Raw genomic sequence first — 136,097 nt, 5'->3', positions numbered from 1 at the left:
TTTAAAAATTTAAATTGTATACTTGGCTATGTTCACCCCCCTTTGTGCTGCAAAAAGAAAAAATGTTTTGTGATGCACTTCTCAGACCTAATTTAGATTTTGAATTTGGATGAAATTAATTACTTCATAAAAATACTATCTTAGTAGATGCCCTAAAAGTAGCTGTCCATTTCCTGCTGGGTGAATCCTAGACAGGTCATTAAGGGCCTCACTGTTTAGGAGGGAAAAAAGGGCAGAAAATGGAAGGATGGAAAAATCATTATCTCATTCTCACAAATGGGAAACCAAGGTGTAGGGGGACTGAAAGTGGGATCCATCTGCCTGCAGATAGGCATTAGCATTACTAGCTGCAAATGTTCACTTTCGTATGTGGACTTCTCATAGACAATGGTGGGAAAACTCTCCTGGAGCACAGTTCATTCTTGACGTACCAGGCATCCAAAATAAGCACTTCTTTGTTAGTAGTTGTATGATGTCTTACCTCCCATTGACTCTCAAGGCATTCAGTCTCACAAGGCTCAGGTGCAGAAAATGTCACATGGCTGTTAAAAGTCAGGTGAGATGAATCCCTCCAGCTCCATGTCACATGGGAGGTTGTGTTGGTGTCTGAGAACAAGCCCAGTTTTCCTGAGAACTTAGCAGCAGTCCCCTTCCCTGAAGACCTCTGGCTTTAGTACCCATACTCATTCTGAGGGAGAGCCTGATGCTGGGACCCTGAAAGTTTCCATAAGCTACAAAGGACAATGTGTAACCACTGATGTGGGATTGTTCGTCTCTCCTCAGAATGGTCACATAAAATATTGCCTGGTTGTGGTGTTCAGCGGGAGCAGGGTAGAGCCCTAGGCTTTCATTAGTCCTCCAGCTGTCCAGAGAGGAGAATTCCAGAGGGAGGGAGGGTGAATTGCTTCTTTTCTGTATCTCAATTCCATACCTGTAACTTGATTGTTTTTCCCCATCAATCAGTCCCTCATGATGCCAGACATCCTACAGGACATTACAGGCAGAAACATACAAGGTGTGTCCAACTGAGGATATTCTTGATAGGTGACATGGTTCAAATCTCCACAGAGATTTGGGTCTTGCTTATCCACAGTCAAGACATTTCTAGGGCAATCAAGGGACCCTTGGGAGGATCATTAATGTATTTTGTGCCACTTGTTTGGACAGTAAAGAAGCATAGATATCAATGTACATGCCAATTATTCTACTATAAAACATATACATGATGCCACAATCAAACCATCAAAATAAGAAATTCAAGAACTCAGACTGTTGGTCCAGCATGTTGCATTTTGCATGGCTGCAGCTTTCACACCTGATCAGTTCAAGGCCTTTTGGGTTTTTTTTAATGTTGCTTCACTGTCATGTTACTTCTCAAAAGAGGGAGAAACTGCATCAAGGTCAAAGCTGACATATTCCACTGTGAACCAATGGCAGTGAAGGATAAGTCTGGAGAAAGCCTGATTGTCAGGCTGGTTTTAATTACTGTATCAGGTTTCTTCCTCAGTTAGTTCTCCAAACCATACTGGTTTTGATTTTTTTTCAATGTAAATATTAAGCTCAGTTTATTCTGTCCAAGAATATGGGTTGCATAGTCGGATATTTGTGTAGGGGTGTATATCTGTATGTTTACATTGAGGAACAGTTATTACTTTCTTCTACTCCTTTCTGTTGTCCTCTGCTGAGTAGAAAAAAAACCTAGGAACAATTAAATTCATGTCTGTTCTGTAAGCCAAAGAAGCACTCTAAATCTTTACTTTCAAGAAGCAATTAACTTCAGGTTTATTAGTCAAGTTATGCTATGAAGTTTCAATCTTTCATTGTGCACTGTGAATTTTAATTACAATTTATTAAAATAATTTAATTGACTTCAGTCAATGGGCGTGAATGAGGGCAGAATTTCCCTGAGAAAGCTGTAGACAGAAGAAAAGGCCACCCATCCTAAATGCCTTCTGCCTGCCCTTTTTTGGGTTGCATCAGACTGTTTGAAAGAGGGCTGCATTTATCATCTTTGATGCCTCTAGCTCAATGGTCAATTCATATTAGATTCCACAAAAGGCAGTGAACCAAATTCATCTCTGATACAATTCCATTGACTTCAATGGTTTTACCACAGGGATTAATCTGGCCTAATATTATAGTGTTAGAATGTGTGTGTGTGTGTGTGTGTGTGTGTGTGTGTGTGTGTGTGTGTGTGTGTACTATTAGTCCAGGCTCTTTGCTGGAGATCATGCGGTGTAAAAGCTGGTGGCTGCTGCAGTTGCAATTTGCTCAAGAAATCCAATTCCTTTTGTTGACCCGCCGAAGTTTTCATTCCAAAAAAAAAAAAAAAAAAAAAACCCAAAACCCCTTCCAGATCTCTAATCAGTTTAGAGCTGCAGCTGAATTTAGATGTATATTTCCTAATTTGGTGTATTATGCATGCAAATATTGGTATAAAAGGTGTTTCAATTATTTTCTAAGGCAGGGACCTATGCATTCTGCACAGCCACAAAGAGTTTAAATGGAGTTATTTTTCCCTGCCTATAATCGTTCTCCCTTTTAAGTACCCAAGCAGAAAAAGTAAGTTTACTGCTTCTAGCACAATGGCTCCCTTCACTTTTAGGTTTGGGAGACCTGGGTGACCTACGAAAGTTAATTAGAAGGTTAACAAAGACTAAGGCAGAGTAGAATACAGCGCCTCTCCTCCAGCCAAAGATGTCATCCATTAATTAGGGAAATCGTTAAGGTGGCCTTTATTGAATCCATAGAAAATTGTCAGTTTGCGGTCGACAGTTTTGATCAGATTTTCCTCTCCGCAGCAGCGCTACCCTTAATGGTAGGAGCGGCGCAGGGTTCGGGATGGGCCGGCAGGGGTGCGGGGGGAAAGCGTGCGGGCACAGGGGGAGTGTGTGTTTCAGCGACATTACAGTTAAACAGCCGCCAATTGTGACGGCTTTGATTCTCAGGCTTACATGGCATACTTATTCCATGATGTAATCTTTATTGAACCTGGAAGCTTGGGGGTGGGGGGCAGGGGGCAAGTGAAACTCGCTGCTGCCGCTGCCGCCGCTGCCTCTCAGCCCCAGGAAGCCCTGGGAGTTAATATCGCAGTCATCATGGGCACAGCCCGCTGCTTTTGCATGGTAATACGCTATCTGACTCCCCTTTCCTCCTCACTGGAGAGTGTCTGCTCCCAGCAATGAGAGCAAACAGCCATCTGCACAACAGACCCTTCACTCCTCCAAGAATACGCCCGCTTTAAAGTTGAAGGGGCTTTCTTGTAGGTCTTCCATTTTTTTTATACTCTCTTTTGCAGCTACAGTACCAAATGGGTGTTGCTATGGAGTATTTCAAGTGAAATGTTGGACAGTCCTGGCATTTTAACACGTATATTTTTTAACCTACTGGGAGAACTGGCTAGCTGGAGTGTTTTACTGGTTTAGTTTTGACAACTTGCCCTACATGTTGAAAGAAGCTGTGTCAAGGACAGTGGCTACAGCGAGTCCAGCTGGTTCAGTGTTGAGACAAGAAAGTGACCTAGCATTGAAGAAGTGTTTTGTTTGAACATGGGAAGCCATCACCTTCCAGGGGAGGAAGGCAAAGACAAGGGCTACTGAAATCTAGGATGTTTACATTTAAACAATGCTGTCCTAGCTCTAATGTGCTGGAAACTATTGCCTGGAGCCATTGGTTTGAGGGTTTTCAATATGAAGAATCAAGAACTGTTTGGATATCTAGAGGTCTATATCCTATGCAGCATGTGGCACAAAATGTCTTAGAAAGATTTAAAAAATAAAACAATTGGATGAATAATACTTTACCTGACTGGTGTTCAGGATAAATTATGTACAATTCCGGGCCATTAAAGACCAACACGCTATTAAAAATATCTTGCACTTACTCTAGCACCTCAAATTCTGGTAAAGGGCTTCTTCATGTTAGCATTACTTTCTCTACCAAAAAAAGAATTTGCATGTAAAATGCCAAGAAAAAGCAAGTTTTAATATTTACATAGCACACATCTGCCTCATTGCCTATATATTTCTGTACGATGTATTGTTTATTGTATATATAATATATGTTCTATGCATGTGTAATATATGAATATTATAATTCAAGCTCTCTTATAATTTACATTTACTTTGTATTTTTAGCATGCAGGTGTCACAAGTATCAGCACAGAAACAGTAGCAAAGAAATGCTGAACTGCTTCTGGTACTCTCAGTGCGACCCTCAGCTTTTCTGCACCCTTCCTGTGCCTGAAGGGAGTGTCCTGGTTTCAGCTAGGATAGTGTTAGTTTTCTTCCTAGTATCTTGTACAGTGCTGTGGTTTGGTTTCAGCAGGAGAGCAATGTTGGTACCACACTGATGTTTTAGTTGTTGCTAAGTAGTGCTTACCCAAAATCAAGGACTTTCCAGTTTCTCATGCTCTGCCAGCAAGGAGGCACAGAAGCAGCCAGGAGGGAGCGTAGCCAGGACAGCTGACCCAAACTAGCCAAAGGGATAGGATATTCCATGCCTTAGAACATCATGTTCAGTATATAAGGTGGGGGAGTTGTCTGGGAGGGGCTGATTGTGCTTGGGAGACGGGCTGGGAGTTGGTCAGTGTGTGGTGTGCAGTTGTGTTGAGTATAATGTGCTTTTCTTGGGCTTTATCTCTCTCTTTTTGTTGTCTTCCTTTTCATTGTTATTATTATTATTATTATTATTATTATTATTATTATTATTATTATTATTATTATTATTATTATTTTATTTTCAATAGTAAACTGTTCTTATCTCAGCTCATGGGTTTTATCTTTTTTCCTATTCTCCTCCCCATGCCACTGGAGTGAGTGTGTGTGAGCAAGTGGCTGCCTGGTACTGGTTGCCAGCTGGAGCTAAACCATGTCATGGCGATAGAAGAAAGTATAATCCATGAGCAAGGCTTTCTCCATGTGTTGAAGAGCTCCCAGAGACTTGTGATTTGAACTGGAGACACACTGTGTTCCCACAGCTCTGTTTTGGACATTTTTCTGGTTTAGGCTAAGAGACAAACTCACTCACCCATTGTGTAACCACTGAGATCCCCAGATAAAGTACCATAAGAGGACCACACACTATTATTCTTTTATTATGGAGCAGAAGAGGCTGTTCAAGGGTTACATTGGATTTTTATATGTTTTCGTACTTCCTTTTGTCTTCTAGTAGCAGTCCTGTGGCTTTGAGAGCTTTGGACTCTGACTAGAGGCGGGTTCCCAAATTTAAGGTGGCATCCCTGGGAGGCTTTGGAAATCATTCTGGGTAGGTCAACACAAGGTCTCTGTTACTTAGACAAATTTTCATACCACTACACCTTCCATACTGAGAGCTCATGTCAGTGTTAACTTCAGCACTCCTGCAATGAATTTTCTGACACTATCAAACAGCATTTTTACAAAACCCCTGGTAATCAGTGCATTACTAATGAAGGTGTATGGTCAGGATCAAATCTCAAGTGTGGAAGAAGCTTATTGTAGCTACAGCTATAGGAAACATAACAAACAAAAGAATATGATGACCTAGAGATTATTTTTTTCTCAGCTGAGAGTCATGGAATTGTAGACGAAATTTGTACCCCTGTAATGGAATTTTACTGCATTTTTAATGTGATTTTTTTCCCCCTTGGCAGCTGTGACTGGGAGCAAAGCAAACAAAAGTCACAGCAAACACAATTTTGCATTGATTTTGGTTAATACAGCTTTGAGAAGGCTAGTAAATGGTGCACACTAATACTGCTTTTTAACTATATTCTATACAGCAACATATAGAAGTGACTGAGAAGTCACTAGCTTTGAGTTTTTTACTCAAATTTCTTAAAATGGCACAGGAAGCAACCAGTTACAGGAGGCAAGTCAACAGAAGGCCAGTCAAAATTGATGGAAGTCCTCTGGAGCCTGGTTTTGACTGCTTGTGCAGTTTCTCCCCCTGCCATCTTTAAAAGCACCATGGAAGGTATTTCAGGGAACGTCTAAGTATCTACAAGGCAGATAATTCCACTTCACTTTAGTCATCAGCTCCTGTTTTCGTGTTCGAGTGTCTCCTTCTATTCACAGAGGGCAGTGGACCACTTGTAAATGTCACTATTTTGACCTGTTTCAGCTTCCCATGTCAAGATAAGACAAACTGTGCCCTGAACATGCCTACTGCCCTCCCTGGAGGATAGAAAGGATTTGGAGAAGAGCTTCATCTAAGTTAGGCTCATTCTTGAAACTGAATGCTTCATCTAAAGCAGAAGCATTTTTTTATGAAGGGACTCCAGCCTATAACATCTTGTGGGAGGAATACAGGACCACTGCAGAGCTAGGAGGTGGAAAAGGAGCTGGCTAGAGGAGAGAAGACAGGTGGCTATGCTGGGGCTATGCTGGAATTTCACTCCTGGAATATCTCAAGAAGATTTATGTTTTAAATAAATAGGTGGATGCAAAATAGAGCAGCATGAGCTATAAAGAGTAGGACAGGACTATGCAGGAAGTATAAATACAATGGAGATGGTTTGTAATTGTGCAAAATGTTTTTAAAGGTGAATTGGAAGCATCTCTGCTTGAAGCAGAAGTTCATTACATAAAAGTGCAAAAGGAAGGAAAAAAATACCTCCTTCTCTTACTCACCACACTCTGACCATGAGACTCCAAAGTTACAAGGTTGCCAAGTAGGCAAATGCAACTCCAGTTTATATCAAATGAGCTGTTTCCAGTAGAGAAAGGAAAACAGGAATGCTGTGCTCTGCCATGCACTGAGACTTCCTGTGGAATTCTATGAACAAAACCTGCAGAAATGGAGGCTATCACAAGTGACTAAAATAAGGTCTAAAGACCCAAGAAAAGAGCATGAGATCTTGCAGAAGGGATTAAAGCAACATCTGAAGGCTTTGCTGAAAGGCTTAGGAGATGGCCTGAGACTGGAGGTAAAATTTTTTAGGGGCAGCAGAAGCTGGAACAAGTTCAAAATAAATGAATAAGGAACCAGTAACCAGATGGCTGAGGACCAGCAGCTTTTCCGGGGACAGAGGAGGCCAAGGAATCTTTGGCAAGCTTGGAGGTTACTAACTGAGCAGGACAGCAGTGAGGATTAAAAAAGCTAAAAATACCAACAGCACAAGGAAATCAAAAAGTTGCAAAAGTCAGAAACCTGATGTGGAATTAAGGCTGTCTTAAGAGGACTTCTACTGCCTCATTTTATAACACTGTCACAACCACAGAAAGAGGAAAGAAAGAAGTCAAACTGTACCAATACATAAGAAACTGGCTAAAAAATGGCAGTGAATGATCTGAGAAGGCATGCCCAGAACCCTTCTGTCAGAGAAGATGGACAACAACAGTGTTTCCCAGGAACCAAATAGGTCTGAAATATCACCTGCAGGGAAGAAAAGAAAGAGAGAAAGAGAGAAAGAGAGCAAGAGAGAAAGAGAGAGAGAGAGAGAAAGAAAGAAAGAGAGAAAGAAAGAAAGAGAGAAAGAAAGAAAGAAAGAGAGAGAAAGAGAGAAAGAGAGAAAGAGAGAAAGAAAGAGAGAAAGAGAGAAAGAAAGAAAGAAAGAGAGAGAGAAAGAGAAAGAAAGAAAGAAAGAAAGAAAGAAAGAAAGAAAGAAAGAAAGAAAGAAAGAAAGAAAGAAAGAAAGAAAGAAAGAAAGAAAGAAAGAAAGAAAGAAAGAAAGAAAGAAAGAAAGAAAGAAAGAAAGAAAAAATCTTTCCAAACTGGGGCACATATTCCAAAGCCAGAAACCATCCCAGTAGATTTGGGCTCACTGGGGTCTCAGGGAAGAGAAGGGGAGAATCTACTCAAGCTAGGAAGAACCTGAGGAACTTTCCCTCCTGGCACACCTCCAGCAAAGACTGCCAATATGCTTTGGCAATGGACCAGTTTAGAAGGATTCAGCTGGACTTGGCCTGGTCTGCAAAGACCAGCAAAAGGAGGCCAGAGCCATTCTGAGAGGTGCTGGAATTTGTCACGGGGCTCAGCTGCAGCTGTGTGCTGAAAGGGGACATGGCTGAGGGGCAGAGAGAGAGGAGCTCGGTGCTGCAGACACCGTGAGTATGGGCAAGAGTCTGCACATGGGACAAGAGTCTTCCTTGTAACATTTCTGAGTGGTTAGAAGAAGAATAAAGTTGGATTTTGCAACGGGGAGAATGTTTGCTAGTTAACACCCCTGTTAACTGCTCGTTTAAGGGGAGCAGGCAGAGAAATACTGCAATAACTATAGCCTGGAGTGTGGCCAAAATGGAGTAACTGGTGGTATCCAGGGAAAACCCTTGCCTAGCTTTGAAGGGAGAAAGGTGCAGCTTATTGACCTGAAAGTACAAGGAAGTAGAAGGGTCAGAAATAGTAAAAGAAAGCTGAGGAGGATCCAAGAAGCACCTTGAGATCTGGGAAATCCTGGCTGTGAATGCTGCTGTCCATCAGCGGTGGTGCCTGCATAGGCAGGTTGCTTTGGAACAGAAGCACAGGTTTGAAGCTCATGCTGTGATGATCCTCACTTGCTGCAGGCTGGCTCTGTCGCAGAGCCCCTGAAGTGCTCACAAGTTCATTTCCTGTCAGAGAACACCACTTGGGCAGCACCACTTGTGTGGTGGGCTGTTTGGGCCAGAGAGAAGTTGGCTCAATGTTATATGAAGGAAACTCCCCCCGGCTGCAGGCAGTGCAGATTTGGAGGCCAATAATTGTTGCAGTCCTCTTTTGAGCCAAAATTCTTGCTAACACCAACAGAGCCAGAACATATGGTGACTGTGCAGTTGTGAGTTATGGGCAGCAAACAGAGAGAGTGTGAGTGCTGGGTCAGGCATCTTTTTAATGACTCTAGTTAATGAGAAAAAACTGTGAAACTCTGTGTCTGGTTAGGGATCAAGGATAGCTCCTCTGAGTCCTGAAGTCACTTGTTCTACTTCATAATGAAGACTCAAGGCTCATCTTTAGAGGCAGTGACCCATTAAACTGCCCCACACTGTCTGGGGAGAAGGCATTGTACAGACCACTGAAGACCTAAAGGTGCCTTCAGCAGTAACTTGGACATCATCCACAGGTCTGGTGAAGGGAGGTGCTACTGTGTGCCTTGGGACAAAGTAGAACACGCTGAAAGAAGTAACACTGTTGTAGGTGCAGCCACTGCCATGAGAGAATAACACCTTGGATATTGCAGTCTGCTTTCCATACTTAGTTTAAGGAGAGTTGGCAAGTGGCAGTGGAAGCAAAGAGCAGGGGTGAAGGGCAGGAGACAGCATTTCTACTGTGTCAGTAAGCAGCACTTGAAAGTGCCGGCTTCTGGCTGACACTGAGTGATCTTGGAAGCAGTCACTGCAAAATAGGTCCCTCTCAGCCTGTCTGCTCTGCCGAGATGGCTCAGGGCACACTCAGAGACTGCTGGTAAGAAAGGCTGCATTTACAACCAGCCTGGGATCAGATCAAGGCTACCACTGAACTTGAGCTTCCTGAAATGAGAGTTGCTCTGAAAAGGGGCTCCTTCTTATGGACGTACAACCTGGCAAGAGTGAGTTTTCTCTAGCAAAAAGAAAAATATGGCTGTGCACAGGACTGGGCAATTTCCCAGGCAGTCACAGATGTGCAGAGTTCTGTGGGGCTCTGAATTTGCTAGGAAGACCTTATTTGTGGGTTTGTCAATATTGCAGACTCACTGTATAAACTGGATAAGAAGGCACCAACTGCAGTGGCATGAGAGATTTAACCACTTCAGAATTAGGGTTTCCTTTTTCTCAGCAGATCCAATTTTCAAACCCAACAGGGGGTTTGTAGCCCCTCTGGACCCAGATGCAGATCCCTGCAGATGGAAAGCTGCTCTGAAATAAAAAAAAAAATATATATAGGTTGTGTCAATGGGAAGATTTAGCATTTAATTTATCAAGTTAAAGATCTAATATCAACAATGGTCTAAGTAATCCAGAGCCTTTATAAAGAGTTCAGATGGGCAGCTGGCCTAAAAGTGGGAGAAGTAGTGGAATATATCATCACACCCACTCTCTGGAATAAGAAACGTGCTACAGACAACTTATCCAAGGTGCTTGCTGGAAGTCAGTTTCAAATGTTTCCCTGAACCAGATTGCTCAAGAGGAGCACTCTAGAAGAGAGGACAGTCCCTTGACTTCCATAACAAGGTTCAAAGTTTTTCAGTGCGTGTCCTGAAAACTGCTCTAGGATCAGATATGCTGGAGAAATGTAGATACTTCCCAAAGACTCTGCTTTGGATGTAATGTGTTGAGGAACTAGCAAATCTATTGGCAAATGCTGCCATCCCTGAGTACTGGAGAACTGTCATTGTCAGAACTGTCATTGTCTAATTAAAGTATGTAAAAGGTGGGAAAACTTATCCAGAAATGGTTCTGGTACAAGCTGATGATCCTAAATACCTCACAGCTCATTCCTGAGTTACATGTGAATTTTGAAACTGCCAGATATTTGGAGAATGTAAAAAATCTTGAACAAACTATTAGAGGATTTGTGATCAGTAAAACACCAGTAAAAGGCATAAGAAATTGGGCAAGAAATTAACTCTTCCAGTAATTAGGCTGTTGGGATGGAATAGACACACAGCATAAAGAAGAAGCTGGCTAACAATTTAATAGAGAGGGGATACCGAAAGAGAGCCCAAGACTTTGTTTCAGTCTCCTGAACTCGTGCAAACAGGAACATCTCTAGTGAGGAAGACGGTCTGTTACATGTAGTACATGGCATGTATTATACAGGTGAGGACTGTAGGTCACATCATCAGCTGGAAGAGAGCAGCACAGCTTCATTTACTTTCATGGAACAGCAGCCGCTACCCTCAGCTGCAGATTCACCTCCTCTGTGCTCTTCTGCTCCATTAAGGCAGCAGTTTTTCCCAGCAACTTTGTTTTCTGGGTGTTACTTTTTGCTGTGGGCACTAGGAGAAGAGTAAGGGTGTCATCCAAGGGTGGACCTTGGAAATAGTTGAAAAGATAATTCTTCACACAGCCACCCTTTGCCAACTTTTCCTGCACCTGAGGTCACCCTGGCATGTTTGGTTGGGGTGATTCTCTTACTTTGTTGCAGAGACTTACTTCATGACTCCTGCCAGTTCTGCACTGTGTGTAAGACCTTCGTATCAGTACTGGGAAGGAAAAAAAATTGTTTGTTTTTAACAGCAAGTGAAAAAAAAAAAATAAGCTGAGCCGGATCCTCAATAGTTACCTTGTTCTTATCAATCTAAGTCCCTGTCTAAACTTCCAGACCACATAGACAAAATATACTTATGAATAGTGTGAATAAAATGTAACCCCACCTGCTGCAGTGGGAATGGATGAGAGGAAAGACTGGGAAGGGACAGGATAAACTGAGAACATGACGTAGGAGATGAAAAAAGGCTGAGACCAGTTTGTCCCCTGCATCCTGTACAGCACCTTGCCCAATAACTCTGACTGCTGAGAGGCTGTGGGGCTTTTTCATGGCATCTAAAAGTGTGGAGGGGGTTTTGATGGGCCATAGATATGGAACTGTGTCCCTTGAGCTGGGGTAATTTGTGAGGGGCAGAGGCACCCGCAGGGAAGGGAGCAGAAGTGTTGGTAGGTACAGATTGAGGTAGGGTGGGGGGTAGGAAGGCAATGAGGTAATGCCAGGTTTGCAGCAGTAAGAGACAATTCTGGGCATGTCAGGGGTCCAGCTGGTGTGGAAAGGAGAAATCTCTGCTTGGAAGGAACATCTGCACGAGCATCGAAGTCTCTCCACTCTGAGTCTGTTCAGCAATGTCTTCTGGTACATCAGGATAGGGATAGTGCCATTGGGAAAACTCCTTACCTAGTCCTGCAGGATTTACTGCCTCAGCTCTTAGCCCTTGATCTGGAGTTCCTGGAGGTCCTAGAGCAGCTGGGATCCCTTTGTACTTAGCACCCTCAAATGTACTGGGGAGAGAGGAGAGCGTCGCGTACCTGGGAGGGCTGTCCTGCCCCAGGGAGGCCCAAAAGAGATAGAGGCTCTCAATGAGAACATTCTGCTTCTTAATCAATAGACCTTGCTTTAACAGCCCGCGGAACAAATGCCACTCCCTGGCGTGCCATATTGCTTACAATGTTGCCACACAGCAGATAAACTGAAATTCTAAACTTCCCGGGTCATGAACTCTATGCTGTCTCAGGCTGTGCCAGGGCGCTCCAGAGCTCAGCAAACCTCCCAGAAGCAGCGATGACACCCACAGCCCGTGAAGGTGGCTCGCTGCTCCCTCCGCCGGGGCTGTTGTCCAGGGAAGCTGATGAGGATGTGTTCTCTTAACTCCGGTGGGCTTGGGATCAGGTTTATATTCCTTTTGAAATCCTTGCCACATGTGCGAACAAGTTGCACTGGGTGGTGTAATTTGAGAACGAAATTAAATGAAGAGGTGACGTGCCAACAGCGTACACAAAACACGGGGAGCATTTCCAAATCACAAGCTGCCACGGAGCAACGAGTTTTTACATAATAGCAAAATTAGGGTTTGGATGACTGGTATTCTTCAACAAACTTTTCAGCAATATTTCCTGGAGCAAACCCAAAGAGAGAATCCTCATTTACCCTATTCTTTTCATAAGTAATTGAATTCACTTGTTTAGAGATTCTGCCTCCTCCACCTTTCATTCAGCGGCAATGTGAGTTCCACTAATCTCTCTACAAAACAGTCAATCTCCTCTAGTCTCACTAACCATCATTCAGACACCCAGTAATGAAAAATTGCTTTGATCCTCTCTGTTTGCTTCATCTCCAAAAAATATCTCCATAAAAAAATTAAAAATCTTTAATAAATTATTCCACCAAAAGGAATGCATATTATTAGTTCAGTGGATTTCTTTTTCCCCTTGCAGTGAGTTGTTGGAGAAACCCTGAGAGCTAGGAAGATTGCAAAAGTGGCTCATAGCTTCAGGAATGTGTATACAGCATTAAGATGAGTGTCCAACGGTTATGCAAGCCACAGACAATTACACAGTGGAGAAGAGGGAAAATGCAGGGAGCGGATTAGTAGGCGCATTTTCTTTCTGGGTACCATATTTATGAGTAAATGTGGGTTTACAGATTTTTCAGATTGCAACCGTCCTACTGCATACAGCTACCCAGTGCTGTATTCACAACATATTAACTTGGATAAGCACGATGGTGTTTTCAACATCTATTCGGGGAGGAGATCTGAAAACCATCTCCCCAGGAGATTACATTAGCTGTCAATCATCTCTCTACAAGACAGAAAACTTTCCACACATTTTGGGATTGGGGACGGAGTTGGGGAAGGGGGAAGCTTACTGCAGCCTGTCCTCCTTCATTGAGTGTATCCTTTCCTGCTAGTTCATTTTCCAATATTAATTTTCACAGCGATCAGCAAAAACAAAACCTGTTCAGAAAAAAAACAAACAAACAAAAACAAAAACACCACAACCACAATCCTTCTTCTTTGTTCTTCTTGGGAAAAGTACAGAATTGCAAAAAGACTGAAAAATATTACACTTCTGTGTGAGAAGAGATAAATGAAAATTAATGCCACCTAGTCCTCATTTTCTCCAGTTCTGTGGAAGCCACAAACACAGTCAATTTTTCACTGGTGAAAGTAGGTGGTTTTTTCCTCATTCATCTTCATCCCTAGTAAGAGAGTATAGCCAGCCTCATATAGCATGAATCTCCATTAATTTCCGTGATGAATTTACAGGCTGATTCCTCCTACCTACTATTCTGAGCCATCAAGTAAAGAGATCGGCTGCTGTGAAGTGTACTCTGTAACACCTGGAAAAAAGTTACTGTGCTTTGAAGTCATGTAGCACTCTTCAGGAGAGAATCGCAAGCTCACTGCAAACACTTGGAGCCAGATCAAGGGAACACTGCTAGTGAGTCATTTTCCTTGAATGAAGCACACTTCCATTCCCCACACAAATATGTGTCTATATGTGTGCTTTTATTTTCCTAGACACATTAGTTTTAGTTATTTACCCATTTGTGCTCCAGATAATTACATGCTGTGGATTCAATTGGATGCAGATTTATTCTTCACTTCCTGTCCTAAATTCTCTGCAATTAAACAGCTGCTGTGTGCTTGGTGTAATAAATTTACACAAAATCTGGGATTGTTTGGCATAGCAGAAAGGTTGTTTGGCACGGGTTTAGGACAGCTACATTACGTACAACTGGCAACCCCTGTGCAGGTTATACTTTCTCTCCCAAATGGGAATTGCCCTACTGCAACCAGAACGGGCCATTTGCATGACAGAAATGTTTACAAATTTATAACTTGTTTTGCTTGGCTCCATTGAATATTATGTCCCAACCTGAAAAAGAAAATTTCCTTAGCTTTCCTGAGCTATGTCTTTTGAAAGACCTAGTCGAAAAGGAACAAGAAGAATAGATTGTCCAGGAGCCCTCAGTTAGCAGAAATAGCTCCACTTAGTTTTAGCAGGTGGAGCTTTCTTCTGCTACCGCTGAGAAGGGTGGGAAATAGAGGAGGGGCTTTACCTACTTCTCTGTATGCTACAGCATTTTGCAGCACTTTGCACTGTCATTAATCAAACACACAAATCAGATGATCTCATGCTTTGCCAGGGCACTCACAGACCTCCATTCTCTTCTGATCTGCCTCCCTCAGGAGCAGATCTCACACCTCCAGAACAGGCATCTCCCCTTTGATACATGCCCATCATCCACACAACATCCCCCTCTCCTGTGGCATTTGTGGGCTCAAATGACTGTGGTCTGTGTGCCAGCATGAGTGGCACACTGTTCTTTTGGGGGAGCAGATGTAAAGTCTGCTGCAGTGGGGCCTGCAGACTGGAATTAGAGATGTGCTTCTGTTTATGAGTTAGCACACGTGTCTTTTTGTTTCCTGATACCTTCTGCATAATGAAGTCAATGAGAGTTAAACTCCTCAGCTGTGATTCACATATTCATTAATCTCCTGCAGTAGCAAGTACAAATTTTGCAGCACATACAGTGAGCTTATTACCAGTGTAAACAACTTGCTGCATCCTAAAAAAGTGTTGCAGGAATTAGGTTCCATTGTACTGAACTGAAGGAAGGAAGGGTTAGGAAAAAAATGCTGTGCACTGCTACCTAGGCTCAGATGGCTCTGATCTGGTTATTGTATGGCAGTAATTCTGGATCTTGGAGTGAGGGCTGCCCACATAATTTCCACAAATGTCAGTGTGGTTTTCTGAGGCCCCACAGGAATTAACAGGGATTTAGCCAAGCACGGGAGTCACTAAAAAACTGCCTAGAAAAGTAACATATCTGAATGCAAGAATGATTATTTATTTAATTTATCAATTCGGGGGTGAATTGATACCCAGGCAAATGTGCAGAGCAGATCATGTTGTGTTTTTTCAGCAGGAATTCCCAAAGTAGACAACTTTTCAGGGATCGCCCCATAGGCTGACTTTTGGAGTCACATGCAGAGGCATATCTCTTCTCAAAGGGCTCTGAAGACATTTCTGTGCTGTATCTACTCCCAGCCCATCTCCAGAGCTGAACTACTGTGGATCCCTTCACAAACCCACACATGGTACCTGCGCAGCTGCAGGACTGCAGATGCCTCTGGGATTAAAGAGAATGTAACATGCCCAGGATAGTCTTCCACAAGAAAGTCTGAAGAAGTACTCTTCTTTTCAATAAGAAGTGCCCATCTCATTATTCCCACTCTTTCCACAGTCTGTGACTGTGTCGACCTCTTCCCTGATAATATCCAAGTTGCTTTGACTTAAATAAACAAGTCAACCACACCCTTGGCCCTTGACCATTTGAGAAAGAATCATTTTCCATTCTCCAAACCACTGTGACTCAGGTCCTGTACAGGTTATGGAAAATTTTCCCTTTTCTCCCACCCCTCCATCCACTGAGTTGAAGAAGAGCAGAATCAGGCCTGTGATATGATACAAATTTTCTTGTGTTTTATGCTTCTCTAAAGTTAACTTCTAATACTAATTTTCTTCCTCTCATGAAATGCTTCTGATTCAGTTTTGAGGGAGCTCTGAACAAGATAAAAATACTGAGTGGATAGCAGGTTATTAACTTGAGGCTGCCTACAAAGATGGATGGAAAGGAGCATCTCTGCAAAGGAAGCTGGCATGTTTAGTGACATAAAGTGGCTTGACTGTTAGCTTCTTTTTCTTTTCTTACTAAATGACAAGACAAAGCCACCTCTGCTCTCCTCCAACTCCCCTCACCCTCCCAAGCCATCCCCTTCCCCCTAGATGCTTGGTGTTTCTTCTTTTAGAGGGGAAAAGAAAAAAAAAAAAGAAAATAAAAGAAAGGGAGAGAGACATTTTCTTTCACACAAGCCCTCAGAATTACAGTTCATGAACTATTCAGTAAACTGACCGGCATGAACCTCCCTTCAACGGCCTAATCTAAGGGGTGGATCTATGTGTTTTGTTGCTTGTCAAAAACAATCACTGCTCGGCCCATTACATTTACAGCACGTCGTCCTTTAATTGGTGTAACACACTGAGGGCTGAAAGGAAGAAAGTCCTACAAAAGCCCCTGAGTGAATGAACCCTGACTCACACAAAAATACTCTTCAGAAGTTCAGAGCTGGGCACTAACAAGGGAGGTAGAGAGTTAGTTTGAAAAGGGGTTAAGTTCAGAAATGTGCCACCTTGAAGACCCTCCCATCAAAGCCATGATAGCATTGACAAGATGCAGGGGGAAAAAAGTTAATATTCCGGCCTTTCGGATTTGAAGGGAATGCGGGAAAGGACTGGAGATTCCTCCCAGCTCCCCTTCCCGGCCTTACCCTTTTCGCTTCAGGGCCCTTCTCATTGTGTCCTTCAACTGCTTAATAAAAATACGACAGGGAAAAAAAATAATAATAAAAAAAACCCAAAACACGAAAAGCGAAATGCAGCCCGAGAGCTGACCCGTCCCGGGACAAAGCCCGCGCCCCTCGCAGATGCCGCCTCCAGCCCAGTCCCCTCGCCAGGCTCTGTCCCCGGCCCCTAATGATTAGACTAATTAACAAATCGATGTTTAAACGCCAGAAGCCACACTTCGGGGGAGGGGCACCGAGGGTGCCGAGCCCCGGGGTTGTCCAAAGCCCCGCTGCGGGACCGGCCCCGCCCGCCCCGGGGACACCGGCGGGGCCGGGGCTGGGCTGGGCTGGGCTGGGCTGGGCTGCCGCGCCCTTACACCTTCTCGCCGGCTCTGTATCGCAGCTCACACCACCTCCTTCTCTTTTCTCCTTTCTCCTCTCCTCCACCTTTTACACGAACTGTTGCTGCCGAGGGATTTTTTTTTTTTATCTCTCTAAAGATACAATAACTATTTTGATGTAAATTACGAGGCTTGGGTGGGTCCCTGGGGTAGAGAGTTAATGATTCTTCTTACACCGGGCTGTTCTTCCACTTTTCCTGTACGCACCATGTTAATAAATTAATGCACCTTTCATTACTCCTACACGCATCAAACCTCAGCTTTGTATTTTGCGGCCTGACCCTCGTTCCTACACTTTTGTGAGCAAGTTGCCCTCATGCTAAGGCTAGGGCACTTTTAAATGCAGCCCCATAGTCCTACCCAGGTTTGTAATCCGTCAAAAAGCCGTTGATTGCTGCAAGCGTTACTTTTCATTAAGAAAACTTAGAAACAATTTGGAAGAACCCTTCTCAATGAATACATTTACCCCCAAATGCTTTTTATTCTTCGCCTATACTTGATGAGTTTCTCTGGCACAAATCAGTTCTTACAGGCACAGAATGGGCAATCCCCTGATCCCCATCAATTGTCATCCAGAGTTTGGGCCACTTTGACCGCCAATAGTGGGGAAGTCAGAGCTAATCCTCAGAAGGAATCACGGGAAAAGAAAAGCAACAATAACCAAGTCAAGCGTAAAAAATGAAAGAGAAATCTCTATTATCACTCACTACATTTCCCAGCGATGTACTGAAAAAATCAGCTCGTTTGTCATTCGAGTCAGACACCCAGAGAAGAATATGGGGTCGTGGTGGGTTGGTAGACTCACACGACGTAAGGAACAATATTTTAGAGCAAAAGGCCTCTTCATTTGCCAAATCCTCCTCACATCCGCCATAACCATTAAATACAGACTGACTTTATTCTCTATGGGAAGAACAAGGGGAAAGAAGCCTTCAGCCACATAGCCAGACAAAAGTCCAAAGAGCCGGGGACCGGGGAGGCGAGGCGGGAGGAGCGCGGCCACCCTCCTCCTCACCGGCCCCGGGCCCCGGCTCGGGGGGAGTGAGAGGGGACGGGGGAAGTCGGGGGCGGGGGGAGGTTTGTGATGCGGGGTCTGTCTGTCCGTCTGTCTGTCTGATTGAGGGCGTGTGAGCAGGTGAGCTTGCAGGGAAGGTGGGGAGCATGATCATATGGGTGTGCAGGTGCACGCGCGCGAGAAGGGATTTTGGGAATACGAGGAATCGGAGCACTCGAGGCGGTGACGTGAGGGTGCGAGCGCTGGCTCACGGGACGGAGGGGGAGAGGGGGATCCACCCGTGGATGCGAGGTCACGGATCGTGTGCGTGCGCCGCGGGGGCGGCTGAGGAGGGACACGTGTGGAGACAGAAAGGTGTGAACACGGGAGAGAGCAGGAGATGGCCGTGAGGGGTGTGTGTAGCCGGGACACCTGGTCCTGAGCTCAGGGCGGTGTGCGGTGGGGCCGACCGGGAGCTGCCGGGGGGCGAGAGACACAGAGAGACTTTTGAGAGGCGGCAAACATTGGCGCTTTCCACGCTGACACCTACAATTAGCCCAAAGAAGGCCGTGAATCCTTTACTCCCCGGCCAAGAGAGGGGCAAAGTTAGCGCTGACAGCCAGCTGCCAAGCCTCCCGCGGCTGATACCTTTCGGGCAAGTAAACAACTCGATAGCCACCAGCCTGCTGCTGGCCCCCCGGCTTCTGGGGGGAGCTTCCCCAAAGCCCCACGGGTGTGGTGTCCTTCCTCCCCGGAGGGCTGCCCGAAACTGAGGGGCTTTGCTCGGTATTGGGTCTGTCTGGGCTATCAGAGACGGGGGACAAGGACGAAAAGCGTAGCTCTGGTGAAAGGAGGGGGCGATGGCCCCACTCGTGCTCCGTGGGGAAGGAGGTGTCCTGGAGCCCGCGGGCAGCAGGAGGGAGTGGCTGATCCCAAACTCATCTCTCGGAAGGTGGGGGGCGGCGGACGCTCCCCGTTCCCCGCAGAGATGAGGGTTCTGCTCACAGCTTGCCGCGAAGCTCTCTCCCTAGTTTTTACCAACCCGCAGGCTCACGGGTATCTTAGTGCAGACTTTTTATTTTTCATTGCTGTGAGGCTTATTTTTTTTTCTCTCTCCTTTTCAACCAACGAATAAACCTTTCAGCAAAGGGTTTGGTTTTTGATTTATTTTTTCCCCCCTCTTTTTATTCTCCTTCTTGTCCTGTTCCCCCCACACCGCAGATTCCGGCGCAAACCCGCCAGTAGCTGCGGCCGTGTCTCCTCCGAGTTACCCGGGCTGCTCGGGGCTGCTGGCGTCCCGCAGGGTCGGTGCCGCTGTGGCCGCGCACGCCGGAGCCCGGAGCGGCCCCGGGGACCCGCTCGGCAATCCCTGCCGGGGAGCAGCACCCCGGTCGCGGTGTCCTAGCCCGAATTTACATAAAAGTGCGGTCGCTTTGCATCATCCCTCATCTCTAAAGGGTGCTTGAAGAACTCGAGACACTCTGCAGTCCTAATTAGTGATTTTTGTCCTCTTGTTACGGGGCTCAGCATCTCATGCAAATGAACTCTTCATCGCCGGCACCATTACCCCTGCGCCAGAATTAACTGACTCTTATCTTTAATGATATGCCGCTGAACTTCTCGGAGCCCGGCTAGCTTTTTATCTTGATTACTCTAATCAATAAGAAATGATAGAGTAAAATTATAAACTCTATTGGCTTTTGAATGTTGCCGACAAGCCCTCTAGATGCGCTCCTCTTTCATTGTTATTTATTAAAATGATCTTCAGCTAACTGCGGATGCAAATAGGGAAATGAACAGGCGAGGGGGCCCTGCACGGAGGGATTCCCCCCTGCTCCTTGATGGAGCCCCGCCGGGTGGGCTCAGATGGGGGCAGTGGGGCTTTGTAAACACATGTCTCTTCTTTTACCAGAAGCGCGAGTAAACACCCCCAGCAAAAAAAAAAAAAAACAACAAACAAACAAAAAAAAAACAACAACAAAACAAAAATACCCAACCCAAACAAAAACAACAACAAACCAAACGACAACCCCCCCCTCCAAGCGCTCCCCTTCACAACAAACTAGGACATAAACTTCCCCCTCCTCCCCGAGGCCCTCGGGAGCTGCCTCGGGGCGGGGAGAGGGCAGGCACGGGTGGGAAACGGGAAGGTGGCCCTGGCCCGCGGCTTCCCGTGGAGGGAGGACACGAGGGGTCCGATCCTGGCCGGCTTCCCCCCACCCCAAAGGAGCCAGAAGCAGTGTGCAGGACCCGGACCTAACCCTCTCCTCCCCGCAAGGTCAGCAAACACCCGCTCCTCGCTGGCGGTAATAGGGGATCAATATTAAACCAGCGGCAGCCCAAGTAGCCGTGGCGGAGACTTTTCCACAGCCTGATCTGTGCAGGGCTGGCCGGGAATGCGCCCCGCACTCCGTCGCTGCCCTCGCCATCCCGCTCGGTCCGCCCGAAAACGTCTTTTCTTATCTGTCAGCAATAATTAGATATCTTTGCAGTGACAGAGCACGGCACCAGCACTTTGTCTCTGGGGGAAGGAATACGTGGGTATGCGCGCACACACACAGGCACAGAGAGCGCCAATTTTGCTGCTGCCTTTTCCTCCCCCTCTTTCCCCTCCCCTTTTTGAATCTCAAGGAGTGGCTCTGATCGGGCCCAGCGGCTGCCCGTGGGTTCCCAGGGCTCCCAGAGCCCGTTCCTGCCCGCAGCGGGTGCAACCCCTGCGAAGGAATTCGGGCACATCCCGGGCTGGCAGCACAGATCGCTGCTCCGCAGCCGCTCCTCTGTTCCGCCCCGCTCCTTTCCTTCCTTCTTTCCTTCCAGCGAAGAGTCAGTTTTTGCTGTCAGTGCCCGAGATTTTAGCTAAATTGTTAGGTGGGTGAGAGGAGAGGATTTTAGGCGACAATTTTCAAGGCTGCCGAATAGAAAAGGATACATTTAGTTTCCTGCATGAAAATGAAACCTCTCTTAAATAAATTTTTAGGGTAGAAACACGTTGTTTCTAATGAGTGGTCTGGGGGCCGTCGTTTTGTCCCCCCCCGAGAGGCGAATTTCACGGCATTTCCGAACTCCGGGGCTGAAGTTAACAAATCCCCGGCTCTTTGCTATCACACATGGGAGAAATTCTCCATATTCATTTCGACCCGTAGTCTTTAAGCCTGTAGAATACCAACGCCTGCAGAAAATACTTTCCCCCCTGAAGAGTTAATTACTTGTAATATTTTCAATACAAACCTGTTCTTATCTCTCAGGGAGATAATTAATCAGAGCAAAAGAAGAGTTGCAATATTCGAGATGGGTTGGACGGATAAAATAAAATAGAAATCCACGAGGGACAAAATTGGGGTTTTTTTCTTATGTCGGACACATGGTGTTTTTTTTTCTGAATATTCAGACGACACACAGGCACATAAAATATGTAATTGGTGTATAATGGAGCAGTACACAGGGGAAGACTAACAAAGTAGTCGTAGGCATGAAAATTGAAGTTGTGTGCCACAAAGACAGACCCTTCTATGGGGGAAGGGCTGAATGTGGCAAAATCATGTAAAATCTCCGTTCTCAGTAACATCTCGTTATTAGGAATGATGACTAAACCTCCAGGATTATTCTGGACTGTAAGTTATCAAGAGCCCACTAATTTCACATTAAAACCCATTGACTGCAACAGCGTGATTGAAGGGTTTTTAACAATTAACATAATCAGAAAATGAGCGGAGATAATTTTTATTCAACTCATTACTTTTTAATCATGTATTTCTTTTAATTAATATCTTCTCCGTGAAAATAACAAAAAGCCGAGTCCCAAAGCGGCCCCGGGCAGGGGAGGCGACCCCGGCGGCTGCGGCGGGGCGGGCCGGGGGGCTGGGGGCGGCAGGGCCGGGGGGCCCGGGGAGCGGGGCGGGAGGGCGGCATCGCTCTCAAAGCCACCGCTGGGGCTGCAGCCACAGCCCTTCCCCAAAACAACCCCTTCCCCCTACCAAAAAAAACCGGATTGTATCGGACTCTCAGACCCCCTTCCCCCTTAAGCCCTCTACCCATGGGGCGCAGGACAGCACCCAGGGAGTTTTCCCCAGAAGCTGTCCGCAGCCCTACCCTGCCCAGGAGAAAAGGGTGGGAGGTTTTGGGGGGAGTGGGAGGCCGCCCCCGGCCCCGGGGAGGTTGCCTGTCCGGTCGCTGGTGTCAACAGGTTGCTGCTGTCGCTCAGCCCCACTCCCTCGGCGCCCACCTCACCTGTGACAGGGGTGGCGTGCCCGGCTCCCGTGTGCGTGAGGCTGTGGAGGGGTCCCGTGTAGCCCTGGGTGCGTGCTGGGTTTCTCTTGTCCTTTCCTCTGCTGAGTTGTGTAAGCCTCCCCTACGGCAAGTTCAGGAGTTGTGAGTAAGGGAACATCTGGCTTGGAAAAAACAAACCCGCCCCAGATCTGATCTCCGTGTTCCTGCGCTCCGAAGGAGGAAAAAAAAAAAAAAAAAAATCACAGCTGCTTTCCAGAGGTCTGCGTGGGAGTGAACTCCGGGGGTTGCCCCAGCACTGTCCTCGCCGACACAGAGCCGTGAGCAAGTGGAAGGGTGCACCTGAAGTCTGTCCATCCATCTGTCCACCCGTCTGGGCACTCATGTGTCCTCCCGATCCCCACGGTGCGCCCGAGTGCGCGGAAGGGCTGCGGGGGGAGAGCCCCCGACGCCGGGGCCCAGGACCTCGCCACAAGGAACGAGGAAGGGAGAGTTCCTGCCGCGGGTGGCTGGCTGCTGGACGGAGCTCTCACAGAGCGGGGACTGGCCCCAGTCGGTGCTGGGGACTCTCCGGTCTCTGTGTCTTGTGTGTGGGTGCGTGTCCCCGCTTTCACCGCGAGTGAGCATGTTGAAAATCCCGCGGGAAATTCCCGAGGTAACCCGTTCCTTATTTTTTAAAAAATCGTTTGTGGACAAAGGTATGCAGGCTCTGAATAGCTGGAAGACGGTGAGACATAATTCACGTTCACAAATCCGTGTTGCTCAGAAAGGCTTGGCCAAGCTGCAGAAGAATTCACAGGTTCGTGTTGAATAATTAACTCCTCTCTTTCAAACATTTCAATTAATAATACAGTGTAGAAAGGTAAGAAAGTAAAATTCTATTATTTTATAGATTCTCACAGCTTGACCTCTCCTCTGCCTCTGAAACTTCCCTTCTTGAAAATTTACTTGTGGTCTCTTGCCCCTGGAAAGAGCCAGTGTAAAGGTCCCCCTAAATATGGACTTGAGTTAAATTCTGTCAGCCAGAGATTTCAGGGTCATGGTGTGGCTAGGATGGCTGGGCTGCCTGCACTGTCCCTGAAGCAAGGCTTGTGTCCTCCTCACAGGGATAGATTGAGTACAAAGTATTTAATCGGTTTTAATACTGCAAATGGGTTGTGGGTTTTGTATCTGTTGTTATTGTTTGCTAGTTGTTTAGGGGTTTTTTTATTATTTTTAGCGTGGGGAAGGGGGCAGAACAACCATTTTTAAAAACGAAATCACTCAAAATGCACAAAATAATTTTGAAAAGAAGCTATTACAAATAAAAGAACCATAGATTTTCACCCAACACTTGAAGCGAACACTTTGCATTCACCACATGTGATATTTGCAACTGTGACAGTATTTGTTGTTGCTGTTGTTGTTGTTTTTTAATATAAATTCCATGTGAATCCTTGGAAGAGGGGAAGTGGCTTTCAGGTCACAGCAGCAATCTGGAAGTGAAAAATGATGATGAACACTGCAAAGTATGAAGGCAACCGTTTACAAAATTTCATCCAGTCTTCCACTGCCTGTAGCCTTTTTGAAGTGCCTGTTGGTGCCTGCTATCCATCTCTACTGAGGATTATGTTTACAGCCTCTTGACCAAAGCATGCTCCCTTTCTTGCAGGCACACAACCTCAGTGAACTTTGTTGAACAGGCTTGAAAATTCACAAATGAAAAAATTTGGCCCATTATGGAAACCACAGTGGACCAGTGCTGGTGACATACGCCAGGTTGGAACAGTGCTTGGTTCTTCCTAAGTTCCTCACCTTGTTGTTACAATAACCTAAAACTGCACTGAATACTCTTTTCCTCTCTTTATTTTTTTTCCCTCTTTCTCAGAATTAACATAGATGGGGAGCACTTCAGGTAAGATTGCAACTCTGTAGGATAATCAATGCTTACATCCAATACATTGCTGAAATAACCTGCCAAGTTTATGCTATCCTCTGTTAGTGCCCATCTTACTGTGATCCTTTACCCTGAGAAGAAAGGGAAAACCATTTCTAGAACATAATATTAGTAAACAGATAATTTTATACAACTATGTGTAAAAGGAAGTACCTAGGTACAAATCAAAGAAAAGATTCAAAGCAAAAACTCACCAGGACAAATGTATATGGAGACACTTGCGTGTCGTCTGCAGCACTGCTTCTACCCTGGTCACATAAGGATGGGAGGGAAGGACTCCTGCTTCTGGAGGATGTCCTCCACTCATCCCACTCATCCTGGGCTCATCCCAAAAGGGCTGCAACACACAGAGTGAAACTTGACAGGTGTACAAGCGGATCCAATGTCTGTCAAAGCCCAGCCACTTTGCCTTATGAGACATGTTTCAGTCTTGTGCTTTGGGAACTTGATGAAATTCAATGGAGATATACGAGTAGCAGGAAACAATATGTGCAAAAGGGAAGAACAGTTTTGGTTTGCTTTCCACTGGAGAAGAGAGTGGGATGATACCACACTGACCCCAGGGTAACTAAGAGCAAAACTTGGTTCACTGGGTATCTCTGAGCATGGACAGTCATCCACACTACAGTGAGCTATAAAAAGAATATAGCTTTCATATTATTTGTGTTATCAAGTTATTTGTGGTAATTTTGCTATTATGTTGCTTCTAATCTTTCTGCTGAGTTTTAAACATTATCTTCAAATGTATTTTTTCATACTTTATTTTTCTATGCATTAGGTTATTTCATTGGTATCATCCTGTTTTACTGACATGAAAAATATTCAGTCTAACAGCTCTTCTTTCATTTCATAACTAACAGCACAATTAAGACTTAATTAGATGCATATGAGTAAGGAAATGGCAATGCCACACAGGACCTTAAATATGGTATCATTCAGTTGCTCAAGTGCAGAATCCTGGAAAAAAAATCCAAACAAAAAAATCTCATCAACTTAGTTCTAGCTGTATCTTTACAGACTGGCATGATTGCCACTGACAATTATTGTTTTTCCAGTCATTATTCTAAAAATACAATGTACCTATTTTTTTTCCCTTTCTACAGTAAAAACTCTGACAGGTGTATGGAAATGACATTTCTCTGTGCATTGGATTCATAGAGAGGATTGTATGCATTCATTTAAGGTCTAAGCAACGATCATACAGCACTACATATAATTTCTGAAGCTATTATGCTGTTATATGCCTACAGAAAAAAAAAAAGCCTTCATACAAAGAGGTGGTGTAGTTTTCTCTCTTCAGAAGTGAGCTGGTGTTAATAGGGAAGAGGAGTAGCTGATGGATGGCTTGTCTCAGTATTTTCTCTATATATGTTTGGTAATGGGAAAACTACTGCTGGCTTTCTGGCTTACCACCACAGATCATTTCAGTGCCTTCCAATACTCCAGTCCCAGGGACAGGATGGCACCCAGGCCTCCTCCACCCAGCTTCTTCCAGCTGAAGGTGGCTTAACTATCCACCAGAGGCTACAACAAGAGACATCAGGGGCTGGTGGATATGGAAAATGGGTCCTGGGCAGGTCTCTGTGGACAGTGATAGTCAGGAAAACAGCTTGATCTCTTGAGGATGGCAAATGCAGATCCAGCCTGTCCCCAAGTGAACAGCTAGCAAAAGAGAGGGTTAGCTGTACTAAGTAGCACCTAACCCTAAACCTTACTCTGACATGGAGAGGATTCGTGATTCTCCAAAATGAGAACACGGTGATTTGGCTTAGGTGAGCTAAGAGCCTGTTTCACAATTTTTCATAGAATTGCCCAAGACAAACTCATTGCAGTTGAGTTGAACAGCCTGGCACCACAGACCTAGCCACAGTCCTTTGGGAAAGTGCAATGATATGAATGTTCCCTTGTTTCATCTGGCAATTCAGAGAATAAACCAATTCGCAGAATGTTCCTAAAAAAGCATTCACTATGAGGCACTGATACACATTTTCTGTAAGTATAACATTGAAGAAATTATAGTTGGTGATAGCAGCTTCTTGTTCTTACCCAGAGAATGATGTTCCTGAATGTGTCTTCACTTTTCCAGCATCTGATCTTCCCTGACTTTCAAGCAGCTGATGCAACATTATTGCTGCTAAAAGCTCCAGGAAGGATTTGACACCTGATTTGCAAAGACATGATAGATTTTGAGAGTTTTTGAATTAAAGACTGAAATGATTGTGAATCAACTGCTTTTTGTTTTCCTGACTTTTGAGTCCTTTTGCTCATTCTTCATGGTTTAGTGCAGGTGTGACTCTATTTTCTTGCCCTGAGTGAGAAGGTTTTCATATTCTTTGGTAGCCACATAGAAAAATAATGCTCCAAATGGACAGCGCTAGCAAGCACAGTGGCTCAGACTGGTCAGAAATAGTGCAGCTAGACAAGTCTTTGTTGATCTCTTTTAAACAAAGCTCACAAAATCTTTTGAAGATAAGAATGGTCTCAGACCAATCTACCATATTGACAGGGTGGTTTTGACTGCCAACTAACCAAAAAGTGTCTCAACATGCTGGCAGTTTAGGTAACATTTATTTCCTCACAAATTGATTGTCAAGGGTGTGATGAAGATATGTGTGTGTGTGCCCTTTATTAATTACATATGTGCTACTGTTTCCTGAACTACTTGCTGATTCTCTGTGGAATCTGGAAAACAGACATTTAATCAGGTGACCCACCGCTGGACTTTGACATCAGCCACAATCAGCACACGAAGGAGCCAACAATGGTGCCATGAATTAGGAGGGATATGCAGGACTGTGATGGAGAGCAGAAGGAAAAGCTTTCCATAGGCAGGGAATATATATAATACACAGATCCTGTTTTCATGTTGAGCTTTGCAACCTTTGCAATGAAATTGGTCAATATTAAAAAATACTTCCATTTCCACAATGTCAGAAGCACCTCTCTGTGGACAGCCCTCACACCTCCCTACATTTACCAGTCCCTATTTCAGATGATGGGTAATCTCCCTCCTGTGCAGCAGTTTTGGCGTAGGAGGCAGAGCCCTTTTTCCCCTTTCTTCCTGCTCTCTGAGCCGCTGCCTGCCCCAGTCTCCTTTACAGAAGCCATTGCACTCTCCAAGCATACAGGCTTCCAGTCACCCCTGACTCCTTTCACTCTTAGTCATCACTTAATTTTCTGCAATGCCTTGACGCTTATAGTGTGTTCCTCTTTTTCCAGCGCTCTGGTGTAAAGCTTTTATCAAACTCATCATTCTTCAAAGATAACAAGAAAACCTGAAAAAAGAGTTTGTTTCTCAGCTCTCAGTGGCATAACTCAGAAGAAAGAAGGAACTGAGGAGGCTGACAGTCAGAGGGAAAAAACAGGTTCACAGCTTCAAACTGTTCGTTTTCCCTGGCTCACACTGCCATGTCCTCAGATCCAGCAAGATGGCATAGAAAATCAATACTAATTTTCTATGTTCAATTTCTGCACTTTAAAGGTAAGATTTTTTCCTTCTGTGGAATAATGCTCTTGCCTGTAGTCAGGGCAGGTATTGAAACACTTGGATATGTTTTCAAGGATAATTGGGTATACCTATACAAGATTTCTGATATTCTTGAATATTTCTGAGATTTGCTGGCCAAGGCCAAATCCTGTTTGTGAGTACAACCCCTTTGATCAGGTCAAGCAGAAAGGTAATGGCACCAAGTCTATAACAAAATTGACTGAATGAGCTTGACAGCCGAGTTCTCAGTCTAAATGTCTGTTTCTGCTTGGTAACCAAATTTATCTATTATGAGAGAAGGGGACCATACCTTCTTCAAGCCCACTTCTGAACCACAGCTGAAAAAGATAGTGACTTTCTATTTTTTGCTTTGTAGCATCATGTTTATTTTGGATAAAAAGGAGAAGTGCTTAGTGACCAGACATCTTCCTTATTGGTCTGCAGCAACTGATTACACCTCAGAGGTCTCATCTGAAACTCTTGAACTTTTTTTTTTTTCCTTTCTTCTCCCCCTTCCCATTTTTCTTTTTTAAATTTTTTCTTTCTCCCTTTTCCCTTTCTGTTTCCCCTCTCCACTATCCCCGAGTTCGGTTTTCACACGCAGGAAGAACACATTATCTCACAGGAGGATATTAAAGTCTCTTAAGACGTGGGAAAGCGCATCCCCCTCGACCCGCGAGATGAAGGCGCAGCTCTGCCCCTGCCAGCCGGTCCCTCCCGGTGCCCGCAGACCCACGCTCGGGACAACCCCGGTGAGGATGCCCGGAGCCTGGCCTGGGGCGTATTTGCATCGCTCCCCTGGGGGTGCAGCTGCTGTCGGGGCGGTGTGGGACAGGCCGAGGTGCCTTTGCAGCCCCCGCGGTCCCCTCGGTGGGGCGATGCGCGGGAGTGCTGCTGCCCTCTCCCGGGGGGATGCGGGCAGCCCGGCCCCGCTACGATGGGACACCCCGCTCTACAGGGACACCCCGCTCCCATCTCGGGCAAACGGGGCTCTCTGGACGCCAGCTGGACCGAGGGTGGCTTAGGGGCAGCAAGCGGCCGCTGTCCCCATCTCAGGGCTGCGGGTGCCGGCTTGGAGCAGGCAGAGCCGCCGCCCCAGAGAGTCTCGGTGTTTTGGCTGCACCTCTGCTAGGGAGCCACGGAAAGGTGGCAATCTTCTGGTGCCGGGGCACACGCGCCCTGCTATGCAGCCTCAGGCTTCCACCTGCTAGATGTGGTTCTCAAACCAGCAGGCGCTGTGCGGGAGGGTATTGCCTGGCCTTGGACAAAACCTCTGTGGGACTTGCCTGAAGTCTGGCCAGCAAGGCTCCTGGTACCAGCAAGGTCTGGTACCAAAACCAGGGCCCTCGCCCTGGTCATTTGCAAGTACACTCAGCGTGGTGCATTTTTTGACCACACTGCCGCGTTTGTCCGTGTCATACTCATGACACGGTTTTCATTTGTTTAATTCATTGCTTTGAAAACCGGTTCTTCAGAGCTGAGGCATTCAGGGCGCTCCAAAAAGCCAGATACTCTCTGCTGGCTGTTCCTTCGCCTTGTGATGGCATCTTTATTACCACCCTTACTTCGGTGTTTTCACAAATCTGTCTTGGACATTTCCATGCTGCGATGTTTACTTCATAACTGGCACGAGCCAGCACCAGGTGGGTCAGGTGACATGGGCTGGTGGAGCTGGGTACCACTGCTTGCTCTGGGCGCCACTTCAAACAGTCCTGAGCTCCCAGCAGCTGCCAAAACTATCATGGCACTGTCGGCCAGCGCTATGTCCCATCACTGCTGCCATGTGTACCTGCAAAAAATGGATGGGACCATTCTTGCTTAGCTCTGTTATTCCCGAAGGCACCATGCTATGGAATCGCAGGGCTCTCCTTTATCTCTCTGATGTGTGTCTTACTAGAATGCTACAAACCCCCGACTCGGTGAGAAGCCCATGGAAGTGGCTGAAAAGAGCTTGGGACAGAAGGAATGGGCAAGTTCAAGGTCGTGCCAGTCAAAGCTATCAGCTAGCCTGGCACTTCAGCCACCAGGAGAGGCTACCCACTGCTCTACTCACTCCTTCTCCCTGAGCAGAGTTTCCCTTTGGTGTCTGTACTTCTATTCAGAGTTGGCCACAGGGAACTTGGGAGCCAGGTACCAACAAAGGTGTCCAGCTTCAGAGAAAAACGTGGGAAATACTTCGTTTGCAGAAAATTGCAATTTATTTCTCTGTTTGGGGGATTTTTTTTATCCTTAAATTGTTGCTGTATTTCAGCATATTTGAAAGTCGTTTCCCACATGACAGATACTGTTAAAACCCCTTCTTGGATGAAAAGAGTATGACCTGGATGAAATGCGATGCAGAGAAACCGCGCTCCCCGCGGAGGAGAATGCGTCCGAGGCAGGTACATCCCACGGGCGCAGGCACAGCTCGTAGGTACTGCCGGCCCTGCAGACACTCCAGCGCCGTGTCCCGGGATGAGGCCCCGGGATCAGCCCCCGGGATGAGTCCTCGGGAGGAGCTCCCGCCCCGCCCCCCGGGACCACCCGTCTTGGCCCCGCCCCTTTCCACGCCCCCGACAGCATTGGCCAATCAGCGCCGGCGCCCTGCGGCGGGGGTCGGCTCTTTCCCGGCGCGGCGCTTCCGGTTCCTCGGCGCGGCCGCCATGGCGCCGCCGCGGTTCCTCTGCAGGGATCTGCTGCCGGCGCTGGCGTTCACCCTCCTCGGCCTCGCCGCCGCCGCGGGGCCGCGCCGGTCTCTGGAGCTGGCGGAGGAGCTGGCGGAGGAGCTATGGAGCGCGGGGCTGCCCGGCGACCTGCCCGAGCTGGAGCCTGAGTGCCGCAGCCTCCTGGCTGCCTTCGCGGAGGGCAGCGCGGAGCTGACGGGCTGCCTGGGCCGGCGCGCCCGCCCGGTGCGGCTGTGCCAGGGCTGCCACGGCCACTACCGCCGCCTGCTCGCACAGTACGGCAGCATCGCCCGCGCCGTCGGGGTGCGTCCGTGGGGCCGGGGAGGGGGTGGTGCCTGGCTGCCGGGGCGGGCTGGGGGCCTGGACGCTTTCCTTGAGGCTTCCAGGCCTGTGAGTTGGGTGCCGGAGCACGGCAGGTGGCGGTGGGATCCTCGGGAGGGAGGCTGAAAGCCTCTCTGGAGTGCGCAGGGCAGTTTGGCAGAGGCTGGGAGTGTTCGGGGAGCGCTGCTGCCAGACGCAGCCACCTCCTTCTTCTCTGTTGTGCACGGTCTGTGCCACCAGCTTCTGGCATGGCTGGGGGCAAGGAGCTCCACCTGCAGAGAAAGCTGTGCGAGTGGAAAAACTTGAGTTGTTCTTGCTGATGTAGCAATGGCTAAAATAGTGCTGTAGCTCACAAGGTTGTGTGAGCACTAGTGAGGAACACTGCTAGAGCTTCCTGGAAAATTGGTCTGTGAGGCTGTGGCGAGTGAGGCACGTCGTCTTGTGAGGAGCCGTGTCACAGTGTTCTCTGCTCCAAAGCTCATGGGAATGTGTGTAGAATGCCTGAGCACTGGCTGGGGTCAGTGCACCCTACTGGTGGGAGAACTTTGGCCGAAGCTGTGTCTTCTGTTATGCATCCTCCAGTCTTTGATCGTGCTTTGTTTTGGGTTGGTTTATTTTTTTCCCCCCTAATTTTCTTAGTGTTGGACGTGGTTCATAGCTTGTTTTGTGTGTTCTCGTCGAGTTGATCCATTTGTAAAAGTTAGTTCCTGGGATGATGTGAGGATGGCATTAGTGAATCAGACCGAAGGACCTTTGTTCTGTGATGATGGCTAAAAGTGGGTGCCCTGGTAAGAGAATAGACAGAGAGAATAAACTTGCTAGTTTATAGGAGTATATACCCTGGATTGTGCTTTCAGTCTTGGGATTTCTGAATTCCAAGATTTAGAATTGCCATTGATGAGAAAAACCTGTTGCTCTTCAAGTCCAGACAATAAATAGGTGCCATAGTGGCCTGCAAACCATTTCACTGAACAGTTTCCTGTCATCAGAGAAGTGTCAGTGTTGCTTTTGGGTAGTGTTTTGGGTTGTTTTCCTATTTCCCCTCACCACCCCAGTGCTTGTATTGGAAGAGTGCACGTATGTTCCCTTGGTAATTGTCCTCTCTAGGGCAAATATGTTGCCAGTGGTCTCTTGTTTTAGTTTGCAAACTTGTGGTCTGTTCTGTTTGTTTCTTTTATGGAAGCTGTTTCACACCAGTGACTAGGTAGTGTGAAAGTGAGAAATTGAATGTGTAATTCTCTTGGGTACTTTTACCATTATATTTTGGCTAGGATTCAGTAGCCATACGTATTCCAGTACATAGAATATGTATGAACTCATTGTAGCTGCTGTGCTTGGTACTAGTAGCCTGGGAAGACTTGTCCGCCATGTGGTCTGGAAGACACATCTGTTTGCTTTCCTTCTGGGAGTGGATTAACTAACCAAGTGAATAAAGGAGGTGGCCTCTTGCAACCTCAGTCCCTGATTACAATTAATCAGGTATCTGATATTTCTATCTTAACAGTAGTTAGGAGTGCAACATGACAGGAGCAGCCAGTTTAAGTTTTGGACATCTCTGAAATAGAAAATCCTCACCAAGCTGGTATAAATCCTCCTCACTAGGCTAATTAAAGAATCAGGCAAGCTTTATTTAAGGAATGATTTAGATCTATGTGATTCAGTTTTGGTAAAGTGCTTTTTTTTTCCCTACTCATGAGCCCAGGTGATGAGGAAACTTCACAGCCTTTGTGAAGCAGCCAGAGTTTCCTGCATAAACAACATTCTTACATATGTGTAATTTAGAAATGAAAGCGAGTGAATGTGGGAGGTACCAGATGTGGCAATATTTGACTTCTGCAGTTGAGCCTCCAGGGGAAAGTTCTTATTTAGCCTCCCCTTCCCATTTTAACAAAGAGAAGCAGAAACTGGATCTCTTATAAAGCACTGTAAGGAACAAGTTTCTCATTAAAGAGATTATTTTTTTCTGTGTCCCACGTCACTTATCAAAGAGGCTTTTGGCAGCTTTGGCAATTTTGAGAAGTGCTTAAGTCAATTTAGCAGCCAGACACCAGGAGCTAGAGCACTGGAGTCAGCTGACTGGAGGCCATGGTTCTGTGTCTGAATTCTGATCAGAATACTTCCTGTTTATTCTGCAACTGCTTTTACATTCGCTGTGTGGTTTTTATGAGCTTGGTCCAGAGAATAAGTTGCTGTAAGAGACATGGCAGAGCCTGCTTTGGGGATGGGGTTGCATTGAATGGCTCACTAAGACAGATGAGCTTGGTACCTGTGTCTGGGGAGGGTGAGAGTTTGGCCTGGTCATGTGCTTGGGGGAGTGAGCATGGACACTGCTCCACAGAGGACTCTATTCCTAGTGTTGCTGTCCCAGGGGAATTTTGCTGCTGATAGACAATGTTGGTGCAGCAGTTTTGGAGGCTGTTTCTGTTTGGGTTTGGTTTGTTTGAGGCCAATCTACTGGTTCAGCTCCTTCAACTATTCCTTTTGACTAATGAGAATAACTCTGTCCCCTTTGACTGTACATGCTTTGAGCTGGCTCCTGGGGCTGTGACCCGGGAATGGATGAATGTGAGCCACCTGGCAGAGAAGGTCCTGTCTGTGTCCTTGTTTTTTCTTTTTTGTCATGTATTTTTGACAGCCCTAGTAGACCTGCAGAGACCATGTGCAGTAAGCTCTGTTCCTCACAGTATAAGTTGGAGGAGCAAAAGATTTTTGTTTCATCACTTCTGCTCTGCCTTTTCCAGAAATATCCATGTGAAGTTTTGTGATTGTTTTAGATGCGCTTGTGTAAAATACATTTCAGAATTTCTCCTTTATATTTCTAACACTTTTTTTTCTTCCTTTCTTGTTTTCCTTTTATTTCTAGAATTCCTCTGAGAGCCACAATTGTGCCAAAAGCATCTTGACCTCAGACAGGCTGCAGATAGTTGTGACCCTTTCAGAGTTCTTCAATGAAACCTGGGAGGCAGCCAACTGCGCAAGTACGTGACTCATTCTGTAGCTCTTATGCTACTGTGATGACATGGCCCCTAAAATTTGCACGGATCAGAATTGTATGTATTTGTTTGAATACAACCAGTGGATAGCACACAAATCCTGAACTATAGCCACTCCAAGAGTGTTTTGTTTCGTAAGGGCCAAAATCTGAGGGCAGTAGTCTGTCAGAAAACTACTGATGGTGTTTGCTACTTTCAGGAGAATTTTTTAGGATGTTGGCTTGCTCTCACGGTGCTGTTGCTGACCTCCTAAATTCCTCAAATACTGTTGTTTTTAAAGGTCTGTCTGATTAGAGCACCTGAAGTAGGGTAGGATGGACAGAAGCAGTAATATGAAATTGAGCCCATGACTGGAAGTGAAGCCCCAGAGCTTCCCTCAAAGCTGGTAAAAAGCTCAGCTCTTTTCTTAAAGAATAATAATTACACTGTGATTTGTACTATTGTGTTCATGGTCTAGCTGTTTCCTGGGTGCTCTCCATTTCATCTCTCTTGCTGGTGCTTCTGCTTCCACAAAATGGCTGTTACTGTTGCTGGGCAAAGCCAGATTTGTGGGCTGGGAAATAAAAGTAATGTCTTGTTTTATCTCGAAGTCCAAAGATAATTCAGTCCCCCTCTTCAGAAAGCTCTTGATGATAGTCTTCATCTTTCACTTAATCAAGGCCAATTAATTCTGAAATGTGTTCTCCATGAAGCATTAGGTCAGCAGGTCTGAGATATCAGTGGCAGGCAGATAAGGAAACTGCAGTGTTGACTAGATCTGTCCTTTATAGTTGAGAGCTCTTTTTGTGAGAGTGGAGCGTCTGGGATTTGCTGGCGGTGAACATGTTAGAAATGAAAATATCCTGATGTTTTTCTTTCTTTTCAACAGATTGTTTAAAGAATAGCAGTGAGGGATTATCAAATTCTACTGAAGAATTCCTGGATTTATTCAATAAATCTCTGACATGTTTTGAACATAACCTTCAGGTATTTATGCTGTGTATTTAAGAGAAACACTAAATCCTCTAACTGCTACTAGAATTTTATTTATGCTGAATAAACTGCATGTGCAGACTAGGCAAATAAACTGCTGCTGAGCTTGTGAATTGTAGGCAGAGAAATCCATGATTGGTAAAATGCAGTAGTTTACAGACTGAGTGCCTGAAATTCATTCTAATTGATACTCACCTTGACTTCATTTTATCTATAACTGCTGTGCTACTTCACATCAAAATTTCTGAATTCACAGTAGCTGATAATTTCATAGTAAAAACCAGCATGTCTGCGTGCTCTTGCTTTGTAGAATTGTTGTCTTTTTTATTTAGAAATTCAGTCTTTATCTATCCTTTTGATAGTATGGACTATCTCAAAAGGACCAGACTCCTTTAATTCTTTTAACATTTCTTTTGGCTGCAGAAATTAACTGTAGTTATCGGTTGACCATATTGCAAAGACAATATAACATCCATAGTTAAATAAATGTGGTAATTGTCTTCAGAGAAAATGTCCTATGTAGCCTAAGAAACTGCATATTCCATTTCAGTCAGAAACTGGCCAGATTTCAAGATCATTCAGTAGTGAAATGGGCTTACTTCAATGGGCATGGGACAATTTCTGAGGAAAGTGTCTGCTTCTTTATTAATGCTTTATAGGAAATGTGCCTTTATAGGCCTTGGTCAGGAGCAGTGTGGACTGGCCTATTGAGAACTTCAAATGATTAAACTAGAACTTAACCCTGTGGTCAGTGGGTATGGCCATTACTGGGTTGAAATATCTCCAGAGATTGTAGTCTTCTTTTCAAGTGTCCTGTATTACATTCATAGAGTGCTGAAGGCCACAGATGGAAAGGATTGCTTGGTATGGCACAGTCTGTTCCTGTCAACATAGCTCAGCAGTAACAAATCAAACTATTTTTTTTAATGCCTTAAACTGTCATTCATTCAGAGTTTTATAACCCTAGGGGCAAGCCATTGATCTGTCACCAAATAACTACACAGAAGTGTGTAAAAACTGCAACGAAACCTACACAAGACTGAATGACCTGTATAACCACCTGCAGAGGATGAACAGGCAAGGTGGTGAATCTGCGCACTCCGCACACTTGTGTATTGACGTGGAAGATGCCGTAAGTGTGTGTTAATACACTTGATTTGTCTGAGCCCTTTGTGCTTTTCTTACTAGGACTGCTTTTTCCTTTGGGCAGGGGGCGGTAGGGGCAGCAGCTCCTCTGGCAGGCTGGTGTCCCTTGGTGGGAGGTGCTTTGTGGGGCTGTCCTTCGAGGTCCTGTCTTCAGGCAGTGCTGCAGGAGAGACTGAAGCTACCGATCTCCTGAGCGCATTCCAGTTTGAGTAGCTGCACTTTCGCTTCTTGTTACTGTGAAGGAGATGGATTTTTAAAAAAATAAATCTCTTAATCTTCTGGCTTTTAATGTGAGGCTTTGCTGCTATTGTTCTAGGTGGTGTATTATTTGATTCCCTATTGCAGCAGCTGTTTCTAGGGATCCTCGGCATTGACGACATATGTTTGGAAAAAGCTTTGGTATATTGTGGTGTTTAAATGGCTGGGCTGAAGGAGTGCTTCTCAAAAGTATGGGATTAGCTCTGTCCCCACAGACTATCAGTGAGCTCTCTGGGAAACAGGCATGCAGCAGTATCTACGTGTATCTGAGTACAGTTATGTTTTTGAAGCTTATAGAAGTTTTGATGTGAAATCAAATAGCTCCATCTAAATAGCGTGTTGCAACGTTTCCAAGTATTTGTTTGCTTTTGGGGGGAGATCTGCTCAAGTGTAATTTTCTGAGGTGATACTTGAACACTTGCAGATCTTGAACATCTTTGCTGTGCCATGCTGCACAGAAAAAATGCATGTACTTGCTTTCATGGTTTGCTTTTGTTTTCCTTTTAGATGAACATCACTCGGAAGCTTTGGAGCAGGACTTTCAACTGTTCTCTTCCTTGCAGTGATACAGTCCCAGTGATTGCAGTTTCATCCTTTATTCTCTTTCTACCTATTGTTTTTTATCTTAGTAGCTTCCTTCACTCAAAGCAGAAGAAACGGATACTCATTTTGCGTAAGTGATGGTGTTGGCATTTCACTGTTGTAGTTGGGAGGTGCCAGGGATTTTCTTGGCTCTTGTGGGAGAGGAGGCCCAGCCAGATCTGCCTGCAGCTGTGCTGACGGGGCTAATAGCAACTATTAGTCTGCTGCTGTCCCCTGAAGAAGGGTAGTAAAGAGCTTCAGCAGTATCTTTTCATTAAAGTTTCTGGACGTGAGCAGAAAGCTGTTTGCACGTCTGTATCAGATAAATAGAGGGAGTGGAGAGACTAGTTTTGTGGAATTCTTTGTGTTTAATTTTCATATAATTTTTCCCTTTCTAGCCAAGCGCATCCAGTCAAATGCCAATCTTGTGAACATCCAAGAAAAATACAGCTGAGCTGCAAAACAAAACCTGAGAACTGCTGCTGGTATACAGTGGGTACAATTGTGTTGGAATGAGGCCGGCACAAAAGAGGAGTTAATTATGGTTTAGTGTAATGATACAGAGCAACACAAGTTAAACAAAATGCTGTCTGACTTCTAAGCGAGGATATTAACAAACATGACAAGGCAGGGCTGTGTGACACTGTATGGACTCTGGTTTTGAAAAATCTGTGGTGGTTTTTTTTCTTCAGTCTCGGCTGAAGCTGGTGTTTTTCTGTTCCTAAGCTTTTGTACTTCACATTGGTAGAATACCTACACTTTCCTTGCTTGATATTTTCCTATGTTTGTTTCACAAAAACCTGAGATTTTGAATCTTTTTGAGGTGATTTTGATAGACAGACAAAATTTCAAATAATGTTTGGTGTTTCTGCTTAAAACATTATTTTTAATTCCACATAATATTCAGACTTGGGATGGAAAGAGCCCTTTAAAAAAGTGCCCATCTTTCCTATACCACTGAAGTCATGCTGCTGGCATCTGTTAAAAAAGAAGCATGAAATATGCAGAGAAAGTGGTAATATATAGTGTCTAAAATGGCAACAAAAGCAGCACAACTGCTAATGGTGGACTTGAATAGTAATTATTGATGGCTACAGTATTTTGTTTTCTCTGAAGCTGGTGGCATATTTTGTCTGTTGCACACTTAAACCACTAAATAATTACTTTTTCAAATCTTACATTTTCAGAAGCTAGTTTTACATACCTGCTTGGGTGACAAGGTCACTCTGTTTATTATGCCATTTCCTTTCATTTTTAATTCTAATATTTTGGTGGGTTTTTTATGGTTTTGTAGAGGAGAAGTGAGATAAAGTCAAGTCACTGGAGATGCTGAATTTCCCCGTCTAGAGCTTGCTGTGGCTTAATACAGAGGTGTTTGCAGGAACTTTGTAGGGTAAAAGTTTTGTTTTCTAGGTAATGTGCTTTAGCAGTAAGTGAACCAGTGGGTTCTCTTACCTAAAAACAGTTCTGAAGAACGTGAATACACTGTGTTGGGAATTGGTGACTTTCAAGAAATAGTTTAAAAATATTATACCTGTGAAATAAATGGATGTGAACAAATTCAAACTTGTAGATCTCCAAAACTGATGGAGAAAATTAGTGCAATAACTGGGGGGATGGGTGGTGCTGCTGTCAGGCTGTGGGCACAATTTAATGGCTGCAGCAATAGTGGCAGTTCAGCTTGTTTGCTGTATTTCTGATTTGGGAGAGTGGTGGGGTTTAAATTATTTATAGCTGTACCTGAGGTTAATGAATGCCAGAATCTTTGCTCCAATTTTTAAATATATAATTTATAACCTTGAGATAAAAATAAATGGCCATTACAGCTAAAAAAAATAAATTTCTCTTGGAATCTCTGTCTGATGTCTGTCAAAATGCCCCATGAAATAGTTGTATTTGATTTGCTTTGGAGCCTATAATGTTGAATTTTTCCTTTGCACTAAGGCTCAAATAAATATATAACAGTGTAACAAAACCGGTCTTAAAGCTCTTCAAATTGTTGTTTTTATTCATTATTTTATTTTTAATCTTGATTTCATTTTTCTTCTGTTAGGACATGCTATTGATTTTGAAGTCAAGTTTAACAACTTTATTAAACAGTATGTTTAATAATAAATAAAATACTGTGTTAACAATTGGTCCCACCTACCTGATTGCCTTTTTGTGTTTTATCAGGAAAAAAGGCTTTATCTTCCTCTGTTTAGCATGTAAATTATTAGATCAGCAGTCACTTCACTTTAGGTAGTTTAGAGCAATGATACAAAACTCTGTTTCTTTTGCTTATTGCATAACAGTACCCTCATTCGGCTGGGAGAGGCACGCTGCCTTTTAAGAAAAAAAAAATTTCTATATCTATTATTCTTAAACTTCAACTTTCTGGTACTTATTCAGCTGCCTGCTGTAATAGCATTACATTGATTTGGGACATCATATGATTGAGAGCTGTTCAAAGGAATCTTTTCATTCGTGCAGATAAAGCCAGTTTGTATGTGCAGCATTTCAGAATGACAGCTTTTATACTGTAAGCGGTGGCTTTTTGAGCACATTCATGTTAAGTAGGTCTGAAAGTCATTACTTTTGGATATGGTGGTTAAGCACTTTAAAAAAATCAGCTTTTCTTATTTTCCTGGCTCCTAAGCCAAACGGAAATACTCATGTGACTTTTGTTGGTTTTGATTTTAAAGCAGCAGCAAAGTTTACACTTGAGATTTTTAATGTTAAATCTACTATTTTATCCTTTTTCACTTCCCCCCCCAACTTTCTACTGTAAACCTTCTTTACACAGTGTTACATTTTTGGTAGGATATTTCATATATAAATTGATTGAATTTTTTTAATACCCTATTTGCTAGAGAAATGTGGAAGCAAACCACTGTTTGAAAGAGAAATAGACTATTGAAAGAGAAATATAATTCTTTTTGCTGCTAGTCTTTCATCTTTATTTTTTGGTATTATATGTATTAAAAACAAACTTTGAAATACTGGTTGTTATAAGCTTTTTGGGTTTTTTTTGTGGAAATAAAGATGTCTTACTTTGGGGGTAGCACTTTGATTCATATTTATACTTACTAGGAAACCCCTAAATGTGCAAAGTCAGCTCTAATAAAAATTGTCAATAAACAGTGAACAGTGTGGTTGCTTAATTGATTCATCTCTAGTGGTTTTATACTTCTCCTTTTCTGGGTTTGTGTTCAGAAGCACCTGCTTATTATTTGTCGTTATGCTGTTTGCAGGACAGCAGTATCAGAAAGGTGTTTCTAAAGCAGTGCTGTGCTGAATTACAGATCAGTAACTGCTGAGAGGGTGGAGTTTCAGCTCTGTCCAAGCCTCCTGCAGGCTGTGGAAAGGCTCGTGTTGGCTGCAACTGAGTTTTGGGGATGGGTATGCAGATGTCTGGTGGGGATACCTTGCTGTCTTTATGGGGAGGCTTTTGGTTGTGTGCACTGGCCCCTAAGAGCTTCAGCAGGTACAGTGTTGGATCGCTGCTGGGCTGCAAGGTTTAAAAAGCAGCAGTGTACTGCCTCACCATGGAGGGAGTCGGGTGTCTCGCTTGATGGCAGGAGCCTTGTGCTCTAGAGAGTGGTGCGATTTGCAAAGCACATTTAAATTGCAAGGGGCCTTCAGGAAGGTGGGGGGTGGATTGTAATGTCAGTGTGGTTCTGGCTGGCTGTGTGCTTGGGAGAAAAACTTGAAAGAGGAATCTGCACAGGAGAAGGGCAAGGGGGAAGAGCAGAGGATTTGACTGATGAGTGGAGCAGAGGTTCAGAAATGGGGGGCTGTAGGCACATGCCGGGGAGGCTGCTGAAGTGCACATGTGGTTGAAAGATGCTGAGAAAAGAGGGTATGAATGGGAACTTGATGGCAGCTGAAGAAGTGGGGTGCTCTGGCTCCTTGGTTGAAGTGAGGCTGGGCTTGAGCCCCTCAGTGGTCTGTGGTGGGGTGCCTACACGGGTCAGAACTGGCAGTGAGTAGTAGGATAACAACAGGGACTTGCTTCCAAGTTAAAAGCAGCTGCTTTCTTCTGGGACGGTAACTGGATTGTGTGATGGTGTTGAAATAATCCTAGTTCAAAAATTCTTTAAGGCTCCTGTTCTATTTTGAGCTGAGTGAGGACTCCTGTTTACCACTAAACAAGGGACTCCTTTATAAAAACCCAAATATAAATATTTTTTTTTTTTTTTGTGTAATGGCTGCTTTTTGCATCTTCAAACAACTGCTATAATCATAAAATGGCTTCGGTTTCCTAATGTTTTGTTTCTGGTGCTTTCTGTCCAGTTAATCAAGTACTGTCAAGTCTTGTTTTTCTGCTAATTTCTACCTTAGTTTTCATGCCCTGAATAAAGAGTTCCACTGGAATGATAAGCTGTGTGATTAGCAAAATCACTGTACTCCTAATCAGAATGTACGGGTAACTTACCAATTTTTGTTCGTATTTCACTGTGAATTTTCTCTCTGGGACTGATGTGAGCATTTTTAGCCTGACCTTCATTAAGTTTGTGCAGGGTGTGCATTCTGTGTCATTGCCAGAGTGAAAAGTTTAATTGGAAGAGAGAAGCCAGTAAATTCTGCAACTTCTCTGGAGTGTTGCTTCTCCCAGCATTGTGATGGATGCCTGTTGCTACTTGCTGGAGGCAGCCACGGTGATTTATTTGCAACAATAGCCTTGTGCTGAGAGTTGAAGTGCAGTTGCTATCTTGGAGATCCTAATCTAAGACAAAAATAACATGGAAAGGAAGAAAACGTGATGTGATCAGTAACCACAATGAGTTATGTGATATCTGTATCAAGCACCTGCACTTGGAAGAGGTAACCAGCTTCTTTGCTGACCTTTCAGAGTGCTCCTGGCATGGTCTGCACTCCGGACTGGGTGTGGGCTTAGAGAGCTGTCAGACCAGCATTTTCTTCTGTGATGGCAGCAGCTTCAATGCTTTGCTCTGCTGGAAAGTTGGTGCTGCTCCAAACTGGTTTCCTCCAGCACCTGCTCTGAACTGTGGCAAGGATACTGCCAGGGAACTGGTGCTGTGGGGAAGGAATATGGGGATACTCTAGAATATGGCTTTGAAAGGATCCTGTTGCTTGAAACATGAGTTATGTTTGTGCTTTTTCACTTTTGTGCATCCTGTTTGCAAAGGGCATTGAGCAGAATAGGGCTGAGTGGGCACAAAGACAGCAGGGACACCGCTGCAATGTTTTGCTGTGTCAGAGAGGCAAAGTTCTGTCAAGTAAATGCTAATTATTTTTTTACAATATCTTAATTAGTTGTGGCAGAAATAAGTTAAATAGTTACGTGAGCTCTAATCTTTCTCTGCTCTCATCTGAGGTGAAAATAATGGAATTTTTTTCCCAAATAATGATTAAAAGAAAGATACTTGCTAGTAGCTCAACTGAATTTTTAACTTTTAATACTGAAAATTCTCCTCTGGTGCCAGAGCAGTAAGTATCATGGATTGCTGCAATTAAACCAGTGCATTAAGTTATTCATAATACTCTTTCTGGGCAGTGTTCCCACCTGCTTAATCTGTGCTATACAAACGTTTATTAGAACTGACTGTTGAAAAACGCCAAGCTAAATCGGACACCAAAAAAAAAAAAAAAAGAAAAATCAATATGATGCCCTAAACTGGTTTAATGTGTCTTTCCTCTTCAATAATCCTACACGTTACTGATTTATTTGCTGTAATGAACATGCCATTCAACTGAAACAAGATTAGCTGCTTAAACCACCGCATTAAGCACGGAGCAGCTTTAATGCTGCTTTATATTTCATTGTAATGCTCAGCGCTTACAGTGGTGTGACTTTCCCTCCTCTGCAACAACGAGTTTGTGTGACAGTCACAGAAGGCTTCCCAAATGGTGTTTGGTTAAAGCATTTTAAATAGTAAATATGGGTTGGAGAGTTGCAATGTGGCACCTCCTTCATCCAAACCTAAGTGGAACCAAACCAGTGAGCAGGATTAATGCACAAATTTATACTCCCTTCAGGACTTCGACGGTTAACCATGAAATAAATGGTTTATGTCAAACCTATCTAGGTTAAGACAGAGAGAATAGCCACTGACAATCAGAATCTTCCTTTGGACTTCATTCCTAAAACTTTTTTTCAAGCATTTCAAAGAATAGCGATTTACTGTGCTGCATCAAAAAACAGACCGGAAGGAGCAGGCTTCTTGGCTTTGCAAGGAAGAATTCCAGGATAGATGAGATAAAGAGAAGGTTTCAAATGAGTCTGTAGAAGGAGACAGGGAATTAAGAGTACAGGTATTTACACCTGTCAGGTATTGTGTGATGTATAATAGAAAGTCTGTTCTTTTGGATAATACTGGGCAGGTCTGAAAAGTTTAGGCTCTCCAGTTTCCAGGTAAAAATGTTTATTCTCTTTCTGCTGTAGTGGCAAACTTCAACTGGGTTTTCGGTGGGTTTTGATTAGTGTTCTTTCCCTCTGCCATGAAAATGCTGTTTTAGATAATTACCTTTCCTTCTTGTTGGTTAAGAAGCAAGTTGTGTTTGCTGGGGCATCTGTATATTCTCCATAGTTCTCAAAATTGCAATGAATTTTCTGTTTGAAGTACAATGTTATGTTTCTTTTTCTTTGGAAGATTATGATGAGTTGCCAACACATTTCAGCAGCTTTTTGGGGTCTTGGAATCAAACTTAGAATATCAAACCCAGAGAAATGTGTTTCAAAGTCTTGCAGATGTGTGCTGAGTTGAGAGCAATTATGTAAACATGTAGAAATTATAAAAAAAATATAGTGCATTTGCACTGTGCTGGAGCAGATCTTCAAATGCAGGTGGTGGTTCTCACTCAGGAAAGTGCATGTTATTTCTGGTGAATGCTGCTTTTTTCCAGGTGATCAGAACAAGGAATCAAAAGTCATCTGGTAATGAGAAAGCTGAGGGATTGAGAAGCTTTTTCTGGACGAGCAAATACATTCTGCAAGTCTGTCAGGGGAAGCAGCCTTACTTTGCATTGTTCCATTTAAACAAAAAATGGAAACAAATCTGAAGATGTTTTCAGAACATCTGCCTTAAGGGTGAGTGCTGGGATGCAAAAATGGCCTTGTGAGTGTTGGCAAAGGTATTAATTTGCCACTGATATGACACTTTTTCATGGAAAAACAGAACCTGAAGGTGAATTTGATGGAGTGCTCTGAGAGGAACATGCATGGTTCAAGGGGAAAACGCTGTCCTCATCAGCTGGTTTAAAATGGAGGAATAGTAACAGACATGTTTCTGTGGAATACTTGTGTGTTTTTTCTTAATTATCAGGAGCCCCCTCATCACTGTTTGCTGTTGCTGTCCAAACTGCACAGATCTAAATGATGCTTGCATTTAGCCCCTGCCTGGGCTCTGGTTAACTGTGTTACAGGAGGCTCAGTTCCTACTGGGTAATACGCTTATTTTTTCTGTTACACAGATAAGCAGCTGCCTTTATTGCAGCCACTCACGTGAGCAACTTTAGGCCCACTCAAAAGCTCCCACAGTCATATTTTATTCAAAGAGGAATTGATTTGTGTGATCTTCTAATTCACAGCGATGGAATCAGCACTTGGACTGACCTGTTTGATGTCCAAGCAAGCTTCAGAAGAAGGAATAGTGAGAAGGAAGGAAGGAATGAGGGAGCAACAGCGAAACTGAGCAGGAGAAAGGAGGATTGAATAGTCCTGGGAAAACCTCTGCCCTGCCTTGGCTTGTATAATGGGGACTTATACAACATGTAACCCAACCTGACCCTGACCCTGCCAGTGCTCAGGAACTATATTTTTACTAAGATTAAGCTTTTCTTTTCTTTCTTTTTCCTGGAACAATTTCATTGGCTTTAAGCTTGCCTCTTGGCTGGCATGGTCAAAGCAAGCTTGCCTGTTTTTATCTGTGGTATTTACCTGCATCCTCCACAAGTTGTGTGGCAGAGGCTGCTTTGGCCCAGCAGCTGTGTGTGTACCAGCCTTGCTGGGGAGCATGTGGCTGTCTCACAGATGGTTGGGTAGTCCATGCCTAGTTTCTTTATAGGGCTTCTCTCTCACTTTCCTGGAGATTGTGTGCCCAAGCTGATCCCCAGTGACTAGTAACAGGGATGGATTTCTACCTTTTACACATACAGATGTCCACTTATTTCTGTTCAAGTGAAAGCAACTCTCTGTAGTAAGAGGTCAGAAGCAAAACCATGTTTCCTGCGCTTTCTGTTAAGAATGCAGAGGGACTACAGCTCTGGGACAGGGACCAGGCTTCCTCCTCTGTCTTAGGGGTTTATCCCTAGATGGGGTGGCTGCCCTGCAGTGCACACCTCGCTGTACAGCAGTCAGCAGTCTTACATACAGGTAGGCAACCTCAAGGAAAAAGCAAAGCATACACAGATGTGCTCTGCCTGATCTTTCACTTTCTCAATGTTTTCGCTGCTGCTGTGTCTAGAAGTCTGTAAGCAAAAAGGACACATCACAGGGGTTTGGATACATGGCCTCTCAGCACAAGGATGCCAGATGTGACCCGTGTGCTCTGCACTTGACTAACTATTCTGAATCAACCATAAGATCTTGAAGGCACTTAAACTGGGCAAACCCATGTTTTCTTCCCTGTTCTGGTTTCTATTTCTGGCCATTTTGATTCAAGATCTGCTTTTTTATCCCCTGAAAATTTATGCTCACACAGCTGCGATAGCTCAGTGAAAGGAACAGCACCATCCTTTACATGACTGGGGCAGAAATCAAGTTGTGAGTTATCTTTGTGGTCTGACATTATGAAACTCATATTTTTACACTGGGAACTCATTCTGAGGGGTCAATAAGCATAAGACAACACAGACAGAAATGGAAGTAACAGAATCAAGTGTCTAAAGTAGATTTGAAATATTTATATTTATACACATATTTCTTTTTCCTTTTAAGTACACCTTCCTGATTTCAGAGTGCATTACTTCTTAGCTCCTGTGCCATGAGTCAGACAGTCTGTGAAATGGAGGTGCACAGACTCTACTGTTCTTGCTTCTAGAATTTGAGAGGAGAGATGAGGTAAAAAGGAAAAAACAGTAGTGATTGAGAGACTAAGACACCCCATCTTAATCACTGTTAGAAAAAAATGTGTATCTGCTAAAAGGGGATAAAAAGAGCATAAATTCCAGTCAGATGTGCCTCTTGTGCAAAATGACTAATTAAATGACATTAGTATCTTAAAAATAGACCTTGCTTTAATGAGAAAATATTTCAGAGGTCATTTAAAAAGAAATCAAAACCCCGGGAATGATGAAGAAGGTATGACTGCCGGCCTGGGCTTTGTTATTTCTTAGAAGTAAATCTCATTTTGGGCACAGCTCTTAAGAAGAACACTAAAGCCTGGGTCACGTACAATAGACAGGCTCATACAAACAAGTGTGGGCCAGGGCTCACAAAGGGGCTGCAGAGGTCAGAAAACAAGGGCTGAGTAGTGTGTAAATGAACTCAGCCTCTCCTGACCCTTGAGCAAACCCTCCTGCCCACGTGGAAGCAGGAGCCTCTGCCGGCTCCCTGCACCCAGTGGCAAACCCGTGCCTGCCAGAGCCTGGCAGCAGCCCTGGAGTGGCCAGGCAGGTCCTGGCTGGGGGAGCAGCTTGGCACAGTGCAGAAGCACAATGGGGCATCTTCCCATGGAAATGCATTTCTTGTGTTGCTGGAACACACACCCCAGCCATCTGTATTTTCCAGGCACAGGCTTTGGGGTGGCAACTCCTATGAGCTGTGCCTGTTGAAGAAGGTAAGAGCTGCTGTAGTGGGTCATCTCTAGTCCAGTCTAGTGTCTCCACTGTGCCTGCCAGCTCTGGCCCCCTGTGTAGGACTCGTCATTTTTTGTTCAAGCTATCCATGTTCACTGTTTGTCTTCTGCAGTTCCCCCAGCAGCACATGTGCCCCAAATAACTGTTTGTCAAACCATGTGCTCAAACACCTGCAAGATGAGATTTCTAAAAATTAGTTTATATACTGAAAACATGAAACGGATTAATGCAAAGGGGAAACGTTTGATCTCTTTCACCAAATAACCATATCAAAAGCTCTTTTCAACGCCTTTTGTTGAAACATATAAAAGTCATGAACTCCTTGGCTGCTAGCCAGTACATCAGAGCATTGCCTGGTGTAAACTAATGTTGCTTTGTCAGTCTCCAAGGACATGAACTGACTCCTGCCATGCCTGGATGCAGCCTCTAGGGATTAACAGGGTGTTTGTATGACTGGCAACACTGGATGTTCTATAATGAAATAGGTAAATGGGTATGAAAATATGTGAGTATATTTGAGAAGCTAGTTCCTGAGGTACAACAGATAATATCTTATAATACATATAATATATTATCTCCAAGTGAAAGAGACTTACAGACTGCCTATGTTTGAGGTGATGAATAAGAAAAGAAACCACATATGTTTTTCTAAAAACTCATGAGTTTTTATTGAAAATGACACATTATTCCAAATACATAAATTTTGATTTCTTGCTGTTTGCCAGAAAAGGCTACTCCCCAGTAAAGAAGTTAGCTTCTGGTTTTGTTATAATAACAGCAAAACTCAGTCATGGGAAATTTTCCATCTCTTTACCTGAGCTGATGAAAACTTTCTCCTTTATAGGAGAGAGGAACAGGTTTCCTATTTTAATATTTCACCCGTCAGGATTTTTCCTGCTAATTTGGAGGGGTACTGAAAATGAAAAAATTAAAATGAAGAGAGTGCTTAGCAACGGCGGTGAAGTTTATTACCATGAACAGGTCACTTGGTAAACACCAAGCAAGGCAAGGAAGGTTGCAGCAAGAAGTTGATGGGAGAGGTTAACATCAATGAGTTTACAGGTCCCAGATCACCCACAGTGACCTACTGTGGTCATGTGCTGCTAGGTCAGGGGCTCACTGACCAGGAAGCGCTGGGGAGCCCAGGGAGCTGTAATGCCAAGGAAATTACTGCTGAAATGGGCAGGCACGTGGAAGGGAAGCAGGAGCTCCTAGAGGTGCATGGTTCACTCAGGGTTGGGTGTCTCTGCAGTGTTCCACTCAGGGCAGGACAGCTGACACTGAATCTACAGAGTGGGAAGAACTCCTCATTGGGTCCTGTAAGCAGCTTCCTCTGCTTGCTTTTCACATAAATCCTCATTTCTTCCCTCTAGCACTTTGCAGTGTTTTAGCCATGTCCATGAGGAGCCCTTCACTTCTGAACACTCAGGATGGCTTTGAAGATTCGTCTGTCATCACTCCAGTGGTTGGTTGATTTCAGAATCATGGCACTTCATGCAGGCTGTGAAATGAATCCACATCTCAGTAGTGTTATACCTGTCTAATACATACTGGTCCTCCTCAAAATATTGCAGAATACTTGAGGCTGGAAGGGACCTCTGCTCTGATCCTTTGGCTCCTGCTCCTGCAGGACCACAGTTGCCCCAAGGTGAGTCAATGCTGAGCTTCTCAGTTACCTGTTTTAGCAGGGATACCTCTGGAAGTGAACCCAGCAGCTCTACGAAGGTACTGAGAAAGGACTGCTGGGTGTCAGATCCCATGTTCAGCTCCTTGCTGGGGCAGGATGTCATCCAATATAATTCTCCAAAACCTCTTCTTGGCCAGTCTTTGCCCTCCAGGGACTGATGCTCCTCCTGTATTTTCTGTGGCACCTGGCTCCAAGCACAGGTGTGTCCAGGAAGGACATTTTGTGGGTTTGGTGTCAAAGTTTCTGGAGGTCTGGGCAGTCCATTGTGCAGGAGCTGGGAGTCCTGTATCTGCTTCAGGGAGAGACAAATAGCTCCTTAAATGCTTGTTAACCCCAGTCCAGGGTGAGTATTGGACATTCCTTCATTTTGGGACCAACCCTAAGCTTGATCCCTTATTAACCATGCAAGAAGCTGCTGCTGCTACTGCTGCTGAGTGACACTCAAGTGGCTATTGTAAACAAGGGATGGTTAAAACTGTGTTCTCTACATGATATGTCAAAGAAAAAAGCTCCCAGTGAATAACAGGGCAAACACATGCTGAGCTTGGCTTCCTGGAGAAAGCAAACTTGTGTCTTAAGGGGTTTGAATGCTGATTATTACCTCCTACATTTGTAATCTCTCGGCAAATCTTAATCAAACTGGACCTGAGGAAGAAAGTACAAAGAGACATGAGTCCCTACAAGTTTCATGATAAGGGCTGCTGAGGAGAGGAAAGAAATCACCCAGAAATTATCTCACAAAGTGGAGGCAGCCTGACCTCACCACTGATTAGCCATAACAAAATTCCACAGGACTGAGCCAGTGGAAGCCCCAGCTGCAGGGAAAGCTACAGCCAGACTTTGCATCTTCCCAGGCACCACAATCAATTGATCATGGGGCACAAATGTAGCTTTGTTAGTTCCAGTCCTTAAGGACTACCTAAGCCAGCCTGCTGGTTCTGCTTTAGTCCCCAGTCTTTCTGTGCCCACTGGCAGCCCTGGGGCCCTCCTGGTCTTGGCACAGCTGCCAGACTGGTGAGAGGGCAAAAGAACCAGCTCAAGGTAGTGGTGGAACCACCTGTCTTCAGTAGAGTCTCAGAAAGTTATGGTCTGTCAGAAATGTGTGTGCCTACAGTGCTGACTACTCCTGCGTTTCTCAAATACAAGAGGATTTTCTTTCCCCTTGGTACCAAGGAGTTTTATGCTGACTTGACTGAATAAGACTTTCCAGCAGAATAATTTCCCTGAAAGATTAGGAAAGTCAAACAATTCTTAGGATCTCTATCATGTCTGAAATCTCTTTATCCTACATATGAATTACCTTTTTTCTTTTAAACTGATGCACGCACCAAAGGTGAACCCAATGTTTTCATTCACAGCTGTTGCTGTTTAGCTGCTCCCCTCTCTAAAACTTTTTATTTACTTTTTTTTTGAGGTGAGAGCCTGAAAGAGGTCAGCTGGAGCATAAGTGCTCTGCTTTTCCCTTTCATTAGCACTAGTGATGGCTACACATGGATTTCAAATTTGTTTCAGCTCTTACTGGGAGCTCTTTGCAGCCTGAAGCAGGGATTGATTGTCTGTGAAGAGGCTCTGCGGTAACAAAGACAGAAGTCAGGCAGGGAAGGTCTGACATGTGAGCTGTCAGAGGTGGTGTCACTGCCAGCTGACCCATCATAAGACTGCCGGGAACAGCCAAAGGGTGCCCTGCTTGGGAGGTTCTAGTACCCTGCTCCCTGCTAGTTTGTGCTTGGAAACAGATTGACTAACATAATAGAGTGATTTTGTAATCTGTCATAATACCATAAGCTACAGATCCACAGACTTTGACCCCTCGCAGGTATAATGAGCTCCTTTATTCAGCTGCACATGCTCTCTCGATGGGAGAGAGAGAGGGGGGCTTTTTTCTAATTATATATCCAAAGCATATGTTTTGCCCAGAAACAAAGCATTATATTCATTAGTGAAATCCTATAAGCTTGGCTCTTTTTATTAGCCAGTTAACTAATTGACAGTTAAGAGCATGTATTAATATCATGGTGTAACCATGCAGTCACTTAGTCTGACAGCTTTATTAAAATCATAGCATTGCTCCTCTAAGTTGCTGAAGTGAAGGGCTGTAGCATTTGCATTAGAAACACTGGTGTTTCAAGATATAAAGCTCAGCTGTGAAAAAAAAAAATCAACATAACAACACTCAGTCTCAGCCTGGTGTTAGTCTCTGTTAATCCTTTGTCAGAATTGGAGAAGAGCACTAAAGGTCCTTGTATTGATCTTTAAAAATCCACTCAATCAATTTAAAGGTTTTCGGAGCCTACAAAAATGTTTATTAGTACATTATCCTTTTTCTTTACTGCATCAGAAAATTGTAGCAAAATGCAGAGCATCGCACAACTGAAAGAATAATGCAAAACTCTGGGTGCAGTTTGGGCAGGGGGTGTGTGTCATGCTGGGGGCAAGGGGAGCCCAAGTACAACTGTGGATGTGTCACTGAACACATTCCTTCCATTTGCTATAAGTAGTTTAAAAAGGTAAATGACCTGTAAATGGAAAAGCTTAGAAAATAAATACTGGTAATGGAATCAATGTCATCACGGTGTGATGACATTGTACAAATCAATCTTACATCCTCACCTCACCAAAGCAATAACTCTGTATAGCAGCTCATGTTTGAAAAGGGTGAGGTGGCAGATTTTTGTCACGAAGCGCAGTGCTTTCATGAGGAACGAGAATAAAAGCTCTACAGAATCACATTATTCCTTTCATTATGCTTGCACAGCCTCTGCATCTGGTTTACAGATCTTTATTACCTGGTGCCTGGCATATAAGATGGAGAACACAAAATAGCTCTGGGTTTGTCAGACTGATAGCTACAGAGGAAAAAAAAAGGAAAAAAGATGGAAATCAGTGAAGGAAAAATAAATAAGAAAACACATAACAGTGTTTTTACAGATCTTTACCTCATACAGATTGACAGAGCCATGGTGGAAAACCCAAAAAGCTTTAACATGTCCCCCCCACTGAACAGCAAGGCTGCCCACTGTGGGCATGCCTTGCCTGTTGCAGCTGTAAGAGCTTTGTTTGGCTGGGCTGGAGCTACTGTGCATTTACTGGCCTGACGTGAATCACTCTGTGGTCAGGACCACCTGGAGTGGTGGCCTGGCTTTATTCATAGCAAAGATAAGCATGTCCTGCACAACCCTGCTAGGCTGGGCTAAATTGCTCTGATCCTGTGCTTCCTGCCCCCTGCACCTGAAATGCCCATGATCTTTATTTCAGCTCAGCAAGCAGAGAGGACCAGAGTATAGCACCAAAGGCCTTACAAAAGAGGCTTTACCCCCTTCTTCATTTATTGCAGACTTCCCTCCTTTTTTTTTTTTTTTTTTTTTTTTTTTTTTTGTACCATGAGCAGCATTGAAGTAAGTGTCACAGAACTGTGTAGCTAGATTGATCCCCACAGCCAATTGTATGAAAGATCTCATCTGGAATGGTTGGTACCAAGTGGAAATTACCTTGCCTGAGAAAGATGGATTTGGGCTGGACGTTTCTGATACAGAAGCAGAAAAGTCAAAGTGGCTTCAAGGAGTTGTTGATTATGCTGCAGCTAAGAAGCCTGTTCATGGGGGGAAAAAAAAGGTAAGTTTTTGAAGCAAATAAACCTCTTAAAGAGCAGTGGGCTGAAGTCAGTGGGTACACATGAATACAAGCACATGTTGGTGCTTTCACTGTGCTCATAAAAGAGAGCACATGAGCCTTGCTACCTCCTGCACTCCATTGCCCCTTTCTCTGCTGTATCTATCTAGTGCTACTGTGCTAGGGATGTTCAGGGGCATGTCCTAGCCTAGCCTATTTAGTATCCACCCATGGATTTACTGTCCATCTAATTCCTCAGTCAACCATTTGGCTCCCCCAGCTTTATGTAGCTTCCAGCAGCAGAAGTTCACTGCCATCAGCCTAACCAGTGTCTCTTTCAAGCCAAGCTCCTATTTGTTTCCTCCAGTCTCCCCCATACTGATGTTTGCTGATGCAATATTTGAAAGTCACTCTTCCACTTGGCTGTTGTTGCCAAAGCTTTGTAAACCTGCAGTATGTTCTTTTTCAGCCACCTCCTCTGCAGAAACCCAGCCTGCCTCCTTGCTTCCTGTAAAATGATATTCAGATGATCTGCTTGATCATTTCAGTTGCCCTTTCCCATCATTCCTTTAGCTCTATATCAAGGGTCATAGGTCAACAGATGTCTGCTCCAGCCACCAGTGGTAAGTGGTTTAGCCAGTAGGTACAATTTTCAAAGTCCCTTCTTTTTTTCCATGACATATATTAGGATTCAATCTTAATGAAAAAGAATTTTCATCCTTTGCCTTCTGAGATGTTCATCTAAACCCAGACAATGTTGCCCCTTAAAATGAAGCAATGAACAAAGTAAATCAGAGAATGGTAGTTAATTAAAAATCATAAATGAAAGCCGATAAAAAAAATCTCTGGAAGTCAGTACAAGCCTCTGTGCATAATATTTATGACAGGACCTGGAGAGTAAATGGCCTGACATTGTGTCAGGGGAGGATTAGTTTAGATATCAGGAAGAGGTTCTTCACCCAGAGGATGGTTAGGCATGGGCACTGGCACAGGCTTCCCAGGGAAGTGGTCACAGCACCAGCTTGACAGAGCTCAATAAATGTTTGGACAACACTCTCAGGCACATGGTGAGATTCTTGGGGCTGTTCAGCGCAGGGCCATAAGCTGGAGTCTATGATCCTTCCAACTCAGGACATTCTCTGCTTCTAATTTATGATTTATTACATTCATAGTTTTACAACTATTCTCTTAGACAAATATTGCACAGGTAGTAGCCAGGCAATGGCGTCAATGTGAATTTTTCCTGATCCCTGGCAGTGTGATTGTGATCATAATAAATAAGATGTGAATGAAAGCCTCTTTTATTTTTTATTATTTTTATTAATTTTCATTCAAACAACGTCTGTTAAAAAAGTCCAGCCATGGTGAACAGATGGCTGTTGTACGTCAGAGCAAACTTGTGGGGAGGACCATAATATCAAACTTCTCAAGCAATTTCTAAGCAGCAGAGGAGTAAGCAATACCTCTAATGCAAAATTAGAGGTAAAATGAATTAGGTGGTGATAACCCTTGAAAAAGAAAAGGTATTTTGTGAGTTTCTGTGCAAATACCGTTTGAGCTCTAAGCTTCATAATCAGCTTGGGAAATAGTTTAACCCACAGGAATCTTTGTGACTTACTTCTGTCTTCCTGAGTTTGCAAGGTCAACTATCAAAACAGATACAGTTTGGAGAGCTTTGAGTGACAAGCAGTGAGCGTAATTTACAGATGATTTTCTAAAGGCAGTGCTATTGCATCATTTTTACACCATGTTGAACAATATGTCATAAAATAGTTAATTTAAACAAAAATGGGAAATTCAGAGGGGAAAAGGGGGGTGCACACTTTTCAGATAATCCACTTACTGCATCTTTGTTGTGCCTATCCTCATAATACCCCTGAGTCCCAGTTGCTGGATTTAGCTGTAACACTTACCAACTTTCAGAGAAGCAGCAGCTCTGCTTTCATTGCTAATATTCCTGGCATTAGTGTCCTGTGCCAAAGCCTGCAACTCCTGAAGGTGAGGGCTGCTTGTGGCTGCTCCCTGTGTGCAGCTGGGTGAAAGGCAGAGAAAAGGAGAATGTGAAAGAGGAGGGAAGGAGGGAAGGAAGGAAGGAAGGAAGGAAGGAAGGAAGGAAGGAAGGAAGGAAGGAAGGAAGGAAGGAAGGAAGGAAGGAAGGAAGGAAGAGAGAGAAAGAAAAAAAAAGAAAGAAAGAAAAAGAAAGAAAGAAAAAAAAGAAATAAAGAAAGGAAGAAAGGAAGAAAGAAAAAGCTTCGGCCCTAGGTCAGTGGGAAACCCTCAGCTTCTAAAGCTCTGTTCAGCTTCAGTATTGCATCCTTACAGTTACTCCCTAGCAAGCAGCAACAGGAAAAGAACAAAGTAGACCAAAATACTAACCAAATGGATTCCTGATGGAAATCAACCGCTGGATTTCTGCTAAGGGTAAATTTGTCACCTCACAGCAGGAATACCTCACAATTTACTGCCATATGAAACTACCCACTGCATGAAGTTCTGCAGTATTCCACACACTGCCCAGGAAAGCTCCCTTTTCCCATTGTCATGGTTCTCTCTGGAATACTGTTAACTTCCTTTGCAGTAGCTCATATGCGGAGGGTATGATTTGGATTTGTGCTGTAAACAGGGTTGATAATTCAGGGATACTTTAGTCTCTGCTGAACAGTGTTTGCACAGAGTCAAGGCCTTTTCTGCCTCTCATCCCACCCTGCACAAGGAGTTGGGCGAGGACATGGCCCAGGTGATGGACCTCAGCTGACCAAAGGGATCGCCCATGCCATATGGCATCATGCTCAGCATATAAAGCTGAGGAAGAATGAGAAAGAAGGGAGTATTTGAAGTGATGGTGTTTATCTTCCCAAGTCACTGTTAAGTGTGATGGAGCCCTACTCTCTTGGGAATGGCTGAACACCTGCTTACCCATAGGAAACTATGAATGAATTCCTTGTTTTGTTTTGCTTGCATGCATGGTTTTTTGCTTTACCTGTTAAACTGTCTTTATCCCACATGTTTTCTCCCTTTCACTCACTTGGTTCTCCTCCCCATACTATCAGGAGAGAGTGAGTGGCTGCATGGGACAGAGTTGCCAGCTGAAACCAGCCCTTGTTCCATCACTGATGTGCTTGTCCTGGGTAATTTTTACTGAAATGGGGTTAATATGCTCAGAACAGCCATACTGAAGAAGACACAGAGTATTATATAGAAATTGCTCACTACCTGCTGACTGATGTCCAACCTATGCCCATGGGCAGTGCCCCCCAGTTTATATAAGGAATCTCACTGTGAAATACATAAAGACAGCTACATATCTTTCTTCTCTGCAAACTGGCTGGATTCACCTTGTCCTTCAGCAGCCAGCTGGGATTAAGCCATGGCATCCATCCTACAAACTTCTATGCTCCTGCCCTTCAGCTCTGCTCCTTCACTTTCCCCATCCCATTCCTATTGGACTTGCACAATCTTTGTTCCTAGCCAGGAGTGGATCTATGGGGGTATTTGTGGAAATTGCATGAAAATGTTAGGGAGTATGCCAAGGAAAATACGATATAAATATTTTCTCTCCCCTATCAGGAAGCAAATTGGGCATTGGGGTATGCAAGGATGGGGCAATGCCAAAAGGGAGCTATGCTCCTGTGGGCAGTTCAAGAAGAGATTAAAACATGGGGCCTTTCTTGTAGGGTCATGTTAGAACTCCTCTATGGCTCTGAACAACACTAGTTTTAAACCCATCCAAAACAGCAGACAAATCAAAAAAGGCAGATCTACTGGGGTCCCAAGGTGGATCATTGGTGCATCAATTTTAATCTGGCTTCTCTGTCAGAAATAAATAAAATAGCATCAATACAAAGTGCCAGTGAGAAGGGCAATGGTGTTTACAAGGAAGGCATGCATTCACTTGCCTTCATGAAACAAGCTGAGGGCAGCTTCCCTCCTATACTGTGTTTCCCTCCATGAAAATCTATTTTGGGTTCATCACTCTTCAGGGTGGTCACAGTAAACTTTTGACAGGAAGTAATTGGAAGAATGGACCATCTTTTGTCACAGGACAGACACAGAGAAAGAACATTTCTAAAATAGCTGGGCCAAACACAAAGACTGCTGTGTGACACTGATTGCAGTGTGGATCAGGAGCATAACCAGGGACTGTGAGCCCATCCAACATGGCTGGGTGGCCTGAGGTGGATCCCTGCCACACACAGTGCAGATCTCGGTGCCCTTCTGGTGCCTGTAGCTTTTCCATGGTGACAGGCTCTTCTGAAGCCCTCACAAAGAGCTGTTTTGTAAGCAATGCCCATTTCAATGAAATATGCCATGTAAACCTGTTATCTTCTCTATGTCTCACCTAAACACACTAAAAACCTTCTTCTTTTGTTGCTTTGATGGCCCAGATATGCTAGTCTTATGCAATGCCACATTGCATTTTATTGGGAACTAGTACTATACCTACAAAACTGGCAAATCACTGGAAATTCATCACCTTCTCATTAGACTTGTTTGGCAGCAGCATGAGCTGGAGAATGTGCCAGCGTTGTGTTGGATTGCCATTGTTGTATAAGAAGATAGTAGAAATTTAGCACTAGCAGCTTAACATTAATAGCTAGAGTTCACAAAGTATAGACTATGGCACATGAATGATAACCATATTACAACATGCCAAACAGCTAGCTACAGAATTGGCCAAAACATCCATAAGAGGATGTGAAATAGGATATAGAAGCACTGTTTACTGGATAAGATGACCATTTAATACTGAAACAGCAAGAAAATTAAAACTATGCAAAACCAGAAGATCCCAGACCACAGTATTATTTATGGAAGTGTTACATGAGGGGTGGGGACTTTAGATTGTAAGGAAATAATTGCCCAGGGATCTCTCTGTTTGAGGTCCCTCTTTGGAGGCACCCAGCTCAAGCTGTAGTGCTATTAATAAAAAGGATTGTGTAGAAAAATCTCATTTCAGTTTACTGATTTGGTGAAAGACTGGAGTTGAACCCTGCTGTGGTGGCTGCTGCGTGTAATTTCCATAGCAGTTTGGGGATCCAGTGGGACTCTAGGCATCCACCAGTAGATGGTGGATGCTCTAGTCACTAAGGTCCAGCTGTTGGCATCACCCAAGAACTTTGGGGACAGGACGCACTGACTGATAAGTGCTAAAATTCCACCACTAAATCCTGGATATTCTGTCTTCAAGTGGGGTCAAGTTCCAGCTCAGAAGCATGGTAGAAGAGTTGTGTATGACTTGATAAGAGTAAGGCACACAAATTTGGCATACAGGTATGGGGAATGTACCCAGCATAGCAAAGGGAATGCCCTGAACTGAGGTATAATTTAGTGGAAGCTATTAGAGCTTGTGGAGAATCTGGAGTGAACTGGACCAAAGTACAGGAATGTGGGCAAAAGCTAGAGTGACAGTGGTGAAGACCATGGTGGGATTTATCAAAATGCAGAGGAATGATCACACAGAACTTTAACAATTAACTACTGGGAAGAGTATTTGTTGATCAAGTCACCCCAGATATAACAGAAATATTTAAAAAAACCTATGACTGGTTGGCAAGGGGGGGCATTAGAAAAGACCCCATGGTTTATGTTTATGTGTTACATTTGATGGATGGGAAGAAACACAGAGCTGAATTTTCAAAGGAAAAGAAACAGGGAATGCAACAAGAGGCTAGTCTTTTATTGGCAGTACTGGCAAAGGATTTACAACTAAGAGGGTGAAGGAAGGGGGAAGGGATTTATCCCTTGAAGAGAGGGCAGAGGTAGGTCAGACAGCAAATTTGGGGGAAAAAATTGTATTTAAATGGGAGGAAAAGTGTCATTACTGTGGGGAACTTGGTCACTGGCAAAGAAAATGCCCACTGCATACAGGGAGGCATCATGGGGAACTGGTCATGGGAGATGTAAGACAGGAATCATGAAGTTATCTTCAATGACTGAAGGCAAGGACTCAGAATACTGTGGAAATCAGACTTTATGGGATATGGAAATTACTGTAAGAAACAGGAAATTAAAGGATGTGGAGAAGATTTGTATTAGCAGAAGCATCCCTGTCTTTTTTATTAGGAAGAGATCTTCTCCAAACCCTGGATGTACGATTACGTCTATCACTCGGAGTCGTGATTTGACAGTCACGAGGGTATGTGTAACATCTGGAGCTCAGGAGCCCGACCTGGGGATACCTAAACCGGTGGAAGTGGTGCCTAGGGAAACGCAGAGTCAATCGGGAAATGCCGTGAGACTGCCGAAATACGCCTGAAAACAAAGGGAGGCGCGCCCTCTGCTGTGAGCAGCATCCCATCCCCGGGAAAGGAGGGAAAAGTAATCGAAAACAAGTAGATCAGCACCTCGTCCAAGGAATCTTGGAAGCGTCTGAATCCCCATATAAAACCCCAGTGTTGTCAGCTAGAAAAAAACAGATTGGATAAAGATGGGGATCTTAAGTTTTAATTTATTCCGGATTTGAGAGCAAAGAACCAGCATGTCTCGCATCCCTCAGAGCCAGATTCTTCTCCTACACTCTTGCAGATCATGCACTGGGCTACATGTTTTACTGTTACTAATCTGACCACAGTGTTCTTCAGAATTCCCACAGATGAAGGAAGCCATCCCTTGTTTGCATTCACGGAGAAGAGACTTCAGCTGATGTGATCTTGTCTTTTAGAGGGGTTTAATAGGTCTTTTACCATATTTTCTCAGATATTAAAAAAAAGATTTAAATGATGTTGAGTTACCTGGTGGATCAGTGTTAGTGAAATAGGTAGATAATTTATTTATAACGGCTAGTTGAAATTGCAATGGCTGGAAGATATTAAACATTTACGTACTGCCTTAGCAACCAAGGGCACATCGCCATCCGAGCTCCGCTGTGTTAAATGGGAGTAAAATATCTGGGATTTGTTTTAAAGGAAGGACAGCAAGTAATAGATACAGAAAGAGTAAAGGTCATAATTGAAATTTGTTGGCTTAAAAAAGCCACAACTAGCTATGAGGATTGTTAGGTGCAGCCAGGTTTTGCCAACTGTGGATACCAGGATCAGGAGAACTAATGTAATCTCTAACAGAAGTAACAAAAAAATGAAGAAATAGAACCCACTATGTGGGGGGCAGAATGGGAAAAAGCCTTCAAGAGCTGTAAAGGGCCCTTGGTTTTGGCTCCAGCTTTTCAACTTCCAGACTACACAAAGCCTTTTGATCTGTATATATACGCAAAAAAGAGAGTGCCTAGTGAAGTATTAATGCAGAAATTAGGAGACCTCATAGAAGACGTTTGGCATTTTATTCTGTCCAACTGGATCTGGTGGCAGCTGGAGCTCCAACATAAATTAGATCCATGTCAGTGACAGCTACAATATGGGAAAAAAACTAAATCTTTAGTATTAGGGCACCTAATTACGATCTGTGTGCCAACAAGAAGTTGGACTACTTCACAAGCACTAAAGACACAAGACATGTCTCCCCAGTGAGCACATAAATACAAACTAACTCTTTCAAATGTAGATGTCTGTCTCTACCTGTCTCTAACACTATTACCAATACCAGGAGAAGGGGAAGAGCTCCACTGATAGTAATCCAGACTATTAGCTAGTCAGGAGCAGATCGCAGATAGACAGAACTCAGGTCTTGTCTTATTTGCAGATGAATCGTCCTACTGTTTACACAGGCAGCAAAAGCCTGGCTACACAACTGTGGAACAGTGGCAGGTTGCAGATGCCAGAGGCCTTCCAGCAACAGTTAAGGGGCAGAGTTAATTGCCTCAGCCTGAGCAGCAACGCCTGGGAAGCAGAAAGTAAGTATTTGTACAGATTCAAAGTGTACTTTTGGCGTCTTCTATTGGCATACGCCATGGAATAGGCACATTGTGGAAAGAACGGGGGTGTCCCACCTCCTCAGGAAAAGGTGGGGCTAATAGAACAGAAATTTTGGGCTTGTTGGACACAATTTGACTTACCAAAGAAATTGATGTGGCTTGCTGTCCATTCTGTACAGTGGACACTACCATAATCAGCCAAGGGAGTTACCTGAGGTAAGAGCTCATGGCCTGATGTCGACCACCCAGAAGGATTATGACCAGTCAGGTGTGACAAGTGAAGAAAAGGAACTGTGGAAAAAGTTGGAAGCAGTGCAGGACTGAAGATGGAATGTGAACAGTAGGGGGGAAACCTGTTTTACTTAAGAAAAAACTGATAACTGAGTGGTTCCATGATGAAGCTCAGGGAAGAATGGAAGCAGTGGCTAATCAAGTACAGCAAGTATGGGCAGATCTGGGCGTCTACACAGCTGCAAAAAGAACTATTAATACCTGTTCCACCTGTCACAAATTATTACATATAAAATTGATTTGAGAATTCGATCATGGGTATTTTTCCTATTCCAAAGATTGCAAATAGGTTATATGGATATGCCTGCAGCATGTGGATATAAACACGCCCTAGTGATAGCAGCTTAATTTTCCTAGCTTCACAAGAGGAGGCATGTACAATTAGTAATACCAGTTACTGCATGTACATTGACCAGAGTGGAAGGACTTCAGCCAAGGTCCAAAGTTGTGGGAACGAGTAAAATTAATGCATAAAATACAATAGGACAGTATTTCAGCAAGATTCCAAGAAGTATGGTCACTTCTTCACTGATACTTCAGCAAGAAATATTGGCTTACCTCCTGGGTACCAGATTAGGAGCTTGGGCAAAACGAGTTCTTTAGGTTGAATAGGTTGAATAGGTAAAATGAATAGGTTATTCATTTTAATGATGATCTTTGAAATAATGTTTGTTTGTATTAAATGTGGTAACACTTGCTGTACTCAACATCTTAGGGCATTCTGCTCCCACATAGGAGGAATGTTAATAAAAATAAAGAGAGGACTATTGCTTAAAATACTAATTTCAACGTAGCACTAGTAGCTTAAACATTAATAGCTAGAGTACACAAAGCCTGCAGATTGTGGTATATGTGCTGTGACATCCATATTACAGCATGCCAAGTACCTAACTACAGAACCAGAAGAAAACAGCCTAAGAGGATGTGAAACAGGATACAGAACCACTGTATATTGTCTAAGGAGATTCCCACTTCCAACTGCCTACTAGCAAAACAGCAAGAAAATCAATAAAAGTAAGAAGACCACAGACTCCAACATTACCATTGGTCCTAGCTGTCACATGAGGGGTGAATTTACATTGTTACGGAATAATTGCCAAGGGATTTCTTTGTTTGGCTCCATCTTCGGAAGTGCCCATTTTGATCTGGAACACTGTTAATAAAAAGGACTTCATAGAGGAGTCTGTTTTCGACTTACTTATTCCTCCTAATCCTAGAGCCGAACCCTGCTACGGTGCCTGCTATGCAAAATTTCCACAGCACCATCTGCCGGCCAGTCATTACCTCCTGAGATCCCTGCTCTTCAGACTGTCAGCTGTGGGAAGGCAGTCCATCACCTCACAGAAGCATAGGAAAGTCATGACACATGGGACACAAATTCCCACAGCATACAGCATATCTGATAGGTTTTAATTTCCATTTAACAGTCATAAAAATCTTCTGGTTTGTTTTGAGAGTACATATCTGTTACAACTGAATTGTTCCAAGTTTCACCATTCCTACTTACTAAGCCAGTCTGATTGTCATCTTTGGCACCATACCAGGTTTGTCACTGCTTTTCTTCCACAGAGATTTTGGGACCTTGTCAAAGCGCACTTTCTTCTGCCAGTAATTTGGGTCCCTGTCTTGTATGATTAGGGATTAAGGTAGGATTGAATTCAATCAGTTGCACTTCTGTAACTAAGACTGATAAAAGCTTGAAGGTATGGTAGAGGCAATCAGCAGCTGCCAATCTCCCATAAGATGAGAAACACCAGCAGGGGATATGTAGGAGAGGTGCCCGTGACTGTGAAACCACTGTGCAAATGACCACGTGTGTGATGCTGGGTAATTTGAACCTATGAAGAAAAGCCAGGTGGATGGCAGAAGTGTGCCAGGAGATGCTGCGGGCAGCCCCCATGGCTGCAGAATCCACCTGTTCAGACCCTGCTCATGTGGAAGGGCTCACAATGACTGCTAGTAGCATCACAGGGCTCTGTTGCAAAAAAAAGGGATGCTTTTGTGAATTGACATAACAGGTCCTTAAAGTATTTTGAGAGCATTTTGGGAAGATCAGATTCCTCTAGGTTATAAATAGTTATCTAATCAAGATATCCCATAATGTTACCTTCACCTTCAGTGGATCATGGACATTGCTTCTCAAAGCCAAGAAGCTGGGATTATTTTTACCTGGGTGACCTTCCAGACAGGCCATGAGTAGAAAATGAAAAATTGCTTCTTCTTTTTTTCATGGGAAGCAAAGGATCACGTCACTTCTTATGGGAAATTGAGTATGTAAGGAATGACACTCAAATAAACCATAGGGGTTTAGGTTAGAATGGTCTCTGCTCACTGCTGTTCAGTTATGGAACATCCCCACTTCTGGCTAGGGAAACCTGCATACTGGAGCTGATGGTAGGAATTATTTTTCTCTGGCCCTTTTTTTCCAGCAGCTCCTGGCAATTAGCTGGAACAGGCTGGCAGGGAGAAAGCAGAGACAGGATAAGGCTGAAGGCAGCCCCTTATAATTCCCTCACTAGGTCAGTTAATGCCACAGGCAACCAATCCCATCACAGACCAACAGGGCAAAGGAATGGTGTTGCCAACAACAGATAGAAAATCTGTAACTGGGTTCTGAAATAATGGCATTAAGAAACTATCTGATGCTGTGCAGCAAAAGCAGTGCGTGCTTTCCTCCTGATCTGGCTCCTGTGATCTGCTGAATGCATTGATCAGAGATTTTCTACAGGGCACTTACTCATGCTCTTTCCTGTGTGGATTTTACAGTGCCTTGTAAAATCTTGGCTCACCCACTGCTCATCCTTCATGTTGGTGCCCTCACAAGCCTTCCTCATCTAACAGGCTCCTTTCACAAAACCTACAGGAACATAATTGCCTGTGAAAGCTCTGTCCCTTCATCTGCCTGAAGTAGCAAACTCAGCACATGAACACAGCTGGAGGAACAGCATTTCCACTGCTTATAAAACTGGTCAGATTACATGTGTAGGTTTTTACCTGTCATGTCTTCTTTACTGTGCACAGTAGCTTTTCGCTACCTTGCTGTAAAACATTAAGGACTAGAAACCCAGAGGGAGATGAGTTTTAATGCATTCAGGGATCTTCCAAAACATCTACTGCAAGACTTGCCATCACTACAGGGAGTGTACAATACTCAAGGCATATAGCAAAATACATAGAAGGAAATATCTTAAACTCTGTCTATGAACCCTACAAGGATCTAACCAGAAGCAGTTACAGACCATATCAATGAAAAAAATAGAATATTTTATTAAAAAAAACCCACTTAACACAAAACCTTTCCCAAGAAAAACTAAAGATTGAATCCATTCACATGTTATCATATCATGGCACCAGGACATTTGGTGCTACTCATTGGTTGTGCCATTATGTTACCTTTCTCTCCACTTCCTACATCAGTCTTCGTTAATGTTGGGACAGAACTCCTTTCTAAGGTATGCCTAATGCTTGTCTTGCATGGGATGCCATCACCACTTCTGTGTCAGTTTCCCATAGCCTGAACTTAAAAGAATTGAAGATGTGAGATTTTTATAGGATCACAGTTGTGAGTGGCTGTACACTGGACCGTGAATCTGTAGAGATGGTCATATTCCCACAAATGGGCATGGTCAGCAATCTTGTCTACCTCAAAGAGGAAACTTGCCATTAATGGTGTGAATAGGATCATCACAGTACCTGCCTTTTGATTTCACACCTGTAGGGTCACAACCCCTTGCAGAGCATGATCATCCCTGGAACTAAAATTGGAATTAACACATTTTAAATGTTTGCTCTTGCGTGCTTGCTGTGGGTCCACCCTCCAAATTCTGAGAACCCTATTATGTCTGAAATACTTTCCTGTTCCCAGGCTCTTCTTGGTGAGAGCAGAGCAAGAGGCAACAGGCAGAAACTTACACACAGAAAGTGCCACAAAAACGTGAGTCAGATTGTCTTTACCTGCAGGTGACTGAGCACTGGAACAGGTTGTCCAGGTAGATTGTGGTCTCCCTTACTGGAGATACTCAGCAACCATATGGATGCAATCCTGTCCTTCTGAATCCATTCAGAAGGACCTTGCTAGGCTGGAGAAATAGGTGGAGAGAAACATAATGAGGTTCAACAAGGACAGGTGTAGGATACTGCACCTGGGGAGGAGTAACCTCAAATGCCAGTACAGGCTGGGACTGACGTGCTAGAAAACAGCTCTGTGGAGGAAGACCTGGGACTCTTGGTGGATGACAAGCTGGCAGCAGCACCCTTGTGGCCAAGGGGGCCAATGGTACCCTGGGGTGCATCGGGAAAAGCGTGGCCAGGAGGTCAAGGGAGATGATCCTGCCTCTCTACTCATCCCTAGTGAGGCCACATCTGGAGTGCTGTGTCCAGTTTTGGGTTTTTCAGTACCTCAGAGACGAAGAGCTACTGAAGAGGGTTCAGCAGAGATGATGAGGGGTCTGGAGCATCTCTCTTACGAGGAGAGACTGAGGGAAGCTGGGCCTGTTTAGTCTGGAGAAGACAGAGTTGGTTCTCATCAATGCATATACATTCCTCAGCGGCATTTGCCAAGAGGATGGTGCGAGACTCTTTACCGTGGTGCCCTGTAACATAGTGAGGATAGCCGCAAACCAAAACACAGGGAGTTCCACCCCCGCCTGAGGAGGAACTTTACACGGAGAGTCACAGAGCACTACAACAGGTTCCGGTCTGGGATTCTCCCTTTCTGGAGACATTCCAAACGCGCTTGGGCGGGTTCCTGTGTCACCTGCTCCGTGGCAGGGGGGTTCGGACGAGATCCAGAAATCTCTTCCAACCTTAAGGAACCTGTGATTCAGCGGCACGTACTCTGAAACAAGCCTACTTTGGCAGGGAAATTAAACCAGTCAGGGAAAGCGTCCCACACCAGCCCGACGCACGCTGCGATCCCGGATCCCAGATCCCGGGATTTAGCGACGCCGGAGGGGCGGGGCTTCGGGCCCAGCCAATCGGCGGGCGGGCGGGGGTCTCGGGGCGGGCGGGCCCGTGACGCCACGCGGGCTATGGTGGCTGAGTAGTGACACGTCTCCTTGCGCGGCCTGGGAAGGGGCGGGCGGGCGAGCGAGCCTGCGATCTCGCGGGATCCCGGGGCGGTGACACCGGGGGGCCGCCGGCGGCGGCAGCGGCGGCAGCGGCGGCTCGGCCATGGCGGGGCAGCAGTTCCAGTACGACGACAGCGGCAACACGTTCTTCTACTTCCTCACCAGCTTCGTGGGGCTCATCGTCATCCCCGCCACCTACTACCTGTGGCCGCGGGACCAGCACGCCGGTGAGCGGCCCAACCCCGGGCACGGCCGGCTCCTGCGCCGCGACACAGCGGGGCCAGGCCGGGCCCGCCGCGGTCGGGGCGCCCGTCCGGCCCTGCCCGCGCCCCCGGGGGCCGTCTGGAGGGGCGGCGGCCCCGAGCTGCGCTCGCCGGCGGCCATTTAGCGGTCCCGGGGCCGGCGGGAGGGTCCCGGGGCCGCCGCCCCCTGAGCGCGCCCGGCTCCGCGCCGCGGCTCCTGCAGAGTCATCGCTGCGCCGGGCTCCGGGGCTTTGTTTGGGGTTCGGGTTTTCCCTTGTCTTCCCGGAGTGTTTCAGGGTGGATGACCTAAATTTTGGTCGCGGCGAAAAAGCTAGCTGTTGAGTTGGGGGCAAAGAGGGAAAGTTACCGGGCTCAGCTTTTATGTGCCGTAAGGTCACGGCGAGTGCCAAAATGGGGAATTATTTTTTCACATTACGAATTACAGTTAAATGTCCGAAGGGCTGCATTTCTGTTTCACCATTCGGGGTGATGCTTTGTATCCCTGAACAGTTTTATAAAGTTTCTTTGACTAGTTCAGAATCTCATTTCCAAAGGGATTTTTCCACTTTGTCTTTCCTGCATCCCTCTATCCTTGGGAGGAGAAGGCGTTTTGGTTTACAGGCTGCACAGGAGCACATTTTTAACAGTTGTGAGATTAAAAAGGCTGTAGAAATTGTGTTTAATGGCTGATGGTAAGTGCTGAGTAAAACAGGGATGATTTCCTTTGCAGAAACCTACTGACCTCTTAAGAGCGCTTGTGCTTTAAATCTCAGAATAATCTCTTTTGTTCCTTGCATCTTTTTACATTCAGTATCTGGTGGTTACTTAGTGGCTTTGATGCCATTTTAAAGGCTTGCCAGGTTCTGCTTAACTTAATTTTATATGTAAAAGAAATACCTAACAATGAAATCTTAATTCTGTACCTTCTAGTAAGGAGTAGGATAGAACAAATGTTTTGGTGCTAAATCACAGCTGTTCTCAGTCTTGGCTGCTGCCAGACATGCCTGTGGCTTCAGGCAGGGCCCTGGCTGGAGAACCTCTTTGGAGGATTGGTCTCTGCCCTCCAGGTACTTACTGCTTGTTAGCTGAGCACTTAGTTCTCTCTGCTGAAAGGAAAGGTTTCTCTGTCTTCCCTTTCTGCCTCCTTACTGTTGCAAAAGGGAGGCGTTACTGTTGTTGAAGACGGTTTGTAATCTTTGGGTTGTTCTTGAGGAGGGGAGGATCAGAGAGAGAATATTACTTCTGTAACCTTTTTCCAAATATCAGGATCTTTGTTTTATTTTTGTTCTGGTGAAGGGCGGGGGGAAGGCAGTGGGGGAGAAAATAGTTTTTTCTCTTGAATAATGCTTTACTTCCTTTGTAGTTCTTAGAAGCTGTTTCTTGGGAAAACGATTGTGACTTGCCTGAGATGCTGTGCGGAATGGTATGGCCAGCAGGGACACTCTGTGATGTTAACATCAGTTTCAGGGGGTTGACAGAAGCAGGAAAAGCAGTAGAAATGCTGTCAAACTTGAAAGCACTTTACTAACCTTACATAGTTGATCCTCGGTTATCCTTACAGAATGGCAGAAGATGAAAACCTGGCTTTGGAATATGACTGTATGGATTTCACCCAGTTTCCAAAGAGGCCTGCTATTATATATATTACTAATTTCTTTCAGTCTAGCCAGTGCTGTCCAGGATATGGAGGGCCTGCTGCATATTATTCTGCATTCAGTGCTAGAGTCTTACAAAGCTGTGTGTCAAACCATACTTTCCAAAGCAAAAGGTAGATTTTGTTATGCTGGTGGTGCAAGTAAATGAGTCAACTAAGTGAAAATCACCAGTGGAAATGAAAGGAGATGGAAGATTGATTTCTGCCTCAGAATTGTCTTAATGGATTTTAAAATGGCAATGTAGTCCAGTGTTTAGCATACGCATTAATGGCGTGCCTACAGTCTCTTGATTGAGTTCTGTTCTGCAGGCTCTGTTTAAACAGAGAGTTGAGGTGTCATGCAGATCATCATTTGGGACTAATATTGATCTACTAAGTAAGTTCTTAGGAAGTAAATCTGCTAAGTAGTAGAACATTATGATGTTCAAGTTGTTTAAGTCTATGGCTCTTAGGCAAATAATTTCCAGCAAAATCCTCTCAGTATTTTTTTCACAGCGTTTTATATGTATTCAACTATACCTGTTCCAGCATTTGAACAATACTAAAGGAATAAATTAAAACCTTGGGAGGGTGAAAAATACTAATTGTTCAGCCACCGCTTCTTGTTTTCAGAGTAATTGACTAGTTCAAAAAAGCAGCAAAACCACTTATTTCAGAAGCTAAGAGAAGGCCAGTGTCTTCAGGAGAGAAATATTCCAACACTAATGACTCCTGTTCCTCTGATGAGCAGAAGTATCTGGATGTTGTATGTTATTTTGATGCTAGTTTAGAGGGAGTTTCCAGCACTGAGGCACAGTGTTGAGCCAAAGAGAATAAGCTCTGCCAAGACCTCTGCCCTCTGGGTGAAGGATCAAGTCACGTTTTTGTTTGGGAATTGTGTTTTGCCCTACCTGTGCTAGAGAACACAGCCTTTGTCACCCGTAGTGGACTTGGTGAGGTGTGGTTGTCCTGGCGAGCTCTTTCAGCTCTGGCTGCAGGAGTGAAGAAGATCGGGGGAGGGGGGCAGGGGGGGGGAAGCTTTTGAAGCAAATCAGGTGCTTGTCCTCCTTGCTTCATAACCCTTTTGCAATGCAAACCAGAGCATCCAAAAGACACAGAGCAGACTCCTTTTTTGGTAAAAACTAGGTTGGAAGAGGAGCTTCAGCCACATTGTGTTGTAAGAGCAGACTAGAGCTAGTGTGACGCAAGGGTGAAATGTTCGTTGCAGGAAGGTCACGCCATTGGTGCCTGCTGCTTCCATCTACAAATGTGCTGCCATGGATTGCTGATATGTGATACAGTATAGAGTGCCAGCAGAGGGAGAAGTACAGCAAAAATCTGGGAATTGATGGTGGCCTGTAATATTTTAGGATTTGTTCTGTGCTGTAGTTTCATAGTAAATGCTCTTAGAATAAATAAAACCCCCCCAAAACTCAGTGTTTGTTTTTGCTGCAGTGAAGATTGGAAAGTAAGACTGGATCTGTATTGTTTTACTACTTCGAGGAAACTCAACATGTGTTACCTAATGTCAGATTTGCAGTAGAATAGTTTTTTGGCAAGCCATTAACATTTTGCTTTTAGTTCTTATAATAAACTTTTGGAAAGCCTCTTCAATACTACTGTCTGGAAGAACAGCATGATGTAACTTATGTCTCTAAAGTCCTGAGAAAAAATTTGAGCTGCTTTTTTTTTTCTGACATTCTGAAATCTTGCCTGCAGTAAGGGTTGATGCTAATATTTAGGAAGGTTTTGCTGTGATGTGCTAGACACCCTGTGAACAATCCCATAATTTCATTACCTCAGCTTTGATAAACCAAACAAGCAGGTAATTGACTTTGTAAACTGGATTTGTCCAAATGACTTCACCTCCTTAGTGTTCATTCCAGAGCTAATAAGGCCTTTGTAAAAGATTAATTGTTCAGCCTTGTGTCTTGGACTGAAGTTTCATAATTGCATCAACATCAAGGTAGCAGTGCTTTAGCAGAATTAAGTCTTGTATTTCTCCCCATCCCTTGCACTAAATAGAGCACCAGTGTATGGGAGTGGAAGACAGTAATTTTAGCTAAAATTAATTTCTGGGCTTTTTTTTTTTTCCTTCTGTCTTTTAATAAATATTCATTTCTGTGTAAGGCTTTGTGGGTGTCTGGGGTGGTACAGGATGTGTCTGAGGGAAAGAAGACTTATTCTTTCAGTGTTGGTGATGGCTTCAGGTGACAGTGAAGATGGCTTCAGGATATATTACTTATTCTTGACTTATCTATTTAAAACATATATGTGTGTATATATGTTTTATTACTAAAAAAAAAGTCATACTTTTTCTGGATTACCTTTGTTTTGGGAAAATACTAGTATAAATTTAGCCTAATTACTGTGAGTAAAATCATTGCAAGGACTACTCTTGGAACAAAGAGTGTGGTTGCTAAGAAGTTATTAGGGTGCAGATTCATTCTTAACTAAAAGGCATTTTCTGCAACGGGAATTTTCAAGTTGTTTTTCAAAAAGTAAATTGTGAGAGTTGAAGAAAAAGTTTGTTTTTTTTTTCCTCAGCAGTTAGGTGGGCAGGAGTGTCCATCAAAGTATTTTCCTGTTGTTGGACTTGCTTTGAAGTTTCAGTATAAGCTTGTGTAGATTAAATGTCAGCATCTAGAAAGGAAGTGGAGAGCAAGGGGTGAATTAATTTAGTTGGATAATATGGCAGTTGTTGCACAATGCTGATCTGTTTGCTGAACTTTGTGTACTTTTTGACTTATACCTGTGCTGATGGATTGAGACACGTAATTATAATGCTGTGCTGACACAGGTGGTCATAGATTGTGATGTGCTTTGTAGTTAAGTATCTGGAAGCTTGCTGTTTCATCTTTTTTAGGTTATGTCTACAATAAATATATTATGCTGTTTTAGGGCATTGGGTATTCATAATTGGTTACAAAGCTGATGGAAAGAATAGAAGTATCCTGAGTTTTTTACACTAACTTGAACAAAACAAGATGTTGATAACATTTCAAAAACCCCAAAGAATAAACATTTCAGAAACCCCCTTGTGAATGCAAGGGTAATGCTAATATAAGTTTGCAGTTTCTTCTTTGAGAGAAAAGAGGCTGTAGGAGCTATTCTGTTTAGAATGTAGATCTTTCTTCTTGAAGTTTTAAGAACATAAAAACCTACTGTAGGGAAGGAAAAAACCCCAGATGAATGGTTGCATTTTTATATCTAGAAAAAAGTATTGATATGAAATGGATAAAAGCTATTGATTTTGCTTTCATTATAACAGAAATCCATACAAAATCTATGGTGTTTCATTTTATTAAAAAATTGTTTGGCTTTTGTTTGTTTGTGTTTTCTGTTGTTGCTGCTCTGCAGCTCAGCTGTACGTGTTGCTCACTACTAACATTTTTCCTTTGCACCCTCCCCTCTCAAATGTTTCTGTGTGAGATATAGCCAAAGTTTTCTTGAAGAGCACTGGGCTAATACAAATAAAAACTTCTGAAAATCTGGTTAAAGAAGATTTCCAGCTAATCATTGAAGTTGCCATGCCTGTAGGAAGTAGCATAGCCAATTAGAGAACCCTAGTAATATTCCAGCCTTTTTTGTATTGAGGCTGGGCAAAGTACAGAAATATTTAAAAAACACAGCTTGCTTGGTGACTATTAAAAGGGGGAATATAATATCATGGTGATACTTAATATTATTTTGTTAATTTTTTTACTGTATTGCTATTTTGAAGCAGTAGGGCTTTTTGTGTACTTCTGTAGATAGTGGCTGGCACTCACATTCAAAACCTTGATGAGAAGTCCTGAGAAAGTGGTTCTGTAAAGGTTTGCTGTCTTAGGAACCATACTTACCTAGTGTAGTGGGCAGATATATTGAGATCTCTGTGTAGTAGTGTCAATAATGGAGGTTTCCCTGTAATTTTTTGGTGTATTTTTCATCTGTGTGTGTTGAGGCTGATCTCTGAGATTCTCATATTAATCCCCTGCTTTAAGGGGAACTGAGGCTGTGAAGTTTATTTGTCTGAGGACAAACAATGAGTGTGCAAGCTGGATGTGACTCAAGCCAGCACAGAGAATGAAGGCAGCACTTCTTCAGTTTTATCTGTAGTGGAGTAATGAGCACTTGCACCTCACAGCAACTGGGGGAGAGGAAGCAGCATTACAGCTGCTCCCACTCCTGGTAAAATTCTTCTGTGATGCTTCTAATCCTCTGGTGTGAGATAAGATTGGTTGGAGTGGGTTAACTGTGATGCCTGTCCTTGGCCACAGCTCACTGAAATCTCATTAACCTTACTCCAAAGTATTTCACAGCATTTTGGTATTTGGTAATGCAGGATAAAGTACAGGATACTGGTAAAGACAGGATAAAAGGACAGGATAAAACTGCAGGATGCCATGCTCATTGCTAATGTGGTGGATAAGCATGGGTGTGAAAACTTGATATGTGTGAATATAAGTATTTTGTGCCCGTATGTTTGTGCTTATCCTTTCCTGCTAATATAACCTTTCATCATTGTATCAGGAGGTGGGAGGAGAGTCAGTGAAACTCAGTTATGCATTTAAGGACTGTTACTACATACAAATTGAGGTTTTTGATAATTTGGTGTATCATGGTTGACTCAAAACATTTCAGTTTCAGAAACACACAGTTTATTAGGTGGCTGTTAAAAGGCAGACTATAAATGTAATGGTGATACTTAACTTTGTTTTATTTTTTTTTTCACTGTATTGCTGTTTTGAAGCAGTGGGGTTCTTTTTAGAAACATTTGAAGAAGAGGCAAACATCATGAGATGCCACTAGCAATGCCTAGAAATTATCTCTAAATATATTTTTCAAAGCAAAGCATCTGTGCAGTTATCTAGACTACTGTTACTTAGGGAAAAAAAAAATGCCTGTCTTTGCATGGAATTTTAAAAAAAAAGTATTGTAATCTTACTATAACCACTATAGCTTCCTAGCAGTAAAATAAAATTAATAGCCCTCTATTAGAGATTAGTTGAGTAGCTTCAAGACTGTCCAGAATACAGAATGCTGAAAAGTTTTTTAGTGACAAGTTAAAGATCAAGCCATTACAAGAACTTTATCTTTCATTATGTGTACATAAAAATAAAGTAGTTTGTATTTTTTAAAAAATCATCCTATATTATGGAAGCTTATGACAACAGTGTACTGAAGGTTTAATTACACAAATAATAGTTGTTCATTTGGCAGTTGCTGCAAGGTTATCTTGACTATTCACAGAGATTACACTGAACTACCAGGATATACAGGCTGTGTATTAGAGAATTAGAGTCAGTTATGGTTTCATGGGCAGCTAAACTGTTCCTGGAGAAAGAGCAGAAATTTTGAAAGAGAAGCAAGGTAAATGACAGGGAATGGAATCAATAATGATTCCATAGTTTGTTTGGGTTTTTTGTTTGTTTGTTTGTTGGTTGTGATTTCTTCTTTTTTTTTTTTTTTTTGTTTATTAAATTTGTGTTTCAAATTCGTGCCTGTGAATAAGGGCTCAGATCTGCAGCAATTTGAACAAGTTTTTTACTGGGGCTGATGCTGCATCCTTGCCCCCTGTGGTGCTGCTTTTTCCCGTTGTGGGGTTTATAGGCCTTTCTCTCAGTTACTGGCCAGAACCTGACACATATCTCCATTTCATGGTGAGGAGGGTTATGCTGGCTAGAAATATCAAGAGCAGGGTACAGGTACAAGAGCACAAAGCAGGTACCTAATTTCTTTCCTGAGCAAAAAGATTCGTGTCTGCACTAGTTTTTAAATAAGTATACAATTAAGAAGATTTCAGAGGTGTTTTCACATTTTCACTTGGTATTTGTCTTCCACAAGGAATTGCTTACAGGCATTTTAAATTCAGAAGATTCCTTTGTCATGGTTGGCTGGATGAACTATTTGAAAAGAGGATATTTGTAAGCATTGTGGCTTCTACAAAGGCTTACTTTGCCAATAAAGTTTCAAATCCTTTTTTCTTTAGAAGCAGAAGAACGGGCATACTGGGTCAGTTCAGATGGGGTTTTTTATGTAGTAAGTGAATGCCTTAAGGAAGGAAAACAGGACAAGCATAAATGGTGCTTCCTTTGCATATTCTCTGTGTTTCCAGTGGTTTTGAGTTCAGTAACTTTTGGTATAGCATCTATACCACCCTGTGTAGGGGAGGTCTTCATATCTGTTGCTCACACCACAAATAATCACCTTTGTTTTGCAGCTGGTTCTGATGTTGCTTAACAATACTTATTTGCTCTGCTGGAAGAGGCAGTAAAACTTCAGTCCTGGCTGTCACTTAGGTTTTTTTAGTCTTCCATTACCTATCCTTGCACTTTACTCTCAGGTGGAAGATTGGTGGATTATGTTTTGGACATTAATCTTCTTATATGTTTGATGGCCCTTGTTCACCTTAATTGAGTGTTTTCTGGTTGCCCTTCTTTAAGAGGTGGGGACTAGGACATCATACTTAAGGTATGTACAGCCTCAAGATGAGACATACCTTCAGCTTAGAGTAAGAGTAGAGTATTAATACCTTCCTTTTCTTGTAGGAATACTCTAAACACATGCTCTGATTTTTAGTAGTAAATAACATTCAGCTGAGGTTTACATAGAAAAGTTTCTCACAACACCAGGATTGCATTTCTGAGAGGTAATGGTCAGCTCAGGTTGAGCTCATCCTTGTATACATAGAATTAGGACAACCCCCACTGCACTTTACATTTTCATACTCTCAATTTTCATGTGCCATTCAGAAGTGCATTTGCTTGATCTTTACAATTCTTCAGGATGCCCTTGTCCTTGTTACCCAGAATAAGTTACTATCATCCAGAAGCTTTATTTTACTGCTCACCCTTTTAGTCAGGTTGCTTATGAAATGTATTGTAGTTTCCAACACAGATTTCCTGCAGAGCTCCTGGCGATTTCCTTCTGCTGGGAGGATTAGCAGTTCACTCTGTCTTCTAGTCACATATTTATTTTTGCAATAGTTAGATGGTTGTTCTGAAAGACTCGTGAGAGGAACCTTTCAAATGTCTTTTGGAATGCAAAGACTGTATCAGCAGGATCTGTCCTGTAGTTTTGCTTCCTTGAGAGGAGTTAACCAAACACTCTGCTGATGATAGATGGATGTATGGTATTTATCCTTGTGTCCACTAGTTCTATCCTTTATTAGAGTTTCTTCAGGGAGTGCATGAGAAACAGTACTGACTACAAGCATTTTTAATGATTGGTGATATGCTGAATGACTTTCGTTTACATTTGTATTGTATTGAATGTGTGCTAGTTTCTTCCCCACACCAAACTGATGAAATTAAGCTAATAGGTAAGAGTGTGTAATCTTGGAGCCCAGCATTGTTGTTGACTTCATCTGAAATTGTTGACCTTGACTTGTGTGGGTGTTGTTCCATAGCAAAATGTCCAGTTTTCTGATTCCTCTCAGATTCTGTGAAAGTTTTGCAATATATCTATAGGTCCAGCCCTACTATAAATTTGATAATTTAGGTGATACAGCTTAAAGGTTATTATAGTTAGTTCCACTGTCAGTTTTGTCAGTGCAAATGAAGCAGTACACTAAGAAGTACAAGGTTTGGAAATGGCTTGATTAGCAGTAGTGTAACTGTGGCACTGTGCCTGGCTGACTGTAAACAGAAGGCTTGAGTAAGTAAACTCTGGAAAGAAGTTAACTTTCAAGATACTGAATCATCTTACGTTGCTGTTTTTTAAAGCTGTTAGTAACAAATGCTATGTTTTGGTCAGCAAATATGTGTGGAATTGTGGGAATGGAAAGTTAGGTTACTTTTTGTTCTTTTTAAGCTTATCTAGTTGCTGCAAAACATGCTCTGGAAAAAAGTAGCCTTGCTGTTAAGTCTTTCCCAGGTCTCTTTGTAGTTAATGAACTGCTTGGGGTTTTAATACTTAACATGTTACTCAAAACACATGCTTTTTTGGTCTTATTTCTGTGAATATTTACTAGAGAGAAAAATCTCTTTGAAAGTAACTAGGATGAGATTATTCAGCTATAAATGTTTTAGTTAAGAGGCTAACCTGGACATGACCTCTGTATAGATAAATAATGAGAGTAATGAGGACAATTCTTACAATGATAGGGATTAAAGTTAGAAAGCATCTATCTGATGGTTTGATTCTTTGCTGTTGTGGTCCATTCAAAGTCCTGAAACATGCTTTCCATTTTTATTTTTTTTTTAAGTAATCCTATTGGGAACACTAGTACTTCTTGGAAGGCTTTTGCATTTAGGCAACAGTGTTTTAGAACACTTTAAAATCAATTTAATTTGCTTCATGCCTCTTAATTTGGGGTTTTACAGTAGAAGTCAATCCTATTATAATAAAGTTGAAATTCCTCAGGACTTCAGAGAAGTTGCTGACTTTGAGTTTGCTGCAAGTTTCAATCCTGCCTCTTAGTTGCTGGTAAAGATGGGTTACTGCTTGTACAACATAGTTATAAGTGTTTCAGTGGTTTTTTTGAAAGTAAGTGTGTGGGTTTTTTTCCTAATCCTAATTCCTAGTGACTTTTTGAATTATTCTCAGATAACATACTACATCCATGTAGAGTCTTATTTTATAATAATAATTATCAAGGAAAATGTCAATAGAGTTAAGCATAGATGGCCTAGTGAAACAGTAGGGTGGCCTTTTCCTACTTCATCTGTTATCCAAGAAATGGTTAGGTGCTTAAGGAAGTAAATTTGTTCATGGAGCTTCAGTTCAAGACCTCAGTAAATAAGTTGTTCATACAATTATTTAATTTCTGTTATTGTTGAAGTAGAAAATAGGAGCTCAGATTTTGCATATATATATATATATACACACACGCATATATACGTGTAGCTGTTGAAAGTAAATAGGAGCCTACTTAAGTGTACAGTTTAGAGAATTAAAACTGTAGAACCCTGAATAAAATCCACCAAACCTGGAAACTCTTAAGAGTGTTTCAACTGAGCCCTCAGTTTTAAGAGAACAGATGTTATGCTTAGAGCCATAGTGTCCTTGGGCTGTAGTCTTTACTCAAGACTTGCATGCTATGTGTATTACTTGCACCTCTTGATGCTTTCCAGAGGTACAAGTTTTCCATTCAGGTTTGGAGAGAGGATGTCACACTATAAATCAGTTTTGTGAAAGTCTGGTTTTAGTGATCTTGGCATTTCCTAGGGCTGCAGAACTGTGTTGCTTTCTGCTTCTTGCTGAAAGAAGTAATTTTCTTTCAAAACCATTCTCCTTTGGATGAATTGTCTGCACCTGGTGGGCAGAACATTTCATGTGCACCTCCTCCTATTTCTTTTTCTGACAGAGTCCACTGGAACTGTATTTTAGACTATGTGCTGCTTTTCCTGGGAGCCTGAAGGTAGAAAGAGCACAGGAGGCTAGGACGTATTTCTGTTCTTTCCTGCAGTTTGAGGTAGAATAATGGAAAACTGGTGGCTTCCATGTATTCTGGATATTAGCTTCTTGCTTTCTTTTGGCTGTCATAAAAATTGACTGATACTTTAAAACTTTTATGTGCATTATATATAATTACTGATTCCAATAGTCTTACTTGTGGTATCTTTTTTTTTTCCTAAAACTGACCTTTGGTTGTTGCAGCTGAAACAAGATTCTGGAGATTAAAACTTCTCAGTATAATAGCAGCTGTACCTCTTTCCATTCTCTCTCTTCTAGAAATTGCCTCTCTCCAATAACAATAAATGTGTAATCGCCTCTTTTTTCGCAGGAGGATGAAGAAGAATCTCCCTTTAGGTTTTTTTTTTTTTTGTTTCTATGTTTTTTCAAAGCATTTTTTGGAACCTCCAGAACGAAGACAAAAAGATTAGGTCTAGGTAGGAATCGTTTGTCAAGTATTTCTGAAGATTGGGTGTATCCTCCTGTTTCTTTGGAAACGAATATGTAAAATGAGTGAACCTCAAAACCAAACTTCAACCAGGCATGGCTGAGCTGTAAACACAGGTTGAATGTAATCTCTGGAAATGGGAAATCCAGCCTATAATTAGCTTCCTTCTGTGTCTGTATATCCCGTGTCCTCACCCATTGTGAGATTGGTAAATCAGAACAGAGGTTGAGACAGATATGGGTAATTTTTGCCCCATGAGGATGGTCAAACTGTAGAATATGTTGTTCAAAGGTACAGTGAGCTCTGGATTTGAAACCACTCCACAGGCCTACAGCCAGGCCTTGAGCAGCTGCTTTTTTGACTCTCCTCTTAGCAGCAGGGTTGGATTAGGTCATCTCCTGGGGTCTTTTCCACCCTTTCCAACCTGTTAGTTTGTTCTGTTTTACCCGAGAACTGTGTGGTCTCTGTTACCCATGCAGAAAAAGCAGATGCCTCTGTCTTAAATAACTGTATATTCAAGGGGGTTGTATAAGTTCTGATCAAGCGAAGTCGATTATTTACTTAAACATTCTCCACTTGTACCTGTTTTGATGCCTGGAATACAAAATAAGTGACTGCAACAGTCAGCAAGGGAAGACCAACCTATGTCATCTACCTAAACTTCTGTAAGGCCTCTGACAAAGCTGTGAAAGAGATGGCACTCAAATTTTCTTTTGTGTCAGTACTAGTTACATTTCTTGAACTTGAAAAGTATATTAAGATGCAGTTTTGGCTAGATATTTGCATACATTTTTAAAGTTACTATAATGCATTTGTGAGAACCCTTGTGAGTAATAATTATGTTGGGGAAAATCTGCCTGTGAATCTCAGGAACTTTGGATGCATCGAGAACAGTGTGGAGGGAAATAAGCAAGCATGGGATGCTTCCCCAGATTATTTACAGGGATGAAGTGGCAGTCCACATCCTCATGTGATGGGGGTGCTTTAACAGTACCTTGATGCATGGGTTAGTGTTAGTGAGATTAACTCAGAAGCCCACGGGTATATTATGCCTTTGCTTTCCAAGGCTCTTTAATACCTATTCCTAAAACTGCAGGAGAGATTCACTATTCTGAAGGATTTTGCCAATCGAATGAGAGGTAATGTTGATTGGAGGAAAAGCATTTCCTCCCACCCCACACACACTTGTCTCCCTGTAATCCCATATCAAAAGATGTTGTCTAAAGTGCTCTTACACTGTAATGGGAAGCCATGATCTGGACTTAGAAAAAACAAGAGAACTCCACTTGTCTGCTTTTAAAACTCTGAACCTCTTTCTCTGACAGAATATGGATTCCAGAGCTAAGATCCAGAGAAAGTACAATTCATATTTCACTTCAAATCTTTACCTTGAGGAATGTGTAAGGTGCTCACTCCAGTGTGATCAGGGTCTGCAGGATATTGCAGGGCAGTGTGCCAGTTCTGTGGCATGGAAAATTCACTTGTGTAAAAAGGAAGCTCCTTTTGTCAGACAAAGGCAAAGCAAAAAACTTGCTAATTAGTAATAAGTTACTGCTTTTGTTAAGCACTGGAATTATTTGGTATTCTGGCCTTTGCAAGCCTTTTTTTTGTCTTTTCTATTTTGGTTTTAATTTTTTCTTCTTTTTATAATTTTCTTTAAATTTATTTTTCTTTTCCTTTCTATTTTTTTGGTTGTTTTGGTCTCTCATTTTTTCCCTTCTCTTTCGTTTTTATTTTTCCTGCAACCATTGTCTTCCTGATAACAATAAGTATTTTCTCTGGTGCAATTGAAGGCTTTGTCTGTAAATAAACAGGAAGCCTGTTTTTCCTGGATGCAGTATGAATAGAGCTTTCTTAGTATGGTATTTTGCCAGTGGCTTTCTGCCTAAACTGGGAGTTATGCTGTCTGTATTGCTCCTTTTTTTCCCTGAGTAGGTGCCTGTTTTTGAATTTCACAAATTAACATGTGTTAATGATGACATATGACAGAGGAAGTGCCTCAGGATAGTGCCAAATAATTTGAGTAGTCTGGACTTCAGCCTCAGTTTGGGTAGGATTTGATTTTTTCTTTATGTTCTAAGTAGAGCATAACTGTAAACAATCATCTTTTTAGTGCTCTGTTTCCTTTTGGGGTTGTTAGTCACATAAGACCATTACCATCCCAAGATCAGAAAGAGATTAATAAGATACTTTTTCTTTGATATTGTTTGATCAACTGTAATTAAATTTGATTCAGAGTTGTTCAGATTCATGTGTAAAAAATGCAATGGCTACTTATGCCTTGCTTTGGTGCTTAGCTGAAGAGGTCCCCTTGTGCAGCATAGCAGTTACAGAAATCCATTTACCAAGTATTCAAAGGGCTTAATTTGTGCTCATACTGCATGGCTCAGGTTGCTTTGTTTTTTTTGGTGCCATTGTCAGACTGGTCACAAAGTGTGTCTTCTACAGCTGTTACTGGAAGGCTGTTTCAAAACCTCAATTTAGTGAACCACATTTAGTGGTCAATTTCTGTTTGACTTTCTGCCAGCTCTTCTGCCAGCAAGTTTATCTTGCTCAACTATTTTTCATTTCTCCAAGGTACCTTCCTCTAAAGCATTTTTGGAAGGTTTTTGGCATGGTAAGGTAGAAGGTACTGGCAATTCTTGCAGGGAGGATGCCGACTGGGGAAAAGAGTGTCCTCTGGTCCTTGGAGGGTTGGACAGTTAGCAGGTTTGGGAAGTGGGGCACTATGGCATAGGTCTTTGAAGTCAAGGCACAGCAGCTTGTTAAAACATCAAAATCCTAGCAGAAGCACTAAGGCTCAGGTGTTGATCTGGGTCCATGTAGTTGAACTGATGAACAGTTGGTTTCATCTTGCTTCAACACCAAACAACTGAATTGATTGACAGTATTTGAAATAAATTATTCAGGCTTAAGCACATTTGTCTTCCGTGAGTCTTCTGATGCCTGATTTATTCAAGTGTTATCAGTAACTTTTTCATAAAAGTATCACAGTATGGCTCATAGCTGTCCAGTGACCATTTAAAACCTTCAGAGCATTTTCTTCCCTGTTTCTTGTTGCAAAGGTTTTTTATCCTCATGACTGTGTTGTCAGTGTAGTCTTTAATGGCATCAAGTTTGGTTGGATTTTCTTGAAATGCCATATCTTTGTTTATTTCTGTCTCTTTAGTTTTGCTTTAAGTTTGTACTTCAGTTTTAAGTAACAATTAGCTTCTGGTTGCAGTGAATCCAGTTTTGAACCAAGAGAGATCTCCTACAACTGTTGTCCAAAAATAAAAAAGCAAAGACAAAATGCCAAATTAATTTAAATTCTCTACTGGTAGGGAGTGGGTGTTGCATTTTCAGTGTTTTTATTGTCTGCTGATTTTTTTCCTTCACAGTGCTAGCCTTATGTAAGTAAAACTAAGTGGGGGATTGATTAACCAAATTTTAGCCATGTTCTTTTTTTTGTTTAGAAAGTTTTGTGGTTTTGGTTTGGGAACAATCTTTGCAGATCAGGACAGCTTGTGTGAAACTTGTGTGTTTCATCTGTTGCACAAAATGGTGAGAGAAGTTTGGAAGCTTATTTTGAAGCATGGCAAGAGTTGAATGAGATGCAGGGGATTGAATTATCCTTTATTATCTCTCTCTGTCTTTGAGGGTAATGGGACTACTAATATAGTCTTCACAGGAATTGCATCAAACTGTTTAATGTCATAGCCAGTTTTGGGAAAGCTGTACTCTATAGAATTAGGTAGTTCAGAATAAGCTGATACACTTTTTTTTCTGGTTCCGTTACCTTGTCTGTACAAGCTTTCATAAGTTGTCTTCTTTACTAGTTTGTGGGTGGCCACATGTCATTTGTGTTCCCACTCTATCTCTGCCAAATCAGTCAGTTTGAAATACCATTCAGTGCCCACATCTAATCTGCCTTAAATCTGAACTCATGGTTGATGTGGTGCACGATGGTCATGTTTCTCCGGCCTCAAAGAATTTGGTGAATGCTGTTTGAGTTCTGTGTGTTTCATCTGAATTGTGTGCTTACTTAGATTTTTGAGTAGATCAACACCATATCTCACCTCCCAACACCTTCAGAATAGCTAAACAGAAGTTGTCCCTGTCTTCCACTAATACCTTTTAGAAATCAGCCAGATAAAAATGTCTTCATTTATCGTAACTTCTATTTTATTTAAAATTAGTTCAGCTCCAGGGTGAATGGGGCTCTGAGCAATCTTGTCTAGTGGGTGGCATCCCTGCCCATAGCCAGGTGGTTGGAACTAGATGATATTTGAGGTCCCTTCCAACCCAAACCATCTTGTGATTCTGTGGGGGCATCACCTGGTCAAAAGACTTAGTAGGATATGACTGACATGTGCTTTGGATCAAAGTTGTTGATACAATTCCTGTATTTATATAGTTTATGATTGTCTTTTAAATTTTGTTCACCAGGAGTATCTAAGTGTATTGACACAGGATAAATTTTCTTTTGTCTTGATTCTTTTTCCTTTAGTCTGAAAAGGGCTGAATGATCTTATTCTTTTGCAAGCGAGGTAATTACAGTGGCATCCTAACTTCAGAAGTGTTACAGGTCAGACTACATAGTTTATGGATAGACAAGTTACTTAAAGAGGAGTTCAATTATAACATATAACTTCAGTGTGTGGAGAAATTCTGTACAAGTTATTTGCTTTCCTCTGTACTTTTTGTAGTATAAAAGAATTCCTTGACCAAGGCTAAGTTGGTCCTGATTAGCTCTGCAATAAAATTAGAACTCTTAACTCTGCAATACAATTAAAACTCTCTTAACACAGCTTCCATGCGTCATCATGTTGAGTTTGACAGTATAAGTGCAATTTCCTTCCAGCCCCATCCTGTCCTAAAAGGACCATGTGAAGAATTTTTGGTGACTGTCATTAGTTTGAAAGCTCTGTTGCTGAAGGCATGTATTACTGAGCTGCATGGCTTACAAGTTGCTGTTATCTTAGTGTTCCTTCCTTTTACCCTTCAGCAGAAAAACCTAGATTAAGACAACTTAGAAAAAGCAGATGTCACAAAGAGGAAGAAAATGCATCATATTTTGCATTGAGGGAGGAGCTGTTGCTCCTGCTGTACTCTTTATTTGTATACAAACACCAGTTTGCCTGTGGGTTGCATTCTGTTTGTATGTTTGTTTTTCCTGCATGCAGTAGCTGACATACTGAATTGGGAAACTTTTGGAGTTGAGTGGCAGAAGCAAAGTTTACAGGTGCATGTTAGGCAAAGGCTGGGTTCAGGTGTGATGGCTGCTATGTGGCATATAGAAAATAGGATGGATTCCTTTTAGGTGGAGAGAGTAATCTGACCAACTTCTTATGTTTATGCATGTACAGCGTCACTTAAATGGATAAAAAGAATTCTTTCCTCTGGTAATGCTGGACCTTATGTTAGTCTCCACCTGACCTTGTACTGCCTGCTTGGGGTGAGGTGAACATGTTGTTCTGTGTTTTGTCAGCTTGGTTAATCACAATCTCTCTACTTTTATAGAACAAATTCGATTAAAGAATATAAGGAACGTATATGGAAGGTGTTTGTGGTACCGCTTGCGACTGCTAAAACCACAGCAGAACATAATTCCTACAGTGAAGTACGTACGTTTCATTTGCATGACTTTCCATTAGTTCAGTTCTTACTTTTTTAAAAATACAAATACATTGGTTTGTAATCAAAGCAGGAATTAGTTACTTTTGCATTACTAAAGAGACATTTGCAATGTGCTGTGTATTTGAATAATTAATAGGAAATCATTATTGTCTGGTAGGACTTGAAATCAAGGTGCATGCTGTTTGTCCTGTATAAAATATCTGACAAATGAGACCAGTGAGCCTCAGCTGTAAAAAAAGTAAACAATGCATTTATTTGTTAAAATAAATTCTTCCTCACTGAAATTAGTAGTACTAGTGCAATCTTTTAATTTAAATATTTAGTATGTGACTATATATACTCAAATATAAAAGAATAATAACTTTGTGTGTTGGACAGTGAAAGCTTATATCCGTAATTTCCCTTTTGTTCCCACCCTCAACATATTTTACTGTTATGAACCTGTGTCAGCTTTTTGTGGTTTTTTGTTTGGGTTTTTTTTTATATTTTTAACACATTGTTTAGGATCTAGTTAAAATTGTTCTTTAAAAAATAGGAAATAATATATACCTGCTGAGGACAGATAATTAAAGAATATAAAAAAACCTTTGTGGTAGTTAATTGTCCTTGTTAAAAACTAGGAGAAAAGGTGGTATTAAAACTGAAGTACTAATATCTGCTTTAGTGTTTCTTGCTGTTTTAATACCATTTCTTGAAGAGTGATACAAGATGGCTTCTAATGTTATTAGAATGGTGCTAGAGCTAGTAGATTTGTGTATTTGAAAAATTCTTTTCTTCCAAACAGGAAAATAGTCCTCCTTGCTGGCTGGGCATTATTTTTGTTCCTTGCATACAAAGTTTCCAAAACAGACAGAGAGTATCAAGAATACAACCCTTATGAAGTGTTACATTTGGATCCTGTAAGTAATAACATTCTTTCACTAGTCTGTACTACTGTAACTGTGTATTTTGTGTGTAGATGTCTAATCTTAGACTTGTTTTTTTCAAACAAAGTAAGTTTAGCGAATCTATCTAGTGGTTTTGTTCTTTTTTGGCATGTGAAAATTGCTGCTATATGTTATGAAGTTAGTTGTTATGTGTTTTTTGCCTATGTCTGTACCAATTTAAAACTTTTCTACCTAGCTCCTTCAAAATTCTAGTAATGTATTGAGGTGGGTTTTTTAAAATCCTATTCTGATATTTTCCTCTCTGTGTACAGGAAAACAAAAAAAATCTGCTTTGTATGCCCTGTGTGAATCTTCTCAGTAGGTGCTTTTCGGGATGCTGAAGAAACTGTATAAACAAGAATGTGAACTCATTTGATTTACGGTTTCTGTACAGAGCAATATTTGTAAATGAAGGGTTTCACTGAAGGGTGTTGGTGATGCACATTGTGACATAGTGCAGGCTAGCTTGAATCTTGGTTGTATCTGTGAATTCAAACTACAAATCCAAAACAGTGATCCCAGCCACTAGGTTTATTAAACTGGGATAAAAAAAGATATAGTGCTTATCTAGAAAATAGATGCAGTGCTTTGTTTATACTGGAGGACTAATACAAAATGGATGCAAAAAATTACATATCCCAAGGACAGACTTTCTGAACTTCTTTTCAGCTCTTCTCTTCATCTTAACCACAATACCTCAAGCAGATTCTCTGCTTATGTTAATTATTTCCTAATCCAAGGCTCCTCTTTTAAATAACAGTAGTTATATTTCCAGTTCTGGAGTCTGAGGTATGTTTCACTCTCAAGTCTAAAGAAGTACGCTGTGGATCCAGCTCAGCACAAGAACATGAATGAGCTTTGAATATACCTGCTTTGATGAAATGTGATGTATATTGTTAGTGTGAGAGAGCTTAATATGTATGTGAACATTAGGAAATATGTCTTGTGCCTTTAAATGATGTGAACTTGTCAGCAGAGAAAAGCAGCACCTTGTGCTAAGAAAGCCATTTATAGCAGGTGAGAAGTCTATATCCTATTTCTAGCTGGACAGGTAGAGCACCTGCCTGTCATGTCTAGAGTCAAGTTACTGCAATTCAAATCCTGCTCAGCTCCTCTGTGACTCACTGATTGCTGACTTAAGTTCTCTCACTGATGCACAGGAAGGAGCAATACAAGTTTTTACTGTTGAGCAGTATCTGTTGGACCCATGAAGTTTAAATATTCATATAACTGGGTTAACTTTGATTAAACAAATCAGGCTAGGGATTAGGTCATCAGAGTATTTTCCTTTGTTATCTTTGGAAATTTCTACAAGTAACAACCAAGAGGGGAAACAAAGGACTGCATGTAGTGAAGTTTAGCTTTGTTTGTTGATGAAAACTTGTAAATGTGCTCAAGACATGTGCGACTTACCCAGGCAAAGAAACCAATTCTGGGCTGCCTCAAGAACTGAGGAATGGAGTATGTTGTCATAAGGATAAGCTGAATGAAAGCCAGAGGTTTTAAAAGGGGGATGAAAATCTGGTTACGAAGATAGATAGCTGAAGTGGGGCTCAAGATAGGAGTTCAAAATCTCAGAGTGTGTTTCTTGCTGTCAGGCAATTTCTGTTAAATCTTTTCAAAGGCTTTCAGTTTGGACTATGTGAAAAATTAAGATTTCTTCTATTACCATTCAAGTGGAACACTGAGAGTTGAGCTAGTCCTGCTGATGAAGTGATAGAGATGCTGAAGTGCAGTTAGATAATGGAACTGTTATTGTTGTTAAAAGAACTCCAAAACACCTGCAACCCCCCAGACCTCAAGAAATTAAAATGGTTGCAGATGTAAGCACTTTAGAGTTATGATACACCGTAATTCACTTCTTTGCATTCATATTCTAGTCAAGATTATATTTTTTATTTTATGTTAGTATATCCATTTATTTTCCTCCACAAAAGAGCCACAGCACCAAAAAGACCAGATAATGTACTTACACCCGATTTTATATGTAATACCAGCACTGTGTTTTGAACATAGAATAGCTCTTTTTGAAACACACTGCTTGAATTCACTAACACATAAGGTGCTCGAATATTAATGATTTATTTAATAAGTATCTGTACTGCATCTGTACATAAGTGTCTGTATTTTAGAGATGGGATCCAAGGCATAAAGATGAATCTCAGAAGTGATTATATACAGGCACACTCTGTGTTCCAAGCAGACTGACACCAGCTGTCCAAGGCTACTAAGCAATTCTCTAAGTCAGGCCTAACCTCTGTAGCCTGGCTTTGGAAGATGAGTAGTAAGCAATTAATGTAGATGGAAAACTTGTCAGCTTGTCAGGGATTTTGTGCACCCTCTGTGGCAGAGAGAAAAAATTAGATTTTACAGGTAGCATTCATGTGAGCTGTGAAAACACATCTCTACTGAAACATTTTGGTTTTTTTTTTTTTTTCCTTCCCTTTATTCTTTTCCCCCTACTTTCTGGTTTCTCCTCCCTATCTGGCATTCTTCATCTAGTCTTGAAACATCTGCTTTTAGCTGAAGTCTCATTTATAATGGAGTAAATTCATTTTGGGCATTAAATGAGGCTGGCATATGTTGAAAAACAGTGTTGGAATATGGCAGATTGTATAAAGTGAGATAAAGTAACAGCAAGTGAAGCCTCAGGGTAGTTTAATTTCTGGTTTAAATTTATTGAAAAACTACCATAATCTGTAAATAAATTCTTGTGTGTTATTGTGCAGTTAAGGTCAGCTAGGCTTCTCTGGCACAAAATATTGAAAAGTCTTGTGGTAATTGTTATAATTAATTAATCTGCGAAACTTAGCAGATAACATACAGAAGAAAACTTTAGCTGAACTTACTGTAAAGTTTTGTTGGTTTTCTTGAGTAATGAAATTCACAGTCCAAGCTGGAAATTAATGCACAGGCTGCTTTGTTGGTGGCATTTAACAACATGCTGGAGTAGAATAAAAATCAATATTTCTCAGGTACAGGTAATGTATTCCCTTTGTTCAAGAAGTTTGAAATAATTTATGGGTAGGATAATTCTAGTCAAAGGCATTTTTAAGTGGCAGGGAAATCTGCTGTTCCTGGTGACTGACAGATTTGTTTCTGCATACAAACTGCAAGTGGATCATCATACTTGGTTTATGAACTATGCTTAAATAGAAGAATATTGCAGGTGAGAATTCCTTGTATTCATGAATGTGTTTAAGATTCGCTAAACAGATGAGAAATCCTTCCTTTTTTTTTATTTTTTGTTCCTATGGATAGATAAGCAAAATAATCCAGAAATAACCCAGTATTCAGTCATCTGAGTGTCTTTTAGTTAGATTGTGACTTCTGTCTTAATTTAAAAACATAATGGTTGTAAGAATGTTGTCAGAAAAATAATAACATTTTCATGAAATATGTATATAGTTTCATGATCCTATATTAGAATATAATTCTTCAGCAAATGGTTCAGAAAAATACTACACAATGTGTATTAGGATTATATGTAAGAATGAATTTAATTTATTAATAAATGCAAACCTTTCCTTTTGAAGGGAGCAAGTATATCAGAAATAAAGAAACAGTACCGTGCACTATCCTTAAAATACCATCCAGATAAAGGAGGAGATGAAGTTATGTTCATGAGGATTGCTAAGGCCTATGCAGCGTAAGTTTCTTTTTTTGCCTATGAAGAAAGGGAATCATAATCTTATGGGGAGGACAGCCTTTACAACAAGAGCAAGCATGGCCTAAGCAGGCATACCTGTGTTCAATAAGTAACAAAAGTCGAAACATGTCTTCCTGCAGTGTGTATTTGCATTGTACAAGTTAGGAAGGATAATGTGTTTTGTACCTGTCAGAATACTGTAAGGTGGTAGTTCTTTGTGTTAACTTTCATGTCACTTAGGAAAAGTGTTTGTAGTATAACATGTATTAAATCTTAAAGATGACAAAGAACAAAATGGGCGTTGTGTTTTTTAACCAGCTAGCTCTGTTATGGCAGTTTTGAAGTGATGCTTAGAAAATATATATACTGTTCATTTCACCTGGAAGTAAAGCCAAAGAGTAAAAGACAGTACTTCAGCTGTTCTGTCCGGTGAAACGGATGTTTCATTCTGGATCTGACTGTTTTCTCTCAGCTTGCCTTTCCAGTTATGCTTGCCATGCAGTTCTGACTTTTCACTTGGTGACTGTTTCATAGTACCTGTGTAGTTCTTTTTTAAAAGCCGAGTCCTTGAATCTGCTTTTCCTCTAGAGTATTTTTGGTCTTATCTCTTACAGCATTTTTATTTTTTTAGTATCTGAGTGATGTCTAGTATGAGAATTTGGTATAAAGGAAATCGAAATACAGGAACTTCAATACACAGTTCAGTCACAATACCAGTGAGATTCCTGTAACTGATGTCTCTAATACACTCACTGTAGTGATGCTGCTGGGAAGGCATGTGTGGCTTGAAGCCAGCTGGAGCCCATTGTTCTCTACAAAAATCTAGTTGTCTGGTTTCTGTACTCTGGTGGATTGAGCCAGATATCTATTCCCCCCGTGCTGGTGTCTCAAACTTGAGACATTCATACTTTTTTGATGCACTTGAAGAGAAATGTTTATACCACCAATTGATCTTCTCACCTGTTGACAGGTTTTTTATGTAAAACAAAGGCCACCTTCATGCCCCCTTTGTGCTGAGGTGGAGTCAGCTTCTTTGCAGCAGCTGTGCTGATTTACTTTGGTCACGCAGAGCTTCACAGCATGTCACTCTTGCCCATCACCTCTGAGACTTCTTCAGTTATTGGCTTTACTGGGTCAGTCACATCATCAGAGAACCTAGGAAGCTGGTGATTTCTGCCTTGAAGTCAGCTGTGTGTGTGGTTAACCTTACTGATGGAGAGTCCTTTTTGGGAAGAGGTGGGAAGGAGAGCCAGCGCCATGCTCACTTGAGCAGTTTGGAAATCATACTTTTTGCTTAAATGCATCTGTATCACTTTGAAAATGTGTTCAGTGGGAAATGCTGGTATGCCTTTCTTAACTCTTGAAATCTGTAGATTATTTGCTTTGCAAGCCAGTACTCAAAAACACTTGGTACTACAGTTTGATCCTTCAAAAACTAGTGCATGAACTGTGGTAAAGGTATATTGTGAGGTAAATGATGGTGAAGTTCCTTAGCCATGCTGTCTTGAAAGATTGGTGATCAGCCAATCACCGATCTGGTGAGTCTGCTGATCAACAAATGGAAGACTTAGAAATGATCAGGAGAGGCCTGACTTCTTCACTGGGTTTCTTATGTGAGACAAAAATCTTTCATACAGTGGAAGCCAGGTATTCTGTTTTCTAAAGCAGTATTCTTCCTTCTAGTAACAGGGATTCTGTTGAGGTGGCATACAATTGCCAAAAAAACGAAGTCATTGCTGAACAGGCACAGAAACTGTAAGATTTAGGAAGTGGTGTCTTATTCAATAAGAGAGTATTAAATTATGAAACTTGGGAGTTCCATGGAAAAAAACCAACAACAACAACTGAACACAGGCTGTCAAAGCTAAAGGTGTAGAATAAGATAAATGCCCATATAGACAAGTTCTTATCAATCAACTCATCTTCCATATTTACCTTCCTTGCAAAAAAAGATAATTTTCAACCTCCGTCTTTCAAAATTTACTGTGCTGTAACCTGGCATCAAAAAATATTGTGTACTGATGGGTATGTAGTCACGCTCATGAAAGGGAGATGCGATTGTGCATGTCTCCTGCATGTGCATGTCTGATTTCCTGTCAGAGTCCTTAAAGAATTTCCTGTGTATCAAGGAGGAATACACCAGTATGGTTTCCTATTAGATTTGATACAAAAACAACCCCAGAGGCTGTTTGGCTTTCCAAACCACCTCTAAAGGATAGTGTGACTGCCACATTTTAAAGTTTCTGTTTGTTAATGATTTAGAGAAATGTCTTCTGTAGTAACTTAATATCTCTTCTTGTAACTAGCTTAACTGATGAAGAGTCACGAAAAAACTGGGAAGAATTTGGTAATCCAGATGGACCACAAGGTAACAATTATGTGTGACAGAGGCCCTGTAATCACTGTACAGTGAGAGGTACCTGATCAGTCAAGAATCACTTAGAGCTGTATATAATAACCTTCTCCTGTGAGTCTCCTGTGATTAAAGCAACATATCCGACCAATTCTTTGATTGTGAAACTGGCTCTGGGGGTGGTGGAGGCAGGGAAAGGCAAGAAAGAGTTTGGTTTACACTTCTTGAACTTTTTCTTATGGTAAAAAGAGAATTTTTTTTTAAATTGGTTAGCTTCGGTAAGTATCTACGGGGACTTGCCAATATTAATGGAGGTACAAGCAAAAAATAGAATACTGCTTACCAGAAACTTGTACATTTTAAACATTTCTTGGTATTTATGATCAAATACTAGAGATGTATATTGAGAAATTAATGAGTAGCCGTAGTGCAATAAAGACACTTCAAAAGGATGTACATGGGGGTATTGTTTCTGGGGAGGTTGCTACATGAAAATAATCCTGGTGGTGGTGTGTCAAAGTTTTACAGTAGGTGACCTAAACTAAATGAATTTGAGACTGAAATTTAATATTTTTCCCTACTTGCAGTTGTGTGAATTGCTTGTGAAACACCTTTGTGGTCGTTTAAGTGGCCTACAAAGGAAAAATGATGTATGTTTCTAGCTGATATTCATTACAGGCTAAATGGAAACCTGCTATTTGTTAAGACAAGTTATACAACATATCTGTATGCAATGAGTTACAGCCAACTTGGAAATAATAAATGGAATTTGTAACTTAATTCTGAAGTTACAGGATGATAGGAGGGTGCTCTGTCATCTGTGCTGTAAATTTTTGTTCTGAATTATATTCACCCAACATAGGACATTAATTTTTAAAGTTAAAAAAAACCAACCCCAGCCCTTGAACTGGTGTTTCAAAGAAATAAAATATCTTCCCTCTTCCTTCAGAAAACCAGCTTTGCCAACTATATCACAGTCTGGCAGAGGCATTTCTGATGGACTAAGGAGGTGGATCAGCTTCTTTAATCGCTGTGTTTTATAGCATAACAGATTTCTATCAGCTTCTAGTGCTTCGCTTGCTTGGCAAATAAGAGGTCTCTGTCCTCCTTACTACAAAATACAGATAAAATCTTTCTTCAGAAATGCTGTCACAATATCAGCAAAATGGTACCATAAATTTTAATAACTTTCCTACAAATTTTCTGGGTGCTAAATTGTTTTTCACATCTATAAGCTACTCAGTGTTGACAAGGCATAGGATTTGAAGTTAGACAGTTGTGTCAGTGTCCTTGAATGGACTTGAAGCTGTGACTTCAAAAGAAAACTTGGTCAGAACTTGAGAAGGCATGAAGATCCTTGGCTGGCTTAGTGATTGTATTCACAAACTTAGGAGACTTTGGACTCCCAGAGGGGAAAATGAAGTGATTTTTGGCAGGCTAGCAGTTTGTACTGTGAGTGTTAAGCCTCCTGCTCTTCTGAAAACTCTCCTCAGACTCCAGTGGAATTAGAATTCTCTGGTTTATTTCTAGACCTCTCATTATTGTTTGAGACATCTGAAGGGTGGGAGAAGTCCCTGAAATTTTCTCCCTCTCCTTTATTCTCTAATCTTGTTCCACATTAAAATGTGGGGAGCTTTGTAATTTACTGAAATTCATCTTCTCTTTATTTATACATCTGTGGTGTAAAAAACATGTACCCAAACTCTGTACTCTAGTCTTCTAGTTCTGTATAGACAAAGGATGGATACAGTCCCTCACAGAGGTGTTTTCTGGGCTGGGATGAAGCACATCTGGGGTTAGACATGCCCAACCAAGTTCAATGGGGTACATCCCACCCCCTGTGCCCAGCACAGAGGAACAGGGAGCAGCATTCCTCTCTATCCAGCTGAAGCAGGGCGAGGCCAGAGGCAGGCAAACAAGGGGGTTTTGTGTTTGCATGACTTGCTCCTTTACTAAAAGTAAATGCAAAATCATTCAGAGTGTTTGCAAGCAGGTGAGAGGGATCTGAAGAGTATAAAGGTAGTGTGCCTTTAGTAGAGAGGTAAGTGCCTTGTGATTAAGGCCTGTTTCCCCTTGGTATTTGCTGGTGCTTCAGCTCAGTGAGCATGAGTGAAGGAGACCAGAAGAGAAAGAGCTTTTTACCGAACTACTTCTGTTCCTGGAACAGTTTGAGACTATAATCCTAAAGGTCAAAAATATTGTAGTAAACTGAAATTTATTCCATCAGTAAAAGACAGTTTTTAGTAGATTTTTCTAAAAATCTGTAATCGTTAACAGATTGGAGTCTGGAGATCTTCCTTTTCCAGAGCAAGGCATTTCCTGTAACTTAATGTGGTAAATTCACTGGGTATCATCCGGTTGAACTCCTAAGGCTGAGGTGAAGTCAGGCTTGTCAGATATTTGATTGGAGAGTCAAGGAATAGTAATTTTCAACTCAGAGAAGTCACATTAGGCTTGTGCATAACAACTGTTTATCTGAATTGATGGCTGTCACAATCTGTTGGAGATTACATCAGTGTAGTGCCTAACTACGCAGGGATCCTAGCCCATGCTTATTTAAGTCATTGCTCCTCGTGGATATCTGCTACTACTAAGGAAAACATGTTGTTTTTCTTTTAAGCAGGTCCTAGAAATCTATAAAGTCTTTCTTTTCTTTCCCCTGTTGGTTTCATAGGACTCTTAGTATTGGGATAGATAGTGTTTGCAAAATTTAATTTATTATCATCTGTGTCTGAAAAGCTATTTTATGCTACTGTCTATTCAGATCCGTATGCTGGAGATGTTAGAGAATCATGTCTTCTATTTTCTATAGCCTTACTTCTTTTGAATTTAGAAGTGTTCTTCTTTCTTTCTTATGAATCGCACAGAAATTAAAACTGTCAGAGGGTTTTGTGTTTACAGTTTACGGCTTAGAACATGTTCTTAGAGGGACAAACCAATAGAACTTCCCATAGAAATAATTTGCTCAGATCTTTTTGTTGCAGTTCATTTGGTTACTTAACTGTATGTATTTTAAAAAGTTTCTCAATATTTTGTAGTGAATTTCTTTTTTTTCAACCTACAGCTACAAGCTTTGGTATAGCTTTGCCAGCTTGGATTGTGGATCAAAAAAATTCAATTTTGGTGAGTCAGCTTACTTAGCTCAAGGTTTTACAGTGAACTTTCAAGTGTTTTTGAAAAAAAAAATACTTAATACAGCACATTTTTTGGCAAAACACATGAATACTTTGGTCCAAGTGCATATCTTTGAAGCAAATTTCAGGAGTTGTAAGTGTTAGAGTAGCTTTAATCTAACCTTGGAGAGTAAAGTTGTGTTTGGATGGATCCCATTCCAATAACAATGAGGTTCTACTGTGGTCACCCCTGCTACAAAGTGTGTGTTTCCTCTTGCAAGGAAACACATTTAGAGCTGCTTGCTGGGTTTATCTAGTTCCATTTGGTTTGCTAGTGATGCTCTAATCATATAGTATCTAAATGTAGTTCCTGTTGTATTTGTTGCTGCAAGGTATTTTTCTTAACCACTTGATTTCTTTTGATCATCTGTCCACTGCATCACAGTTCAGCTGCCAACTTTTAATTATTAAAGAAACTGACCTGTGACAGTGTGTGAATCATTTAAAGTGATTCATATGTGAATCACACTAAACTGACACTCCTTATTTAAGCCATACTTAGTTATATTACTTGTAAGTTGCTGTTCAGAAATAATGACGGATATTATGCAATAAGCTTGTGATAATTTTTCATAAGCTTGTGGTAGTACTACTTGACTGTATTTTAGAATAAAGATTAAACAAGGGTGGTATTAAGTAGCTACAGTGTCTAATACAGTATGTTTTGTATCTTTTCTGTAGGTGTTGTTTGTATATGGATTAGCATTTATGGTTATTCTTCCAGTTGTTGTGGTAAGTAGTATCTGATATTCTACTCTTTATAACCAAGTTGTAAACAAAGCTGTCTCACAAATAGAGTTCTCATTCTTGCTTTTCATAGAGAGTGAAAGTGAGCTGTTTTTTAAAAGGTGGTGTTTTCTTTTATTGTGAAAAAAGTGTAGCTGCTGTAGAGTTTCCAAAAAAATGAAGTGCCATTAGAAAGGAGAGAAAGGGGACTAGAAAGGGGTTAGAAAAGGGACTCCAGGGAAAATACTGGCTATCACAAGAATTAATAAGTTATGTAATTTGTTTTGTAGCTTTTTTCTCAAGAAAATTAATGGGGTGATGAGCTCAAGAGGATATTCAGTGGTATTAAAGATTGAGATGTCTCTAGATTCTAGCTAGTGGTGCTGGAATTATTGCAGGTGGAGCAGGTGGTTGATTTGGTTTTTCCTGGCTGCCTTCGTTTTTATAACTTCAGTTTTTATTGATCTTCTGTACACCATGAGATGTCTGCCCTTGACATTGCTTTCTGTGAGGAATCAGTTGGTAGGTGAGTGTTATTTCAGGACTTGGGCTTGCCCTACAGTACTGCTTTTGAACAATGTCCCTTACCCAGTGATTGTGCATTTGGGGTGTGGTATGAAGCAAGACTCAGAAGACTGACACCAAAAACCCCTCATGTTCTTGAGAAGGTTTTCATTTGAAAAAGTGTCCTGAGGTCTTGTCAGCTGCTTGCATCAGTGTGTGCAGAGACTCAGTAGACATTATCCCTTCCCTTTGATTCCTTCTGTGTAATTGAAAATGTATTTTAGAAGATTAAATGTGCTGACTTCAATAAAAAGTCTAAAATCCAGGATGCAAGAATTTTTCATGCCTTTCCTTTTCGGATTCAGCTGATGCTTTTTTGTATACACATACTTTTAGTGATTTACACCCGGCTTATCATAGCTCAAGAGAAAGGAAAACAGCCTTGCTGTTGGTAGAAAGAAATGTTCTGAGCGCAGAAAAAATATTCTACCTCTTCTTGCCCCATACCAGATGCATACTTGTATGTTCAGACTTGTCACTGTAAATTTTTTTTATAAGTCAGTGAAGAGGAATAGTCATTTTTATGGAGGAAGTTATTTTATTATTTTACTTTAAAGTAGACGTACAAGATAATTCATGCCTCTAATGGGTCTGTTTCTCTTTCATGAATCAATAAAGAAGGCAAACTTCACTACAGTGTAGTCATCCTATGTTAGATGGGCATCTAAAATAAAGTAAGGCTACTTCTACCCTTTGAATCTAGATTAATGAAAAAGGACAATACTGATAAGTAGTTCTTTCCAGACTTCCACTGACCTAAATAATGTCCTGTACATGAGGCAAGAGACAGGAGATGTATCTGCAGAAGCAGTTAGGGCAGCCTTATTCATGTAGATATGGACTGGCTAGTTACATTTTTTCTTCCAATATCTGTACTCGTACAAATATTTGATAACTGTGGGATTGTAATTAATTTTTATGCAGAAAAACATTATAGGAAGTTGTGTACTATTTTGTATCGCATTCATCTATTCGTGGAGGAATCAAACCTAATTTATTAAAAAAATTGTTGGAGCCAGTCCGTGAGTATTTCCTAAATAATTAAGTAGATTGCAGAATTATTTCAATAGTAGAAGAATTCGCTATTATTTAACTAATAGTAATAAGTATCACTCACTGCTTTACTGCTTGTAGCTCTTCACTGATAATAAATTTCACAGTAAATTGAGGAGTATCTTTGAGGTCTTTTCTTATGTTAAATGAGCTTTGCTTACAGGGAAGAGTTTAATGAACAGATTGCAGTTTATAACCCAGTACACCATTCTTCTGAAAATATACTAGAGTGGACAACCACTGTAGAGTGAGTTCTGTAATCTGAGTCACTGGTGTAATGCTAATTAGGCAATTATCAGAGTGTTGGCTCTTCTTTTGTCAACTGGAAGGTGTATGGCTTAATTCTGAAAATTTACAGTGAGAGCCCCATGCCACCTCCAGATTTCCATTCTGAAAAGCATTTTGTGGTCAGGTGACTTAAATCAGTTTTTCAAATTTTCTTATAGAGTGAGAAGTCTCTTTGTTCTTAGGTCTTGGCCTGCCTAAACTAGATTTGAATGCTGAGTTGCACTGTAAGGAGTTACATCGCATATAGAAAGTGATAAATTGGGTGAATTTACTGTTTAGTAGATTTATTGAAACAATACCAGAAATAAACCAAGCAGTGTATATGTGTACAGGTATATGTGCTGGGGAAAATTTCTCTAGGCTAGAGGTCATTTAAAAATGTTTAACATTAGGTTTACTTAAATGAATTTATCAGTGTACTTTTTAAAGTTTGTGTCAGCAAATATATTTTGTTTCCCTGTCCTTTCTGAAATTCAGTTCACCTCAACATATATCAGTTAGCTGAGTTATCTGGTAGTTGACAGACATGAGGTCATGTGGTATAACTGCTCTGATGCTTCCTTGTAGCTGACATCAGTCTGTTCTTGTTGAATATTTCAGGGTTCCTGGTGGTACCGATCAATACGATACAGTGGGGATCAGATTCTCATCCGAACAACTCAAATATATACATATTTTGTCTATAAAACCCGGAATATGGACATGAAGCGTAAGTAAAAGGCATCTTGAATTGTAGATGTGTTCATCTGGAACTGTCACTCTGCTGACATTAAAACACTTCTGTTTTATAGGTCTTAATTAGGTTAAAGTAATGCTCCTGGTTCCTTTAGTGTTTTTAAAACTTAATTCTGTTGCAGGTGAAGAATACTCTGTGAGAAGACTTAAATGCTTGAGAGAGGGAATTGTACAGATCTATATTTATGTCTATCTATACATGAAAGAAAAAGGGGTGTATTGTATGTTGGGAAAAACATGCTGACCTGCCTGTAGCCCACAGTTGCCAGTAGGAGCCAACCTCTATCTGTGTGTTTTCTTCTCCTTGTGTAAAAAAACAGGCTTTGGAATTTTTTTAGGGGCTTCATAAAATTTTTATATGCATGAACAATGAAATAGCATTTCTTGTTTTCAAATGTTAGAATGGAGAGCTAAATTTCAGTTTAAAAATTTGCTATCAATTTTATATTATTTTGTTACTTCTTTGTAGCTTTCAATATACTTGCTTTTCTTGTCTGCTGGCTGATTTTAAAGGAATAACCCCCCCATTTTTCTGGGGAAAACTGTAGATATATTTCATTGGTGCAAAATTGTATCTTTCAGTTTGGAGACTGGAATGAGCCTGAAGAATTGGCACAGTACTACTTAGTTCTAGATTGCATGCTCACAGAAATTGAAAAGCAGAACAGAAGAACCCCCTAAACCTTCTAGAGAAAGGGTTCATACATGTATTTTTCTTACTCCTTGAGTTGCACTGTTTTTCAGCTTTAAATTTGCTGGAAGATTGCTGAAATCTGCTCTTGATCCGTCCTTTTCCTACAGAGCAGAAATGCTTTACAGATGATCCACATTGTGTAGGGAATGAGTATGTAGAGATGTCACCCTTTTATTCACAGGACACATGGGTTTGTGTGTGGGATTAGTTCAGACTGGTTTATACTCACTTTTGTCAAGCTCTTATGGTTTTTCCTATTTCCAGCTAGGTGAGAAAAGAGAGAGTATGTGAGACTTCAGAAGTTTAGGGAAATCACTTTCTTCAGACTTGATCTTAACAGTTGTTTGTTTTATATTGAACCTTGCTCAGAACCCAGCTTTGAGGCTTGCCTTGTCCCTCCTAAAGATTGGTGAAAAAGTTAACTCTAGGTTTAAGTGGCCTAATTTAAGGACTTAACATGCTGAGGTAGTTCCAGGATCAGAGGCTGGTCAGTTTTTTCTGCTGAAATCTGTTGTGCAGTCTGAATGAAAACTGAGTTGCAGCTCAGGTGGCTTAGACAAACCACACAGTGATCAGGCAAGGCTTTTGCCTTGTGAAATTCCACTGTAGTGTGGTATATCAGTGTCAGCAAATGTAATCAAACCGGGCTAGGGAAAAGATGAGATAAATCTGCATAACTTGCCTTGTTTTAAGGTATTTTTTCAAGCTTCAGGACAAACAAACTTTCAGAATCCCCTTTCCTGGAGATTTACTGTTGTTGATCTTAAATAATGGGAAGATATTTATAGTCATCTGAAAGTCTTCAATATGCTGTGCTGAGGAAATGAATAGATAACTGAGCATGGAAATGAAAACTGATGCTCAGGGAACTTGAGTCATTGTTAGTAGTTTGAGTTCACTGGGCACTGCAGGTAGGCAAAAATAACTTCGACTTGCTTGTAAGAGCTCTTGCTCAAAATACAAGAAGGAAGCTTGAGTAACTACTGCTGAAGAAGTTATTTGACTGGAGCAAATGATTCTGTGAGCTCTCTCTCATTGTCTCTGGCTGAGGGGTCTGATATGTTCATGAGCAAGAAGCTCACAATGGGACTAAAATATCCAGTTGTCTAGGGCTTTCATTTCAATTATACTCACTAAAGAATGTTTTGTATGGATTTTCCTAATCACATTATGAAAAGAGCAATCCATCATCTTTGTGCAATTTATTTGCAGGGTTATTTATTGAACTGCTTCTAATAATTGCAAGAATTTTCTTGGTGAATTTTCAATGCTGACTGGGCAGAAAATGGAGCTGAAATTTTATCCTTCCTGCCTCCCTCTTCCATACACATTGTGTTGCTGCTGCAGGCACAAGGGCTGCTGAAAGGAATGGTTCTGTGAGCATGCAGAAGTAGTCAAACTGCTGTGCAGTCATGTCTGCTAGTCGTAATGAAGTCTAATTATGTTTTTTCAAAGACATTAAGTGTCAAATGCTGGACTTGATACCATGCAAGATTGAGCCTTGAATCACCTCTTTTGTCTTGTGCCAGACATTGATTCCTGCCTCTTTTGCCCTGTGGCAGTAGTAACTGATCCATTAAGTAGAGAACATGGATATTCACGGTTGTTGGGGGAGGAATGGGAATAAGTTTTATGGCTAAAGGTTCTGAAGAAATCAGTTGGTGGATTAGGATGTTGACATTTTCTTTGTTTGACTCAAATTATCTTTGCAGGGCTTATCATGGTTTTAGCAGGGGCATCTGAATTTGATCCTCAGTACAATAAAGATGCGACGAGCAGACCAGCAGACAACATCCAGATACCTCAGGTCAGTTATATCAAGAGGTGTTTTAACTGACCCCTTAAGAAAAGAGGGAGGTGATGCTTCTGGGTGACCAGATGACAGAATTCAAGTTCTTCAGGCATTAACTTTGTAGAGAGGCAGCTGTATCCCTTCAGAAACCGGAGTTAGAAGCTAGACTTGATTTAAAATTTTTTAGAAGAAAAGATAGCATTAATGATGCTTATTTTAAATGGAATAGATTTGGTATATAGGCTGCTGCATTTGGCTTTTGGGGAGGCATAAAGTAAATAGGAAATTAGACTGTTAATCCTTAAAAAATTTGAATATTGACATAAGGAGGTGATCACCATTTCATGTTCTTTTAAATCATTGACACAAATCTGGTTGAGTATATTAATAGTAAAATAAAGATATTATCCGATATCTGAATTAGTAATGTCTTTAAATATCGTGAACATTCCTCCATGAATATCTGTTCTCTTCTGGTTCCCTTTTATATTCATTTCCATTCAGTGTTTCCAGGGGCATCAGAGATGCCATAAATGCATACTTTGACAAATAAGACTAAGAGTTTTAGAAAGTTTTATTTATCAGAAACTAACACTTGGATTTAAGAAGTTTAAAGCACAGTATACAAAATGCTCAAATGAAAATGTTTTGAGTTGGCAAAAAGAGGGGGAAATAATCTCACAGACTTAACCTTTGCATGCACACAATTGAATTTTCATGTTTTAATTGTGATCTAAACATAAGAGGTATCTCAGTCTATTTTCTTTTACTTAATTGTCTTTGTCTCTTTTACAAATCCTTTGTCATGTTGTGGACTTTGAGTAGAAGAATGAAGTCCAGTAAAGTAGGGTTTTTCAGCAAAAGGATGGGAAAGATCACCTTGATCAATGGCTCTTCACCCATGCTGTTGCCAGCACTGGCATTCTGCAAGGCCTTTTACATTTAATCATTCATTATTTAAAAGGCAGTTAAGCCTTCTTGAACCAGATCCTGCTGAGAAACTGTTCCAGAACTTGTTGTTCTAGTGATTAGGAGTCTTGTTTGTGACCAATTTATATCCTTGGTTTTTATCATCACTATTCTGGAGTCTTGCTGTATATATCCTTACACATCTGTAGACAAAAGCAAATGACCATTAGTTATCTTTTCATCTTTATTTTGCTAAACTAGAAAAGCTGCTGTCTTTCATTCCTCTCTTTTCCAAAAGGTTCATTTCTCTCCTCCTGCTGTGTGCTGAACAGGGTACTGTTCCCAGTTGATATATTTCTAAATTTTGCATTTTTTTATAATTTTAGAATTGTCCACAGTATTGTATGGTAAGTCTTAACAGTGCCTTAGTTGGTGGCACTACTGTTCCTATATTTCTGTAGGGAATGACTTTCAGCATACTCTTTTCCACAGCTGTTTTATACATTTAGTACAGCTAGAGTGGGATCAGTAAGTTTTCAGAATTTCCCCATCTTGGGTATCTCTGTTTTCCAGCTAACAGGTTCCCATCTTTGACCTGCAGTTCTTGTTAGTATGCAAGTGTATGACTTTGTGTTTTATGACAGATTTTGTTCCCTTTCTAAAGGTCCAGTACTCAGTGTCATCTGTGTTTTTTTTCCCTGACTATATGGCAGAAAAATCCACTGAAGCATCAGTACAGAAAAGTAATACTAATAACTTCCGCTAGTGTATCCTGCTTTTGGGGCCATGATAAATGTTCCCATTTTTCACAAAATTCTCTTTTCTAAGTTTTACTGCTCTTGATCTGGGGTTGCGCCAGGATGTGCTTATAAGAAACTTCTTGTCAGAAGATCTTTTTTCAAGTGTGGGGAGAGGCTGGTCAAAGGTTGGTGTAGCTTAGCTGTTGATACCCAAAGTTCTCTTTCTGTCTTCAGAATCTGGAATTTTTATCTCTCCTCAGGTAACTTTTTGAGCTAAAAGGTAAAGCTTGTGCCCCCAGTACTAATGCTACTTTATCTGAGCTACTGTTACTCAGACCTGCTTGAACTGTGGGTCTTGGTCCTGTGGGGGATCTAGAAAGGTCATCCTGAGTAAAGAATACCACGCTTTTTTCAAGCTGGTGTGGTGTATAAAGAAGTTAGAATACTTGAACTTCAGCCTACCAGGGATTTCAGGCTTGTAAACCTCCTTCCTGTTTCACCTGAAATTATTCCTAGGGAAATTTGGTGTGTCTTAGATAGGTGAAAGGTCTCGAGGTGATGCTGTTGCTTGTGCATATTAAGTTCAATGTAAATGCCTTAGAAATATGGTTGAATCTAGTAAACCTTGCAATAAAATCAGATACTTAAAAATATTTATCTGTCAATACAAACTTACTCAACGCTACATAAGACAAGTTTCTTGCATGCAAATCTTTATGACCCCCTTGTTTGCACAGTGAAAAAAGGCATGTAAAAGTGTTTTTTAACTTTCTGGAGCCAGGTTTTGAATAAAAACGTCTAATGTTCATCCCTACAGAAATTTCCAAGGAAAAGTTACTTAATCTCGTGCTTTAGTGAACATACTTTTTTTTTAATCTTGTGAGCTGTTCTCCTGTATTTGCTTCTCTTTAGCAATAAAATAGCTGTTTGTGTTTAACTATTTTATTTTAGCTAATCAGAGAAATTGGTGGCATAAATTTAAAGAAGAATGAGCCTCCTCTCACCTACCCTTACAGTCTGAAAGCCAGAGTTCTGCTGTTGACTCATCTTGCCCGGATGCAAGTTCCTGAGGTCCTTGAAGAAGGTAATAGCTTCTCCCCTAACTGGTTATTACTGGAAACAGAGCAAGATGCTGCATGCTACAGTACTTTTGATTCTTATGCTATAAAGAGTTGAATGGATCTCTGCTCAGTAGTCTCTATGCAGGCTGCTTAGTTTTTCGACTTTAATGACCCTTTAGAGCATTTACTTAGCATTTACTCACTCTCCTGACAGCCCTTCAATACTGATATTTTACTTTTTAGTGCTTTTGGCTGCAAATATGGCTTACATAAATTGTTTTTGATTTTTGTAATAGAATAAAAAGCTAAATATGAAGTGTATTTGCTTTTCAGAGCAAAGAAATCCAAGAGCAGCATAATGTTGCTCTCTATAGCATTTCCCTGTGTATTTCTTTTTGGAGGTTTTTAGCCAACTATGTGAAATAAAGATGACAGGATTAGAACTTTTAAATACCAGTTACCTGTGAGCTTGGGTTTGTATTCTGGAATTTTTAATACTTGTAAATATTCAAACTGAAATGTTTCTAAATGCATTTCTTTATTTTCAGCTATGAGAGCCATAGTTTAGGCTGACCGGCAGAGTTGAGATGTTCTACATTTTAAATGGAAATAAAAAAAAAAAAAAAAAAAAACCCAAATCAACAAACTGGAGAAAGTGCTCTGCTTAAATTTTTTCAGTTCCTTTCAAAAGAAAAAATAATCAGTTTTAAAAAGTCATGAAAAATATCTCATATTTCCTTTACTTAGTTACTGTTTGTACTTAGAACGTCACAGAACTGCATTCAAAAGAAGTTGATACCTTGCAAATAATTTTTTTTGCAAAACTGGTGTTTCACTCAAAATTTAAAGTCCTGTTTTTAACCTGTGATTACCTAAAGAAATCATGCAATTTTAATATGACTGGTGAATTATCTATGCCATCCTATTGCTTCTTGTTAGATGGATTTAATAAGTATTGTTTCATTTGCTGTGGAAGCTTGTATACAAAATTTGTTTCCTCTTAGCACTTGCATTTTCCTGGCTTTTTAAAGGAATGTTACAGATGGAGATGTCAGTGAGAATAAAGTGGCATCTTTGGTAATACAAGAATGAACAGAAGTGAAGACCATGCCATTAAATGGTCCAGTTCATGTGAACAGATTTTTTTTCCTAAAAGTAGTACAGCATAATTGCAGCCAGTTTTATCTTGTAGATCAGCAGTTTATCCTTAAGAAGAGTCCTGCACTACTTCAAGAAATGATTAATGTGATCTGCCAACTAATAATAATGGCTCGAAGCAGGGAAGGTAAGAAAAGAAACTGTATAATTAAACCCAGAAAATATGTTTCTTCATTGTGATACGTCATAAAGTCTTTGGTTCTTATGGGAAACTTAAACTTCACCTGTGATATTTAGAAATGCCTAAATGCGCTTTTGCTCTTTTTACGGTAGTGAGAGAGTTCTCCTATTTTGAGGATTGAAATGTTGCTGCTGCTGCCAAGCTCTGCTCTGAAATCCTGAGTGTGTGTCCCCTGCTTGTGGTTTTTGCAATTAAAGTTTCTCATTAATTGCAAATGAAAACCTTTCCTTGAAGATGTGGTTCATTTTTAGTAGCAAAGCATTTAGTATAAGACTTGTGTTCTTTCCATTTGCACTTCTACAATTTTTTTCTCTCATCTTATGAGTGCCTCTTGTTTTTTAGGTAATTCTTTGCCATTATTTCTTTGTATGTTGCTCATATTTCTCGATGTCAGAACTCTATGCTCTTTAGCCTGCTATGTAATTTTATTCTGAACTTGTAGGGGCAGGTGCTTGGCTGTAATTGCCATAGAAATTGTAATTTAATTGAAATAGAATATTTAAGCATTTTTCTTTCCAATAGAAGACTGTAAAAAAGCAGGTACTCAGAAAATAGCTCATGGCAATGTAAGGAAGCAAAGACTTGGATATCATTCCCTTATAGCACAAAAATTTAGTCAAGGCATTTTTTAATGTCAAACTGGTGACCATTTTGTTGCTATCAAACAATACTTACTTGCTTGTTCTTTAGTAGACCAAAAACTCCTTTAATGAGCATTGATAGCCTCCTAGTAAGAATGGTTTTGGGAGAGATCCTTCTAGAACTATTGCAAGTGGTGCTGAAAATTTTGTGCTCCGTAACAAAATAGTGTGAGAGGGGATGTGAGCAGATAAGGATGTTGTGTGCTAGCTTAGATAATTTTTTTTAAGAATTTGGATATAGGTGTTTTAAAAAAACACCTGAAACTCTGAGATACTGTAAAATACTTTAAGGCTCTGAAAAATACCTTTTGAGATGGCCTAGATGGCCTATGTATGTATTAGTCAACTAGCAAATAGTTGTTTTCTCTTGTGGAAAATGAAACCAAAATAACACAGGCAGAAGCTTTCTTATGCAGCAGAACTAGAAGTCCTTGAAAAATGAGAAACGCCTATAGTTCTTCTTGTAAAAGCAGAAATAAGATACTGAACAGAGTGCCTGATATACTTAGCAACTTAAATGACCTTCAGGTGGGTTTATTCTTTTCCTCTAGTTCTGAATATACACAGAGATACTGTCTTAATTTGACAGTAAAATAAATATTTATAGATGCATTGTCCTTGATAAATTGCTTTGAAGTCCTTAAGTACTTAAGATTTTAAATTAAAATAAAAGAAGACAGTGTTTCGAAATACAGTGGTTTAAAGTAATTTTCTATTAGCATGTGAAATGCTAATTAATAAACCAAATCTGAACAACCTCTACCACTAACAGTTTCCAGAGATTCATTATCTCTTCCAGCCTCAGTCATTTTGTGAAAGCGGAAGAGAATTTATAGCTGTTATTATGTACGGTAGAACTTCACTAGATTTGGAAAAAAAGTAGGTATGTATCATAGGTACAGTTGAGGTCTTGGCTGGTATTTCTCTAACAGCTTTTTTCAAAGTTATTTCTGAAGTTTGAAAATGGCTGTAGCCAGAAATTTGTACCAAACAACCAAACATTTCTCCTTGCCTTCATGCCAGTACTCTCAGCACATGGTGTTAAAGGGAAGGTAGTACCCAACGGTTGCCAAATAACAGCCTACAATAATGAAATTGGGGATTTCAAGGTAAACAGGTTCAGAATTTTGGTCTTTGGTCTAAAGTGAAGTCACTGCTTTTACTAGTTACTATTTATTTAACAAATGTAATGCATTGACCCTGTTTTTGATGACTGTGCATGTAGAGAGGACTGTGTTGCCCTGGGTAACAGCTGGAAGTTGTAAAGGTGGCATTGGTTTGGTTTTGTGAGATGTATAAAATCGAAGTTAGGTGTTGAAATTTTTAAGAGGCTGCTTTGCTTAAGTTTGTGTTTGTCACCATAATTTTAAGTGGCTTAAAACTTAACTGCACTTGGTTTTGGGATGAGTTCTAATTTTCACCTAAATCATCCTTGACACAGTACATATAAGGATCACATGTTACAATTAGTCATAGATTTTTAGCAGTTCTGGCTCTATGAAAGTACAAAGGTAATGGCATGTGTTAGTACTACCTAAAGAAATATTTTGGGTAAAAATCATGCTTTGTGAAACCTAAATTGATAGTGGGATTAGAAGTCTGATTTTGTGCTGCATTATTGTCTTTCAAGTATTCTGAAATGTTTTTGTTACTATTAGAAGCTTGAAAATGTCTGCAACAATTTATGGTTACCTTGTAATTGGGTCTTTTGGAGAAAGACAGGTGATACGAATCTTCTCAATCTTGGCACTTAACTTTGCTTTGTGGCATCCATTGTTCTGTGGCAATTTAACTGATACCTGAGAACCAGCAGGTGCAAATTATTTTCATGGCTTCCTTGAGATCATTCTTAAGTATGATAAGTAGATAGCTGCCTTGCCAGGTAAAGTGTTTGCTGCCAAAAATATGAGATGTGCTCCACTAAGTGTCTGCAGAAGTTAGGCATCTGTTCAGGTGTCCAGTCAAAGCACATTCCTTAATTCAGGTTGGAAGCTGCAGCGTAATGAAGAGGTTGTGGCTTGACCCATGTGTAAGCCAGCCCTTCACAAGCAACTAAAGTTTGCATGTAAATTTGGGATTGACTACTTTAATGTCATATGTTGGATTTAAGAGGGTGAAAGAGGGGTGGTTTTAGACAAGAAATTCTTTACTGATGAGGGTGGGGAGGCACTGGCGCAGGTTGTCAGAGGAGCTGTGGATACCCCATCCTTGGAAGTGTTCAGGCTAGGTTGGATGAGACTTGGAGCAACTTGGTCTAGTGGAAGGTGTCCCTAAGCAAGGCAGGGGTGTTGGAACTGGATGATATTTGAGGTCAATGCAAACTATTTTATGATTATGTATTTTGGTCATTTTAATAACCTTACATTAAAGGTCATCTTATGTTGTGCAATTTGACAATCAGAAGCTGTCAAAATAGGTACAGCAATGGAATTAATTTTATCGTAGGGGCATTTGGGGGATGATAAAAGCTATGCTGTCCTCAGGTCCACTCTCAGGGAATAAAAAGACCTGTGTTCTTTTGGGGGAAACCAAGATACTACTTTCCAACTTTAAAATATTTTTCTACTGTTATATGGATGATGAATCAGTCCTTTAAAAAAGAATATTTTTGACTCTGACTAGCACTCTGTGGTCTCAAAGCTCTAGGTGAATTTCCTGCAAAAGACAGTTTGTCAGAGATTATTTAGGATTCTTTTATTGACTTGGTTTGCAGTGTGGTTTCTTTTAACTTAAAAAAAAAATCCTATTATGTTCTTTAGCAGCAGCAGCCAAAAAAAATTACAGGGGAGGTGGAAGCTGAGTAAGATGGAAAGTAAATGTAGTGTTACTTGGTTGGGACATTAGTTTTCCCATTACTACCGTTTTTTTTTTAAGGTCGAAGTTACATCTTACCTAGTTACCTGTGTGTCTAGCCAGGTAGTTCCATTTGTGTGTTGTATTTCTCTTTGCATTGCATATAACTGTCACACGTCTTTCCGTGTAATTTGGTTTGATAGCTGATGATATTTATAAGCTTGGTGTAATTAGTGAAGAAACAGACAATTTGAAGATGAGAGGGGCAGCTGAAGCAGAGGGAGCAGTGATCTTTCATGTACATGCCCTCATAGCTGCTTGGAAATTTGCAGCAAGATAAGTGGTCTGAAATGAGTTCTCTAAACAGGGCTTATGAGAAGTTTATTTATGAATGAATGGTTGTCAAAGTTATGCTGCTTTGCTTTTTCATTTATTTGCAAATGTGATGAGATTAATAATTGCTAAGTGTTTTTTTTTTCTTTTGCTCTATTCTGGCTAAGACTTTTTCTCCTTGTCTATGTTATAATCATTTAACTTATGAGTGTAGGCCTTTCTGTACAGTAAAATATGAAGAAAATTATAGGTAGTTTCTAAAAGAAAAGTCAAATAGGTGTTTGTTCAGACACCCCTTTTAACCAATAAGTTTATTTACAAAAGTCATGTATTTGATATTTTGACCACTCTTCTTACTGCCTTCTAACATGATATGCTCTGCTTATCTTCAGTTATAAATATAATTTTCTTCTTGCATGTGATAGGCTGTTACCTATATGTTCATTCCTCAAGATGAAAATATCATAAATAATATAATATATGGTAAAAGATTAATGATAAAGTAAATGAATACTAACCATGTTATACACACACATACATAAAACATACAAATATACGTTTGTTTTGATACTGCATTTTTTTAAACTGAATTGGTGAAAATTTTTGTCTATAATAATTACATAGATACATTGTGCAGTTATTCCCTGGGACAGTGTTAGATAGAAGTCTTTCCCTTCCTTAGTGTTCAGCTGTGACATCCTAAATAGAGGGAAGAAAATGTCTGCTGGTCTGTGTGGCTGGAGTGAGAGTAAAAAGGCTGCCTAGTTAATTATACTGAACATGTAAAGATGTCTCTTACTTTTGCTTGGTCGACTGAAAATAAGGTTTTCTGTAATACAGGTATACATTGGAAAAGTTGAAGAAGAAAAAAAAAATTAAAATTTTGTTGTTTGTTTCATTCTCCCCAAGAAAGGGAGTTCCGTGCTCCATCTTTGGGATCTTTGGAAAATTGCATGAAGCTTTCCCAGATGACAGTGCAGGGACTTCAGCAGTTCAAGTCTCCTCTTTTACAGCTGCCTCACATTGAAGAGGACAATCTGAGGAGAGTTTCCAATCATAAAAAGGTATAAAAATACAAATGATACTTGGTAAACTCTTAAAATGCCGTCTGCTACTTCTTTTACCTATTTGTGGCTAAGGAAGCAAGGTCATGAATTAACTAAGAGAATAAAAATAGGTTTATTTTTAGGAGCTCAATGCACTTCTTCCTAGATGTTCTGTCTGCTTTTGGTTTCTTTGAAGTCCATCTCACTTAGGAGGTGGTAATTTGGATAGGAGATCTGTTAAGTGTAAATAAGGGTAAAATTCAGTTTGTGATGATCTAACAAACAACAGAAGCAGTTTCCTTCTTATTAAAATGTACTGTCTCCTATATTCTTCCAGAATATGTCTGGAATATCCTACTGGGACTGTTTTTTTTTCTGGGGATGGGTGTCGGGGGGCTTGTTTGGCTTTACATTCTTCCTAATGTACTTTGATAGAAAATACGTATGGAAACTTACACAGAGGAGTTAACAAAAGAAAAAAAATCAGTTACTGTGGGAAGCATTTCAGGTTTTGTGATCCTTTGTGTGAAAGAGTGTGTCTTATAAAGCTTTTGCTACATAACTGTAGTTGAGTAAGTGTTGGTATTTGTAGAATTTAAGGACAAAAATGGAATAATCTTGTCTTAATACCTGCATGTGTTTGTTCACTCTGTTTCACTGTCTCTGCATGTAAACCTGCTTGTTTGTTTGAGTCTAGTGTATCTTCTGGGAGTGCCTGCTTAGCACCAGCCCTTTGCTTCTATTAGAAGCTGTTGACTTTTCTGATAGTTTTATTACAGTGGTTAATTTGGGTGAATCTTGAAAATAGTCCTTTTATCAGATGGAAATTTTATTTAGCTTTAACTACAGCCTTAAGGGGTGTTTAAATGCTACCGTGTCAGTGTAAAGGCTTAAGAATTCTTAGGTACTGCGTTTTTTTTAATCCTCTCTGAAGATGCTTGTTCATGAAAAATGCAAGTAATCGTATCCTTTGGATAAAGTAAAAGATTCTCTTACAGGTCTCATAAAAAGACTTTTTAAATCCAGTCCTAAACCAGAGGGAACATATGAGAAAATAAGCAATTTTAGATGTATTTTTTGACATGTGTATTGTAGCTAAATAAGAAAACAAGTAATTTGGCTATATTGTAATCCCACCTCTGTTTGCCATGAAAAAGAGGAAGAACCCACGTTTCTTAGGCTAGTTTGTACAGGATCACATGCATTGAGTGATCACATACATTCAAAAGTACAGTGCCCTAGATTGGCAGTATGATCAGTCTGCCTGGATGCATGACATTGTTTTTAATAAAGTACATGCATCTATAGTGGTGAGGTAATCAAGTAATTAAATCTCTGTTTTCTCCTTTTAGCTCTGCTCTGCAAATCTTAGGAGGAGTGGATTTAGATTTGTTTGCAGTTCAGTAAAAAAAAAAACAAACCCTAAACTTGTATTTAGTTGTTTCTGCTAATGTAAATCTGAAAGCACTGAAGTATTCTATCTAAATAAAACCTCATATTAGTAAAACCCTGGTCTTAGCTCAACTTTCTGAAAAACCTGGCTGAAATAAACATTTTATAAGGAACTATAAAAAGTCATTTCTAAGGGTTGACACACTAAGGAACACACCAATGTTCAAAGCAGTTCTGTTTAGTAGGTTTGAATGCAACCTCTTTGGTTTATTGTTTCTCAAAACATATGCTTGCTAGTTTCCTAAATTTTGGGTTTTTTTATAAGAGCACATGTAATGGTGTGTATGTATTAGTAATGTGGGGACGCCAGTGATGTATTATCAAGAATTTGTCTGTGCTACCATGGGATTTCCTTTCTTCTTTTTCTATTTCAGTATAAAATCAAAAGTATTCAGGATTTGGTGAGTTTGAAAGGTTCAGATCGTCGCAATTTACTGCACTTCCTAGAAGATAAGAAATATGAAGAAGTTATGGCTGTCCTTGGCAGCTTTCCATATGTCACTATGGATATAAAACCACAGGGTGAGTGGGAGGTCCTTTTGTTCTGTGTATGTCACTCTTCTGACATTTTGAAAGTCTGCTGGCAGTAAGCTTTTGGAGGATACTGGAACCCAACTGACTGCTGTTTATGTGACCTGAAAATTACATACTTCTTTGAAGTGGTGGGTTCTTGTACATGAGAGTTACAGTCCGAGGAGATAATGTACATTGAAACATTCCATGTATTCCCAAGCCAGCAGTAGTTTCTCATACAGGAGGTCATCTGAAATTTTGTCTTTTGATTTTAGTATTTCATGAGCCATGTGGAATTCTGGTTGAAATACCACTTTTATTAGGTATATTAAACAGTTATTCTCATTCCAGAATTTATGCACAGTTTTCTTCAACATGCAGAGTCATTTGTGAGGTTTTTGATTTGGAGACTCTAATGACTAAATATTCATGGGTTCTTTGTGATAACTCTGGTATAGTTTTTGTATCTGGCAGAATTTTTCCAGTCTATACTTAGCTATGTTTTGTGTGCACTATTTCAGTGAATGTATAATGCCCTCCCTCTCCAAAGATTAGGTATACTGTAAGCAGTTCCTGTTAGACAGATTTTTGCAGTAGGAAGTTAATTGGTTCTGTGGTATCCTTTTCTTTGTACAAGATCAGTGTTAGTAAATGGGTGATATTTGAAAGGTTGTTCTAATTCTTGATTCTAGTTTATATTTTCGTTGCGATATGCTTTGTTTGGGGAGCCTGATTGTAATTTCATTATGTGTAGTCCCCTGTGAGAAGCAAATGTTAGAAATATCTGTTAAGGAAGCAAATGTCTGCTAATTTTGGTGTTTCACCATGTTATTTGTGTTGTTTTGTTGGGTTTTTTTAAGCAAATAAAGAGAAAACTTTGTTATTGTAGCATAGGATTTTATACAGGCTTGTTAATCTTCTTAAAATTCAGTCTTGAAGGACCTCCCCATATTTTGAGAAACCACATTTTCCTGCCTGTAGTATTAATTTGTCACACAGCTGCACTCAAGTGTGGTGTGGAGGATTAAGCCATGCAGATGCTTTTCTGTTTAGCTGAGTATTGCCATTAGATAAAAAATATTTATATATGTAAGACTAGTGAATAGTAAAACTGCTTTCTCAGAGTGGGACTGGAGGGGAATAAATAAAATATTTACAGTGGGATATAACTATTCTTCTCCTACCTGAGACATTCTCCACTTTATAGGTTGGAGGTATAAACTCCTCAGTGGATCCCCTGTGGGGTTTGTTTGATGTTTTAGTTAAACTAATCATTGCTGTTCTTTTATTTTCCTTTGCCTTCTCCTTAAAAATAATTAAATGCATGATTGTTAATGTGGCATTGAAATAGAGTTGTTAATCATATGAAAGTCAGGAAAATGAAAAATATGATTCCCAGAACAAATATAACGGGGTCCCTCTGGTCATGTGTGATATTTCATGTTTCTGAAGTTTTATGCTTTAATATATAATGCATAGTTTTACAGGGTTATGGTTCCCACAGCAGCTATAACTTTGAATTTTCTAACTTCCATGCAATCAAAATTTCAAACTCATTATTGTGGTTTTATAGGTTGCTGAATTACCATCTCTCATTCTGATAGTGTATTTGAACTTGTAAGAGACTTATTAAATAGTACTTTGAAATTATTTTTTGTTAAAAATTCTGAAATTTGAATGCTTATGTTTAGAAGTAGCAGAAACAATGTTTAATGGAGAAAAAGACTGTAAAGAAGTCTAATAGATGTGTTACTTTTCTTTTTGCACTAGTTCTGGATGATGAAGACAGCAACAACATCACAGTAGGTTCTCTTGTCACTGTTCTGGTCACGCTAACAAGACAGACCATGGCAGTAAGTATTAAGAATACTTGTTCTTTTGTGGGTGTACACTAGTAAAAAGGCATTTCTGGTTGTTTTGTAAACATAGTTGTGAGGTTAAGATTTGAAATTGAAAACTTGTGCTCTTAATCCATCCTTATGGTTTTGTTTCTGAATGAGAAAGTTTTCCTGGAATAAAATCAAAGTTCAGTCTGACCCATTGCAGTTCTCTAGGGAATGGTAAAAGAATATGGCAAGTGATACTGCTCTGAGGTTTGTAAACAACAGGAAAAGAGACCTACAAAACTTGGTTCTTGAACTAAAATAAAATATTCACTCAAGTCCTCAGGACAGTGTTTGATTTTGCTTTATGTGGGCTCATAACGTTACAAATCTCTTGGGTGTTTTAGACTCTTTTATGAAAGAAGCATAATCCAGCAGAATGCTGAATATGCATTACTTAATATAAGGAGGTACACCAGTGTCACATGAAGAAAGGGGACTGCTGTGTAGGGAACAGTGAGGCATAACCAAAACAATATTATACCCTAGTAGTTAAACTTCTGACTTGAGATTATTTTGCATCTTAAAACGAGGTAATGGCTTTCTTTGAACAAAAAACTTTAATACACAGAACGTAAACAAACTTTGACATGTCAAGGACTGCAATATCAATTTTTGCATCTGTACTAATGACATAATTATCTAAGTAAACAGAAGGTCTGAGTTACACCTTGAAGGTAAGGCACACAAGCCTGAGTATTAGAGGTGAGATCAGACTACTGAAGCCAGTTCAGCAGAAAGTCTGTGTATATAAGCTCCCTGTACTCATGCTGTGGTAGCCAAGGGTGCAGTAGGTAGAAAGTAAAAGCTCTGTATCACTATGCTGGACTTGCAAAATGAAGGAAACTGAAAATTATGAGGATATTGAACTGAACTTAGAAACTAAAATGTCTAACAGCATATAGAAAATTCATTTAAGTTACTTCCTATTTGACCTCCACTAGGCATCTGGCATAGAAACATGACTGTAAAACGAGAGCCAGCCTTTTGTATGATGCATGTTTTTTGGTATATCCTATTTGCCATCTTTATATACTACAGCTCCTTGTCACTGTTTTGTTTGGGTGGGGTTTTTTAATGGCATATAGTATATTTTGAAGAAAGAAATGCATTAAAAAATCCATTTACATAGAGGTGTCCCAGTATACAGAATACTAACGTTGTGTTGCGTCTTAACATGTCGCGTTTCTGGTTTGATTTGTTGTTCTTTGTCCCTGAGTAGCAGAGCAGCTGTTGAAGTTTTTAATACTCTGACAGTAGGAGCAGAATTAGCATTTTACTACTGCTTGCTTTTGTGGTATAAGATTTCTGTGCTTTATAAAACAAGTAGATTATTTGGAACAAGATAGCATGTTGCTCCTAAATTTCTTTATTATACTAGTGATGGAAAAATCTGAGACCAAATGTTTGAAATAGTGTTTAATTTTGATCTTTTAATCCTCTGCTGTGTCTGTCACTGATAAACGAATTTGCCATGAATAAAATATTCAGACCTGATTAAGGTGATTTAGTTTAAGTTCAAATATGAAGTAATAATTTGTTCTTGGTACAGAGAGGCATTAGTAGTTCTCACATCTTTCTCTAACCAGGAAGTGTTTGAAAAGGAGCAGTCTATATGTGCAGCAGAAGAGCAGCCAACAGAAGATGGGGTAAGTGAAGAGTGAATGTTCCTCTTGCTAATTAAAGAGAACTTTCTTTCAGATCTTGAATTGCTAATTGTGCACTTCTCAAGCATTTTTTAAAAAAATGCCTACTGAAATATCCTTTGAGCTGTGCTTTCTAATTTTGGTTCTCAGCTCAAAATGCTTAAAGTACAGTTGAATGACTGAAATTTTATGAACAGAATAAATATTTTAATACTGCTTTCCTGCAGCAAGGAGATGCCAGCAAAGTTAAGAGCAAAGGATGGCAACAAAAGAATAAAGGAACCAAGAAAGCTTCAAAATCAAAGAAAAAGAAGCCATTGAAAAAGAAACCTGTGCCACCTTCACTGCAACCACAGAAACAGCAGAAGCAAAAACAAGCTAATGGGGTAGCTAATAGATTCAATGTTTTTCAAATAATTTTATTCAGTTTATCACATGTAATCTGATGGGGGGGTTTTGTATCTCTCTCTCTTACCTTTCAGTTTATGCTTTTGTGAAGCGTGTTTTCTAAAATAGCATTTGTTTTCTCTACATTTAATAATTACTAGTGAAGTAATCAGGGAGTCACCATGGTAATGTTTGCAGTGGCCTGCTGAAAGTTCTGCTCAACTGTTTTAAAAATTTGGCTTCATAGTCCCTTCTTATTATTATATTAGTTCTTGTTATGCTGACATCTTTGAGATGAATTGTTCTGTAACTTCTACTTTTTCTTTAAAGATAAAAACCAAAATGAGACTTTCTTCTGATAAATTAAGTAGCTTGAGTAACTTTATGCTCCCACTGCATGGTGTTTTCTCCATCTCATGGGCTATGTTGTAGGTACTTTCTTAAGTTCTCTAATTTTCTTAAGACTTTATGAAATGCAGTCCTGGAGTCATAGAATGATTTGGGTTGAAAGATCATTTGGCTTAAAGAGGATTTAGTTCCAACCCTTCTGCCATGGGCATGGCTGCCACTCACTAGATGAGTTTGCCCAGGGCCCCATCCAGTCTGGCCTTGAATACTTGCAGGGATGGGACATCCAATCTGGGAATCAAATACTGTTTTTTCCTATTCCTATTGTGAGTGCTATATGGAGTAAGAAAAGGGCTTCTCTCTTAGCAAATGAGGTAAAAAGGATTAATCTTCACTGCAGATGTAACTCTGAAGAGTAAGACACAAGAAGAGCATAGATCAAGTGACCCAACCTTAAGGCAGGTGCTGTGATTTATTTGGACTACAGTAATGCAAACAAACTAAGAGGTGTTGGATTTTTGTTTTTCTTTCCCATTAGGAAGTCGTTGTGAAAGAAGAGGAGGAGGAGGTGTCTGATAAAGGAAGTGAATCTGAAGAAGAAGAAACGAACAGGGACTCTCAAAGTGAAAAAGATGATGGAAGTGACAGAGACTCTGACAGAGAACAAGATGAGAAGCAAAACAAAGATGATGAAGCTGTAAGCTTTACTTTTTCTTGAAGGGTAATGTTGCCTCTGGGGTTGAGAGAAAATGCATTTTAATCCTCTAGCATCCCCTCAGGCTAGGCAGCGCTAGGATGAAGGAGTAATACTGGTTCTGCAGAGGTTTTCAGACCACATTCTGGTATAAGAGCTTTGTCATTGCAAATTTGTTTCAGAGTGAATAATGAAGAGTCTTTTTCAGCATGGTCAGAAAACTTAGAAATGACATGAGAAAAATGGCTAAACTTCAGGAGGAAAAATACTTATTTCAGCTTCATTTGATTACTATCTGCTGCAGATTTGTGACTTAGAGTCTTTCCTTTGAAATGTGTTCTTTACAAGCAGTGGCTGTTGCATGCTGCAAAGTGCATACTAAACATGCAGTAGTTGAACAAACTTGTACAGATGCTTGCTAATCTCTAGTAACTGGCTGGTTGTTTGGAACTGTAATAGTGTAAAAGGGACTGAAACATTGTGGTGTTAGATGATTTCTGCACCACAGGCCTTACACTAAAAGACTTGAGTGACAGCTGTATGGCCCGTACAGGGTGAGATTAAGCTTCTGATGGGAAAGGAATCATACTCATATTCAGGACTCTTAGGGCTGAGGAAGAGAGTGTTTATAGGTAGTGTTGTAGAATTGAGTTTTGAAGAATGTATGCAAACCCTGCAGGTCTGCTTTTTCCCTTTATAATGTTTAGTATTGCACAAGAACTCGTCACATGGACCATTTTCTGTCTTTTTAATGAAAAAGATGGTTAGTGCACAGTAATTCTTTAACCTTATCTTTGACAGGAATGGCAAGAATTACAGCAAAGTATACAAAGAAAGGAGCGAGCCCTTCTTGAAACGAAGTCAAAGATAACACACCCTGTTTACAGTCTTTTTTTTCCTGAGGTCAGTAATAAGAAACACTACTGTTCTGAAACATGAAAATTAATAATAATATAAATTAATTGATCCTTTTATATTTTTACTGTGAATATTGGGCATTAAAAAACATTTAATGCCTGGGAAAAAATCTAGTAGTAATTTTATAAAGTCTTAACTTATGAAATTAAATACTTTCAGATACTTTTCTGAAACCTTTTTTTGCATTATTCTTTCTACCCAGTTCCCAGAGACTTGCAAACCTGTATAAAACTTAAGGTGAAATATTGGGGTGCCTGTGACTGGGGGAGGTTGTGACCTCCCCCTCCTATGTTATGAGTAATCACAGGGGAGTTTGGGACTCATTTGGATCAGCAGATAGTTTTGGCTTACTGGTTGACTTGAAGTCTCAATGCAGCAATGTGGTGGCAGCACAGTGTGCAGCTATGGAAGATGGGGTTGGTTGGCAAAGCTGTCTCTTTCCACCACAGCATAGTCTGGAGGTGGCAGAAGCCAGCTGTGGAACAGTCTTTCCTGTAGAGCTCAAAAATGCAAGTTCAAGTGTGGGTGAGTGTCAGAGGAAATATGTTTGAGAGTGGTGACTCAGTATAGGCTGAGTTGTGTTTACAGCAGCCTTTGGCGCTGAAAGTATGTCTGATATACAAGTTGTTACTTGCACTGACAGCTACTGATTCAGTAGTTGTCTGAGAAGCCCTTAACAGCAGTGGAACCTTGAAAAAGAAGGGATTTTTCCAAGTGGAGGGTTTGTGTTCTGAGCAGGTAAGTTAGGTCCTTGGGGTGACCTGACTGGAGCCAGGAGGAAGGAGTACTTGGCCACATTTTCTTTCCTGGCCAGTGGTTCAGAGGTTTCCTTTGCTTCCTTGCAGTCTGACTAAGGAGCTAATCTAAGATCTCTTCACTTTTGCTGTGCAATCTCCAATAACTGGGGTGGGATGCAAGGCTTATGCTTCCTCTTGTGGTTTGAAGAAGACAACTGAGATGGGAAAGGAGAGTAAAGCACGAAATGGAAAGGAAGATACTGTATATATTTGCTCTCTCTCCTCAGTCCCCAGGGCTCTTCATGTCTATACCCTGTACAGCTTGTGGCATATGCAAACGTATGCCATTGTCCACATGGTTATGATCACATTGTTCCTGCTGTTTTTACCTGCTAGCAGCATTAAGAAGTAAATTGTGAGAAGTAAGACTTATTGCTGAGGACCCAGAGAGGACATAAGACGAATAATTTGTCTTCCTGAAGGCCTTAGCTGACATCTAGTTTTGTAATGGCTCAACTTGAAGCTGTATTTTCCTGACAGTTGGGTGCACTCCTATCTCTCACTAGAGCTTCCACCAGTACACCAGCATAATGTAAAAAGGTGTACTGACATTCTGCTCTTCTGGCTGCCTTATATCATGTCAAGTGTGCTGCAGAGTCTTAGTATCTTCTTGCTGCCTTTGGTCATCAGATGAAGATCACAGACAGGGAGTGCCATGCGTGGTGCCTCAAGGGACTGAAATTTGTATTTCTCTTTTACTGAAGTGAGGATCCTTTCAGGGACTTTGCTTATACTTACTCTGTATAAAGGTGCATAAGCTTCAGCTGTGTGTAACCAAGTTACATATGGGTTTTGTGATTAAAAAAAATCTAAATATAGCTTCTGCTGAAATGAAATCTAGGCTGATCTGAATGCTTGAACTTGAAAGATACACACATATCCTCTCATGGTACTGCAGTTGTAAATTTTCCAACTTCACTGATTTCTTGAAACTTGAATGCAGCTCTGTATTTTGTGCTGTAGCTGCAGTAGGAGCATATTCAGCTAGAGTTGACCTGCAACATCTAAGAACAAAAACCATCATATTCTGTTGTTTTGGGGTTTTTTATCTGTTATTTAGAGTATTATTTGTACTGTGGTCATGGTCAGTTCAGAGATAAAAAAATAAAGATAAAATGCTGTGTTCCAGAATTTAAAGATGTTTGCGTAGTAGCTGAGCATAGTAATACTTGTTCTCAGGAGGCAGCTTTAATGCTGTTTCATTCAAGTTTTGGGGCAGTTGATTACTCTGCCAGAGATGTCTTTAGTCTGTGCAGGTTCCTAAATAATTATCTTCTGCTCCTGCATCCATGGGTCCAGAAACTGCACAGATTGTAGTTTTGACATTTTGTAGGTAGAAACTGGCCTTGGTGTTCCAATTTCATGAACATACTGGTTCCCTGGCATGCCAAGCCTTGCACCCATCTGTTAAAAGGCTTTTTGCCCACTTGCCTGTTAGTTTGCCAGATTCTCACAGGCATAAACTTTAAATCCCACCCAATAAGCAAGAGGAAAATCACAGTCCTGAAGAGTTGTTATTTCTGTAAAAAAGTAATGCCACATCAGGGTCAGGAGCTTTATTTCCAAAAAGTTCACTCTATAGAGTCCTTTGAGCTTTAGATCAATGATTGTCGTTTGCACTGGTATTTTTTCCCCACATGGCTGTTATTTTTACTAGTTTTTGTGAAAAGCCATTTGATTATTTTGATCTTTGTTTCCATCACTCTCAAAGGCAAGGATTTTTTTGAATTTTTTTGAAGAACAATGTATACTAAGTCAGCACAGTGTTTGGGTAAAATCAAAAATAACATAATGATACACCTGTAGGTCTTTTTTATTATGGTCACAGTCCTCATAGGACCAAAATGGTGATCCATTTCTGTAATGGATCTTGCTTCTGTTGCTCTTGTTCATCTGTACTATTTATACTGTTCATCTTTCTATTCCTAGAGGCCTCTTGGCTAGGAAATAAACACTTCAATTGCCTAAGAATCTTCTTTGCTACAGCTATCAAGAAGATTGACAATATATTTACTGTTGAAACTTACAGATAAAATAACTTATGCCTTGTAATCACATGGGGTGGTTTTGCTTAAAGAAAATCACTTGGAATAGCTGTAAGAAGGATTTAGAATTCTACACATTCTGGACTTAAATAGTATACAAATAGGTTTTTGTCATGTTCTCTGTGCCTGTTCCAAAAGCATGAGGGAATGCTGATGCTTCACTGTGATGCTTTTGCTTTTATACACTTCAAAATAGGCATTTAACATGTTGATTAAATTTTACATTTCTCTGTTCAGGAGTGCTAATCGGTGTGTTTAGTTGTTGGTGTGAGTGTCTTGCTGTTGTAAATTGTTGAATATTTCAGTGAGATTGTGATAGAATATTTCAGTGAGATTGTGATAGTATAACAATTAGTCACTTCAAAAGAAAAAAGGAGTTAATTTGGCTTTTGTAATTTTTCAGCATGCATGATTTAAATCTCAGATCCCCAAACACGGGCTTCTAAAGTGTCAAATCTAAAACTACTGAACTTCTAACTCTTCCAGTAAAGACAAAAATTCTTAAAATTCCACATATTAATAATATTTACTTCCCAAGTGCAGAATTTAGAAGTTGCTCACTGGTGGTGTTGAAAGTCCACTGCATCCTTTCATTCAGTCCTTCTAATGCTGTTAGATTAAAAATGAAACAAAACAGCCACTTTTTATGGGACACTGAAGCAACTGCCTGATATTTTTTTTGGTCTAAATGTATAAAAAATCGCTCCCTGTTTTGGAACTTTGACTTGTAACTTGTAATAAGATGCACTTTGTAGGACTCTAGTTTCTTATAAATGTGATGAGTTATCAAACCATACGGGGTGGGTAAAAGTTAGTTTGGAAGATAGTTCAACATTTGGGTTGTCCAAAAGAAAATGTGTATTCCCCCTTTTTCCCCTGAAGGGTAAGATTATGCTGTTGTGACTATTACCTGCCTATGAAAATATTTATTCATAACCATGTAGGTATCTTTCCCCTTGTCCCTCACTGTTCTCACTTGTTTTAAACAAAGGCTTAAAGAGGTGTAGGAACAGGAACTTGCTTTGCAGTACTGAAATAATTGTTATTTCATAATAAAAAGGTTTCAGATGCTATAAAAACAAAGTGGATTTTGCCTAAAACAAGTGCTGGAGGGTTTGCTAAAAAGGGGTAGCATTTAAATGAAAAACAGTTGATATTAAAGAACTGTTTACCATTTGAGAATGGTTGTGTCTGTGCTGCTGAACCTGCACCATCGTCTTAAAATTCCAACTTCAGGAAGAAAACACTATTTTTGTGTAGTGTTGCTGTCTTGTATGAGGGACCACACTAATTTAATTTAGGAACTCTGCTTTAGCATCTGCAATGGCAAAATCTTGAGAGCTACAGCTGTTTGGAAGCCTGTGTGTGACAGGAAGCAGTTGTTGGGTATCCTTTACAAGTACACATCAATATTGACTGATGCTGAGTCATTTCCTTGAAGTGAAACCTCAGTGTGTTCAAATGTAGTTTCACATTTTGGAGGGGGAAGCAGTGGGATAGAGCATGCTTACTGAAAAAGACTTGTCTGCAAAGAGTTTTTTGTCTGTCTTTACACTTTCCTTGCTTTATATGCTCAGCTTTTTATCCAGGTTGGATTTCTATTGAAGGACCTGAAGTTGTTTTGTATTGCATGAAGTTGCTTGTTAATCCTCAATGGACACAATTCTTCAGGATGGCTCCATGTCCCACATGGTAGCTGAAGCTGAATACATGGAATGAAGCCTTTGGAGACCAGCAGTTACTTGTGATAACCTGTTTGCTTTCAGTGTGCAGTGTACACCATGTATTTTATTCATGCACGTTCAAGAATTTAAAAAAGCCAACAGACACAAAACTTTCCTTTCTGTCTGTATTACAAAGACCAGTGATTCCTAATTGTCTGTTAAAAAGTGTAGGGGCATCTTCTTCTATGACTTCAATAATCCTGGTGGTTTTTTACTTTTGTTTTTTTTTCCCTCTTTCTGAAAGGAAAAACAAGAATGGTGGTGGCTGTATATTGCAGATCGGAAGGAGCAGATGTTAATATGTATGCCATATCACGTTTGTACACTAAAAGATAAAGAAGAGGTAAAGTACTTGGAGAGTTTTCTTTCTGGGGTATTACAAAACTCTGTTGAAGTGTCTCTGGTATGTAAATACATGTAGATTTTAATTTTTTTATACTTATCTCTTAAGATGGAAAACAAATTTTACTCTCTTGATAAAAGGAGAGAAGTGCCTGTTAACTATGAAAATTTATAGTGGAGAAAGAAAAAGTAATTTAAGATGACTTTGAAGTTTCTTTGTGAAGTACATTGGTTTTTTTTATTTTTTTTCACCCCCGATATCAAAAGATGATGAAAAGCAGTATTCCTACACAGTAAAATTCCTAAATTTATTCAAATTGTTAGAAATATTAAGTGTTCTCTTTCAGCAGAGACTGTGACAAATTAATTAGCTTTGGTTCATATGAACTTGACTGAACCTGTAACCTTTAGCAGTGTTTTTCTTGCCACTTTTCTGAAAAATGAAGACCTAATGTGTTTGTTCTTCCAAATTAGATGTTGCGTTCAATTTCAGAGTTAAGATAAAACTTACAGCAGTATTTGAACCTGTTTGGGTTCATACAGCGGGGTGAAATTGTGTACTTCATGTAGTTACTTACTTGGCCTAATGCAGAAAAAAATCAGTGATTGAGTGACTCAGTGATTATTCAGCTTTCGTTTTGTGTTTGGGTATTGTGACTCTTTTCTGCAGGTATTTTATTAGATAGTTTTTTTTTTCAAAGAAGTGTCCCTAGTAAGAAACTAAAACTTTCTATTGTTCTGTAGTAGTGCTCACTGTTCATTAGAGCACTCACGTACTTGTTTCAATGTGTCATTTGAAAGCAGTAAGAGCTTAATGGTATGAAATCTCTTTTGTAGGTAGAGCTGAAGTTCCCAGCACCAGGCAAGCCTGGAAACTATCAGTACACAGTTTATTTAAGATCAGACTCATATATGGGATTGGACCAGATTAAACCATTAAAGGTGATGTTTGACTATGTGTTAGATACTTGTATTACATTGAAAGCTACTTCATGTGGTCATTAAAACAGCAAAAGTCCTGTTTATAAAAATTCAACCTGTCCTAATTTAAAAAAAAGTGGGAAGGATCAACTTAAAAATGGTTTCTGCCTAATGTACAGTGGTGGTTTTATGCTGGATTAAATGGAACTAAAAATCAAGATGCTTTCCTGTGCATGTGGATTTTAATTCATATTTTTCTGTTTATTCTGTTTCTGCAGTGTAGGCTGTGGCTTTTTATACCTTGAGGTTTGCCATGCCATTTCCTTGCCCTTCCTTAGTCCTAGATTCATCCAGTTAATGGGAAAAATCTGTCATGCCTTGTTTCTGGAAGCAGTTCTTGTTTTTGCTTTTTGGTTTGGGGAGTTAGATGGGATTTGTTTTGCTATGTTGTTGATTTTTTTTTTTTTTACCTGTTCTTTTGTGGGTTGCTTTGTGTTTGCTTTTGTGTGTGTGGATTTGTTTGTTTTCCTAACTTGTTAATTGTGTGTAACTTTTTTCCCTCTCTTCTCTTTCCTTACCTGATTACAGCTGGAAGTTCACGAAGCAAAACCAGTGCCAGAAAATCACCCACAGTGGGATACAGCAATAGAAGGTGATGAGGACCAGGAAGACAGTGAGGGCTTTGAAGACAGTTTTGAAGAGGAAGAGGAAGAGGAGGAAGATGATGATTAAACATACTCTTGATCGACTACAATATCTGCACACAGTGCAAACACTTGGTCTAACTGTGGAACTTGTACAATTAACCAAGAAACACAGTACAGAAGCTTTGAGAAGGCTGAGTTTAAATTTTCTTTACCAATTAAGAGTGCATTATGTAACTTCTCAGTGGAGGTGAAACAGATCTGTTGCCATTGATACACCTTGGAATATGCTTATGGCTCATTATAGCCTTCAAAGTGCAGGATGGTGCATTTGTTTCAATTGAAAATAAAAGCTTTTTTATTATAAATGTCCAAAAGTGTGGGCTATGTATTGTCTGATCAGTTTAGGGTCCAATTTAAATAAAAGGTACTATTAGCTAGGAGCAAACTTTCAATCAATTTTTCTCCAATAGGAATTTATTTTAGAAAATGCTTTGGTATATTTGACATTACAAATCTCTGTTGATTGAAGCAACATTTGCTCAACTTTCAAACTTGATTGGTTCTGTGGTATTCATTAACTATTTTGCTGTGATACTGCTCACATCATTCATAGCTTTAAGAATCTGTTTTACTTAACTTGATCATTACAAATTGGCATCATATCCATTGCCACATTCCATATATTCTGGAGGGCTGCTTTTTTAGGACTGTTGCCTTTTTATGCCCGAGATTATAATGGAAATAATAAACTTTCTTGACTCTGCCATGGGATACTTACTAATGGCTTAAAACATTTTTAAGCCTTTATTTCATCAGATCAGCAGGAGATCTGAGTCTTTTGATAAACAGAATGTCTGTAAGTAATTTTGGGACCACGTGTTATGTAAGTTAGTGGCTTTTGTGTAATACCTTTATAAAAGGTACATACTGAAAGCCGAAGTATATTCTTAGTTCTGAATCTACCTGACACCATCAGAAACATTTTAAGGGTAAAATACAACATGCAGAGAAGGCATGTTTTGTATCAATTTTGAATTCCCATCAATAAACTGGACAATTTGATGGCTCTTTGCATTTATAATAGTGTGCATCTTTGTCTGAGATTGTTGGTTTGTTATTTTAGTTTGTTTTTTTTTTCCTGCCCTAGTCTTCTGCAAGTTTGTAAACAAGACAGTGATTCTGTTCCTATCCCTTTTTAAGAAAAAAAAATTAGGTCTAATTAGCGGAGTCTAATTCAAGTCTCTAAATCAAGTCTAATTCAGGGAGGAGAGGGATATTAGTGTATTCTTTGAGACTTCATAAAAGCCATGGATGGATTCTTCCTTCCTCTCAAGAAAACAAATGAAATGTTGCATTTCTGTAATACTTCAGAAATACTTCTGAGTGTTCTGCAAGTAGGAGTAGATGTGTTTCTGTCCCTGTATATTGAACTATGAAAATACAATGCTGAAAATATGACAAATTCTCATGCAGGAAAATTTCCATCCTATAAAAATGGCCCAAAGCCAGAATAGGTGCACACTAATTTGTGACCTTGTTTGTTAGAAAGGGTTGTCACTTTAAATGAAAATTTATATTGTTATATTCTTTGTAATTACAATAGATGCAAATAAAATTTGAAGGTGTTCTAATGAGATTATGGTATTTTTCAAAGTACTTTTGAAGTGCACATTGTGCAGAAAAAAACTTGTAAACTGTAAGCAGTGTCAGGTGTTCAAACTCAAGAATGAAGGCTAGGTTTAAATTAAAAGGCTTGTACACTTGATGCCTTTTAACTCCAGTTGTAACTTGCAAAATAGAGCAGAGAAATAGCAACACAAAAGCTCTAGTTATAATCCATAGGCTTTTGAGCCAAATAATGCACTGGTGAGAGATGATAAGAAAGAGTCTGATGATTCTTCCTCAGGCAAGTAGGCAAGGTGAATGCTAGGGTGACTGAACACCTTAAGTGAAAGTCTGCAGCTGTTAAAAGTAGGAGGAGTGTGGTGAGTCAGGAGGTAGAGTTGGTAATCAGAGCATTCTGGATGGGTCGGGCACTCTGACCACTGATAGCTAAATTTTGCTGTTAACAGTCAAGGTATATAGTGGTAAGAGGTGAATGCACTGAAATGATTTTTAAAAGAAAGGAAAAAAAGAAGAATCATGTCTCTGGTCTGAATATTGAACTGGTTTCTTCTTGAAGATTGAAGGTTACAGCTGGGATAAGACTTTAAGTCTGCAAACTGAGGATAATTCTGTTGAGCCAACAAAAGCTAAATCTAATACTTCAAAGGTGTGTCTCCTGTATAGTCAAGGTAACTTAGTAAAAATTGTGAGTAGAAAAATTGTGGTGTTATTGGAAATCTCACGTTATCATGTGAGAAAGACATGCTGATACTTTTTCTCTTGGACATACCAGCTACATGGTTGTGCATAGTTTTACAACACCTCCCAAGAGAGGTGCAGAAGGGGGCCAAGGAGGTATTGAAGTGCTTCACACAGTTAAAACCAACCAATTGCAGTTGCCCAGCATTACTGAGTTGTTGGTCTTCTGTTGCATGATGCATGTTCCATTAATTACTGTTTTTATTAACGGTATGAATTGTCATTCACATATTGAACAACTCCCTCCTGAATAACAGTTACCAGGATGGGTAAAACTTTACAGGAAGAAGCAACATTTTGCATTCACTGTTGTATAAGCCTCACTTTTTGATAGAGTTTAGGAGTCAATCTGGCCAATTTTCTACCTAAGTGTTCTGGAACTCTGGGCTAGTAACTGAAGAACAACAACAACAAAAAAATAGTTCTGGAAATAAAACCTGCTTCCCTGCTGCACTCCCTGGGCAATAGTGACTCAGGCATAACTGGGAAGCAGCTATTGTTTTTTCAGCCTGAGCAGATTTGTTTCTGTCCTTTTTGTAGCCCCTTGTTCTAGGCCAGAGGAGGCAACTGTGCAGAGCCCGACTGTCTTTCCCAATCAGAGATGCTGCAAATACCTTCAGGGCTTGTGGCACTTCCAAGGGGTGAGAACGGGACCTGGCTGGGACGGGCAGGAGGGTGATGCAGTGTGACTGGCCCTGCTCCTCTGGTCCAGCTCAAGGATGGGTGCAGGGTGCTGTGACTGCAGTCAATAGAGGCAGGCACCGTGAGTTAGATTTAAGCTGCTAAAATGCTGCTTGAAGTAGGTAAGTGTAGCTAAAAGGAAGAAGTTATAAAAATGAGGGGTTTTTTTTCTTGCGTGTTGTGTTGTAATATGATTTCGACTTCTGCCTCCCCTTCCCACCGAGCGTTGACAATGGTTGATTAATATTAAATTAAGTGGTTTAGTAACTGGCAGGTGTCTGTGAGTTGGAAAACCCTTGACCTGTAGTGGAGAGAAGGTGCTTTTCTCAAGGAGCAGGCGCAGTTCCCGGCCGCGCTCACCAGGGGGAGGCAGGGGAATGGATTTCTTAGGAAACCTTAAGATTTTTTCCAGGGGATACCTATCGTATTTGAGCTGTAGGTTTTGTTTTGTGCTCCCCCTTTCAGGAGGGGAACAGGGCTTAGACATAAGTTTCTTTGATTTTTTGTTTTGTTTTGTTTTGGTTTTTCTTTTCAAGAAACTACTGATTTCTATATGATTTTCTTTGACTTGTTTTCCCCCAACGCCCTTGCTGACCATTTAAAACCTGCTGAAGGTGACCCATTTTAATATTGGGATTATTGTGTTATCGTTATTGAATTTATTTTAAAATAGAAACCTGAGGAAGGCGGATCTTCCTTTCTTAGCTGTAATTGGGGTGTTAATGAGTCCATTTTGAGGTTTAAACATTGCTTTGCATTAGTTTTTGGGAAAGTGTGTGCAGAAGATGATTGTTGTGAAGGTATCTGCACTTCAGCTGTGTTTTAAGCTCTGCAAAGGGAGGTACATGAGGTGGTTCCACCATGGGGATGCCCCTACCTTGAGCAGATTTATGGGGTACCTGGGCTAGCTTGTGGGCACCCACAGCACACCAGGATGGCTCAAGTTTTAAATGATGTGCAGAGAAACATGTAAAAATGTACTACTGGCAGCAGTATCTTCAAAATCTCTTTTTGTAGGGTTTGTTGAGGGATTGGCAGAGCACACAAGTGCTGGATAAAAGCAGGTGCTTGTTTGGAATGCAGAGAAGAGGGAACCGGGTGGTTTGTGCTCACTATTGAACTCTAGCTGAGATATCAAATTTATTCACACTACATCTATTGATATTCATGGTTTTACCAATTTATTTTATGTGATGATCTTTTGCTTTAAGATGCAGTTTGAGCCAGCAGACACTATTGAGTTAGTAGAAATAATTTTGTGCCAAAATTGTTTATATTTTTAATTCAGTTCAATAATAGAACTACCATTGGCAATGCAACCTATTAATAAATCTAATTAGCGCGATGGGTTGTAAAGCTAATGATACTATTTTAAAGCCAAATTGCATACACTCTACCTAGAATTTGATTTCTAATGTGTGCTGAATCAGGAAGCACTGAATAATTTTCAACCTTTCGCTGTGTATAAGCCTTCCACATACATACTCTAATCATTAAACAGCAAAGACATTACATTTACATTGCATATGTGGAATTTAACAGCACAAAGGAAGCTCTGTGGACCACCTTGAGCAACTGCTTTTAGTTCATCCACTTTTACTTTAAAATAAGGTGTGAGTGATTTTCTTTTTATGCAAGCAACATAGATGCTTCATGACATGGAGGCATTCAGGGGAGAGATCCTGGAAGAGCTGGACATCTGTATGGTAGTCCCTGAGCTGGAAGGACCCCAATCCCTCTGGGACATTCCTGGTCCCTCATGGGCCAGTGAGGATAACCCAGGCATTGCTTTTGGCTTTTCTGGGATGTGGTTATTAGGTGCTCCAAAGCCCAGGCTGATATGAGGCCACCTTTAACTTAAGGTAGCTGAAGATGCAATGCTGCCTTTGCTGTGAAAGTTTGTCCTGGCTTTTAGGCATGGTTTTCAGGTGTGGTTTTCCTTCATTGGAGTTGTTCATGTGTATGCCACAGACACAGCGTCTTCTGTAGCCTTTATTCCCTGTACCACTGAACTCCACCCACTCTGCTCTCTCTGATGGAAACACACACAAACATAAGGAGAGATCAGAATGAGGCCATACTCACCAATATGCCAGGGTGATGCTTCCTGCAGCTGGGAAATGTGATAGCAGTGACAGTGAGACTTTGCCTTCCACCTCCAAGCATCCGAACTGAGATGTCCAGGTTTATTTGAGTGCCATGCTCCCATTGAGGAGAGCCTTGCAGAGTGGGAGGTGTGAAAGGCCAGTGGTGAATTGTTTACAGGGTGTTTTATTTTTTCCGTCCCAGCACACAGCCCTTTCTCTGTGCCCAGATCACAGCTATGGAATTTGTGCTTCCTAATGTATGCACATGCAGTAAATTAAACTCAAATTGAATGACCAATTTCCTCACCACTGAAGCTCCATTAATTACTGTGTGTAAATCACACTGGCTGAGATTAGGTTATAATGGCTGTAAAATAGACACAGACCGTGACAGGGTGGTGAGATTTGGAGGCCCGGATGACAATCAGTTTGGTCCTTTGAAATGAGACAGCTCTTGCTTCATTTTGCAGCCAGCTGTTGGTCCATCCATATGGCCCAGCTGTGCAGGTCCCACTGGATCAATTCAGGCTTTGGAGAGCTTGTTGCTGTCTTGGCCTCATGTACAAGGCAGTGGGTGTCAGCCTCCCAACCTTATTTGAGCAACCTCATTTACATCATTAGCTCCCTTTAACATCCTGGGCAGAAGGGGCTGCTGCACACAGGCACTTCTTCCTGAAGTTATGAAGATTTACTCTGTGCCGTTAATTTCCCCACATAAGGTTTTATCTTGGTTGTATCTTTTTATGGTTCCCTCCTGATGTAGATTTGTTAGGTGTATTTGATATATTTTTTAATTTTTTTACCTCCTTCATTCAGTTGGGACTGAGGAGTTAATTCAAAAAATGGAAAGCTGCCCCATTATATTTTACATTCAAATTCATATTTCATTTATAGTATGTACACAAAAAGTTACTGGCTTTTTGAAATATGGAGATGACTATACATGGGCTCTTCATTCTTCTTCTGTCCTACCTCTCAGCAAGTTTGTAAGACTTGGAGGTGATCAGGCAGGGTGGCTGTGGGGTACACCTCCTTGTACCCCAGCCCATCCCCATCCTGAGAACCAGTCACAGGAGGGGTCAGGCTGTTATAGATTAGTAAAGAACCTCTTCTCCCCATTGTTGTTCTTGCCTGGTAGCCATTAAAGTCAGGGTGGTGTTTCTTGGAAAGGGGGTGTTGGTTGGGGGGTGCTGGGTGCTGGTGCAATTATGTTGTGCCCCTTGAAGTGACACCAGAGCTGTCTCAGCCAGACACACAGCAGCAGGCAGGGTGCTGCACTGAGCACTCTGGGAGCAATGAGACAAGGACAGAGTGGGACGGGTGGCAAGGTCAGGGGTATCATCTTTGTTATGAGCCCGGAGAAGCAGGAGGCTTAAAAGAGAAATAATTGGGATGAAAGCAGCTTAGTTTGTCCAGTCCATTGCCTCCATGCAACATCAGTGCTGAAATTATCCTTGCATAGTGTGCCTCTAACCTCTTCTTCCAAACCTGATGCCTCGGGTGCTGCCTGTGGGATGTCACTGGGGTGTCAGTGCCCAGCAGCAGCTGTGGGCCAGCTCCAGGGGGCCACACACTCCCGGACAGCACTGCCCAGCACAGCATCTTCTGTGCTCGCTGCTAAAAGCCCATTAAAACGAAAAATAGAGCAATATTCTTTAGACCTCACTGTATCTTAAAAGGGAAGCATGGACCTCTTGGTCAAATGTGAGCCTGGGAGACTCACAGGAGTGACAGCAATTAATCACCACGCTGCTTTGAATCTTTATGTTAGTGCTCAGTGTTAAACATTACAGCGGCACTGATGTGGAAGCTGACACCAGCCTTTGTAAGCCAGGTCTCTGTAGATGGGAGGTTGCAGGCTAGGCAATAATAAAATAGTTCAGCTTGTTAGACACAGGCAAGGCTTTTTGGTATGCACATCATGCCAGCCTCAAAAATGATCTATGTGTCAAAATAGCAGATGCAAAATAGGAGGAAAACCTTAAAATTAAGCCTTTTATTTGAAGGATATCACTACTAAAATTAGATTAGTTTTATAACCACATTATGATTTCTGAAGTTTAGCATGCAAGCAATTAATCAGCTAGCTCAGAATACCACTGGGAAATGTGTTTTGGTTCTGAGGGGATTTTTCCTCATTTTTTTTATTCTGTTGACAGAAACACACCTGAGCAAAAAAGAGGCCTTCTCTGGCATACAGCAGAGGTCACTTGAGGAGTTAAAATTGCCTTTGCTAGTTCACCTATCTGCCCATCTGTGACAGGATCTAAGTGCAAGTATCTGCAGAGGTACATGTGGATGGAGGACAACAGAGTCTGTACAGGGACTTAGAATTCCATGCAACTTTGGGGTGATTTAGGGCTAAACTATACTAAAGTACTTCCCCACCACCCAGTAAAATAAAGTCCAGATAGAGATTATCCTCTGAAGCTGACTGCTGAAATTTGGTATATTTCTGATCTCTGCTAGTATTATTTTTTGTTAAAGGAAGTTAGTGTATGGCTAAGAGTTGGTGTTATTTTCCTTATTTAAGCAAACATCTGTAGGCACCAGAGCTGCCTGGGCAGCTGCACAGCTGCATTTCAGCCAGGCTGCAGGACTGCCTGGCTGCTGCCTGGCTCTACTCACAGTTATCACACCCCTTGTGCTGGGGCACCCTGTGCCTCTCCTCACCACCACTGACCTCCAGTGTGTTTATGCAGAGGGGTCTCTGTATTCCCTCCTGGGGACATGCAGACGTACCCTGAGCAGAAAATGGCCTTTGTGACTGGTGTTGGAGGTGGTGCTTTGACCTGTCCTATGCGCCCATCTGTCAGTTTTTTGGCAAGTGTAGCGCTGCATTTCTGTTCCTAAATCCATGCTCATCGCTGATGTGCCCTCTTCCACCTAGGCTCCCCTTCCCTCCTCCAAAAGCTGTGGATTCTGAGGCCTTGGTTCAACAGGCTCTAAACTGTCCCAAGGTTTGGCTCCCAGGGAGGGTCTGCCCCTCCTCAGTTGTACAAGCAGATGCTGTGTGGGGAAGTTTCTCCACTGAGTTTGTATGCAAACAACATACAGTTCCTGACTGCTGATGGCTATCCAACTCCCTGGCAAATTAAAATCTATAAACTATGCTGGCATATGTAATTTTAAAAAATAGCTATGCTGTAGTATGGCTATGCATGTGTGTTGACTAAAAATAGCACTTGCCAAGAGAAAAACAGATAATTACAGTGAATTTGGATTGCAAGTGATTTTATTTTTTTTATTGAATTAGGAAAAGGAGTATGCAAACATAGCTTTTATAGAGATATATATCTTTACTGCTCTTTTTGCTGTGGAGGAAAAGAAAACCTACTGGACTTGGACATTTGATAAAATTCTATTATATGAAATTGCTACTAATGTCTCTCTCTGATGAGCTTTACTTGAAGGTGGCAGCTGAGCCCATCCTGCTAATGAGATGTGGTGCTCCTCTGGCAGGAGGCAGGAGATGGCACCATCACACCTTGTCTTTCCTGTCTCTCTGGTGTGTGAGCCAGTGTTTAGTCTGGGGAAGAACATCTTTCCCTGGGACATGGCTGGGCAGTGGCTGCTGCAGAGATTTCTGGTGGAAGCACAGTTTCCTCCTTGCAGGAGTCTAAATGACTACTGAAGGACAGACTTTTGGGACTGAATCTCTGGCTGGAAATTGTTTTCTTGGCCTGCAATCCTCTCAACTGTGACATGTATAGCCCATTAACATTACCTGCCTACATCTTTGACACTATTTCTTTCAGTATATCTGTGCTAACTTCCTCTTAGAAGTGTCATATTTTTTATGGAGTGGGGGAATAACATGTGCCTTCCTAATGCCAGACCAGTTTTCCAAGCCTAAAGGAAGGGAGGAGGCTGGAGACGGTGTGATCCTGCCCTAACCTGAGGGGAAAGAGTTCACACAAGGGCACGGCATGCACTGTGGCAGCTGCCGGAGAGGGAGAACATCCCTCTTCCCCCCCACATCCTCTGCTGAACAACAGCTTTCCATTTCTTCTGTTCTCATCCGTGCAGCAAGGGCATCCCAGCATCTAGGGCTTTACATCTGTAAGGTAGGGCCAGGCACACAGGGAAGCAGAGCACAGGCATCTGTGCTGCTCTCCTGCTGAAATGGGGGCTGATCAAAGAAATCCAGCGCTGCTTCACACAGGAATGGTCCTTCCTGGTCGAAGCCTCTTGCTGCAGAGCAGGGAGCTGCCGGCAGCTGCCAGGCTGCAGGTGTTTAATTGGTTAAGTGCCTGGGGAGGCTCGGGGATGGAAATCACTGCAGAAAGAGAAGAGTAATCCAAGGAACAAAACCCATCACCTGGAGGATTTTTTTTTTTTTAATTACTGCTCAGACCCAGTTATCTCTACTGCAGAAACTGAGGCTTTTTGAGACAAATTATTTGAGAGAGATGCTCAAAGATGGATCCATGTAGGGCCACCCCTCTGCCACTTCTGCCCTTCCACAGGGACGTGTGCTTGGTTGCCCACAGCACAGGGGAAGCTCTGTGCAGGTGCTGGATGACTGATCCTCCAGGGTGATGTGTACAAGGGGGGAAGTAGGCCCAAGGTTGGAGGGGAGAGAAGGGCTCCTGAATATTTACAGATAAGCAAATTAGTGTTTTACACCCTACCAAGCATTGATGGGAGCTCCTTGCTCTGGACCTGGAGGCTCACCTATTTTAGCATCACTGCTGACACTGGCCAGAGAGAGATGGTCCATGGGAAGTCACTTCAGTTGTATAAACAAACATTTAACAAATGACCACGTGTGTCAAGCAACTTAAACTCGGGGATGAATAAGGTTTCTTCGTTTTTTTTATCTGCAGCAGGTTGCTTTGAAGCTGCACCAGGTTGCTGTTTTGGCTACAGCTTATTTTGCTTTGTTCTACCTACTCACTCTGGGTGCATGGGATTTTGCCCAGGCACTCGCCCTTTTTGGTTGCAGCTCCTCTCAGGGCTTTTTCCTTGAAAGGGGCTCAGAAGGGAAGGAGAAGGCACGATTTCGTCAGCTCAAAGGATTATTTCTTTTATCACTAAGGATGCTGTGTGATTTTATTGTCTTTCTGAGCTCTTTAACACAGCAATAAGTGAGCCGTTAAAATATTTTAAAATCAATAAATGTAGTAAAGAACCAAGCAAATTACGAATCTGCTCCTGATGTTTAGTGATTTGGGAAATAATCTTGTCCTCAAGTGAGCAGTGAATTGGGGTAGGGAAGCAGCTGGGTGACCTTGCAGGGGCTGCTGTGCAGGGGTGGAGGAGGCAGAGCCGGTCTGGAGCCCGACGCGGGGGCAGAGGGGGCTGTGGGGTGTCAGTGGGCACGGGTTGGGCTGGCTGGGGGTCTGAGCAGGATGGCACTCCTGTTTCCTGCCACCCTTTGCCCATCCCGGCTGCTGTCAGGCATAAATCTGGGGTTTCTCTTTGCCTCAGGCACGTGCTTAATTTCCAGCTCATCCTCCCGAGCTGACTGCTGGAGCGCATCTGAAGTCTCCGCGGCTTTACTCCCGCGTAGCAACGAACCTAAACAAAAGGTGACCTCCAGGACCGGGCTGGGCAGGGCGTGACTGTGGCTGGTGTGGGGTCCTGGCAGCCCGGGGGTTTCTGCATCCCACATCGCCTCCTTTGCTGGGCAAGCTGGAATTCCGGAGCTGGGGCGGGAGCAGGGAGAGATTGCAGCCGAGGCCAGGAGTCGCAGCTCCTCTCGCCGCTGTTTTCAAAGGTTCATGCGTCTAAATGACTTCTCAGCAGCTGTCCTCCCTGGAGACCCTCTTCCTTGAAAGATGATACTGCTCTTGTAATTAAGGTAATTGTTTAAATTCATTGCCTTAAACCGGACTCCATCATAACTTAACCAACGGTGTCTGTGCAAGCGTGGCAGGGTTGAAGAGGGTCAGGGCGGGTGTCACGGGATTGATTCATCATCCAGAAAGATTTATAGGTAAAAATCTTGTTAAACTGAAATGCCTAATAAAGATGCAGGGAAAAATCACACACGGGGCATCACCTGGGCAGGCATCTGCCCCAAAAGACTTGCTGATATCTTCTGTGCTGCAGTAGCTGCCAGGGTGAATGTCACCCCTGCAGCCAGGTGGAAAGACATGCTCCAAGCCCCACCCTCACCACAATCATCTTCCCAAATAGCAGGCTGGCTTGCACACATTGATGTTGTTTTGGGGTATTTCATTTCCTCTCACTTACTCTGAATGCTTTCTGATTTCATGAAAGTCTGAAGGTAATTGAATGTAATTGTTTAAAGAATCAAATTATTAAAATTATGGGGTAATGCTTGAAATAAAAAATACAATCTGTAGGAGTTTATTAATGTTGGTGGTGGATGGAGAGCAGCAGAGTGATGTGTGCCATCATGTCCAGCACAGGAGCTGCTGGGCTGGCTGTGCCAGGGAGCCATAGGCTGGGCAGGGGCAATGGCTCAAGGCCAGGATCCAGAATGCTCCTGAGTGGGTGGCAGCCCTCTGTGGTACTCATCCCTCCCTGGCAGAGCCCAGACCATGGCCAGGTTTGTCTTCTGTCTGAAATAACTTGGGCAAGAGCAGGTGGCTCGGTCCCTCTTTGAGGCTGTTCCAAGGTATCTGTGAGGAGTGGCAGAGATTACCCTGGGCATGAGGGCTTTTCCCCACTGCCATGTGGATTGCCCCATGTCCAAACCCTGGATGTCAGCCTGCCTCCTGAATGGTCATTAAAGCCCTGGTCCTTTGTCCCTTTCCATGCCATCACCTGCCCCAAAAGCTTCACTTCCTTTTCAGGGATCTCTTCTTCCTCAGAGGAAGCTATGAAGACAAGCAGTGGAAGGAAGGGTTGAAATATAATCAGTACAAAACAGGTGAAATACAAATATCAGGACACTGGTGAAAAGAGTGCAAATAGGATTTGCTCTGAAAATAATTTTGGATTTTGATGGTGGCCTGTGGCTCAAATAGTTGGGGAAGCAGTAACAGGAGGCAGGAGGTTTCAGCTGTGCTCCTTGCTCTGCTACTGCCTGACTCTCTGTGCAGAGACCCTTAATATTTCTCTGCAGTGCCATCTTCTTCTGAAAACTTTATGCCCACAGAAGAAAGCGTTTCAATGGTTTTGAGGCTGGGTGACAATCAGTGCCTCAAGTAAACACGGCCTTTTATTTTCCCCACCACCGCTTTATCACCTTTCTCACTTTCATTTGGAAACTAAGCAAAAAGATTACACTGCCCAATCACATTTCTGGTGTTTGGTAGGCAGATCTACTTGGGCAGCAGTTTAAGCTCCCTTACCTCCTCCATCCACTCTTCCCCTCATTCCACAGTCAGGCGTGTCCCTCTGCAGGTGGGAGGGTGGTGTGGACCAGCTTTCTGTGGAAGGGCCAGCTTTGGGTTGAAGCCACCAGTAGGTGGCTGTGGCTGTTCAGGTGGCCGTGACATTTGTGCGAACATGCCACAGGGACACAGGCAGGCAGTTCCCCTGCACCATTCCGGGCACAACTTTCTCCTCGGCTCCATCTCCACTTCATCTCTCTTTACCCTTCTTGGGGAGCCTGAGATCAGGGAATGAGCCTTGCATTTGACTCCACAGCAGATGTAAACACTTCAAACCATTCCCCCAACACTATCTCATCCACCCTTGCTTTTAGCTGTGGTTTAAGCTGCTCTCCAGACTAGCTGCATTTTTTAAACCAAAATTCAACTCTTCAAATTAAACTTTAAATTCAAGGCTTTCAAACAAGTCCTGCAAAGAGTATATTCCAAGGAACTCTGCAATCCTTCACCATGCAACATTTGCTCCTAAAGCAGAGGGGAATTGGCTGGTTTGAGATCTGGTTTGGTTTTTGGCTGCAAAATTGTACACGAAATTAATAACAGCAGTGATGAGAAAGCAAAATTCCCAACTGCTTCTCCAAAATTTTGCTCTTGTGTTGCATTGTATTAATATGATATTTTTTGTGAGAGGCCACAGCTGATGCCTCCATGCTGTGAGGTTGAGCCAGCCTGCCCATGCTAGATGACATTGGTAACGTGGTGTGACACAGACAACAGCACCGGGTGTGACAAGCCACAGCAGCAATGGATCTGCAGAGGCAATGTGAAATGACGGGGATGGCTAAGACTCATGCTCAAAATTTTAAATGGCTTACAAGAGAATAGAGGCTTTTTAAAGAATTTCGTCATGATTTTTTTGTAATTACTAGTACTTTCCCCCATTTATCCCATTAGGGGCTCAGAAAAGGAATTTGCATGGTGGTTCAGTTCCCTCCATTTTACTCTGGTAAGGGAATCCACGAGTACTGGCCCACTGACCCTGATTTTGTCAAAAAAAAAAAAAAGGAAGAGAAGAGAAGAGAAGAGAAGAGAAGAGAAGAGAAGAGAAGAGAAGAGAAGAGAAGAGAAGAGAAGAGAAGAGAAGAGAAGAGAAGAGAAGAGAAGAGAAGAGAAGAGAAGAGAAGAGAAGAGAAGAGAAGAGAAGAGAAGAGAGAAAATGAGGGATTTACAGGTCTTTACCAGGTTGGAGGCTGGGATGAAAAACATCTGTGTGCTTTGTTATTAGTGGTTTATGATCACCAAGGGTTTCATACAACAGTTACAGAAGACAGAAAACAGTTGTTCCAATTCTGTGCTAATAAAATACTTTTCACACCTACAGTATCTGTCAAGCTTGTAGTAATGCAAGCAAAAAAAAAAAATCCAAAAAAGAGGCTTAATGCCACCTTGTTTCTCCTGGATCTACCAAAACTCTTTTTTTTTTCTTTAAATGCAGAGAGTTTTTCTCTAACCTTGACTCCAAGAAATAAATAAAACTGCAGCCATCCTCCTGACCTTGTGCTTGCAAGGGACTCTTGGAATGAGCTTGAGCATCTCACCTTGTTCACAGTCACTAGTGGGCAGGTGCCTGCCCTTCTCCCCACTGACAGAGAAGGGGACCAGCAAAGTATTGGTAGAAACAGCCCAGGATCTCTGCTTTCCTGCTTTTCCTCTTCTTCCTTGGTAAATAAAACAGGCTTAATGTTTATCTCATCTTGTGTGGTGGCAAGTCGGAAGTAACTCCCTTAAACCCCAGAAAGTGCAACTATTAAAAACCAGTGTGCAGGGGACCAAAGAACCAGCAGAACAATGGCCACGACTGCAAGCCTGTCTGGTGAGGCATTCATGGGACTGGAAAGAGAGAGAGGTGGGGAGCACTTTTGACTTGCCATGAATTCTGAGTAACAATATGTGTAAGAGTGTGAAGTGGGCAGTGGGGAGCTGTGCAACATTCACAAACAACTGTGACAAACCCCTTTGCTGGGATAATTTGATATGGCACAGTCAATGGAGCATGACAGGATTATTACAACTATTATTTATCATATGCACTACAGAATTTTGTTATTTTTTTTTCTTTTTTGCTTTATTTTTATTTTGGTGGTAAGAGCTGCTGGTGCTATGCTAAACATGGGAAGAACTACTACTTTCTGTGATGAGTGACTGGAAATTCAGTGAAAAACCACTCCTGCATTCTGCCCATGTGGCATGGCATGGCAGCCATAACTGCCATATAATTTCTGTATATTATGTGTATCTTTGCCTGGCCATACCTGTAAGATTCTCCACAGAGCTGAGTCTGTGAGTTTGTGTACAGATGCGTGTGCGT

At 41.3% G+C, this 136,097-nt stretch overlaps 2 protein-coding genes across 3 annotated transcripts; both read left to right on the top strand.

Annotated features, from left to right (window-relative positions):
* The first annotated feature begins 30,398 nt into the window (after positions 1–30,398).
* On the top strand, positions 30,399–39,784 carry OSTM1 (osteoclastogenesis associated transmembrane protein 1). Its single transcript, XM_062488721.1, has 6 exons — positions 30,399–30,722; positions 33,604–33,718; positions 34,602–34,699; positions 35,673–35,837; positions 36,617–36,782; positions 37,090–39,784. The coding sequence occupies exons 1-6, from the start codon at positions 30,399–30,401 to the stop codon at positions 37,143–37,145; spliced, it is 924 nt and encodes a 307-aa protein (XP_062344705.1). The 3' UTR covers positions 37,146–39,784.
* A 25,213-nt stretch (positions 39,785–64,997) lies between these two features.
* Positions 64,998–121,712, top strand: SEC63 (SEC63 homolog, protein translocation regulator). 2 transcript variants are annotated; one of them, XM_062488719.1, is made up of 21 exons: positions 64,998–65,122; positions 82,099–82,198; positions 83,000–83,114; positions 86,678–86,790; positions 89,097–89,158; positions 92,208–92,266; positions 92,998–93,048; positions 95,548–95,656; positions 98,089–98,183; positions 100,769–100,901; positions 102,071–102,163; positions 106,894–107,048; positions 108,857–109,004; positions 110,766–110,848; positions 112,468–112,527; positions 112,752–112,910; positions 113,798–113,956; positions 114,755–114,856; positions 119,682–119,780; positions 120,617–120,721; positions 121,289–121,712. In XM_062488719.1, exons 1-21 carry the CDS (start codon positions 64,999–65,001, stop codon positions 121,430–121,432), a joined length of 2,268 nt encoding a protein of 755 aa, XP_062344703.1. In that variant the 5' UTR covers position 64,998; the 3' UTR covers positions 121,433–121,712. The 2 variants fall into 2 exon arrangements, with proteins under 2 accessions (XP_062344703.1, XP_062344704.1); XM_062488720.1 differs by having other exon boundaries at positions 112,752–112,928.
* Positions 121,713–136,097: the final 14,385 nt, after the last annotated feature.

The sequence above is a fragment of the Cinclus cinclus genome, chromosome 3, assembly GCF_963662255.1.
Source record: "Cinclus cinclus chromosome 3, bCinCin1.1, whole genome shotgun sequence".
Classification (NCBI taxonomy): domain Eukaryota; kingdom Metazoa; phylum Chordata; class Aves; order Passeriformes; family Cinclidae; genus Cinclus; species Cinclus cinclus.
Note: the sequence above shows the minus strand (reverse complement) of the source record. Positions and strands in the feature narration are given on the sequence as shown.

Excerpts from the sequence above, each read along its gene's own strand:
- OSTM1 (XM_062488721.1), top strand. The coding sequence starts at position 30,399 with ATGGCGCCGCCGCGGTTCCTCTGCAGGGATCTGCTGCCGGCGCTGGCG. Across the intron at positions 30,723-33,603 it reads GCATCGCCCGCGCCGTCGGG|AATTCCTCTGAGAGCCACAA; the intron begins GTGCGTCCGTGG and ends TTTTATTTCTAG. Across the intron at positions 34,700-35,672 it reads GTTTTGAACATAACCTTCAG|GGGCAAGCCATTGATCTGTC; the intron begins GTATTTATGCTG and ends TTATAACCCTAG.
- SEC63 (XM_062488720.1), top strand. The coding sequence starts at position 64,999 with ATGGCGGGGCAGCAGTTCCAGTACGACGACAGCGGCAACACGTTCTTC. Across the intron at positions 83,115-86,677 it reads AAGTGTTACATTTGGATCCT|GGAGCAAGTATATCAGAAAT; the intron begins GTAAGTAATAAC and ends TTCCTTTTGAAG. Across the intron at positions 93,049-95,547 it reads TTATTCTTCCAGTTGTTGTG|GGTTCCTGGTGGTACCGATC; the intron begins GTAAGTAGTATC and ends TGAATATTTCAG.